The sequence below is a fragment of the Pteronotus mesoamericanus genome, unplaced genomic scaffold (assembly GCF_021234165.1).
Source record: "Pteronotus mesoamericanus isolate MK-2021 breed Mesoamerican mustached bat unplaced genomic scaffold, CSHL_Meso_final contig_94, whole genome shotgun sequence".
Classification (NCBI taxonomy): domain Eukaryota; kingdom Metazoa; phylum Chordata; class Mammalia; order Chiroptera; family Mormoopidae; genus Pteronotus; species Pteronotus mesoamericanus.
Genome location: NW_026555285.1, coordinates 984,922 through 1,129,100, shown reverse-complemented (window position 1 = coordinate 1,129,100; position 144,179 = coordinate 984,922). Strand labels below are relative to the sequence as shown.

Here is a 144,179-nt window from a genome sequence, read left to right as displayed (position 1 = left end):
CAGAGCTCCTTGAGCGCGTTCCCAGTGTGGCAGGGTCCCCCACCTGCCTGGGGTCGCATGTGTTTGCCCCAGACCAGGGGGCTTATTCGCGACCTCCCGTGCTCATCTGGCCTCCCTGGCACTCGAGCTTCGCGGCACTGGTCAGTTTAGGGTCTTCTATTGTGTGTTTTCCCTGCTTTTGGCTCTTTGGGTGCGTTGCTTGCCCTCGCCAAATGGGGACCAAGGAAATGGGAGGAAATCAGCTCTAGGACTCTCCAGTTAATCCTGTTTCTGGTCTCTCCTCCAGTGACTCTGGGCAGCTCTACTTATTTTGTGGGCCGTTCCGCAGTCGTGGCGGGTAGGTCAATTTATGCCTGCCCTTGCCCCTCTGTGCAATCCCTGGCAGGCCGTATGGGTGCCAGTCTGTGTGAGGCCTTGCCCGCAGGTGCAAGCGTTCGCCAGCCCGCGTGGGTCACACACACGCTCGCCAACCCTCGCCAGTCACTCGGCGCAAGTGTGCGCGCCTGCTCTGGGTGTTTTGGGGGTTTCTATGTTTGCTTTTCGGCTTTTGGCTCTTTGGGGGTGTGGCCTCTTCCCGCGCAATGGAGACTTCAGCAAGGAGAAGGAGTCAGGACTCCCCGGTTCCTCCTCCCGTTCTTTCCCCAGTGCCTCCGTTTCTAGTCTCCCCTTAGGGGCCTCTGGGCAGTTCTGTGACCCCTTCGGCCAAGGATCCAACCCCTGTGCGGACTGCGTTTCAATCGCAGGCAGTCTGGTTCATGCGCGCCCCGCTTCTGCCTCATTGGGGTCGTGCCTTTCCAGCCCACAATGGAGACTACCGAACGGGGAGGGAGTCGGGACTCCCCGGTTCCTCCTCCCGTTCTTTCCCCAATGCCTCCGTCTCCAGTCTCTCCTCAAGGCTCTCCCAGCCAGTCTGCACTCAGCCCCGTAGCTCACAGGCGTACAAGCTGTGTGCGGAGCGCACAAAAGGCAGGTTAATTGATTCCCTTATGCCTGAGCGAGATGGTAGCTGGAGAGTGGGAAGTGCGTTATCACCCGGGCTCCACTGGCCGCAGTCTCAGTTCTCTTCACAAAGTTTTCCTCACCAGTCTTTTCCCAGACACCAGCCCACCCTGCTGCTGCCTGTACCCAGCGATCAAGGAGGGTGGCTGCCGCTGCAACTTTTGCGTTTGCCCTTTAAATGTCTTTTTGCATCCCCAGCCACCTGTCTCTGGCAGAGAGCGCCCCTAAGCTTTTTGGGGTTGCGTTTTGTCTGTATTTTCTCGGCTTTAGCTGCTGTAGTTTAGGGGTTCCTGTTTATGATTCAGACCCCGTTCTTCTCGGGGGGACGCTAACTGGCCGTTTCAATGCCCCTCTGGTACCAGTGCCCGTGCGCACCCAGACCACCCTCTCGAGCCTCCACCGCAATTCTCACCCGTTGGGATGTGTGAGAGTCGAATCCACTGTCCACGGCACCAAGGCTCCTCTCCCACTATCGCTCCACTGCTTTCCAGGTGATTACTCCATTATTTAGTTGCAATTCCAGTTTGGTTTTGGGAGGAGGTCAGCGTGACTCCCTTTCACTCCTCCGCCATCTTTTTCCTCTCTCGGATCATTTCTTTTTATTCATCCATCCTGTGTCTTTTGAATAGAGCATTTAATCCATTTATGTTTAATGTAATCATTGATAGGTACACAGCTATTGTCATTTTATTATTCATATTTTTTATTTTTTCTTCTTCTACACTTGATCTTAGCCAAAACGCTGAGGAGTGATTATTATTATTTTTTTCTTTTTCTTAAACAGGTACATTCTCTTATAATATATACTGGTTTGGTGTGAGTAACTCCTTTACCTTTTTCTTGTTTGGGAGGCTCTTTACCACCTCTTTGATTCTAAATGGTAGCCTTGATAGGTAGAGTAATCTTGGTTGTAGGGTCTTGCTTGTCATTTCATGCTAACTCCTTCTGGCCTTTAAAGTTTATGTAGGGAAATCAGCTGACAGTCTTATGGTAGAGTCCTTGTAGGTAACTAACTGTTTATCTCTTGCTACTTTTAAGATTCCCTTTTTGTATTAATATTTGGCATTTTAACTATGGTGTACCTTGGTGTGGGCCTTTTTGGGTTCATCTTGTCTGGGATTCTCTGAGTTTTCTGAACTAGTTTGTCTGTTTTCTTCACCAGATATGGGAAGTTTTTAGTCATTATTTCTTGTCCTTCTGATATCCCTGTGATGCAAATGTTGTCACACTTGAAGATGTCACAGAGGCCGCTTAAACTATCCCTATTTTTGGCTATTTTTTGCTTTATCTAATCGGCTATTAATTTTTCTATTGTATTCTTCATTCCAGCAATCGTATTATTTGTTTATGACTAGTTATTTGTTATGGCTTCTATCTCCCTTGTATGTTCTCATTGAATTCATACATTTTTCCCCTACGTCCATTGTGCATCCTTATAATCTGTGTTTTGAACTCCGTATCTGAAATCTATCAGATTTCTCTTATTTTATTTGGGACCCTCAGGCTGATTGGCTTTGAGGACTTCCTGTGACTACATTGGATGAGTTATTATGCAGAGCAGTGGGTGATATCATGGACTTGTTTTAGCAGAGTTCTGATGTCCTTTGAGTCCATTCTTTGTGTGTGTCATCTGCGGAGGTAAATGGGTGGTACTCTGGTGTGGTCCGAAGCTGGCCATTGATGTGTTGTTTTTGGGCCTCTTGTAAAGGGCTCCAGTGCAGATCCAGGTAAACTGAGGTCAACTGCTCCCTGTTTCTGGCTGGGTGCCACCTGGTAATTGCTACAATGTGATATGCACTTGGTAGCTGCCTATGCTGGTGTTGGAGTCACCTAGGAGAGAGGCTATTCTTTTGAACTTAGGCTGGCTGCTACTATTGCCAGTCTAATGATGGCTAAGCAAGAGGTACAGGACACGCCAAGGCAAACTCCTGCTTATTTGGTGTTCTTGAACCTTTGGGAGATTTTAGGAAAATCCAGAGAGTGGCCAAACGCAGCTTTTGGTGATGAACAGCCACTGAAAGAAGTTTGGGCCACTGCACAAATCCAGTGGAATGTGGTCTCAGGGAATAGCCAGGGTGGGGCAAGCAGTTAGCCAGGTTGATGGAGACTCAGATTGTGGCCTGCATGTACCTGCAGGCTGTGTGAGAGGAGGGCTCAACAAAGGACCAATGATATTTGCTAGTATTTCTGTCATGGAGAGAGCTGTTCCTCCAGCCCTTGTCCTGAAGCCAGACAATTCAATTCCTCCCAATATATCCCTGGTACTTTTCAAGTTGCTGTCCTTTTGCTGGAGCTTAGGACAAGTGTAACTGAATGTGAGCATGGATCCTTTAAGAAGATGCATGTTTATAGTAGCTCTTTGTCTCACCTAGATGAAATGCTCACTAATTTCACAGCCAGATATTGTGGGAACTCTTCTTGCTGGAACATGTACTCTAGGCCAGTGTGGGTCTGGGGCACCTCACTCTTTGGGGAGTAACTCCACAGCTGAGATATTTCTTCTGATTCCTGATAGGTATCAGACGAGCCCATTTTGCTTACTAGTCTTAAAGCATCTTCTTCTTTATCCAAAGTATTTCTATAATAGAGGGGCCATGGAATGCAGTACAGTAGTTAACATATAGTCTTTGGAGCCAGCCAGATTTGGGTACTGGTGCTATCACTTACTAGCTAGATGACTTCAGAAAGGTTAGTTAACCTCTCTGGTTTACTTTCCTCACCTGTAAAATAAGGATAGTAATGGAAGTCACATCACTGAGTTATTGTGTGAAGTAAACAAGTAAATCCATGTAAAATGCTTAATTAGACATAATATGCTCTAAAATGCATATAATAGCAATAATAATTCAGTTTAAGGATTGAACTAGCTCATAATGGAACACACTGTAAAATGCTCACTGGACTGAAGAAAAAGTACTCTTTATATGTGTTGCACTGGAAGACAGACTCAGGACCTGAGTGCATATTAGAGATTGACATATTTTGAATAAATATAAGAAAGCCTTCCAACAACCAGAACTTTCCAATGATAGAGCAGAGAGTCAAGTAAAAATAAGAGAACACCCTATCTCTGGATATTTTCAAACAATCTGGAAAATCATTTGGCAGAGATACTGCCAAGGAAATGCCTATTTGTGTAGGAGTTGGAAGAAATAAATTCCAAGTCTATTCCATGTCTAATAATGTAATTATGTTTTATTTACATAAAATATTTAATTGGGTTCTTTTCAAACTAACATTTTTGTAGCAAGCCAAAACAAAAGGCCTCACCACCCAACAGTGGAGTGGAAAGGGGATGAGAAGACCTATATCAACATCTCCTAATTTCAAACTTCTGCAGTAACCAATGCTGACAACTTGGTTTGTGTTGTCTTCTGGACCATTCTTTATACTCATACAAGGTTATGCAAGTGCACACATGCACACCACACTTCTACTCTCTTTCCCTCACCCCTAGTGTTTTCTATTTTATAGATCATAAGATCATACTATGAATGCTGTTCAGCAGCTCAATGTATTTTACACAATATATCATGGATATTACTGATTTCAATGTTCATTTAGAAGATTAAGTATGATTAAAAGAATAAGACAGAATCAAGATGAAGGAGGAGTGGAAGTCACACTGATCTCCTCTCAGGACCAATCTGGATTTACAACTAAATTGTGGAAAAATTACCTGGAACAAACAACTGAACAATAGCAAGAGAGGAGCCTTGTAACCACAGAGACAGCAGAATAGGCTTTAGTGCAATCTAACTGGTAAGGAGTATGGTAGAGACTAAAGAAGGGGAGCCGTGCACTCATTGACAGCAGCACCAGAAGAATATTGAAAGAGCCAGATGGATCCCCCTGAGAAGAGTGGGGTCTAAACCAAAAGTGGGTATCTTCAGCCTACAGCAAAAGAGCCTAAAGAGTATATAGAAAACAGCCAGCTGTGAAAAGCAGCAGGGTTGATCTCTGACAGAGATAGGTGGCTGGAGATGCAAAGAGCTGTTTAAAGGGCCAATGAAAAAAAATTTATTTTAAGCCACTTATTCTGGTCTCCAGCAAATGTGAGGACATAGTGGGCTAGAGAAGCCTGAGGAGAGACTAGGAAAGGAGGCTCTGGGGAGAGAACTGAGAGAGGTACCCAGTGAGATCTCGGTGCTGACTCATCTCTCATGAGGCAGCAGCCATATTGCTCAGGCAGAGACCACTCACCCTGAACAACAAAAGCAACATCAGAGGACCCAATAGCCCTGCCCCCAGGTGGGATTCCACCCTGGCTTGTGCTGTCTAAGCCTGCCTGCTGAATGCAGAGTGATTAGATTAACAGCTGAAGGAGAAAGCCACAGATAGTAAATTCCTGAACGTCTCGAACAGACTGCCTAAGGTGAGACAGGGACAATATTTGATATCATCAGAGGCAGATCCAGAAAATAGAAACAGCAGTTTTCTACCATAGAAGTTCACACCATGAAGTCAGGAAATCAAGACAGATCAATTTATGAAGCAGAAGCAAAATAGAAAAGCATCACAAATAAAGAGAAGACAAAAAAAACAAAAAAATAACAACAACAACAAAAACACCCTCCAATGAAAGGGAAAAGAGGAATCTCGAGAAAGAGAACTAAATGAAATAGAGGCAGGTAAACTATCAGATAATGAGTTCAAAATAACAGTTCTAAGGAAGCTCAAAGAGCTCAGTGAGCTCACAGAGAATTACCAAAAACTACAGGGAAACTATGAGGAACTTACCATAGACAATATCAGCACGAAAAAGGACATAGAAACTATCAAATAGGGACAAGAGAAAATGAAGAATACAGTTTCTGAATTGAAGAACACAGCTGAAGGAATCAAAAGCAGGCTAGATGAAGCAGAGGATTGAATCAGTGAGCTGGAGGAAAAGGTAGAAAAAAGTTCCCAGAACGAGCGAGAAAATAAAAAAGACTCAAAAGAATGACGAGGTATTTAGGGAAATGCAGGACAACCTGAAATATAATAACATCCACATAAGAGGGGTATGAGAAGGAGAAGAAGAAGAGCAAGGGATAGAGAACCTGTTTGCAAAAGTAATGAGGGAAAACTTTCCTAATTTGAGGAGAGAAGAAGTCACACAAGTCCAGGAAATACCGAGAGTCCCATTCAAGAGGAACCCAAAGAGGCCCTCTCTAAAACACAACATCATTAAAATGGCAAATAGCAAAGACAAACTGAGAATCCTAAAGCAAGGAAGGGACAAAGAGGTAGGGACATATAAAGGAGCCCCGGTATAGCTAGCAGCTGACTCATCCACAGAAGCACTGCAAGCCAGAAGGGAATTGCAAGAAAGAGAATATTCCAAGTCATGAAAAGCAAAGGCCTGCAACCAAGACTGCTCTCCCCAGCAAGGCTCTCAATTAAAATGGAAGGCAAAAAAGGAATTTCCCAGACAAAAGAAGACTAAAAGAATACATCTCCACCAAACCAGCATTGCAAGATATGCTAAAGGGGCTGCTTTAAGAAGAAAAAAAGTCTATGAATACCCAGTTCCTTTCAGTTGCCAATACTTGATATTACCAATACTTTTCATATGTGTTAACCTGATTGTGATAATGATGTGTTATTTTAATTGTTCCTTTATTATTTGTTCAAACTATACCTGTTTTGTATATTTCTTGCCTATTTCTATTTTTAAAAAAAGCTTTAAATGACTTTTTGGTATTCTTTATCTATTTATTGATTAAATGTTTGTAGAAATGTTTTCCCTAAAAAAAAAAAAATGCAACACCTATTAACCCTTTTTTAGATGTGTGGCAAATACTTTCACATTCTATTATTTTTCCTTTAACATTTTTTATATGTATATTACTATATAGTCTTATGTAGCACTGCATGGCGGCTATAGGGATGAGCTGCTGCAAGGGAGCACCACAGAGAGAGCAGAGCTCCCTGAAACCTGAGGGAAACCGACTGGGGACAGCTGAGGTGGGACCAGGCCTCTGAAACCCACAGAGCCCATCCTGGGGTGGTCACAGATGAGGGGGAATAAACACAAAACATTGCAAACACTTCTCTGTTTGGTGGGAGAGCAAAAAGGCACTTTCCTCTTACTGGAGAAGGCCAAGGCACATTCCCCTAATGGGGAAGGCCCTGTTGCCCTTTTTTCCAAGGCTTTTATTGAAAAACTTACCAGTGGGCTAGGCAATAGGAATCCATACGTACACTCATTACATTAGCACGTTAAGTTTCACAGAGAATAGATACCATTAAGAAAACAAGTGACAGGAATTTACTGAATTACATGGGTCTGAGAGGAGACTAGTCTAAACAAAAGATAATGAAGACAAGGGCAAGTGCCTTAATGATAAAGGGTGAGGGGTATAATTAATATGAAGGTCCTTTGCAGCATGAGCTGACCAGAGATATGAGGGAGGAACAGAGCACACTCTAAAGAATTCACTTTTAGGCCTGATTACCCTGGCAACTGCCAGATTTGATTTAGGGCTGTGTTTCCTGTGTTGTTTCAGGCCTGAGCCAGGTGGGAGGAGGGAACCACCAAGAGATAAGGAGACTGCTTCTTGGCTGCAATGGGGATTCTGGCCATTTCCAAGCCATGCTGAGAGCTGTGGGGGCTCTTATACCCATTCTCTGTGTCACCCAATTTCCTTTTTTTTTTTTTACTTTTTAAAAAAATTATTTATTTATTTATTTATTTTTTAAATACATTTGTCTCTGCCTCCCCCCCCACCACTTTCCCTTGTCCCCTCCCTCCTTCCCTCTCTCAGCTCTTCCCCTTTGGTTTTGTCCATGAGTCCTTGCTATATGTTCCTTGACTTTCCCCTTCAGTTCCCTTTCCCTGCCCGCCCCCTTCCCTCTTGTCTCTGTTGATTTCTTTTCCTTTCAGTGTTGCAGGTCATATTTTCCTTGCATCTTTGTATTGTTGGTTAGGTTCTGCTTATAGGTGAGATCATATGGTATTTGTCTTTTGCCCCCTGGCTTATTTCGCTTAGCATAATGCTCTCGAGTTCCATCCATGCTGTCACGAAGTTTAGTAGTTCTTTTTTTCTTTCTACTGCGTAGTATTCTATTGTGTATATGTACCATCACTTTTTGATCCAATCATCTACTGATGGGCATTTAGGTTGCTTCCAACACTTGGCTATTGTAAATTGTGCTGCTATGAATATTGGGGTGCATAGGTCCTTTTGTATTGGCGTTCTTAGGGTATAGTCCCAGCAGGGGAATCACTGGATCAAAAGGCAGTTCCATTTTCAGCTTTTTGAGGAAATTCCACACTGCTTTCCACAGTGGCTGCACCAGTCTGCATTCCCACCAACAGTGGACTAGGGTTCCCTTTTCTCCACAGATTCACCACCACCTGTTGTTTGTTGATCTTTTTATGATGGCCATTGTGACCGGTGTGAGGTGGTACCTTATGGTGGTTTTGATCTGCATTTCTCTGATGGCTAGTGATGCTGAGCATCCTTTCAAAAGTCTCTGGGCCCTGTGTATCTCTTCCTCGGAAAAGCGTCTGCCCAGGGCCTTTGCCCATTTTTTGATTGGATCGTTTGTCTTCTCGGAGTGGAGTCTAGTGAGTTCTTTATATGTCTTGGAGATCAAACCTCTATCTGATGTATCATTAGCGAATATATTTTCCCATAGGGTTAGCTCACTTTTCATTTTGCTAATGTTTTCTTTAGCCGTGCAGAAGCTCCTTATTTTGATGAGGTCCTACTTGTTTATTCTTTCCTTAATGTCCCTTGCTTTAGAAGACATATTGGTGAAAAAATTGCTGCGTGGGATATCTGAGAGTTTCCTGCCAATGTTCTCCTCTAGGACTTTGATGGTGTTGAGACTTATATTTAAATCTTTTATCCATCTTGAGTTTGTTTTTGTGTATGGTGTCAGCTGATGATCCTATTTCAACTTTTTGCATGTAGCCATCCAGCTCTCCCAACACCATTTGTTGAAGAGGCTATTATGGCTCCATTTGATGCTTCTGCCCCCTTTGTCGAATATTAGATGTCCATAGAGACCTCGGCTTATTTCTGGGCTTTCTCTCCTGTTCCACTGGTCTATGGGTCTGTTCTTGTGCCAGTACCAGATTGTTTTGAGTATAGTGGCTTTGTAGTAGAGTTTGATGTCCGTATTGTGATCCCTCCTACTTTGTGTTTCTTTCTCAAAATTGCTGCAGCTATTCAGGGTCATTTACGGCTCCATATAAATTTTTGAAATATCTGTTCTATTTCTGTGAAATACGTCATTGATATCTTAATAGGGATTGCGTTGAATCTTTAAATTGCTGTGGGTAGTATGGACATTTTGATGATATTAATTCTTTCCATCCATGAGCACGGTATATGCTTCCATTTATTTGTGTCTTCCTTAATTTCTTTTTTCAATGTTGTATAGTTTTCTGCATACAGGTCTTTTACCTCTTTGGTTAAATTGATGCCCAGGCACTTTATTTTTCTTCTTGCTATATCTAATGGTATTTTTTCTCTGATTTCCTCTTCTTCTATTGGATTGCAGGTGTACAAAAATGCCTTTGATTTCTTAATGTGGACTTTGTATCCTGCTGTTTTGCCAAATTCACTTATTAGGTTGAGGAGTTTTTTGGTAGAGTCTACAGGGTTCTCTATGTACACTATCATGTCATCTGCAAACAATGACTGCTTTACTTCCTCCTTTCCTATTTGGATGCCTTTTATCTCTTTCTCTTGTCTGACCACTGTGGCTAGGACTTCCAATACGATGTTGAAAAGAAGCGGTGAGAGTGGACATCCTTGTCGTGTTCCCGATCTTAGTGGGAAAGCTTTCAGTTTTTGCCCGTTGAGTATGATATTGGCTGTAGGTTTTTCATATATGGCCTCTATTATGTTGAAGAATGCCCCATTTATTCCCATTTTGCTGAGTGTTTTGATCATAAATGGGTGCTGTACCTTATCAAATGCTTTTTCTGCATCTATCGAGATGATCATGTGGTTTTTGTCTTTTCTTTTATTTATGTTATGTATCACATTTACTGACTTGCGTATATTGAACCATCCCTGCATGCCTGGGACGAATGCCATTTGAGCATGGTGGGTAATGTTTTTAATGTATTACTGGATGCTGTTTGCCAATATTTTGTTGAGGATTTGAGCATCCATGTTCATCAGCGAAATTGGCCTGTAGTTTTCTTTCTTTGTAGGGTCTTTATCTGGTTTTGGGATCAGGGTGATGCTGGCCTCATAGAAGGATTCTGGGAATCTTCCCTCATCTTGGATGTTTTGGAATAGTCTGAGAAGGGCAGGGGTTAGCTCTTCCTGAAATGTTTTGTAAAATTCTCCTGTGAAACCATCTGGCCCTGGGCTTTTGTGTGCTGGGAGTTTCTTGATTACTGCTTCAATTTCCCCAGCTGTTATCGGTCTGTTCAAGCTTTCTGTTTCTTCCTCCTTCAGTGTGGAAGATTATACTTTTCTAAAAATGTGTACATTTCATCAAGATTTTCAAATTTCTTGGCATATAATTGTCCATAGTAGTTTCTGATGATCATTTGTATTTCTGTGGTCAGTTGTTATTTCTCCTCTTTCATTTCTGATATTATTAATTTGGGTCCTCTCCCTTTTTTTCTTGATGAGTCTGCTTAAAGGCTTGTCAATTTTATTTATCTTTTCAAAGAACCAGCTTCTGGATTGGTTGATCCTCTGAATTGTTCTTTTTGTCTCTATGTCATTCAGTTTTGCTCTAATCTTGACTATTTCCTTTCTTCTACTTGCTCTGGGATTTATTTGAGGTTGTTTCTCCAGTTCTTCAAGTTGTGGTGTTAGGTCTTTTATTTGAAATGTTTCTATCTTTTTTAGCTAAGCCTGTATTGCTATGAACTTCCCTCTCAGGACCACCTTTGCTGTGTCCCGTAGGTTTTAGACTGTTGTCTGTTCATTTTCATTTGTTTCCAGAAATTTTTTGATATCTTCTCTTATCTCATTGTTGACCCATTCATTGTTTAATAGTCTACTGTTCAGTCTCCATGTGTTTGAAGGTTTTTGAAGTTTCTCTTTGAGGTTGATTTCCAGTTTCAAGGCTTTGTGGTTCGAGAAAAAGTTGGTTTTATTTCAATTTTCCTGAATTTGCTGAGGTTTGTTTTGTGTCTTATCATGTGGTCTATCTTTGAAAAACTGCCATGAGCATTTGAAAAGAATGTGTATTTTTCTTCTTTGGGATGTAAGGTTCTATATATGTCAGTTAAGTCTCTTTGATTCAGTGTGTCACTCAGCTCCACAATATCCTTGTTGATGTTTTGTTTGGAAGATCTGTCCATTTTTGACAGTGGGGTGTTGAAATCCCCTACTATTAGTGTGTTGCTGTCTATATCTTTTTGAAATCATACAACAATTTCCTTATATACTTGGGGGCTCCTATGTTGGGAACATATAAGTTTACAATGTTGATGTCTTCTTAATAGATTCTTCCTTTAAGTATTATAAACCCCTCTGGGTCTCTCTTTATGGCCTTTGTTTTGAAATCTACTTTGTCTGATACAAGTCTGGCAACCCCAGCCTTTTTCTCTTGCCCATTTTATTGGAATTTTTTTTCCATCCCTTTATTTTCAATCTGTGTAGGTCTCTTGCTCTGAGGTGGGTCTCTTGTAGGCAGCGTATGTGTGGGTCATGCTTTCTTATCCATTCAGCTGCCCTGTGTCTTTTGATTGGGGCACTGAGTCCATTCACATTGAGATATATTACTGATAGAAACTTACTCATCTTTTCTCCATGTACCTGTGTTCCTCTCTTTCTCATTCTTTTCCTTCATCTGCTTAAACCAGTCCCCTTAGCATATCTCGGAGTGCTGGTTTGGTAGAGATGTATTCTTTTAGTCTTCTCTTGTCTGGGAAACTCCGTATTTCCGCTTCTATTTTAATGGAGAGCCTAGCTGGGTAGAGCAGCCTTGGCTGTAGGCCCTTGCTTTTCATGGCTTGGAATATTTGTTGCCATTCCCTTCTGGCTTGTAGTGTTTCTGTTGAGAAGTCAGCTCCTAGGCGTATCGGGGCCCCCTTGTATGTTACTTTCTCCTTCTCCCTTGCTGCCTTGAGGATTCTCTCTTTGTCTTTGACATTTGCCATTTTAATGATGATGTGTCTGGGAGTGGACCTCTTTGAGTCCCTCTTGATTGGGGTCCTCTGTGCCTCCTGGATCCATGAGAGCCTTTCTCTCCTCAAATTAGGGAAATTTTCCAGCATTACTTTTTCGAGGAGGTTCTCTATCCCTTGCTCCTCTTCTTCTCTTTCTGGTATCCCTATTGTACAGATATTATTGCGTTTCAGGTTGTCCTGTATTTCCCTAAATGCCTCTTCATTATTTTTGAGCCTTTTTTCCATTTCTTGTTGTTTCTGGGAGCTTTTTTCTACCTTGTCCTCCATCTCACTGATTTGATCCTCGGCTTCATCCAGCCTGCTTTGGATTCCTTCTACTGTGTTCTTCAATTGAGAAATAGTATTCTTCATATCCTCTTGTGTCTTCTTGATAGTTTCCATGTCCTTTTCCAGGCTGATATAGTTTGCTGTAAGATCCTGATAGTTTCTCTGCAGTTTCTCATAGTTATCTTTCAGCTGGCTGAGCTCATTGACCTTCCTTAGAACCATTGTTTTGAATTCAGTATCTGATAGTTCCCTTGTCTCTATTTCATTTAGCTCTCTCTATGGGGAGTCCCCTTTTCCACTCATTTGGGGAGAACTTTTTCTTCCCATTTTTGTGAGACTGTTTTAAGTATTTTTGTCCTTTACTTTTCTTTCTGGGCCTGCCTGTGATGATGTCAGTTGTTGACCCTGTAGGACCTTGGGTTGTTTGTTTGAGCCTTCCAGGAGTCTAATGCCTTTGTCTGAATCCTGCTTGGAGCAGCTCTGTGACCCCTTCGGTCAAGGCTAGGCTATTTTTTGGTATCTCTGGCACTCTCACGCGGGCTCCTTGAGCATGCTCCCAGCGCGGCAGGATCCCCCACCTGTCAGGGCTCGCATGTGCTTGCCCCAGACCAGGGGGCTTATTCGCGACCTCACGTACTCATTTGGTCCTCCTGGCCGGCGAGTTCTGTGGCACTGGTCAGTTTAGCGTCTTCTATTGTATATTTTCCTCGCTTTTAGCGCTTGGGTTGCGTTGCTTGCCCTCGCCAAATGGGGACTACGGAAATGGGAGGAAGTCAGCTCCAGGATTCTCTGGTTAATCCTGTCTCTGGTCTTTCCTTCAGGGACTCTGAGCAGCTCTACTAATTTGTGGGCCGCTCCGCAATCCCTGGCGGGGTGGTCAATTTATGCCTGCCCTTGCCGCTCTGTGCACTCCCTCGCAGGCCGTATCGGTGCCAATCTGTGGGCGGCCTTGCTGGCCGGTGCAAGTGTTTGCCAGCCCACGCCAGTCACACACAAGCTCGCCAACCCTCGCTGTTCACTTAGCGCAAGTGTGCGCGCCTGCACTGGGAGTTTTGGAGGAGTCTATGTGTGCTTTTCGGCTTTTGGCTCTTTGGGCGGCGTGGCCTCTTCCTGCGCAATGGAGACTATGGCAAGGAGAAGGAGTCGGGACTTCCCGGTTTCTCCTCCCGTTCTTTCCCCAATGCCTCTGTTTCCAGTCTCTCCTTAAGGCTCTCACAGCCAGTCTGCACTCAGCCCTGCAGCTCACAGGCGCACAAGCTGTGTGTAGAGCGCACAAAAGGCATGTTAATTGATTCCCTTATGCCTGAGCGAGATGGTAGCTGCAGAGTAGGAGGCGTGCTATCACCGGGGCTCCACTGGCTGCCGTGTCAGTTCTTTTCACAAAGTTTTCCTCACCAGTCTTTTCCCAGGCACCAGCCCACCCTGCTGCCGCCTCTACCCAGAGATCAAAGAGGGTGGCTGCCCCTGCAACTTTTGCGTTGGCCCTTTAAATGTCTCTTCGCATCCCCAGCCACCTGTCTCTGGCAGAGAGCGCCCCTAAGCTTTTTGGGGTTGAGTTTTGTCTGTATTTTCTTGACTTTAGCTGCTGTAGTTTAGGGGTTCCTGTTTATGATTCAGACCCCGTTCTTCTCAGGGGAAGCTAACTGGCCGTTTCAATGTCCCTCTGGTGCTAGTGCCCATGGGCACGCAGCCCACCCTCTTGAGACTCCACCGCACTTCTCATCTGTTGGGATGTGTGAGAGTCGAATCCACTGTCCGCGGCACCAAGGCTCCTCTCCCACTATCGCTCCACTGCTTTCCAGGTGATTACTCCATTATTTAGTTGCAATTCCAGTTTGGTTTTGGGAGGAGATCAGCGTGACTCCCATTCACTCCTCCACCATCTTCAGTTCTCTTTCTCCCAATTTCTTATCTGCTACCCATACCAGCCAATGCCTGTCTTAGGTTGCCCCTCCCCCGAGGGGTCTTACCCATCCTTGGCAAGGTTCATCACAAGGTAAATCACAGGGGTAGGGGTAAGCCCCTGCCCAGGGAAACAGGTCAAGTCACCTCAGGAGACTGTTTCTCTAAGGTCTCCTGATTATTTCCAGCCTTGGGGTCCTTCAGCCTGTTGGCAGGGTTACAGCTCCTGAAACCGAGCCGGGTGTTTTCCAGCAGTCAAATATTTAATATAGTGATATTGTCAATATTTTACCTTATAGCTTCTGGGTTAGAATATTTTACTTCAGGGTAAGAAAAATATTAGTTTGTATTTTCTCCTAAAAGTTCTTTTATTCTACCTATTGATTTTTAACTTACCTGAATATTTTTTATGTGTGAAATAGGGCTCTATATTTGTTTTATTCCAAGTAATGTTGGTCCATGCAACTTATTTTTTTGAATAAGCCTTATTTTCCCCATAGATTTGAAATATCAATTCAATCATATATTACATCATTAGATATATACATTTGTTTCTAGAATTCTCATTATATTTCATTAATCTACTTGATTATTTCTGTGCTGGTGTCATGTTGTTTTAATTGCTGAGACTTTATAATGGTTTTGAATTTTCTTAATATTTTATAATTGACGTTGACATTTTAAAAAATAGATAAAAATCAATCTGCATTTAAGAAAGAAAGAGAAAGAAAACAGAAAGAAAGAAAGAAAGAAAGAAAGAAAGAAAGAAAGAAAGAAAGAAAGAAAGAAAGAAAGAGAGAGAAAGGAGAAAGAAAGAACTTTTACCTTATGCAGCAACAGGGATGGAACTGGAGAATATTATGCTAAGTGAAATAAGCTAGTTGGTAAAAGACAAATACCATATGATCTCACCTATAAGTGGAATCTATTCAACAAAATAAACTAACAAACAAAATACACCACAAGCATGGAAACATGGAACAGACTGAAACTGACCAGAGGGGATGGGGAAAGTGGACAATGGTGGAAAGAAAGGTTAGGGACTAGACAAAGAACATGTATGAGTGACCCATGGACATGGACAACAGAGTGGGAATTGACTGTGGGAGAGGGGGTTGGTGGTGGGATGGGTGGAGGAAGGCAAAGGGAAAAAATTGAGACAACTGTAATAGAATAAACATGACTTAAAAATTAAAATAATAAAAAAAACTTATTAAAATAAATAAATAAAACAATAAGTCAATTTTATAATTGCCTTATCAGATGTTAAAGCATATTATAAAGCTACTTAGTCAAAATTATGTGGTAACAGCACAAAAATAGATTAATAAATTAATCATATTGGAAAGTGCAGGAATAATTCCAAATTCATAGCAGAATTTTGTCTTTGAAATTGGTAAGAAAATCCTTTCTATATAGATGCCTACTATGCACTATATATAAAGATTATTATATAAAAACAAATGTACATTTAAGAAATTAAATATAAGCCCTGGCTTGTGTGATTCAGTGGATTGAGTGCCAGCCTGTGAACAAAGTGTTGCTGGTTAGATTATGAGTCAGGGGACATGCCTGGGTTGTAGGCCAGGTCTCCGGTAGTGGCATACAAGAGGCAACCACACATTGATATTTTTCTTCATGTTTTTCTCCCTCCCTTCTCCTATGTCTAAAAATAAATAATTAAAAAAATATTTTTTTTAAATTTAAGAAGAAATTAAATATAAACTATTAAAAACTTTAAAAGGCAGCTTAGGACACCTTGTGTATAACCTGGTTGGTGTATGTAATGAGGGGTACTTCTGATAAGAAATCCAGATATCAAAAGATTGACAAATTTGACTATGTAAAAAATAAAGGATTGGAAAAAGACACAGTAGACAAAACTGAAAACAAATTTTACAAGGAGAAAATGTTTGTAATATATGTAACAGTCAAGGAGTTAATGTCTTTATTATATTAGAGAAAATTACATTCTAACAAGGAAAAATTAAGTAACTCAGTTTTAAACTGTTCAAAGGATATCAACAGGTTGTAGACAGAAGAGGAAATCAGACATAAAATAAACAAGTGAAAAGATGCAGACATCACATATAGAAAAGGAAATTCAAATCCTAGCAACAACAAACTGTCATTTTTATGTATTGGCAAAAACGTAAAAGATTTGTGCCATCTAGAAGTAAAAAGAGTGTGTGAAAATAGCTCTCATACATTGATTTTGGGAATGTTACATGTCTTCTATTGAGAAAGTGATCTGGCAAATTAGAATAAAAACTTATAGTATTCTTTGACTCAGTTTTGCTCTTAAGAATTTCTCCTATATAAATTAAGCTATCATGCTGTAAAGTTATATATTTAAGGGTTCATAAATATATAAAAATTATATATGTAAGGATTCATAGTATTGTTTAAAGTGGCACAAAGCTGGAATGAGTATAAACAGGCATAGATTAAATAAATAATGATACTTTCCTATGTATCAATTTTAAAAAATGATATATTGATTTAGTGAAAAGATCATTTTAATTGATTAAAAAGAAACATTTTAATATATGAAAGTAGTGCATAGTCAATATATAATGATAAAAATAAGTATTAAAATATATATTAAAATTTTTTATTGTTGTTCAATTACAGATGTCCCCATTTTCCCCCCATTACTCTCTCCTGCCCTACCCACCACCCACCTTCCACTTTAACCCTCCCCCTCTTGTATTTGTACATGTGTTCTTTATACATGTTCCTTGACTTGATCTTTCCTCTTCTTTCCCCCATTATCCAACTCCCTCGACCCCTCTGGTCACTGTCAGTTTGCTATTTATTTCTATGTATCTGGTTCTACTTTGCTCACTTGTTCGTTTTGTTGATTAGTTTCCAGTTATAGGTGAGATCATATGGTATTTGTCTTTTTCCACATGGCTTATTTCAGTTAGCATAATACTCTCTGGTTTCATCCATGTTGTCTTGAAGGGTGGGAGCTCCTTCTTCCTTTCTGCTCTGTAGTATCCCATTGTGTAAATGTACCACTGTTTTTTGATCCATTCATTTACTAATGGGCACCTAGGTTGTTTCTAGCACTTGGCTATTGTAAAGGATGCTGCTATGAACAATGGGATTCATAGGTTCTGTTGAATTGGTGTTTCATGATTCTTGAGGTTTAATTCGAACAGTGTAATTGCTGGGTCAAAAGGCAGTTCCATTTTTAGTTTTTTGAGGAAACTCCATACTTTTTTTCTATTTCTTTTGTTTTTTTATTTAATTAATTTATTTTTTCAAATACATTTGTCTCCGCCTTCCCCCATCACTTTCTCTTGCCCCCTGCCCCCTCTCCCTCCCTCAATCCTTCCCCTTTGGTTTTGTCCATGAGTCTTTGCTGTATGTTCCTTGCCTTTCCCTTTCTCTTCTTTTTCTCCTGCCCACTCCTCCTTCCTTCCCTTTTGTCTCTATTGGTTTATTTTCCTTTGACTGTTGCTGGTCTTATTTTCCTTGCATCTTTGTATTGTTGGTTAGGTTCCACTTATAGGTGAGATCATATGGTATTTGTCTTTCGCCCCCTGGCTTATTTCGTTTAGCACAATGCTCTTGAGTGCCATCCATGCTGTCGTGAAGTTTAGTAGTTCTATTTTTCTTTCTGCTGCATAGTATTCCATTATGTAAATGTACCATAATTTTTTGATCCAGTCATCTACTGATGGACATTTAGGTTGCTTCCAACACTTGGCTATTGTAAATTGTGCTGCTATGAACATTGGGGTACATAGGTTCTTTTGAATTAGTGTTTTGGGATTCTTAGGGTATAGTCCCAGCAGGAGAATCACTGGATCAAAAGGCAGTTCCATTTTCAGCTTTTTGAGGAAATTCCTCACTGCTTTCCACAGTGGCTGCACCAGTCTGCATTCCCACCAACATTTTACTAGTGTTCCGTTTTCTCCACAACCTTGCAAGCACTTGTTTGTTGATTTGTTAATGATGACCATTCTGACTGGTGTGAAGTGATATCTCATTGTGGTTTTAATTTGCATCTCTGTGATGGCTAGTGATGCTGAGTATCCTTTCATATGTCTCTGGGCCTTCTGTCTGTCTTCCTTGGAGGAGTGTCTGTTCAGGTCCTTCGCTCATTTTTTAATTGGATTGTTTGTCTTCCTGGAAATGAGTCATGTGAGTTCTTTATATATTTTTGAGCTCAAATTCTTGTGTGAGGTATCATTGGCAAATATGTTTTCCCATATAGTTGGTTCCCTTTTCATTTTGTTGAGGTTTTCTTTAGCTGTGCAGAGACTTTTTATTTTTGATGAAATCTCTTTTGTTTATTCTTTCCTTTATAGCCTTTGCTCGAGGGGACATATTGGTAAAAATATAAAAAATTGAGAAAAATAAGTATAAAAAATGTAAATTTTTAATTATGTTTCTCAGAGTTATATTTTGGTCAGTTTTTCATTCTCTCTCTCTCTGTATATGAACATGTATACATATATACACAATACATATCTATATGGTTATATTTATTCTTATTTATGTTTGTATTTTAAACTTACCATTAAATGATATTTTCTTCCAAAAATGTATTAAGATACTATTTTAACTACTTAATAATAACCTCTTGTAAGGCTGCTATGTTATTTGTTTTTGCCATTTGAAGTTGTTTATTCTTTTGGTATTTAAAGTAGTGTAATGGATTACTGCATTGCTGTTGGGAACGTAAATGGTGCAGGCACTCTAGAAAACATTTTGGCAGCTTCCTACAAAACTAATTAGGCAACTATCATATGATGCAACCAAATGAAAACTTATGCTCACAAAAAAAAAACTGTATGCAAATGTTCATAGCAGCTTTATTCATAAGAGTCCAACACTTGAAACAACCTTGATATTCTCAACAGGTACATGTTTAAACAATGATAGTACATGTGTGTCAGGAATATTAGGTATATCAGGAATATTAGGCTTAGTCCATGTGTCCTTCACACCTTTTTTTTTATCTGACAGTTCCCCTTCCCTTTTCCCTCCCCCTCCTCACTACTGGCATCCCTCCCTCACTCCTGTCCCTGTCAGTTTCTTCTTGTGTTCAATGTTACTAGTCATAATTTCCTTGCCTGATTGCTTTGCTGGTTAGGTTTCACTTATAGGTGAGATCATATGGTATTTGTCTTTCACCGCCTGGCTTATTTCACTTAGCATAATGCTTTCCAGTTCCATCCATGACATCGCAAAGGGCAGTAGCTCTTTTTTTCTGCTGCATAGTATTCCACTGTATGAGTGGACCATAGTTTTCTGATTCACTGATATATTGATGGTCACTAAGGTTCCTTCCAGCACCTGGATATTGTAAATTGTACTTCTATGAACATCGGGGTGCATAGGTTCTTCTGAATGGGTGTTTTGGGATTCTTAGGGTAAAATCCCAGCAGGGGAATCACTGGATCAAAAGGCAGTTTCATATTTAGCTTTCCCAGGAAATTCCACACTGTTTTCCACAGAAACTGCACCAGTCTGCATTCCCACCAACAGTGTACTAGGGTTCCCTATTCTCCACAACCTTGACAGCATTTGTTGTTTGTTGATTTGTTTTGATGACCATTTCTAACCAGTGTGAAGTGGTACCTCATTGTGGTTTGAATTTACTTCTCTCTGATAGCTAGTGATGCTGAGCATTCTTTCATGTATCTCTGGGCCTTCCATTCATCCACCTTGGAGAAGTGTCTGTTCAGACCCTTTGCTCATATTTTATTTAGATTGTTTGTCTTCCTGGAGCGGAGTACTTTATAAATTTTGAAGATCAAACCCTTGCCTGCAGTGTGATTAGCAAAGACATTTTCCCATACAGGTGGTTCCCTTTTAATTTTTCCAATATTTTCTTTAGCCTAGCAGAAGCTTTTTATATTGATGAAGTTTCATTTGTTTATTCTTTCCTTTATGACCCTTGCTCTAGGGGACATATCATTGAAAATGTTGCTGTGTGGAATATCCGAGACTTTCTTGCCTATGTTCTCCTCCAGGGTATTTCTGGTATGGCAATTCAGTCTTCTATCCACTTTGAATTGCTTTTTTAGAATGGTGTAAGTGGTGGTCGAATTTCAATATTTTTTCATGTAGCTGTCCGGCTCTCCCAACATCATTTGTTGAAGAGGCTATTTTTACTACATTGTAGCTTCTGCCCCCTTTGTCAAATATTAAAAGACCACAGACACATAGGTGTATTTCTGGGCTCTCTATTCTGTTCCATTGATCTATGTGTCTGTTCTTATGCCAGTATCAGACTCTTTTGATTACAGTGGCCTTTTATTATAATTTAATGTAAGGTATTGTGATCCCTCCTACTTTGTTCTTCTTTCTCAAAATTACTGTAGTTATTTGGGGTTATTTATGGTTCCATATACATTTTTGAAATATTTGTTCTAGATCTGTGAGATACACCATTGGTATTTGAATAAGGATTGCATTGAATCTGTAAATTGCTTTGGGTAGTATAGACATTTTGATGATGCTAATTCTTCCAATCCATGAACATGGTATATGCCTCCATTTATTTGTGTCTTTAATTTCTTTCTTCAGTGTTGTATAGTTTTTTTAATACAGGTCTTTTAACTCCTTGGTTAAGTTTATTCCTAGTATTTTATTCTTCTTGTTATGATAGCAAATGGAATTTTTCCCCTGATTTCTGATTGTGATATTTCCTTGTTGGTGTACAGAAATGCCTTCAATTGTTGAATATTGACTTTGTATCCCACTGTTTTACCAAATTCATTGATTAGGTTGAGTAATTTTTTTGGTGGAGTCTCTGGGGATTTCCCTGTATACTATCATATCATCTGTAAACATTGCATCCTCCTTTCTAATTTGCATACATTTTATTTCTTTTCTTGACTAATTACTGTGGCTAAGACTTCCAATGTTATGTTGAATAAAAGTGGTCAAAGCGGACAACCTTTTCTTGTTACCAATCTTAGTGCGAAAGCTTCCAGTTTTTACCCATTGAGTATGATGTTGGCTGTAAGTTTTCCCATATATGGCCTTTATTATGTTTAGGTATGCTCCCTCACACTTTGCTGAGTGTTTTTATCATAAATGGATGCTGTACTTTATCAAATGTTTATTCCACCTCTATTGATGAGATCATGTGGTTTTTGTCTTTCCTTTATTTGTATGATGTATTACGTTTATTGATTTGTGAATGGTGGACAGTCATTTCATCCTTGGGATGAATCCCCTTGGTCATGGTGGATGATCTGTTTAATGTATTGCTGGATGTGATTTGCTAATATTGTGTTGAGGATTTTAGAGTCTATGTTCACCGGCGATATTGGTCTGCAGTTTTCTTTTTTTAATGTGTCTATCTGGTTTTGGGATTAGGATGATGCTGGCCTCATAAAAAGAGTTTGGGAGTTGCTTCTTAGATTTTTTGGAATAGTCTGAGAAGGATAGCAGTTAGTTTTTCCTTAACTGTTTTGTAAAATTATCCTGTGAAACCGTCTTGTCCAGGGCTTTTGTGTGCCAGGAGTTTTTTGAATACTGCTTCAATTTCATCATTCTGTTCAGGCTTTCTATTTCTTCTTTGTTCAATGTTAGAAGGTTATTTTTTCTAGAAATGTGTCTATTTCATCAAGGTTTTCAAATTTCTTGGCATATAATTGTTCATAGTAATTTATTATAAGCCTTGGATTTCTGATGTATCACTTGTGATTTCTTCTCTTTCATTTCTGATATTGTTTATTTAGGCCCTCTCCCTTTTTTTCTTGATGAGTCTGCTTAAAGGCTTGTTGACTTTGTTTACCTTTCCACAGAACCAGCTCCTGGTTTGGCTGATCCTTTGAATTCTTCTTTTAGTCTCTCTGTCATTCAGTTCTGCTCTGATCTTGTTTGTTTCCTTCCTTCTACTTGCTCTGGGCTTTGTTTGTTGTTGTTTCTCCAGTTCTTGAAAATGTAGGTTTAAGTCATTTATCTGAAATATTTATATATTTCTTAGGTAGTCCTGTGTTCCTATGAATTTCCCTCTTATGACTGCCTTTGCTGTGTCCCATAGATTTCAAACTCTTGTGTGTTCACTTTTATTTGTTTATGTAAACTTTTTGATTTCTTCTTTGATTTCCTTTTTAACCCATTCATTGTTTAATAGCTTGCTCCTCAGTCTCCATGAGTCTGAATGGTTTGAGTTTTCCTTTGAGGTTGTTTTCTAGTTTCAAGCCCCTGTGGTCTGAGAAAATGCATGTTATGATTTCAATTGTCTTGAATTTGTTGAGGTTTGTTTTCTGCCCTATCATATGGTCTATCTTTGAAAATGTGCCATGTGCATTTGAAAAGAATGTGTATTTTGTTTCTTTAGGATGTAAAGTTCTATATATGTCAGTTAAGTTTTTTGATCTAATGTCTAGTTCAGTTCCGCAATATCCTTGTTAATGTTTTGTTTGGAAGATCTATCCATTGTTGACTGCGGGGTGTTAAAATCTTCTACCATCAGTGTGTTCCTGTCTATATCTTCCTTGAAGTCCTTCAAGATTTTCCTTATATATTTGGATGCTCCTATGTTCCCTGCATATAGTTTTACAATTTTTATGTCTTCTTAATGGATTCTTCCTTTGAATATTATGAAGTGTCCTTCTGGGTCTCTTTTTATGGCCTTTGTTTTGAAATCTATTTTGTTTGATATAAGTCTTACTACCCCTCCTTTTTTCCCTCTCCATTTCCTTGGAATATTTCTCTTCATCCCTTTACTTTCAGTCTGTGAAGGTCCTATGATCTACAGGTGGCTCTCCTGTAGGCAGCATATGTGTCTGTCATGTTTTCTGATCCTTTCAGCTACCCTATGTCTTTTGAATGAAGCATTTAATCTATTTACATTTAAAGTTATTATTGATAGGTACTTATTCATTGTTTCTCTTTGTACCTGTGTTCCTGTCTTTCTCACTTTTCCTTCATCTTCTCAAAGTAACCCCTTTAAAATGTCTTTCAGTGCTGATTTAGTGGAAGTGCAGTATTTTTATCTTCTTCGTGTGGGAAACTCCTTATTTTGCCTTATATTTTAATTGAGAGCCTTGCTGGGTTGAGCAGTCTTGGTTGCAGGCCTTTGCTTTTCATTACTTGGAATGTTTCTTGCGATTCCCTTCTGGCTTGTAGTGTTTCTGTTAAGAAGTCAGATGCTAGCCATATCAGGGCTCCCTTGTATGTGTTATTACCTGTTTCTCCCTTGTTGCCTTTAGGATTCTCTGTTTGTCTTTGGTATTTGCCACTTTAATGATGATGTGTCTTGGAGTGGGCCTCTTTGGGATCTCCTTGAATGGGACCCTCTGTGCTTCCTGGGCTTGTATGAGTTTTTCTCTCCTCCAATTAGGGAAGTTTTCGAACATTACTTTTTCAAACACATTCTCTATACCATCCTTGTCTTCTTCTTCTGGCATCTCTGTTATATGGAAATTATTATGTTTCAGGTTGTCTTGCATTTCCCTAAATGCCTCTTCATTCTTTTTTAGTCCTTTTTCATTATCTTGCTCTTTCTTGTTGTTTTTTCCCTATCTTGTCCTCCAGCTCGGTGATTCGATCCTCTGCTACATCTAGTCTGCTTTCGATTCTTTCTACTGAATTCTTTATTTCAGAAATTGTATTCTTCATTTCTTCTTATCTCTTATTCATAGTTTCTTTGACCTTTATCAAGCTGATGTAGTCTTCTATAAGTTCCTCATAATTTCCCTGTAGTTTTTAGTAATGCTCTCTGACCTAACTGAGCTCATTGAGCTTCCTTAAAACATTTGTTTGGAACTCAGTATCTGATAGTTTACTTGTCTCTATTTCATTTAGCTTTCTTTCTGGGGATTCCTCCTTTCCCTTCGACTGGGGGGGTTGTTTCTTTGTCTTCCCATATTTTGTGAGGCTCTTCTTTTTTGCCTCTGCTTCTTAAATTGATCTGTCTTGATTTCCTGACTTTGTGGTGTGAACTGCTATGGTAGTTGACTGCTGTTTTTCCTTTCTGGATCTGCCTCTGATGATGTCTGATGTTGACTCTGTCTGACCTTAGGCAGTCTGTTGGAGGTTTTCTGGAATCTACTGTCTGTGGCTGTCTCTTTTTGTTGTTAATCTAGTTCCTCTGCACTCAATATGCTGGCTTAGAGACACCACAGGGTGGGGCAGAGTCCCTCGTTGGGGGGATTATTGGGTCCTCTCTCTCACCTGCTGCCACTCAGGGGAGTGGTTTGCCTATGCAAGGTGGCTGCTGCCATTTGTGGGAGTCATCAGCATTGTGATCCTTCCGGGTATTTTCTCTGTTCTCTCCCAAAAGCATCCATCTTCAGTATCTATTCAAATGTCTGTGGACCACTCTGCACCTTCTTTAGCCATGCTCAGTGGGTCTGAACCTGCAACCTAGGCATAGCCCCTGACTAGGAATTGAATCGGGAGACCATTCACTTTGAGGGAAAATGCTTAACCAACTAAGCCACACCAGTCAGGGAAACACCAGGCATTTTCTTGGTCCTCTGGTTCTATATAGCTTTGCTGAAGTAAATGGTGAGCCTAACTTCTCATAATGTTTTTCCCCAAGAAGTTTCAAGCTTGCTTTTGAAGTGTCAAGGTAAAGGCAGTTGTCTGCTGCTTGTGTATTTCCACTGAAGACTTAATCTTAATTGTTAAATCATGATGTCTGTGACACATATAGTTTTATAATCAACTTATTTACAGGCCAAGTGAAATGTAAACATAAGGGAGGATATATTATTATACATTTTGCTATGCTTACTCCATTTATGTGAGGCTATTCATCTTACTTTCATAAATGTGCCAAAGGTTTTATTCTTCATTTGCTGTAAATAAGGAGTTAATCATCTTAGTAAGTTTTTCCAGAGAGTGTTGTTTTAACAAAGCTTCTTTTTTATTGTATGATGTTCAGATTTAATTTGATGTACTAAATTGAGTCGTCCATGAAAATGACATTTGTTTATGTAGGACCATATTTCATTTGAAACTACTTTATTTTATTTTATTTTATTTTTTTTGTATAAGTTATTAAAGTGTAGTTAATAACATTTAAAGTAGGGATTGACAGGTTTACTTGTAGGAAAAAAAATCAGAAACTAATTTGTTTTGATAGTTTTTTAATACCTGGAATCTTATATGATTTTATACTGAAAATCAGTAAATTATTCAATTGTAAGTAAATGCTCTAGTAATTTAGGTTGGTAAGTAAATTCTGAGTTATTGTTGTAAATGTGGTTCTATAAGTTTTGATTAATATGAATAGGTTAATTTGCTTAGCATAACAATTATTCATTTATTCATTTGTTTTTATTCATTTTATTATACCTATGTACATTATTTAACATTTCTCTAATTACTCTGAAGTATTTTTGTCCTTTTCCAAAAACAAAGTCCTCAGACTTCCAATCCCTTTGTATGTGAAAATCTTCACCTTATTTTCCTTCTTTTTATTGCTCTTTTGTGCAATTTCTTTCCCCCTTTTGGAAGAAGATGATGCTAAAAGATAAAAATAAGTCATGGGTGATTTATGAAATAGAATAATAATATAGCTCATATATTCCCAAATCCCTCTACTACTATTACCTGTTTTGTTTTATTGTGTTTTTTCATTACCATTTATCCCCTGATATTCCCCTCCACCACAATCACCACACTCTTGACCATGTCCATGAGTTCTTTCTGCTTGATCTCTCCACCCCCAATAATCCCCCCCTTCTTTTGGATTACCACTCTTTACTGAGCATACTTCTTCACCGAGCTGTTCAAAAAGATGCCTAAGTCTTTTTGTATTTATGGATGCTCTCCATGTATTCCCAGGACCAATGTTAAGAAGGATTATAAATTTTACCAAGAAAGCAAAAATAAAAATTCAGATGTAATGAACATCTTATGACAGAGGTGATTGAATTCTGAGAAGTATAAAGTAATTGGCTCTGATTATGAAACCCAATTGTTTATAGCAAGAAGTTGGGTAAAATTTATGAGTTTTGATGGTCTGCTCCACACATTGAATGTAAGGTAGTGTTAGTTCCAAGTAACCTCATAAATACAGTGTATTGCTACTTCATGTCATCCTCCTTATCAGGCAAACCGGATGACAGCTTTTGCACAAAAAGGAGGTTTGGAGTCAGAGTGCCACATGGTGGTTCTCATCACTTTTTAATAACTTCATGCCATGCATGTGTATAAATGGCACTGAAGTGAGAACTCATTCCACTCCTGTGATTCTCAACAATGGCGGAGGAAGGATGGGTGGGAGTAGGGCAGGAGTACTGGGAATATTAGTGGAGGATGTGCTCTAAAAACACCCACCAGAAGATTTTGACCCACTACTCCCACCAGCAACACCTGCCTCACTCTTGTTGAGAATAACATAACAAGGAACAAAAGAAAATACTGTTTAAACACTGTGCCAATAAAATGGAAATATGCAAATAAATGTACTCTTTTCTTGGAAAATTATGAATTAATCAAGATTGACTCTAAAATGAAAAATATATTACACAGAAAAATATCATGAAATAAAATTTAATGTCAAAGATTGATTTCAAAAAGAGGTTTTAGAGCCATGGAGTTCTATAATAAGTTCTTTCAAACTTTTAAGGAACAAATAACTTGAATGATATAAATTAGCCATTCCTATCTAATCATATATGATCCCAATTTTTTTAGACAAAATGAATATGCATGCTATTATTTGTAGGAAAAATCTTTAGAAATGAAGACTTTAAAATAATAAAGTCATTATGTTTGGTTGGTGGAGTTTGGAATTTTATATTTTTCTTCATACTTTATTTTTAAAATTTTCTTTAAATTTCAAATTTTAAATATTGAGCATAAAATAGCTAATTTTGTCTGTGTTGTTTTAAATCAATTTAAAATCAATTAATCAACTTTTCTTGAAGTAAGGAAGTAGATGTGAATAGAGTGAGTAACAGGTCACCTGGACACAATGTACACAGTTTGTGACTAACGTTTGCCTTGCATTGAGGAGGTCTCTTTATGAAATTAACTGTTGTCAGTGTTGTTAATGGGACTTGAATGATTTCCCTAGGATGGTGGCCCTCCATTCTGACTGCATGTTAAAATCATCTGAGAAGTATGGTCTCCCAGATACTGACATATATTTTTTTTGTAAATCTTTTTTTTTTTAATTCATTTATTTACTTTTTAAATACATTTGTCTCTGCCTTCCCCCCACTCTTTCCCTTGCCCCCTCCCACCTTCCCTCCCTCAGCTCATATTTTTAAAGTTCCATAGGTGATTCTAACATGAAGCCAGGTTCAGACCATTGTCAGAGGCTCACTGCCTATGTGTTAGAGATTTCTAAAATTTTGGCTTATTTCAGCAGCCAAAGAAGTAGAAGCCAAGGGTCCCTCTGGCAGAAGTAAGTTGAGCAAGTGAAAGCTTGTTCCACCTACAGTCTGTGTTTTGGCTCTTTGAGCAGAGGGCAGAGCCTGCACCTCACCACTGTGTTTGCCAGGTGTTCAGTCTGAAGATCTGTCCTTTACTGATATGCAATTTGGGATAGGAGCTCTTGTGAAAATTACTCAGTATGAAGTGATTGTTTACATGGACTATCTAGAGAACTAGAGGTTTAGTAATGTGCAGTTTCAAGAATTTTCATTACACTTGGCCTAGATGTCAATTTTATTTCTTATCACTCAATACAACAATACATTAGGAAAATAAATTTAAAAGTGCCAGACTACATACTGTATGATCATCGAAAATCATAAATGTCTTAAATTTTGTTGGACAGCAAAAGAGATAACTAAGCCATGTCTTTGCTAACCACTTCTGGCTGGGAACTGGGTCCTGATGTCTGCACTGGGCTAGGGAATGAGACTGTGTAGATGGTTGGAAGCCAAGTGCAAAGGCCTTGACAAAAGCTGCTGGCTCTGGTCTTAAGCCTGGCTATAGGCTTTGGGCTTCTCAGTTGTAGATCCACTTGGTATTATTACAAATAGGAAGCCCAGTTTCTTTGTAGTAGTCAAGGATGAAAAGTAAGATGGGCTTATGAATGTGATACACAACACTGTTTTATTATGCAGTTCTTAGTTTTTCCATTGAATTTTAAAAGCGGAGGCAATAGGAATAAATGGTCATGAAAAAGAATGGAGGGCAGAAACTTTTGTCTTTTCCAAGCATCCTCTAAGTTCTGTTATGTCCCTGTCCATTTTAGGTCATTTATTTTTAAAATCTATAGCCCTCTGGAGTAGCAGGAAAACCATTACAGCACCTATCTAGCTGCAGGAACATTTGAAGCTTTCATAAAATCTAATCTCTCTTCCTGCCTTCATCATCCAGTGAACAACAAAGATTTTGTAGATACAAGTATTTTCCATCAAGCTTATGAATAACACCATTTGGCAGAAGACTCTGAACAAAGAACCAGACTGCGATGTTTTGTAGTGACTTTACGTACAATGTGCCTTAATTATTAACAAGCCTGTCAGGAGCTTACTCCCATATGTGCCACATATGTTGACACTTTCTTAATATATTGTAATTCATCATCTTAGCATAGCAGAAACAAGGTACTCTATGTTCTTATACTCATCTTTCTCCAAACACTGGTCTTAAAATGTGTATCCTGCAGTGTCTTCAGCTGGTGAACAAAACACAGACTATAGCATTGAGATGGTGAGATCCCTGTAGTCCATCAAACTCTTACATCACTGAACATATTAGCCTGCACTCCACAGCACTCCACAGCACTCCACATCCCAGAAGCACTGCTCTATCATCAAAAGGACATTCACTTAATAATGGCAGTAAATCTTTCAAGGCAGTCTAATTTTAGACAGAAAAAAAAATTGGCAAAGAGAGAATCCTATCATTTTACTCCTTTTGAATACAATTTTATTTATTGTATTCATTCTAATGCTAGTTGTGTGATTAAATTAAGATAGAAATTTATTTTTCCTTCTTAAAAAAAGAATTCTTTTTGGATTGGGAGAAGGAGGACAGGAAGGGGAAAATAAATCTAAATAACAAACACTACATTTTGATTGGAAATAGAGTAACTTGAAATATTATGTTCTGCTTTCTGGATCATCTCTTAACCCTTTGGCTCTTCTGAGTGGATTTAGAAATGGGCTCTGAGCCTGATTTTAGATGGTTTGGGAAAGAAGTGGTGAATCTGAGTCCTGTCTCAGGAAAATTGACATTGGATTCAAAAGCAACTTTGCTTTTTATTTTTTTAAGGCATTCATCACACATATCTAATGAGGCATTGTCTATAACATCACTTATCTTCTATGATAGGACACATACAGTAAAAAGTCTTCATTCTTTTTTTTTAAATTTTATTTTAATTTATTTTTTCAAATACATTTGTCTCTGCCTCCCCCCCCACCACTTTCCCTTGCCCCCTCCCTCCTTCTTTTAATAGTTATTCAGAGAAGATAAATTTATCTACCCAACGTTTCAGATAGCATGAAATAATCCTTCATATTATCTCTTAGGACATGCAAGAATTTTAAAGAGTTCAGAAGGAGGAGACTAAGGATCTGGGTATGGGAAGAAATAACTTTCTTCTTAGTACTGCTGAGACTTAAAGGAAATTTCTGTGTGCCCATTTTGCCATCTGTTAAACCTATCTTTGATAGCTATTCCTTATCCTCAGCTGTGGAAATACATGAGTGGGGTTAATGGTGGCATCTTCGTCAACAAGGGAGAGATGATCTATTTTGTATCAATCCTTTATATTACTTCACATGACATTCTTCAATAATTGGAGCATATTACATATGATAGAGACATACTAACAGTACTTAAATTTTAATATTTGTCATACATTGGGTGCATACTTTAATAGGAAAACATATGAATAATAACCAAGCCCTTCCCCCATCATAGCAACAATTTCATTGTCTTTATATATGGACATAACCACTGTATAATCATGATGAAATCAAAGCATCAAAGGAAGCAGTTTTTCTGTCTTCTAGAGACTTGCAGTCCAGGTGTGAGGCATGTGTATGTTTAAGTGCCAGTAGGAGGTTACTGACAGGAATTGCCTTGGGAGAGAGGGGTTTGGGGTGGTTAGTACTGGCTCTGGGAGGACTTACCACTAGAGTTGGCCCTGACTGACAAGAGAGCTTATTAGAGCAGGAGAGGGAATTTCAGAAAGAGAGAAAAACAGCATAAAATAATTTTTCCAAGTACACAATACAAACATCTAAAAGAAGCCTTTCAACTTTCTAGTGAATTGCAGTATTAAAATGTTCATTGAATGACTGATTGTAGGATAAGAAAGCTGAATACGTTGTACTTTTCTTTGAAACTTGCTTATTTTCTTGTGTTCCTTTGTGTATTCATGGAACCAATATCTTGTCTGTCTTCTAGCTTCTAAACCTTAAAAGGATCTCTGCTTCTTTCTTTCCTCTCTCTTGCTCACATCTGAATGTACATCAAAATCTTGTTAACTTTTTCTCTTCTGTAATATCAGTGAAAACCATCTCTATTTTCTCTACTCCCTTATCCCTAATCTTAGACCAGCAATAATTTCTCTACTGGGATCTCAGCCTCCTGTTTCCCTACCTAACTTAATTTATGTTTACCTGTCAGGTTAGGTTTTCTTGAGGCACCGTTATTATACATTCCTGCTCAAAAACCTTCAGCAATCCTCAATGATTACAGAAAAGCATCTAAATTCCTTATCCTGAGTGCAAGAACCTCTCCATTTTGTCTTATAGAACTTTTTTTAAATTTTATTTTAATTTATTTTTTCAAATACATTTGTCTCTGCCTACCTCCCACCACTTTCTGTTACCCCCTCCCACCTTCCCTCCCTCAGCTCTTTCCTTTTAGTTTTGTCCATGAGTCCTTGCTATATGTTCCTTGACTTTCCCCTTCCCTTCCTTTTCCCCGTCCCCCCTCCCTCCTTCCCTCTTGTCTCTGTTGATTTCTTTTCCTTTCAGTGTTGCTGGTCTTATTTTCCTTGCATCTTTGTATTGTTGGTTAGGTTCCACATATAGGTGAGATCATATGGTATTTGTATTTCACCCCCTGGCTTATTTCGCTTAGCATAATGCTCTCTAGTTCCATCCATGCTGTCACAAAGTTTAGTAGTTCTTTATTTCTTTCTGCTGCGTAGTATCCCATTGTGTATATGTTCCATATTTTTTGATCCAATCATCTACTGATGGGCTTTTAGGTTGCTTCCAACACTTGGCTATTGTAAATTGTGCTACTATGAACATTGAGGTGCATAGGTTCTTTTGTGTTGGCATTAGAACTTTTTATACTCTGTAATTCAGTTAAGAAAAACTCTACTCCATGCTTTCTTTCTTCCTTGACTCTTCCTTCTACTTTGAATCAGTGCCTATGGTCAGTGTTTAAAACACAACTTGATGAATAGTGGTATTGGAGTTTTGAACATGAAATGTTAATTTATTAGAGGTCTTAATGAATTGGCTAATAAAATAGCATTAAACTATGTTATGATAGTAGATAAGCTATCACTCACTTCTTAGTATTTCCTTATTTGTCTTATTTTCTCTTCCCTTCTTAGTTAAAGGAAGAAGTGATCATTGAAAAATTAACCACAATGAATTCTCTGTATTTATTACTTTTAAGATTTTGGTCATTTATCCAAGTCTTAACAGGGGTAATAAACACCACTATTATTCTATAAACTATAGTCTTACACCACACAGAAAAAATTTTACAATGAAAAATATAAATTTCTTACCTTAGAAAGAAACACTGTAATATTTAATATTATTCAGTGCTTTTAGCATTTAATTCAAAGATACTGGAATTTAAATTTTATTGTAGTTATGGAAATTATAACATTGTATTTTCAACCTATTTATATATGTGGCCGTAATTCATGTAAATTTATTAATTTCATGTCCATCTAGAAGATTGTTTCTACACTTGTTCCAATAAGTTGTTTAAAGAAATCTGTATCAAGTCCTGTTTGCTATGGAAATATTGAAATAAAGCAAGGCATAATACTTAAAAAATGACATTAGTAGTATACCAACAATGAAATATCTGAAGCAGAAATCAGGAAAAAAGTCCCATTTGCTATAGCAACAAGAAAAATAAAGTACCTAGGTATAAATTTAACCAAGGTGACAAAAGACCTGTATGCAGAAAACTATACAACACTGAAGAAAGAAATTAAGGAAGACACAAATAAATGGAGGCATATACCGTATTCATGGATTGGAAGAATTAGCATCATCAAAATGTCCATACTACCCAAAGCAATTTATAGATTCAATGCAATACCTATTAAAATACCAATGACATATTTCACAGACATAGAACAGACAGTTCAAAAATTTATATGGAACCATAAATGACTCCAAATAGCTGCAGCAATTTTGAGAGAGAAAACAAAGCAGGAGGGATCACAATACCAGACATAAAACTATATTACAAGGCCACTGTAATCAAAACAGTCTGGTATTGGCATAAGAACAGACACATAGATCAATGGAACAGAATAGATAGCCCGGAAATACACCCATGTCTCTATGGTCAATTAATATTTGACAAAAGGCAGAAATTTACAAGGTAGTAAAACTAAACTCTTCAACAAATGGTGTTGGGAGAGCTAGACAGCTACATGCAAAAGAAAATTGAAATTTGATTGCCAACTGACACCATACACAAAAATGGATAAAAGACTTAAATATAAGTCATGACACCATAAAAGTTCTAGAGGCAAACGTAGGCAGGAAACTCTCAGATATCCCATGCAACAATATTTTCACCAATATGTCCCCTAAAGCAAGGAACATAAAGGAAAAAATAAACAAGTGAGAACTCATCAAATAAGAAGCTTCTGCATGGCTAAAGAAAACATCAGCAAAATTAAAAGGGAACCAACTGTATGGGAAAACATATTTGCCAATGATACATCAGATAAAGGTTTGATCTCCAAAATATGTAATGAACTCACACAACTCCACTCCAAGAAGACAAACAATCCAATTAAAAAAAATGGGCAAAAGACCTGGGCAGACACTTCTCCAAGGAAGGGATACAGAGAGCCCAGAGACATATGAAAGGATGCTCAGCATCACTAGCCATTAGAGAGATGCAAATTAAAACCACAATGAGGTACCACTTCACACCGGTCAGAATGGCCATCATAAACTGATCAACAAAGAGCTGGTGCTGGTGAGGCTGTGGAGAAAAGGGAACCCTAGTACATTGTTGGTGCAAATGCTGACTGGTGCAGCCATTGTGGAAAGCAGTGTGGAATTTCCTCAAAAAGTTAAAAATGGAACTGCCTTTTGTCCCAGCAATTCCACTGCTGGAATTATATCCTAAGAATCCCAAAACACCAATTCAAAAGAAACTATGCACCCCAATGTTCATATTTACATAAACACAATAGCACAATTTATAATAGCCAAGTGTAGGAAGCAACCTAAGTGCCCATCAGTAAATGAGTGGATCAAAAAACTATGGTACATTTACACAGGAAGAAAGAAAAGAAAGAAAGAAAGAAAGAAAGAAAGAAAGAAAGAAAGAAAGAAAGAAAGAAAGAGAGAAAGAGAAAGAAAGAAAGAAAGAAAGAAAGAAAGAAAGAAAGAAAGAAAGAGAGAGAGAAAGAGAGAGAGAGAAAGAAAGGAAGGAAGAAAGAAAGAAAGAAAGGGCTTCTACCCTTTGCGACTGCATGGATGGAATTAGAGAGCATTATGTTAAGGGAAATAAGCCAGGGTGTAAAAGATAAATGCCATATGATCTCACCTACAAGTGGAACCAACCAGCAAAACAAACAAGCAAGGAAAATATAACCAGCAACATTGAAAAAAAAAAAAAAAAGAAACCAACAGAATCAAGAGGGAAGGGGGGTGCAGGGAAATGGAAGGGAAGGGTCAAGTCAAGGAACATGTATAAAGGACCCATGGACAAAGCCAAAGTGGGAAAGGATTGAGGAAGGGAGAAGGGGGAAGGGGACAGGGGAATGTGGTGGTGGGAAGGTAGAGACAAGTGTATTTGAACAATAAAATATTTAATTAAAAAATAGCATTAATTGAAGTTAGGAATTATTTCTTCCTAGAAATATTACTATTTATATGTCAGACCAATATTTAAAATGATTCTTTCCATTTTCATTAAATCAATGGTCCTATTTCTTTCTGATAGAATTATAACTTTAAAAAATCTTTCTTCCCAATAAAGTTATATTCTGAGGACCAAAATTCCTAAGATAAGGTTATAGCCATTTGAGAAATAAGAATAAGAGGAAGATCAATGTACTACAGTAATATTATATCACCCATCATATTGAACTGATAAGTGTCTCCATGTTATCAGTTTATACAATAAAGGATCATTCCTTGCCACATAAAGTCCAGAGCAGAACAGTTGAGAGAAGTTGTCCAGAGAGAGGCTCTAGGATCAAGGCTCTCCCCATCATATGATACCACCATCTCAACACATGGATACATAAGAAAAATGGCACTGATTTTCACACATGTCTTTTCTTTAGTATTTTATTGATTATAACTAGTCACATGGCCCTTTTGAACTGCAAGGCACCTGGGAAGTGTAGGGGAGCGCATGGAACATTTGATGAGTACTATCAGCTCTGCAACATGAAATAAAGAGAAGTGTGAAGAGTGTATGCTGGTAGAGCCCCAAGGATTAATATAGGTGATAACAATCTGCTTATTACTAGCTATGCAATTTTTGGTAAGGTGTTTAACCCTCTGGGTCTCAGGTTTCATATGTATAAAATACGTATTACTATAATAATACCTATTGTATAGGATGCATAGGGTTGTAGAGTTTATAATTCCTGTAAAGCAGTTGGAAGAGTGCCTGGGACATTCTAAGTTTGAGTTGATGCTAGTTATAATTGTTATTAATGCAGAAAACTTGTGGTAAGAGACAAAGAGAACCATGACTTGGAATAAAGTTCTTAAAAATATGGCTTAATGGGAAAAATAAAGATATCTTTCAGCCTTCACAAGCTTTGGGGAAATAATCATGGTGGCCAAGTGTCTATCAGGAAGTTTTCTTTAGAAGTTTGGATAAATAAAAAATATAGTTGTTTTGTTATTATACTTTTAAGGGACTCTTTCTGAAAATTATACTCAGAAGACCAGATTTTAAGCTAAAGCGTGGATAAAGAGGACATAGTTGATAATACCAGCCTTTTAATTATTATGCAGTTAAATGAACTGCAGGATGAACTTTATACACACTGTGAAAGGAAATGGTAGAGGCATTCATTTGTGAGTAAAAATGACAACTTTGGTGTTCAGATGAGCCAGATAGACAATGGAACCTATGCAGAGCAGTGGTTGTTTATAGCACATACTCCAGAGCTAAGTTGTAGGACTCCAAGACTCAAATCTGCTTCTTATTGACTATGAAGTATTAATCCTCTTGTTTCTCAACTTCAATATCTATAAAATGGGAATAATAACTGTACCTGGTTACCCAATAAGATAGTTGTGAGGATTAAAGGCATTAATATATTTAAAGCACTTTGAAAATGCTAGGCCCATAGCAAATTCTTATTAATTGTTAGTTGTTGTTGTTGTTGTTGTTATCTAGCTGTGGACAATGAAGAAATATAAATCATAGTAAAGATGTTCAGGAAAGGAGAACAAAAAGTCATGATGAGAAGTGAAGAAAAATGTCAGTGGTGCTCAGCAAATACTGACTGAGATATAGTAAATTGTGGAACAGAGTGCCCAAGGATGAGGTAGGATCTGTGCTGATGTAACATAAGCTCAGGGAAAATATGTAGAGTATGCTATAGGAAGTGTTCTTATGCTTGTGAAGTTATGAACGAAGTGGCCTAATAAGGCATTTTTCACCTTGAATTTCTCTGATGACTGGTTTAGAAAGCTAGAGAGACTGAAAGATTGTTCTTTTCAGAGAGGGAACTACTTTAAGCATTTATGTCAGGTAAGTGTGTCCTGATTTAGGCAGAAATGTGGTTCTAAGTTCAGTGTTGTCATCTGTCATTGCTTATAAAGGTAAGGTCTATTCGGTTTCCAAAGTCAAATGCAAAGCGGAGGCAAACACCTGGCTGATTTGGACCAAAATGTCTAGCAAAATGAGAGGGAGGAAGCTTTTACATTTAAATTATCTTGAAAATTATTTTATTTCCCACCCTTGTTTTGCATGTTATAAACATTCCTGACTTCTATGCATTTTGTATAAAAAGTTTATAAATTGAGGACTTTTTGACATGCCCTAATGAAGGATGTTTCTCTACTCTGACATTTCTTGGCATCACTTTGAATACATCAGACAACACAGATGCCAGGAACATATTCAGATAAGTAGCCTCTACTTTCAAGTTTGTTTTTCCTTAGCCAGAGGTAGGTAACTTAGGTTCATTGGTAGAAGTAATGGAGGAGAAGATCCCCTCCCCCAAAGTCATTACAGTGTACAGAAATTGGAGCATAGTGAGTCTTTAAAAAGACACTTTCAATATTTTATTGTTTATGCTTGAAAATAAATAAAAACTCTCATCTTCTTCATAAAAGTTACTAAATGTAAAGATTTTCAAACTTTGGCTGATAGAAAAGATATAATGATTATCTGTGTACATATATACATACATACATATAATTATATACATATATTTATACATATTTACTCGTCTTTTAATGAACCAGGTTCAGAATCTCAGCAGAAGGAAGACCGAACTTTTTAACTGGTACAGTCTCAGATTATACACAAAGAATGAAAAGCAAGATGGTGCAGTGGAAAACTTCCAGGGTGCAAAATTCAAAGAACTTGTTTTCTGTTGATCTGGGGTTCCAACTCTAAAAACTTGAGTAAGTCATTTAACCTTATAGAGTCTATTTCTCCTCATCTGTAAATGGAAATGATAGTAACATTGTTTTATGATGAATAGGGTTAACATACACATATAATAAATGTCAAAATAGCCTTCTAATTGTAAAATGCTAACAAATGAATATACTATTATATTTATAATACCATCACCATTATACCTGAACTTGTCTTGAAATAGACAGCAAAGACCCCCTTATTCTCAATACATACTCATCTGTGCACATACAAGTATTGTTAAATGTACTATATTTTTTCATTTTTGGCAAAAATATTCAATCTTTTTTTACAAATACTTTTCTATCTTCATGTTAGAAGACAGGAAGACAATAAGTACCTTAAAAATAGGTGAAAGAAATAATAATAACTATCTTCTTTATACTGATTTTATCCATCCATCCATGCCTGATAGTGATTTGTGCATGAATACACCTTTCAGATCATAAAGAATAATTTTAACTTTAGTCTTTTCTCCAGGGGAACAGGAATACTTAATGTCGATGTCTAAAATAATCATTTTTCTGAAAATAACATTCTTCTACTTATTCAGACTTCCTCTTGTCTGGTGTCTTTTTGGCATGAAAGAGACAGCTGGACACTCCAAACCTTATAGGATCCATCTTCTCCTTTGAAAATTCACGACTGGACTCTTGACTTTTGACATCCTTTATTTTACTCTCATTGGAGAGCCCTAATCTGGCAGTCTTGGTATAAGAAGGGAGAGATATTTATAGTACATCAAGTTACTGAATAGGCTTGTGTTTCTATGGTTAAATACTGGGTTAATGCCTCCAAATTAGTAGTGTACTATGTTTACTTAAGTGCTGGAATTTTGTAGAGTTGTAATTGCATTTTGTTTCTAAAACAAAAACAAAAGAAAATACAAGTTGGTGATTTCTTTTTATTTTTATTTCTTTGGGTGACTTAAATTGCCTTATAGTAGCAAACAAGAATGTTACAGAATTGTTTCCCCAGAATCTGATTGCTTTTGGGGGGCTACTCCCAGGAAATCACTAATAGAAAGGGTGGCACTTACGTTTTGTTACTTAACCAATTTTTGACTTTTTAACATTTTGTCTGACAGTCAAGGTAATTGGTGAAATATGAAATCTATATGCACTAATAATTACTCAGGAGTCTTAGAACATATTTCAAATTATTCAAAACCAAGAAGAATATTTTGGTGGAGGTAATGGTATTCCTAAAGCAAATTCACAGTGTCATAAGAGCTCAAATTAAAAGGCATTTTGGTCCCAAAGAGAATTCCAAATAATTTCTGTAGGTATTTCATACCACCCTCTGCCAAGGAGAGGGAGCATAATTCCTATTCCTTAGAGATGAACTGTATACAGTGACTTGCTTACAGAGTATACAGTATGGAAATCGAGGAAGGAAGGGGAAGGAAGAGAAATTTTACAGTTGAAAAATCTGAAAAATTCTACCTTAGTCAGATAATTAAGGCCAACACTGACAGTTACAAATCATGTTGACAATATGTACCCTTGATATGGAGCAATGAAGATGGCATCTTATGTCTGTGATTTTCCTCCTAATATCTCATATGCCCAGTCTTATCTTGAGAAAAACCATACACAAATTCCAACAGTGAAGTATCCTACAAAGTACCTGACTGGTATTCCTGTAAACTGTCAAGATCATCAAAAGTAAGGAATGTTTGAGAAACCATCACAACAAAGGGAAGTTTGAAGAAACAAGAGGTATCAGCCAAAGCATCTAGAGGAAAGAAGGCCATTAACCGAAAGAATTTTCAACTTTGTCCATGATATAAATTTCAGGTATACTTGTTGCCTTTCTTTTTTCTTCTTTTTCTTTTTGCCTATATTTTTTTGCCTAAAATAAAAGCAAAATTATCTTTACTTATATATTACATTTGGATGTCTGGAAATATCAAAAGTATCCGTTTAAAAACTACCATAATAATAAAGAATTTCACAGTGTCATATTATCAAATAAGCTTTTAAACAGTAAAACAAAAAATATTTAATAAATATAATGGAAAGTAGACAATAAAATAAAATGCGATGAAATAAAAGAAAATACCTAGGTGTATATTTTTAAATATTTTTAAAACTATATGAAGAAAACTATAGACACTTCCCCCAAAATGCAAGAGTAAACTTAAAAAATGGAAAGGCATTCTATGTTCTTGGAAAGGATGATTCAACATTATAAAATTGTTAATTATCCTTAAATGTATATATTTTAATACTATCAAGTTTTTATTTTTTATGATCAATTTTACAAGTTAATTAAAAATTTTAGTTGAAATAACAAACCAGAAAGACTAGCCAGGAAAAGAAAAAAAAAAAGAGTGGAGCAGATAAAACACAGTATACAGCTTATATGATGCAAAGAAAGGGGTTTGTATACAGGAGTTGCACCGCTGAATCAGAATAGAAAATACTGAAGTAGCTTCAATTATAATTGCAAATCACAGGGGAAAGATGGTATGGCAAAACTGGATGGTCTTATGCAAAAATAAACTTCAAGTGTATCAGAGATTTAAATGTAAGAAGTTATATCCAGAAGTTCTAGAGAAAATACAGTAGAGAAAACTTTCCTATGTCTCAAAATTCAGAAATAATAATGAAAAAAAAGATTAATACACTTGATAAGAAATACAAATAAATTTTGCATCACAGGAGAAAAAAGATAAAAAGGCAAAAAGTATATTTGTAATTTACATTGTGAACAAAAGGCTATCTCTTATGTAATATGAGCTTCTAAAACAGTAAGGTAAAATTAAATTAAATTTAACTTTACCTCAAAAAATACCCAGCATGTTGAAAAATTTCACCTCCTTTTTAATGCAAAGAAATTTAAAAAAATCATCAATCCAGTGATAACGTGTACATGTAAGATTCAGATTGTTCTTTTTTATCCTCAACCAAGGATGTTTTTTCATTGCATTTAGAGAGAAAGGGGAGGGAAGGAATGAGAGAGAGAACGAGAAATGGAGGGGGGAAGAGAGAAACAACCATATGAGCAAGAAACATTGACTGATTGCCTCCCATAGGCTCCCTGATTACACCAGCCACAGCTAGATTGTGTTCCTTAAATCTTATTTTCTGATAAAAGGAATCAGGACCCTGAAGACATGACCGATTGTAATAGGAAATACAAAAGATTCACCTGAAACATTGTGTCATACCAGAAAGCAAGAAAGCTCAAGAAAACTGTAAGGCTAATAGGTTATGCTCAAAAGGAACTGTCTTTTTCTATTTATTATTTTAAAATATATTTTATTGTTTATGCTATGACGGTTGTCTCACTTTTTCCCTCTTTGCTCCACTTCACCCAGCCCGCCTGCACTTCTGTAATCAGCCCCTCCATGAATGTCCCTGCCCATAGATGCTTCATATATGTTCTTTGACTAATCCTTCCACCTTCTTTCACAATCTGCACCTCCATGTTCACCTCCCCTCTGGCTGCTGTCAATATGTTCCATGTTGTGATGTCTCTGGTTCTGTTTTGCTTGTTAGTTTATTTTTATTCATTAAATTCCTCTTAAAAGTGGGATCAAATGGTATTTGTCTTTCACCAACTGGCTTACTTCACTTAGCATACTAATATTCATTTCCAGCCATGCGGTTAGAAAATGCAGGAATTCATTCTTTCTTTCTGCTGCATAATATTCCATTGTACAGATGTACCATCATTTTTTTTATCCACTTATCTACCTGTGGGCACTTAAGCTCTTTCTAAATCTTGGCTATTGTAAATAGCGCTGCTATGAACATTGTTGGGAACCTCCCCACCTGGTTTCAGGGACTGTAGCTTCACTGACAGGTAAGAGAGCCCCAAGGCTGGAGGTGAGCAAAGAGGCCTTGGGAAAATAGACCACTGAAGAGACAAAACCTGTCCCCCTGGCAAGGGCACAGCCCCTGCCTCCTTCACATCACCCTGCTTGGCCCCAGAAGATGGCTGGTTAGTCAATGACAGGTAAGACCCCTCGATGGCAGGGGAAACCTAAGACAGGCACAGTCACATAGGGGCCATCAGGGAAGGACTTGGGGGACACAGAGGAAGGGAAAAAGACCCTCACCCCTCAGCTTTGATACAGCCAGAGTCCTCATTCTGTCTGAAAGAAGTCTACTTATCTCTTGGTGGCTCTGCCCCGCCCACCTAGCTCAGGCTTGAAACAATACTAAGGACAGGTACAGTCCTCAACTGGATCCCAAGGTTCCCAGGAACAATTAGGTCTGGAAAAAGAATGCATTAAACCCTATGAAACTTACTTTGCTAAGAATGCCCTCGAGTTAATGAGTACTGATGTTTGGGGTTGAGCATAGAATGTGATCAGTTTCCCAGGTTTCCAGGCTGAGTGGGCCCCACCCTGATGTGAAGCAAATCTCTTGTGTTCCTTCGATTGTTATCTATGACCTCTATTTGTTTTCTGTAAACACAGCCTTTTGACATTGATTGATGAGCTTTACATCCATGCCGGTTATACTCCTGTGCATGTGGTTTTCAATAAAAGCCACTTCAAGAGAAAGGCTTGGGGACCTTCTCCACTCCGCTAGTGCCACCCCCTTCCTCTGGTAGACTGAGAAAAGTGTCTGGGATGACTTATTTTATTTCCCCATCTGTGACAATCTGGAGTATACTCTGCAGGACAGAGTCCACACTCCACCTCAGCTGGTGCCTGAACAGGGACCTCCAGAGTTTGCCTCAGAACATATGTGTGAATAAATTCTTTTGAATTGCTGTTTCAGGATTCCTTGGGTTTATTCCCAGCAGTGAGATTGCCGGGTCAAAAAGCAGTGCCATTTTTAATTTTTTCAGGAAATTCAATATTGTTTTCCACTGTGTCTCCATAAGTCTGCATTCTCACCAAGAGTCCACTAGGGTTGCTTATTCTTCACATCCTGGCCAGAACTTGCTGTTGGTTGTTTTGTTAATGATACCCATTTTGGCAGGTGGTATCTCATTGTGGTTTTAATTTACATCTCTCTAATGGCTAGTGATTTGGGGCACTTTTTCATATGTCTATGGGCCATCTCTGTGTCCTCCTTGGAGGTGTCTATTCAGATCCTTTGCCCATTTTTTAACTGGATTGTTTGTCTTCCTGATGTTAAGTCATAAGTTTGTTATACATTTTGAAGATTAAACCTATGTTCCATGTATTATTGGCAAATATGTTCTCCCATACAGTGGGTTCTCTTTTTGTTTTGATGATAGTTTCTTTGGCTGTGAAAAGCTTTTCTAATTTAATGTAGTCTCATTTGTTTATTTTTTTCCTTTATTTCCCTTGTCCTACAGGGGATATGTTGACAAAAATATTTCTACTCAAGATTTCTGAAATTTTACAGCCTATGCTTTCCTCTAGGATTTTTATGGTATTATGACTTATATTTAAGGCTTTTCTCCATTTTGAGTTTATTTTGGTGTATGGTGTAAGTTGGCGATCTAGTTTCATTTTTTGCAGGTACTAGTATGTACCAGCTCTCCCAGTGCCATTTATTAAAAAGACTCTACTTCATTGTATGCTCTCACCCCCTTTGTCAAATATTAATTGACCATAAAGACATGGATTTATTTCTGGGCCTTACATTCTGTTCCATTGACCTTTGTGTCTCTTTTTATGCCAGTACCAGACTGTTTTGATTACAGTGGCCTTGTAATATAGTTTGATATCAGGTATTGTGATACCTCCAACTTTGTTCTTCCTTCTCAAGATTGCTGAGCCTATTCAGTGTCTTTTTGATTCCATATAAATTTTTGAAATATCCATCCTAGATCTGTGAAATGTGCCATGATATCTTAATAGGAATTGTGTTGACTCTGTATAAATTGCTTAGGTTAGTATGGATATTTTAATGATGCTAATTCTTCCAATTCATGAACATAGTATATGCTTGTACTTATTTGTAACTTCCTCAATTTCTTTCCTCAGTGTCCTATAGTTTTCCTAGTATAGGTCTTTTATCTCCTCGGTTAAATGTGTTCCTAGGTACTCTTTTGTTATTGCTGTTACAATAGTAAATGGGGTTGTTTTCTTAGTGTCTCTTTCTGACAATTCATTACTGGTGTATAAAAGGGCCATCAATTTCTGAATAGTGACTTTGTATCCCACTACTTTGCTGAATTCATTTATTATGTCAAGTAGTGTTCTGGTAGAGACAACAGGGTTTCTATGTACAATATCATGTTGTCTGTGAATAATGATAGTTTTACTTTGTCCTTTCCAATTTAGAAGACTTTTATTTCTTCTTGTCTGATTGATGTGGCTAGGACTCTCAGTACTATGTTGAATAAGGTTGGTGAAGGCAGATACCCCTGTCTTGTTCCTGATCTTAAGGGAAATGCTTTTAGTTTTTGTCCATTGAGTACAATGTGGCAGTAGGCTTTTTGTACATGGTATTTATTATGTTGAGGTATGATCCACTAATTTTCACTTTGGTGAGTGTTTTTATAACATATGAGTGCTGGGTTTTATCAAATGCTTTTTCTATACTATTGATATGAACATGTGATTTTTATCTTTCATTTTGTTTATGTGATATATCACATTTATTAGATTTCAGATAATGTACCATCCTTGAAACCCTGGAATAAAATCCCACGTGATCATGATATATGATTTTATTTTATTTTTTTAAATATCAGCAAGCTGTATCCAGTTTGCTGATATTTTGTGGATGATTTTAGTATCTATGTTCATCAGAGTTGTTGGCCTCTATTTTTTTTCTCTGTTTTGTCTTTACCTGGTTTTGGAATTAGATAATACTGACCTCATGAAAGGACATTGGGAGTGTTCCCTCTTCTTGAATTTTTTGGAATAGTTTGAGTTTGTAGCTGTTAGTTCTTTGAATGTTTGGTAAATTTTGCCTGTGGAGCCATCTGGTCCAGGGCTTTTATGTGCCAGGGGTTTATTTTTTAACTGCTTTGATTTGAGTAGTTGTTATCAGTCTATTCAGGTTTTCTGCTTTTTCCTGATTCAGTTTTGGTAGCTTAACTGTTTCTACAAATTTATATATTTTGACCAGCTTGTTCAATTTCTTAGTATATAGTTGTTCTTAGTTATTTCTTACAATCCTCTGTATTTCCCTGGTATCTGTTGTTACTTCTCCTCTTTCATTTCTGATTTTGTTTATTTGGGCCTTCTATCTTTGTTTTCTGATTAGTCTTCTTAAAGGTTTGTCAGTTTTGTTTATATTTTCAAAGAACAACTTCCTGGATTCATTAATAGTTTTAACTGCTTTTTTAGTCACTATGTTATTTCTGCTCTGGAATTGATTATTAAGTTCTTCTGTTTACTCTGGTCTTTGTTTATTGTTGTTTATCTAGCTCTTTTAGGTATAATTTTAGGTTGTTCATTTGAGTTTTTTCTATCTTTTTTTAGGTAGGCTATAGTCTTCCTTCTAAGGACTGCTCTCACTATTTTTCATAGGTTTTGAGTTCTTGTATGTTCATTTTTATTTTTTCCAGGTACATTTTTATTTGTTCCTTGATCTAATTGTTAACCCAGTTATATTATTTAATATCATGTTATTTAGCCTTTATGCATTTGAATCATTTTGAGATTTTTTAAATTATATTTTAATTTATTTTTTCAAATACATTTGTCTCTGCCTCCCCCCACCACTTTCCCTTGCCCCCTCTCTCCTTCCCTCCCTCAGCTCTTCCCCTTTGGTTTTGTCCATGAGTTCTTGCTATATGTTCCTTGACTTTCCCCTTCCCTTCCTTTTCCCCGCCCCCCTTCCCTCTTGTCTCTGTTGATTTCTTTTCCTTTCAGTGTTGCTGGTCTTATTTTCCTTGCTTCTTTGTATTGTTGGTTAGGTTCCACTTATAGGTGAGATCATATGGTATTTGTCTTTCGCCCCCTGGCTTATTTCGCTTAGCATAATGCTCTCCAGTTCCATCCATGCTGTCACAAAGTTTAGTAGTTCTTTTTTGCTTTCTGCTGTGTAGTATTCCATTGTGTATATGTACCATAATTCTTTGATCCAATCATCTACTGATGGGCATTTAGGTTGCTTCCAACACTTGGCTATTGTAAATTGTGCTGCTATGAACATTGGGGTGCATAGGTTCTTTTGTATTGGCGTTTTGGTATTCTTAGGGTATAGTCCCAGCAGGACTATATGGGCATCTAATATTTGACAAAGGGGGCAGAAGCATCAAATGGAGCAATAATAGCCTCTTCAAGAAATGGTGTTGGGAGAGCTGGATGGCTACATGCAAAAAATTGAAATAGGATCATCAGCTGACACCATACACAAAAATAAACTCAAGATGGATAAAAGACTTAAATATAAGTCACAACACCATATAAGTCCTAGAGGAGAACATTGGCAGGAAACTCTCAGATATCCCACGCAGCGATTTTTTCACTGATATGTCTCCTAAAGCAAGGGACATAAAGAAAAGAATAAACAAGTGGGACCTCATCAAAATAAGGAGCTTCTGCACGGCTAAAGAAAACATCAGCAAAATGAAAAGGGAGCCAACTCTATGGGAAAATATATTCGCTAATGATACATCAGATAGAGTTTTGATCTCCAAGATATATAAAGAACTCACTCGACTCCACTCCAAGAAGACAAACGATCCAATCAAAAAATGTCTCTCCATTTTAGCTGTTTCTTTTTGTTTGTTTCTGTGTATTAGATATACTTGACTTTCTGTCTTGTTGGGTGGGCTTATGTGGTAGGAGTCCTGTGGGACCCAGTGGTGCAGTCTCCTTGACCTTCTGATCTGGCTGCTCTATGAATGTCCTTTTGTGGGGGTTATGTGAGTTCTCCTGTTGTGTTTGGGTTCTGAATATTGTTGACTTTGGCTTGGTGACTGAAAGGCTCAACCTCTACTACTTTTATGCTGTTGGACAGATGGTATCAGAAAAAAGCAAAACAACACACACAAACAAAATTAAAACAATCAAGCCCCCATAACAACAGCAATATCAACAACAAAATATATGAAAATAATAAAAGTGGATAGAGAAATGGAATATTCGGGAAAGGAGAAAAAATAAACGATAAAAGACCAAAGCACAGAAAAGTAATTATGGGAGGAGAAAAAGGAAGAGAGCTAATACAAATAATGAAATGAAAGAGGAAAATAGGAAAAAGGAGCAAAGAGAAAGAATAACAATGAGAAAAAATAAGAAGGGAACAATAGGGTGATCAAAGGTAACATTAAAATGAAAGATAAGAAAGAAAAATATAGCAATAAAAGTAGAAGAAAAAGAAAAAATAGAAAAATAATAAAACGGCTATGGAAAATAATGAAAAGAACAAAGTAAAATTTGTCTCAGCACACTTTAGTGCTTGCCTGCTAGCTTCTCACTTTGGATATGGCTCTGATGTTGTCTGAGGCTAGTGTATGCCAGTGTCAGGTGCTGTTCAGGTCAAGCCTTCGACAGCCTGTTTGAAGCTACAAGTGATCCACAGTTTGTGGCTGATTTCTCCAGGCCTGACTGTGCCCATATTGGGCCAAGCTGTTCTGAAAAGCCACTAGGTCCAGGGTTGTGTCAAGAAACAACTCAAGTCACTGCAGGATCCATTTCTGCCTCTGCTGCCTGCTGGCCTGCTGGCCTGCTGTCAGTTTTAGACTTGTCACAGAACTGGCTGTTTCTGAGAGGGCTTCTGGTAGAATCAGAGGGGATCGTAATCCTGGATATTCTGTGACAAGTGTCTTTCAGACTCCAGGGAAGATTTTGGGGACATTCCCTTGGCCTGACTTTACCACTCTTAGTTTGTCTGGGATTTTTGTCTTTAACAGGACAGGGCCCCTAGTAGGCTAATGGGTAAGGTCTCCATAGCCCAGACATTATGTCTGCCAGAAACTGAGAGGATGTTTCTATGGCTCATCCATGAGGGGGAAGCACCAGTCCATTTCCTGGGAAAGTGTATTGTATGGCTGCACTCTAGCTCATCTCTGGCATCCCTTTAGTCTGCATATGGTATAGTCTGCATATAGAAGATATAAAGTAAAAAAAGATATAAAGGAAAAAAGCTCTCTCCTCAGTAGAGGTTAAGATGCAGGATGGGAGAAAAGAAAGAAGAAAAAACAGACAAAACAAAAAGAAAAACAGAACTAAACAAAAAGTAAGGAAAAAAAAAAAGCAGAGGGGGTCAAGCAGGATTCCTGAGGGTGAGGGGAGCAACATCCCATAGGATATGGTAATTGTTTTTCTCCTGGGATGGGCTTGTTTTTCTCAAGAAAGATGACTGCTGCAGACTCCAGATATATCCCTGTACAGAAAACCCCACAGCTGCTCCCTCGTGTTCAAAACTATTTTGAAATGGTTCCTAATATCTACCTTTGGAGCTTTAATAAGGACATAAATGTAAATTAATTGTGACCCATAAAATATATTTAAATCCATGAGTTGTAATTGTACTAAGAATATCACATTGGTCACTTCCAGAAGACTTAGGAAATCAATTCATTATTTTATTTTTAAATGAGTGCTCTTTTATTTTTCTTTTGCTTTCAGGTAATAGTCAAAGACCCAATCAATCTCTCTTGTCCTAGAGGAGCATCTGAAGTACTTTGTTTCAGATAATTCAGCAATTCCTTGTTATTTCAGAGAATTGTATGTGTTAAAGTTAATTAAATGTAATGCTTATAAATTAAATGTATAGTATAATCCATTTATTTTTCTAAAATTACCATAAAATTTATCTGTACATATGGATAGAAAGACATTTGAAATGATATCAAATTATGGTACTTTCTTGGTTGTGAAATATGAGAATTGTGTTTTTTACTTTACTTACTTCTTTATACATTTACAGATTGCTTGATTTTAATAGAATACCTTTTGAAAGTAGCAATGATATATCAACAAATAGAGAAAATAATTTTAAATGCTTTCTATAGAAAAAAATAATTTTCATGTACTTCATGTGTCCAACAGGAGGATCTAATCAGTGTCTGCTGGACAGGGGCTATGATCACAGGCAATTAACTAAACTGAGGGCTCTACATAAAGAACATCACTCTAAGGATGTCATCAGATGAAGGACAATACAGGTAATTCAGGTGCAACTCTCTCCATGTGTCCAAGCAAAGATTAAAAATATTTGTTACATCAATGCTTTTTAAACACTTTTTATACTCAGGGGATCACTGGATCATCTTTCTTTATCTTTATCTCTCTCACTCTCTCTCTCTCTTTTTCTTTTTTTCTTTCTTTCTTTATTTATTTTTAAATACATTTGTCTCTGCCTTCCCCACACCACTTTCCCTTGCCCCCTCCCTCCTTCCCTCCCTCAACTCTTCCCCTTTGGTTTTGTCCATGAGTCCTTGCTATATCTTCCTTGACTTTCCTCTTCCTTTCCTTTTCCCCGCCTCCCCTTCCCTCCTTCCCTCTTGTCTCTGTTGATTTCTTTTCCTTTCAGTGTTGCTGGTCATATTTTCCTTGCATCTTTGTATTGTTGGTTAGGTTCCGCTTATATGTGAGATCATATGGTATTTGTCTTTCGCCCCCTGGCTTATTTCGCTTACCATGATGCTCTCCAGTTCCATCCATGCTGTCGCAAAGTTTAGTAGTTCTTTTTTGCTTTCTGCTGTGTAGTATTCCATTGTGTAAATGTACCATAATTTTTTGATCCAATCATCTACTGATGGACACTTAGGTTGCTTCCAACACTTGGCTATTGTAAATTGTGCTGCTATGAACATTGGGGTGCATAGGTTCTTTCGTATTGGCGTTTTGGTTTTCTTAGGGTGTATTTCCAGCAGGGGAATCACTGGATCAAAAGGCAGAGGAGAACATTGGCAGGAAACTCTCAGATATCCCTCGCAGCAATTTTTTCACTGATATGTCTCCTAAAACAAGGGACATAAAGGAAAAAATAAAGAAGTGGGACCTCATCAAAATAAGAAGCTTCTGCACGGCTAGAGAAAACATCAGCAAAATGAAAAGGGAGCCAACCCTATGGGAAAATATATTCGCTAATGATACATCAGATAGAGGTTTGATCTCCAAGATATATAAAGAACTCACTTGACTCCACTCCAAGAAGACAAACGATCCAATCAAAAAATGGGCAAAGGACCTGGGCAGATGCTTTTCCAAGGAGGAGACACAGAGGGCCCAGAGGCATTTGAAAGGATGCTCAGCATCACTAGCCATCAGAGAAATGCAGATCAAAACCACCATAAGGTACCACCTCACACCGGTCACAATGGCCATCATAAACAGATCCACAAACAACAGGTGCTGGCGAGGCTGTGGACAAAAGGGAACCCTAGTACACTGTTGGTGGGAATGCAGACTGGTACAGCCACTGTGGAAGGCGGTGTGGAGTTTCCTCTTTCTTTCTTTTGTGATGTTAAACAAATTTTCATGTTCCTCTCAACCTTCATTTGCATAATCAATGTTGCATTATGCAACATTGCATAAATGTTATTTAGGTAATTTGCCCTTTTTTTCAATAGGATTTTTTTAGCTCTTTTTGTAGGTTTTATTATTTTAAATATATAAATCATGTTTATTCTATTATGTTTTTCTCAACTTTTCCCCCATTATCTGCTCTACCCACCCCACCACCACCCCCTGCTCCCACAGTCAATTCCCATTCTGTTGTCCATGTCCATGGGTCATTCATACTTGTTCTTTGTCTAGTCCCTTCCCCTTCTTTCCACCATTGTCCTCTTTCCCCATCCCCTCTGGTCACTTTCAGTCTTTTCCATGTTTCCATGCCTGTGGTTTATTTAGTACATTAGTTTATTTTGTTGAGTAGAGTCCACTTATAGGTGAGATCATATGGTATTTGTCTTTCACCAACTGGCTTATTTCACTTAGCATAATATTCTCCAGTTCCATCCATGTTGTTGCAAAAGGTAGGTGTTCCATCTTTCTTTCTTTCTTCCTTCCTTCCTTCATTTCTTTCTTTCTCTTTCTGTCTTTTCTTTCTTTCTTTCTTTCTCCCTCTCTCTCTCTTTCTTTCTTTCTTAAATGCAGATTGATTATTATTTTTTAAATGTCAAAGTTAATCAAAAATATTAAGAGAGACAAAGGGGCACAGATTCTGGGGAAGGATGTGGAGACCATGTGGGAAGGAAAGGGGAGAAAGGACTCTTGCTAATGGGCTGTGAGAAGGTGCAATGTGGTTTTGGACTAAGAACTGGAGTTTGTGGCGACAGAGCTGATGGTGCTGGGAACCGCGAGAGGCCTGCCTAGCCAAGCCCCGGACTTCCGTTCTTTTTCACCTGAAGGACAGTACCCCTGACTGGGCTGTCTGAGCAAGAGGGGGAAAAGAAAAAATGAAAAAAATAAAAGATTTTTGTGAAGAATTCGGAAAAAAGATGGCGGAGGAGTGAAAGGGAGTCACACTGACCTCCTCTCAAAACCAAACTGGAATTGCAACTAAATAATGGAGTAATCACCTGGAAAGCAGTGGAGCGATAGTGGGAGAGGAGCCTTGGTGCCGCGGACAGCGGATTCGACTCTCACACATCCCAACGGGTGAGAATTGCGGTGGAGGCTCGAGAGGGTGGGCTGGGTGCGCACGGGCACTGGCACCAGAGGGACATTGAAACAGCCAGTTAGCGTCCCCCCGGGAAGAACGGGGTCTGAATCATAAACAGGAACCCCTAAACTACAGCCGCTAAAGCCGAGAAAATACAGACAAAACGCAACCCCAAAAAGCTTAGGGGCACTCTCTGCCAGAGACAAGTGGCTGGGGATGCAAAAAGACATTTAAAGGGCAAACGCAAAAGTTGCAGCGGCAGCCACCCTCCTTGATCGCTGGGTACAGGCGGCAGCAGGGTGGGCTGGTGCCTGGGAAAAGACTGGTGAGGAAAAATTTGTGAAGAGAACTGACTCTGCGGCCGGTGGAGCCCGGGTGATAACGCACTTCCCACTCTGCAGCTACCATCTCGCTCAGGCATAAGGGAATCAATTAACCTGCCTTTTGTGCGCTCCGCACACAGCTTGTGCGCCTGTGACCTGCGGGGCTGAGTGCAGACTGTCTGGGAGAGCCTTGAGGAGAGACTGGAGACAGTGGCGTTGGGGAAAGAACGGGAGGAGGAACCGGGGAGTCCCGACTCCCTCCCCGTTCGGTAGTCTCCATTGTGGGCTGGAAAGGCGCGACCCCAAAGAGGCAGAAGCGGGGCGCGCATGAACCAGACTGCCTGCGATTGAAACGCAGTCCGCACAGGGGTTGGATCCTCAGCCGAAGGGGACACAGAACTGCCCAGAGGCCCCTGAGGGGAGACTAGAAACGGAGGCATTGGGGAAAGAACGGGAGGAGGAACCGGGGAGTCCTGACTCCTTCTCCTTGCCGTAATCTCCATTGCGCGGGAAGAGGCCACACCCCCAAAGAGCCAAAAGCCGAAAAGCCAACATAGACACCCCCAAAACACCCAGAGCAGGCGCGCACACTTGCGCCGAGTGACTGGCGAGGGTTGGCGAGCGTGTGTATGACCCACCCGGGCTGGCAAACGCTTGCACCTGCCGGCAAGGCCTCACACAGACTGGCACCCATACGGCCTGCGAGGGATTGCACAGAGGGGCAAGGGCAGGCGTAAATTGACCCGCCCGCCGCGATTGCAGAGCGGCCCACAAAATAAGTAGAGCTGCCCAGAGTCCCTGGAGGAGAGACCAGAAACAGGATTAACCGGAGAGCTGATTTCCTCCCATTTCCATAGTCCCCATTTGGCGAGGGCAAGCAACGCACCCAAAGAGCCAAAAGCGGGGAAAACACACAATAGAAGACTCTAAACTGACCAGTGCCGCGAAGCTCGCGTGCCAGGGAGGTCAGATGAGCACGGGAGGTCGCGAATAAGCCCTCTGGTCTGGGGCAAACACATGCGAGCCCAGGCAGGTGGGGGACCCTGCCGCGCTGGGAACGCGCTCAAGGAGCTCTCGTGAGAGCGCAGAGAGATCCCAAAAAATAGCCCAGCCCTGACCGAAGGGGTCACAGAGCTGTTCCAAGCAGGAGTCAGACACAGGCATTAGACTCCTGAAAGGCTCAAACAAACAACCCAAGGCCCTATAGGGTCAACAACTGACATCATCAGAGGCAAGCCCAGAAAGAAAAGTAAAGGACAAAAATACTTAACCGACTCTCACAAAAATGGGAAGAAAAAGAAGTTCTCCCCAAATGAGTGGAAAAGGGGACTCCCCACAGAGAGAGCTCAATGAAATAGAGGCAAGGGAACTATCAGATATGGAATTTAAAACAATGGTTCTAAGGAAGCTCAATGAGCTCAGCCAGCTCAAAGAGAACTATGAGAAACTGCAGAGAAACTATCAGGATCTTACAGCAAACTATATCAGCCTGGAAAAGGACATAGAAACTATCAAGAAGACACAAGAGGATATGAAGAATACCATTTCTGAATTGAAGAACACAGTAGAAGGAATCCAAAGCAGGCTGGATGAAGCTGAGGATCGAATCAGTGAGATGGAGGATAAGGTAGAAAAAAGCTCCCAGAAAGAGCAAGAAATGGAAAAACGGCTCAAAAAGAATGAAGAAGCATTTAGGGAAATGCAGGACAACCTGAAACGCAATAATATCCGTATAATAGGGATACCAGAAGGAGAAGAAGAGGAGCAAGGGATAGAGAACCTCCTCGAAAAAGTAATGATGGAAAATTTCCCTAATTTGAGGAGAGAAAGGCTCTCATGGATCCAGGAGGCACAGAGGACCCCACTCAAGAAGGACCCAAGGAGGTCCACTCCAAGACACATCATCATTAAAATGGCAAATGTCAAAGACAAAGAGAGAATCCTGAAGGCAGCAAGGGAGAAGGAGAAAGTAACATACAAGGGGGCCCCGATACGCCTAGGAGCTGACTTCTCAACAGAAACACTCCAAGCCAGAAGGGAATGGCAACAAATATTCCAAGCCATGAAAAGCAAGGGCCTACAGCCAAGGCTGCTCTACCCAGCTAGGCTCTCCATTAAAATAGAAGGAGAAATACGGAGTTTCCCAGACAAAAGAAAGCTAAAAGAATACATCTCTACCAAACCAGCACTCCAAGATATGCTAAGGGGACTGGTTTAAGCAGATGAAGGAAAAGAATGAGACGGAGAGGAACACAAGTACAAAGAGAAAAGATGAGTAAGTTTCTATCAGTAATATCTCTCAATGTGAATGGACTAAATGCCCCAATCAAAAGACACAGGGTAGCTGAGTGGATAAGAAAACATGACCCACACATATGCTGCCTACAAGAGACCCACCTCAGAGCAAAAGACCTACACAGATTGAAAGTAAAGGGATGGAAAATAATATTCCAAGCAAATGGACATGAGAAAAAGGCTGGCGTTGCCATACTTGTATCAGACAAAGTAGATTTCAAAGCAAAGGCCATAAAGAGAGACCCAGAGGGGCACTTTATCATACTTAAAGGAAGAATCTATCAAGAAGACATCAATATTGTAAACTTATATGCTCCCAATATAGGAGCCCCCAAGTTTATAAGGAAATTGTTGGATGACTTCAAAAAAGATATAGATAGCAACACACTGATAGTAGGGGATTTCAACACCCCACTCTCCAAAATGGACAGATCTTCCAAACAAAACATTAATAAACATATCGTGGAGCTGAATGAAACACTGAATCAAAGAGACTTAACTGACATATATAGAATCTTACATCCCAAAGAAGAAAAATACACATTCTTTTCAAATGCTCATGGCAGTTTTTCAAAGATAGACCACATGATAGGACACAAAGCAAGCCTCAGTAAATTCAGGAAAATTGAAATAATACCAAACTTTTTCTCAGACCACAAGGCCTTGAAACTCGAAATCAAACTCAAAGAGAAACTTCAAAAACTTGGAAACTCATGGAGACTGAACAGTACACTTTTAAACAATGAATGGGTCAATAATGAGATAAGAGAAGAAATCAAAAAATTTCTGGAAACAAATGAAAATGAACAGACAACTGTCCAAAACCTATGGGACACAGCAAAGGCGGTCCTGAGAGGGAAGTTCATAGCAATACAGGCTTACCTTAAAAAGATAGAAACATTTCAAATAAAAGACCTAACACTACAACTTGAAGAACTGGAGAAACAACAACAAATAAATCCCAGAGCAAGTAGAAGGAAGGAAATAGTCAAGATTAGAGCAGAACTGAATGACATAGAGACAAAAAGAACAATTCAGAGGATCAACCAATCCAGAAGCTGGTTCTTTGAAAAGATTCATAAAGTGGACAAACCTTTAAGCAGACTCATCAAGAATAAAAGGGAGAGGACCCAAATTAATAATATCAGAAATGAAAGAGGAGAAATAACAACTGATACCACAGAAATACAAATGATCATCAGAAACTATTATGAACAATTATATGCCAAGAAATTTGAAAATCTGGATGAAATGGACAAATTTTTAGAAAAGTATAATCTTCCAACACTGAAGGAGGAAGAAACAGAAAGCTTGAACAGACCGATAACAGTTGGGGAAATTGAAGCAGTAATCAAGAAACTCCCAGCACACAAAAGTCCAGGGCCAGACGGTTTCCCAGGAGAATTTTACAAAACATTTAAGGAAGAGCTAACCCCTGTCCTTCTCAGACTATTCCAAAAAATCCAAGAGGAGGGAAGACTGCCAGACTCCTTCTATGAGGCCAGCATCACCCTGATCCCCAAACCAGATAAAGACCCTACAAAGAAAGAAAACTACAGGCCAATTTCGCTGATGAACATAGATGCTAAAATCCTCAACAAAATATTGGCAAACCGCATCCAGCAATACATTCAAAAGATTATCCATCACGATCAAGTGGGATTCATCCCAGGGATGCAGGGATGGTTCAATATACGCAAATCAGTAAACGTGATACACCACATAAATCAAAGAAAAGACAAAAACCACATGATCATCTCGATAGATGCAGAAAAAGCATTTGACAAGGTACAGCACCCATTTATGATCAAAACACTCAGCAAAATGGGAATCAATGGGGTATTCCTCAACGTAATAAAGGCCATATATGAAAAACCTACAGCCAATATCATACTCAACGGGCAAAAACTGAAAGCTTTCCCACTAAGATCGGGAACACGCCAAGGATGTCCGCTCTCACCGCTTCTTTTCAACATCGTATTGGAAGTCCTAGCCACAGCGGTCAGACAAGAGAAAGAGATAAAAGGCATCCAAATAGAAAAGGAGGAAGTAAAACTATCATTGTTTGCAGATGACATGATAGTGTACATAGAGAACCCTGTAGACTCTACCAAAAAACTCCTCAACCTCATAAGTGAATTTGGCAAAACAGCAGGATACAAAGTCAACATTCAGAAATCAAAGGCGTTTTTGTACACCAGCAATGCAATAGAAGAAGAAGAAATCAGAAAAAATATACCATTCGATATAGCACGAAAAAAGATAAAGTACCTAGGGATAAATTTAACCAAAGACACAAAAGACCTGTATGCAGAAAACTATACAACATTGAAAAAAGAAATTAAGGAAGACACAAATAAATGGAAGCATATACCGTGCTCATGGATTGGAAGAATTAATATCCTTAAAATGTCCATACTACCAAAAGCAATTTATAGATTCAACGCAATCCCTATTAAGATACCAATGACGTATTTCACAGAAATAGAACAGACATTTCAAAAATTTATATGGAACCATAAACGACCTCGAATAGCTGCAGCAATTTTGAGAAAGAAACACAAAGTAGGAGGGATCACAATACCGGACATCAAACTCTACTACAAAGCCACTATACTCAAAACAATCCGGTACTGGCACAAGAACAGACCCATAGACCAGTGGAACAGAATAGAAAGCCCAGAAATAAGCCCAGGTCTCTATGGACATCTAATATTTGACAAAGGGGGGCAGAAGCATAAAATGGAGCAATAACAGCCTCTTCAACAAATGGTGTTGGGAGAGCTGGATGGCTACATGCAAAAAATTGAAATTGGATCATCAGCTGACACCATACACAAAAATAAACTCAAGATGGATAAAAGACTTAAATATAAGTCGCAACACCATCAAAGTCCTAGAGGAGAACATTGGCAGGAAACTCTCAGATATCCCACGCAGCAATTTTTTCACTGATATGTCTCCTAAAGCAAGGGACATAAAGGAAAGAATAAACAAGTGGGACCTCATCAAAATAAGAAGCTTCTGCACGGCTAAAGAAAACATCAGCAAAATGAAAAGGGAGCCAACCATTTGGGAAAATATATTTGCTAATGATACATCAGATAGAGGTTTGATCTCCAAGATATACAAAGAACTCACTCGACTTTACTCCAAGAAGACAAACGATCCAATCAAAAAATGGGCAAAGGACCTGGGCAGATGCTTTTCTAAGGAGGAGATACAGAGGGCCCAGAGGCATTTGAAAGGATGCTCTGCATCACTAGCCATTAGAGAAATGCAGATCAAAGCCACCATGAGGTACCACCTCACACCGGTCAGAATGGCCATCATAAACAGATCCACAAACAACAGGTGCTGGCGAGGCTGTGGAGAAAAGGGAACTCTAGTCCACTGTTGGTGGGAATGCAGACTGGTGCAGCCACTATGGAAAGCAGTGTGGAATTCCCTCAGAAAGCTGAAAATGGAACTGCCTTTTGATCCAGCGATTCCCCTGCTGGGACTATACTCTGAGAACACCAAAACGCCAATACAAAAGAACCTATGCACCCCAATGTTCATAGCAGCACAATTTACAATAGCCAAGTGTTGGAAGCAACCTAAATGCCCATCAGTAGATGATTGGATCAAAAAATTATGGTACATATACACAATGGAATACTACGTAGCAGAAAGAAAAAAGAAGTACTAAACTTCGCAACAGCATGGATGGAACTGGAGAGCATCATGCTAAGCGAAATAAGCCAGGGGGCGAAAGACAAATACCATATGATCTCACCTATAAGCGAAACCTAACCAAGAATGCAAAGAAGCAAGGCAAATATGACCAGCAACACTGAAAGGAAAAGAAATCAACAGAGACAAGAGGGAAGGGGGGGCAGGGAAAGGGAAGGGAAGGGGAAAGTCAAGGAACATATAGCAAGGACTCATGGACAAAACCAAAGGGGAAGAGCTGAGGGAGGGAAGGTGGGAGGGGGCAAGGGAAAGGGGGGGGAAGGCAGAGACAAATGTATTTAAAAAGTAAATAAATTAATAAAAAAATAAAATAAAATAAAATAAAATCACTGGAACCGCCAAAAAAAAAAAATAAATAAATAAAAATAAAAATTTAAAAAAAAAATATTAAAAAATTTAAAACCATTATAAAGTCTCATCATTTAAACCAACATGACACCAGCACAGATATAATCAAGTCGATTGATGAAATATCATGAGCATTCTAGAGAAAAACATATATATCTATCTAACAATGTAAGATATGATTAAGTTGATATTTCAAATCAATGGGTAAACTAAGGCTTATTCAACAAATAAGGTGCATGGACCACTATTACTTGAAATAAAACAAGTATAGAGCCCTATTTCGCACATTATACAAGAAATATTCAGGTGAGTTAAAAGTCAATACTGAGAATCTAATGAGTTTTAGGAGGAAATACAAACTAATATTTTTCTTACCCTGAAGTAAAATATTCTAACCCAGAAGATATAAAGTAAAATATTGAGAAAATGACTATATTAAACATTTAAGACTGTATAATAATATACATATAAAAAAGGTTACAAGACAAGTAATAGAATAGGAAAGTGTTAGCAACACATCTAAAAAAGGGTTGATTCTTTTTGTTTGTTTTTTTCTTAAGGAAAATTAAAAAAAATAATCGATAAATGGATAAAGGATATCAAAAAGTCATTTAAGGAAAAATATTGATAATATCAGGTTTTGGCAACTGTGAAAGGAACTCGGTATTTACAGACTCTCTTCATCTTAAAGCAGTTCCTTTAGCATAATTTGCAGTGATGGTTTGGTGGAGGTATAATCTTTTAGCCTTCGTTTTTCTGGGAAACTCCTTATTTTGCTTTCCATTTTAATTGAGAGCCTTGCTGGTTAGAGCAGTCTTGGTTGCAGGCCTTTGCTTTTCATGACTTGGAATAGTTCTTGCTACTCTCTTCCATCCTGCAATATTTCTGTTGAGAAGTCACTGCTAACCATATCGGGGTTCTCTTTTATGTTACTGCCTCTTTCTCCCTTGCTTGCTTTAGGATTCTCTCTTTGTCTTTGATATTTGCCATTTTAATGACGATGTGTTTTGGAGTGGGCCTCATTAGGTTCCTCTTGAATGGGACCCTCTGTGCTTCTGGACTTGTGTGACTTTTTCTCTCCTCCAATTAGGGAAGCTTTCCATCATTACTTTTTCAAACAGGTTCTCCATCCCTTGCTCTTCTTCTTCCCTTCTGGTATCCCTGTTATACAGATATTATTACCTTTCAGGTTGTCCTGCATTTCCCTGAATACCTTTTCATTCTTTTTGAGTCTTTTTCCATGTTCTTGCTCATTCTGGGAGCTTTTTTCTACCTTGTCCTCCAGCTTGCTGATTAGATCCTTGGCTTTATCTAGCCTGTTTTTGATTTCTTCTACTGTGTTCTTCAATTCAGAAATTGTATTCTTCATTTCATCCTGTCTCTTATTGATAGTTTCTGTTTTTTTTTTATACTGATATATTTTGCAATAAGTTCCTCCTAGTTTCTCTGTAGTTTTTTGTAATTCTCTCTGAGCTCACTGAGTTCATTGAGCTTTCTATGAACCATTGTTTTGAACTCAATATCTGATAGTTTACTTGCATCTGTTTCATTTAGTTCTCTTTCTGGGGATTCCTCCTTTTCCTTCGAGTGGGGCATATTTCTTTCTCTTCCCATCATTTGTGAGACTCTTCTATTTTGCTTCTGCTTCTTACATTGATCTGTCTTGATTTCCTGACTTTGTGGTGTGAACTTCTATGGTAGGAGACCGCTGCTTTTACTTTCTGAATCAGTCTCTGATGATATCAGATCTCATCCCTGTCTGATCTCAGGCAGTTTGCTCAAGACTTTCAGGGATCTACTGTCTGTGGCTGTCCCCTTCAGCTGTTTATCTAGTCAGACTGCACTCATCAGGTCAGCTTAGACAGCTCAGGGCGGGACAGAGTCCCTCCTGGGGAAAGGGTTATTGGGTCCTCTCATACTACTGCTGTATGGGGAAGGAGTCAGCACTGGGATCCCACTGGCTATTCCCTCCATTCTCGCCCCAAAGCCTCTGTCCCTAGTCTCTCCTCATGTGCCTCCAGACCTCTCTGTGGCCCCTTTAGCCAGGGAACTACTATTTTTGGCTGCCACTCTGCCCTCAGCTGGTGGCTTAGATAGCACAGGGCAGGGTTGAATCCTACCTGGAGGCGGGGCTAATGCATCCTCCGATGCTGTTGCTACTCATGGGGAATGGTCTCTGCCTGAGTAAGATGGTTGCTGCCGCATGGGTGATGAGTCAGCAACGAGATCCGGCTGGCTACTCTCTCAGTTATCTCCCCAAAGACTCCTTCCCCAGTCTCTCCTCAGGTGTCTCTTGCGCACTCTGTCTCCCCTTTGCTGGATGCCAGAGTAAGTGTCTGCAAATAAAGGGCCAATTTTGCCTTGGCCCTTTAAAGGGTTCTTTGCATTTCCAGCCCTCAGTCTCTGGCAGAGAGCAACCATGCTGCTTTTGGCAGCTGGCTGTTTTCTGTGTACCTTTTGGGCTCGTGTGCTGGAGGCTAGAGATTCCCACTTTTGATTTAGACCCCGCTCTTCTCAGGAGGATCGAACTGGCCTTTCAATATCCTTCTGGTGCTGCCACCCATGGGCTCCCCACCCACCTTCTCGAGTCTGTACTGCACTCCTTACCAGTTAGATTGTGCTAAAGCTGATTCTTCTGTCTCCAAGGTTACAAGACTCCTCTCTTGCTATTGTTCAGTTGTTTGTTCCAGGTTATTTCTCCACAGTTTAGTTTTAAATCCAGGTTGGTACTGGGAGGAGTCAGTGTGACTTCCGCTTACTCCTCCACCATCTTAATTCCTCTCCCCTGAATTCATTATGTTGAGGAATGGTTAGTAGAATAAGAAAATCAAGTATCTATCCTGCCTCTCCCATGTACTAAAAGTAGTTCAAGGTAAACCAAGAATTGACGAAAATATTTTTTAGAGATGAGTTCTAGGTAACGCATTGGAAATAAATAATGAAATTAAAATATTATCATTGTGCAACCCTTAATAAAAAATTGAATCTAGACAATAGTCATTTATAGCTGCTAATATCTTCAAAAAATTTTCAATTGGACATTGCATGTTCCTCCAGATTGAATTTCACATTGCCGCTAAGAAGTATTCTTGCTACAATATTGAACCTGAAGCCAATTGCCTCATTACTATCTTACAAGATCCCAAGGAACAGAAGGACATGTTAAATGAGGACATGGGAATGTAATCAGTGAAACCTGGATTAAGGAAGAACTCTAAAGGATGAGCAATCCTATATTTGACAACAAAAACAACAAAAAAAATGGCAAGGGAGAAAGGAGGGGTGGATGGGGAAGCATGTCAACCAATAATAATATATGGTTTTTGTTTGAATCTCATTTAAAGAAACAAAACACACAAAAAAGTGGTGATGAGTTGATAGTTGTTGAAATTGAGTATTGGAACATGTGGGTTTATTACACCTTGCTAAGTTTGAATATTTTTGAGATTTTCTGTGAGAAATAGTTTTAGAAGAATGAGGTGATATCTCTTAGAGTGCTGGCATAATTTTGGTATAGAAGCTGTTAACCGAGCATATGTGGACTTCTTCAAAACACTTTCTGGAATTGCTAAAGTCTTAAACACACTGTGCCAAATGCTTTCTCCCTTATTTGACAAATCATTTGTATTTTTAAAGTAATTTGATTTAGATTTTTTTATGTAGCTCATTCAGATATTATTTGATATTTAATTTCCACCAATTCACTCCACTCAAAACAACAAAAAAACAAAAACAGCCAAACAACTAATGCTTATCATTTAATTGCATTCTATTTAAAATTTGAAGCTGTTATTTTTCCAAAATAGACAAAAAATGCTGTTTGAAAGAATACTATTAAATTTATCAGCTATTGTGTAAGAAACCATCTCCCAAAATCATTTCATTTTGTGTTTCCTCTACTGGGTGTTTTTTTTTAATCTTTCTTGGCATTTCTCAAACAGTTTTACAAGACAACAGTTGTTCCAGCTATGGGTGGTGCTGGATGTCTCAGGCAAGGAGCTCCTCCATGTTGACTCTCTTCACTCGGTGTCTCAGTTTTCAGAACCTGTCCCCATGACCACTTTTTCTAGCAGAGCATCCTGGACTTTTAGCATGACACCTCTAGGAGTCTGAAAGGAAGCAAAAGGTGCCAGATCTTATTTATGCACAGTCTTGTAAGTCTCAGATCATTCTTTTATGTACTATTGGTCAAAGCAGTTACAGGGCCAGCCAAGATTTGGTGCCAAGGGAAATATATTCTATCTCTTAATGAAGAGTTGTAGCATGTACATATAAGGAAGAGTGGATTTGTTTGGGGCTACCTTTGAAGACTAGCTACTGCAATTAAGTTATGTGCAAAGTCAGAACATCCTTTCTTATCAGAACCCACTTGCCATTAACTGGTATGATCTATTTATCATCTACCTTGTCTATCTATCTATCATCTATCTATCTATCTATCTATCTATCTACCTATCTACCTATCATCTATGTATCTATCATCTATCTAATCTATCTCTCTATCATCTATTATCTATCTATCATCATCATCTATCTAATATATCATCTATCATCTATCTATCTATCTTATATGGCAAGTGAAGTATGCTTTAGTACCAGTTCAACCAGAAGAACCCACATGAAGGAAATATAACTTCATTTTTGCTTGAAAAGAAAACTACATGCTATACAAAGAGTTTGTAAGAATCTGAATGGGAGCTAAGAAAGCATACAAGCTATACTTTAGAAATATCCAATCCATTACATATTTCACAGATACTGGTGCAATTTGTAAGTCCACCACTATCTCATAGCTGACTTGATAAATTGCTTTGGTGGTGGCAGGGGGATGCTTTATCTTTTCTTTAGGCATTCCTTCTCTGGCTTAACTTTTCAGTTGTTGGGGCAATGTTTTCAAATGCACTAAATGCAAGGAAACAATGGCATCTTTCTTAGCTACTTATGAAAGGTCATATGGAAAATGAGAATGGGCAAAGTGATTCCAACTAAACATGTAGGCACATGCATACATGAATACATTTAGAACATTGTTAGGGTTAAAACTTTACTTAGATGGCAGAAAGGAGACTTATTTTCTATCCAATGATTTTAAATTGATATGTGAAATAAAAAACAGAAGTGAATCATTGAAATTCTTACTTGATTTATTAGTGCTGGGAACTCTGGGAAGACACAATATGGGAAAGGTGCCTGCATCCAGAAAGAGAGAGGATGCTGCTCACTAAATATGTCAGGGCCTTTCCTCTTAAGATAAGCTTCAAGATAGTTATCCTTTATCCTTTAAAGGCCTTTAGAACTATAAAGATTTTGCCCCTCCAAAACATGTGAAAAATAACAATGTACTACAAATAAGTAGAAGATAGTAGAAGATATAAATGAAGTAATCTGTTATTCTGATTTTTTCCATGTAATTACTTTAATAATTAAAAAAAATAACAATTTTCAAAGCTTTTTTTTTTTTTTCTCACAATTTAGTGCTCTTGCTTGTTGGGGCCTAAATACCTGTGCTGCTTTTGGGTAATATAGCACTGGTTCAGGCTCCCATTCTCAGGAAGCCCAAAAAATTACTAGTCAGGAACCCAAGTAGGATAGTCTGCTCACAAATACAGTTTATTGACTGATATTTTTGCACTGATCTAAGAGTATTGTTTACTTTTGGATGGAATATGACTGCCCTGGGGAGAACCTGGTGAGGTTTGGTCATCTTCAGATTTCTGAAAATATTTTATTATAGACATAGTCATGCATAAGATAATTATAATACTTCATGGATCACTGGGGTGAAAACCTTATCTTCAGCAACACTGTTTCTAGCAGGAAACATAAAAATACTTTATTTCCAACAATATAGGTTTCTAAATCTGTAAAATTCTGATTTATGATTGACACATATAAACAAGGGATTTGAATATATGCTGTGCTTAAGAAACTCTTTTGTGAAGCAATACAACAGGCTTAAACAAATGCTTTTAGCAGCTTTGTTTAGCATGCATATAAAAAGTGTATTTGCTTCTCCAGTAGAGGATACATGAAAATCCAAGCCATCTGACCTACATGTGAGATGCACACACAAGAATAAATAATAATAATTAAATTTAAAAAAATTCAGCATGTCTGCCTTGGCTCATGTGGCTCAGTGGATTAAGCCCCGGCCTGTGAACCACAGGGTCATTGGTTCGATTCCCAGTCAGAGCACATTCCTGGGTTGTAAGCCAGGTCCCAAGTAGGGGGCATGTGGGAGGTAACCACACAGTGATGTTTCTCTCCCTTTCTTTCTCTGTCTCTCCCCTGTGTCTAAAGATAAAATAAATAAAATCTTAATTTTTTTAAGTCTAGCATGTCTTTCTATCAAGATGGAACAAATAAAATAAATACCCATTGTACATAAATAATGCCTGAAAGGCTGATAACTTGTGCAATATAAATTAAATTTTATGAAAACAGTACATGGAATCAATGATTTAATTTTGAGTGCACAAAGCACTTTTCTGCTCATATTCTTTTTCTCCCCTTTGACTCCTTCCTCATCTTAACACCCTTCCTCCTTTCTACTACTAAAAAGAGAGAACACTGTTCTCAGAAATCTCTCAGCCTTTCTTAACTGAAAGAAATAATTATGAGTCATTCCTTTATATTCAGTGATACTCTCTTGCATGACTCTCCAGGGATGAAGTGATTAGCACAGAGGGAAGCCAATGGACTCCAGTTGTCCCTGTAAAAGGTGGAAAGAACTAAAAACAATTATACAAAAATAACACTGAAAGAATGGTATTTTGTTTCAAAACAGGTCCCTCTCTGAAACATCACTGCAGACATATGTTGAGATAGAAACTAGATTATATTTCAAGCAGTTGAAGACTCAAGTTTCATCAAACAAGACTATTCTCATGCCCAAACTGTATCTTACACCGTCCCCTTGTTTGGACTATAATGGAATATAACATTAACGTTGGATAGTGGAGTTGGTGCCAACCTTGCTAATGAACTTGTGGTTTCAATAATAATGTGGCTAAAACTGTGCTTAGATGGCAAGGTGCCAAGTACTTAATGTCAAGGAGGAAACTGATATAAAAAGTACCATTTTATGATATGACAGTATTTCCAGAAGTGCTCTTGGCCCAGACTGAGACACAGCAAATAGGGTGCTATCACACAGCATCAAGGAGTTTAAGGCAATCAAAAAGGAAGAGGAACCTTGCAGATCCCTCTGTGAACCTGAAGCAACCCACAGGCTTGAGTCTTGATGATAATGAAATGAATAACAATGCAGTGTGGAAACATAGCCTGGCCGAGGACTGGGGAGTTCCTAGTGTTGTGGACTCTAGGATTGGAAGGTCTGAAAGCTAGAAGACAGTTAAATGAAGTACAGTCTAATGTTATTCCCACCACACTAACAAATGGATTCAATTACATAATGATAGCATTAAATGTTAATTAAGAAGGTATCCAGGGACTTGAGGTCAGATCCTCAGAAAATCATGATAAGCCACTTAACACAGCTGAAAGAGTGCATTTATAGGCTTTCCAGTCCTTGAGATGTTGAAAAGGAAGAGTTATTGACACATTTGCTCAAACATTCTGCAGTGCTAGTCCGTTATCAGGGCCATAATACATGGGAATGGGGTGTTAAGATAGATCTGATTTGATTATTTTTTCTAAAAGGGCACTTGACACCCCAACCCTGGCTCACCACCACCACCAAATGATTTTATGGAGAGCAAATAGCTTGCCTAAGGATTTGGTGGCATGAAAAGGCTTGATAGGATAAAGATTTTTTTTTTCGGCAGGATACTTTCTGTAGGGTAAAGATGATAGTTTTTCTACACTTTTATCCTCTCCTTTGAATGAAAGGCTTTTTATTTTTGTTTCACTTTTTTAACTATAAAATTCATTATTTTTTAATTTTTTGTTTTTTCTTTCTTTTTTAAAAAATTTCTCACATACATTGGTCTCCATTTACCTGTCACCACTTTCCCCTGCCCCACCCACCCCAACATCCCCCCATCAATCCTTCCCCACCTTGGCTTCTTCCAGGTGTCTTTCAAATCTGGTCCTTGACCTGATCCTTCATCTTCTCCTCCCCATTACAACCCTCCATTCTTCCCTCCCGACCCTGTCGGTTTCATCTTCCTTTCAATGTAGCTAGTCATATTTTCCTTTCCTGCTTGCTTTGCTGATTAAGTTCCACTTATAGATGAGATCATATGGTATTTGTTTTCACCCTATGGCTTACTTAACTTAGCATAATGCTCTTCAGTTCCACCTATGCTGTCATGAAGGATAGTAGCTCTTTCTTTCTGCTGCATAGTATTCCATTGTGTAAATGGACCATAGTTTTTTGATCATGGTGTCTCCCCTGACAGGTAAGTATGGACCATAGTTTTTTGATCCACTCATTTACTGATGGGAACTTAAGTTGCTTACAGCACTTGGCTCTTGTACATTGTGCTGCTATGAACGTTGGCGTACATAGATTTTTGGAATTGGTGTTTTGGGATTCTTAGGGTATAATCCCAGCAGTGAAATCACTGGGTCAAAAGGCAGTTCCATTTTTAGCGTTTACAAGAAATTCCAAACTGTTTTCCAGAGTTGCTGCACCAGTCTGCATCCCGACCAATGGTGTACTAGGGTTCCCTTTTCTCGACAAACTCGCCAGCACCTGTTATTTGTTGATTTGTATTTATGATAGCCATTGTGACCCATGTGAAGTGGTATCTCATTGTGGTTTTTTTATATGTCTCTGGGCCCTATGTATGTCCTCCTTGGGGAAGTGTCTGCCCGGGTCCTTTGCCCATTTTTTTTTCAATTTTATTTTTTTTAATTTTTTCATTTAATTTATTTTCTTTATTTTTTCAAATACATTTGTCTCTGCCTTCCCTCCACCACCTTCCCCTGCCCCCTCTCCCCTCCCTCCATCAACTCTTCCCCTTTGGTTTTGTCCATGAGACCTTGCTACATGTTCCCCGACCCTCTCATTCCCTTCCTTTCCCCCGTCTCCCCCTCCCTCCATCCCTCTTGTATTGTTTGTTTACCTGGAGTGGAGATATATGAGCTCTTTATATATTATGGAGCTCAAACCCTTGTCCACGGTATCATTGGCAAAGACGTTTTCCCCTGTGATTGGTTCCCTTTTCATTTTACTGATGTTTTCTTTAGCTCTGCAGAAGCCTCTTATTTTGATAAAGTCCAATTTGCTTATTTTTTCCTTTATGTCCCTTGCTCTGGGGGACATATCAGTGAAAATATTGCTGCATGTGATATCTGAGTTTCCTGCCTATGTTCTCCTCTAGGACTTTTATGGTGTCACAGCTTATATATAAGCCTTTTATCCATCTTGAGTTTATTTTTGTGTATGGTGTCAGTTGATGATCAAATTTCAATTTTTTGCATGTAGCTGTCCAGTTCTCCCAACACCATTTGTTGAAGAGGATCTTTTTACTCCATTTTATGCTTCAGCACCATTTGTCGAATATTAATTGACTATAGAGACATGGGTTTATTTCTGGGCTCTCTATTCTGTTCCATTGATCTATGTGTCTGTTCTTATGCCAGTACCAGATTCTTCTGATTACAGTGGCCTTGTAAAATAGTTTTATGTCCAGTATTGTGATCTCTCCTGCTTGTTTTCTTTTTCAAAATTTCTGCAGCTATTCAGGGTCCTTTAAGGTTCCATACAAATTTTTGAAATGTCTGTTCTATTTCTGTGAAATATGTCATTGGTATTTTAAAAAGGATTTCATTGAAACTATAAATTGCTTTGGGTAGTATGGACATTTTGATGATGGTAATTCTTCCCATCCTTGAACATGATATATGTTTGCATTTATTTGTGTTTTCCTTAATTTCTTTCTTCAGTGTTGTAGAGTTTTCTGTGTACAGATATTTTACCTCCTTGGTTAAGTTTATTCCTAGGTAATTTATTTTTCTTGTTGCTATAACAAAGGTTTTTTTTTTTTCCTGATTTCTGCTTCTGACATTTCATTTTTGGTATATAAAAATGCCTTTGATTTCTGAATATTGACTTTGTATCCTGCTGTTTTGAAAAATTCACTGATTAGGTCGAATAGTTTTTTGGTAGCATCTACGGGGATTTCTGTGTACACTCTCATGTCATCTGCAAACAAAAATAGTTTTACTTCCTCCTTTCCAGTTTGGATGCCTTTTATTTCTTTTTCTTGATTGACTACTGTGGCTAGGACTTCCAATACTATGTTGAATAGAAACGATGAAGGCAGAAATCCCTGTCTTGTTCCCGATCTTAGTGGGAAAGCTTTTAGTTTTTGCCCATTGATTATGATGTTGGCTGTAGGTTTTTAATATATGGCCTTTATTATGTTGAGGTATGTCCCCTTTATTCTCATTCTGCTGAGTCTTTTTATTATAAGTGGGTGCTGTACCTAATCAAATGATTTTTCCACATCTACTGATATGGTCATGTGATTTTTGTCTTTCCTTTTGTTTATGTGATGTATCATGTTTATTAATTTGTAAATATAAAACCATTCTTGTATCCCCAGGATGAATCCCACTTGATCATTGTGGATGATCTTTTTAATGTATTGCTGGATACAGTTTGCCAATATTTTGTTGAGGATTTTAGCATCTGTGTTCATCAGCGATATTGGCCTGTAGTTTTCTTTCCTTGTTGTGTCTTTATCTGGTTTTGGGATTAGGATGAGTCTTCCCTTTTCTTGGATTTTTTTTGAATAATCTGAGAATGCCAGGGGTTAGCTCATCCTTAAATGTTTTGTAAAATTCTCCTGAGAAACTATCTTGTCTAGGGTTTTTGTGTGCTGGTAATTTTTTTTTTTTTTTATTACTGCTTCAGTTTCACCAGGTGTTATTGGTCTGTTCAGGTTTTATGCTTCTTCTACATTCAGTATTGGAAGGTTATATTTTTCTAGAAATGTATCTGTTTCACCCAGGTTTTCAAATTTCTTGGCATATAGTTGTTTATAGTAATTTGTTATAATCCTTTGTATTTCTATGGTATCAGTTGTTATTTCTCCTCCTTCATTCCTGATAGTATTTATTTGTGTCCTCTCCCATTTTTTTCTTGATGAGTCTGCTTAAAGCCTTGCCAGTTTTGTTTATCTTTTCGAAGAACTATCTCCTGGATTTATTGATCCTTTGAATTGTTCTTTTAGTCTTTATGTCATTCAGTTCTGTTCTGAGCTTGATTATTTCCTTTATTCTACTTGGTACTATATGGTACTGTTTATATATTTTGAATTCCAAATGTTTGTTGCTGGTGTATGGAAATACAATTGATTTTGTACATTGAGATTTTTATCCTACAACTGTGTTAAATTCACTTATTGATTCTAGGAACATTTTTTTATGTGTGTGTACATATCATGTTTCTACTTAAACAAATATTTGATCTGTAAATAGAGATAGTTTCATTTCTGCTGTTCCAATCTATATGAGTTTTTAAAGTTTCCTTTTCTTTTGTTATTTTATCAGCTAGGATTTATGGTGTTATGTTGATTATGAGTAGTGACAGACAACATCCATTTATTTGTTCCAGATTTTGAGAAAAGCATTTAGCCTTTTATTAATTATGTTACTATAGGATTTTTACAGATGCCCTCTATTAGATTAAAGAAGTTTCCTTCTGGTCCCAGTTTGTTGAGAGTTTCTATCATAAGTAGTTTTTGAAATGTGTAAATGTACTTTGTGTCTCTTAATATTATTGTATTATTTCATTTTCAACTTGTATATGCTAAATTATATTGATTGATATTTGAATATTGAACCAGCTTTACATTTCTGGATAAATTCTGCTTAGTCATAGTGTACTATCATTTAAAATATATCTTTATAAGTTCTGATCAAGGTGGTGGAATAGGTAAATACAGTGCTTGAATCCTCTTAAAACCACACAAAAATTACAACTAAAGTACACTACCATTACTCAGACCTCTGGAAAACTAGCTGAACAGAAATCCTACAACTAGGGATATGAAGAAGAACCCACACTGAGACTGGTAAAAGGGGTGGAGACTCAGAAAGGGCAGGCCCCACACCCACATGCAGCAGATAAAAAATAAGGATATCTTAGCAGCAGAATTTCTCCCTGAGGAGCTAGGGTCCTAGCCAGCCCAGGGTTCCAGTGCCAGAGAGAGAAGTCTCATAATTTCAGCCTGTATATACCAGTGGGGATCATGCAGAGTGAGATGAAAGCCTTCTGTTGTCCCAGGCATTCCTCTTAACAGGCCTGCATGAACTTCCTTTGACTCATTTTTTTTGGAAGCCCCAGCACTGGAGCAGCAACTGGAAAACTACTAGGGACATACAGGGAGGAACTTAATTGTCTGGCTTCCAAGTGAGAGCTGGGGGGCAACTTCCAGACAGAAATGCTGGCAGACGCTATTGTTTTTTTTCTGGACCCTCCTCCCACAGAACCAGCACATGGGCATGATTCTGAGACTCTCTCAACTAATCTGGCTAACACTGTTTTTCTTGTCCTGTTGATTCCCCGGGACCTGCCTGACCTAACTTGTGGGTCCACTCAAGCTGTTTTGATGGCTTTTCCATATGAATATGTTTTTGCCTCATGATTTAGGCTTTCTTAAAATCTCTCAGACAAGCATTATCTGGCCTTCTCATGTCCTATACCTCTTGCTGAGTGGCCCTAGAATTGCACTAGCAGCAGATAACCTTTGTTCATGACTTGGCCACCTGGGCACCTGGGCACCTACAAGCCCAGCACAATAGCAGCCATCTGCAGGTTAGTTTGTAGCTCATGCAGGATGGCCACAGACAGAACACAGGTGATGGCTCACTTTGGCCTGCTCCATATGGGAAACAACAGAAGCACTTAACAAGTGACACACTCAAGGGATTGGCTCAGTGGGTACCAGAGCCCTGCTGAAGTAAGTTCTTCTCCATGGGGTGGACCTCTGTACAATTGATGTTTCAGTGTTGCAGCCAGTTCTTGTAGTCAACTGATCTGGGGGTAAATACCTGGGGATAAATTCCAATGGCCATCAAGGCTCAACTACAATGGAAATGATGGCACAGGACACATGGGAGGGCACAACTTGAGTGCCTGTATGGAATGATTTGGGAAACTTTGCCACTGGGCTCTACAGAACCCCTACTACATTATAGCACTCTACCAAGCCCAGGAGATACAACAGCTCTACCTAACACAGAGAAACCAACACAGGGAGATTGCCAAAATGAGGAGACAAAGAAACATGTACCAAATGAAGGAACAGAACAAAATTAAAGAACAAGAGCTAAACAAAGTGGAGACAAACAGTCTACCAGATGCAGAGTTCAAAACACTGTTTATAAGGATGCTCAATGAAGTTTGGGGAGAGTATATGAACTTAGTAAGAACATCAACAAAAAGATAGGAGACATAAAAACAGAATAGGAAACATAAAGAACAAGTCAGAAAGGAAGAATACATTACAGGGAATGAACAATGGAGTGGATGAAGCAAAATATTAAATCAGAGATTGGGACAATAAGAAAATAGAAAAACCTAATCATGACAGAAAAAGAAAAAAAAATCCAGGAAAATGAGGAAACCATAAATGTGGTTTCCCATAAAGTGCAGGCAAAGTCAGCCACCACCTGTGGAAGGAGCTTCTGGGACAACTTCAAGTGCACCACCCTTACATCATGGAGGTGCCAAAAGCAGAAAAGAAAGAGAGCAAGGTATTAAAAACCTATGTAAAAACAACAATAATAAAATTTTTCCTAACCTAGTGGAAGAAATAGACATATACGTCAGGAACTGCAGGGAGTTCTAAAGAAAATGAACTCAAACAGGCCCACACCAAAACGTAGCATAATTAAAATACCAAAGTTTAAAGACAAAGAGAATTTTAAAAGCAGCAGGAGAAAAGAGTTAGCTACCTACAAGGAAGCTCCTATAGCAATGTTGATTTCTCAAAAAAGCTTTGTTGGCCAGAAGGAATTGACAAGAAATATTCAAAATGTTGAAAAGCAAAGACGTACAACCAAGATTCCTCTACCCAGCAAAGTTATCATTTATTTATTTATTTATTTATTTATTTATTGCAAAATCTTTTATTACAATATCATAAGCATATATTTCTGTAACACAACAATATCACACTCAAGCACACTATATGACATTTTAGGCGAAATGTTCAAATTGCTGTCTAAGTCGTGCAAGACATTTGTATACTCTACCAATCACACTCAAGCCTTACTTCTGCCGGACCCCATATAATACATATGATACATCCCATGATGGGTTAGTATCCAAAATATGTAAGAAACTCATACAGTTTAACACCAAAAAAAATTGTAACTGCTAATTTGTGCTTGTAATCCCTTTATCTTTATCACCCATCCCCCAAATCCCAACCATTTGGCAAACATCAGTTTGTTCTCTGTATCTATGAGTTTTTCTTGTCTGTGTGTTTTTTGTTTGTGTTTTAGATTCCACATATTGTAAAGTTATAATTTAGAATCAAAGGGCAGATAAATTGCTTCCCAGACAAGAAAAAGTTAAAGGAGTTTATCACCACCAAACCAGTATTACAAGAAATGTTAAAGGGCCTTCTTTAAGATGTGGGAATGGGCTTGGAGGATGAGTGATAAATGTGAAGGGATTAAAAATTACAAATTAGTAGTTACAGGATAGTCATGGGTTATGTAAAGTATAACATAGGTAATATAGTCAATAATATTTTACTAAATACGAATGGTGTCCAGATGGGTACGAGACTTATCAGGGTGATAACTTATAAAGTTTTATATTTAATCACTGGAGTGTACACTGGAAACTAATATAATATTTTATGTCAACTGTAATAAAAATTAAAAATTTATTAGAATCAAGATGGTGGAGGAGGGAATGGAAGTCACACTGACCTCCTCCCAGGACCAGTCTGGAATTACAACTATACTGTGGAGAAATCACTTGGAACAAACAACTGAACAATAACAAGAGAGGATCCTTAAAACCTCAGACAGACAGAGGAATCAGAATTAGCACAACCTAACTGGTAAGGAGTGAGGTAGAGACTTGAGAAGGTGGATGGGCTGCCCACAGGTGGCAGCACCAGAAAGACATTGAAACAGCCAGTTGGATCCCCATGAGAAGAGTGGGAACTAAACCCTAAGTGGGGATCTCCAGCTAACAGCACTAGAGCCCCCAAAACACACAGAAAACAGCCAACTGTGAAAAGTGGCAGGTCTGTTCTTTTCCAGAGGTGGGAGGCTGGAGACACAAAGAACCGTTTAAAGGGCCAACATATACATTTCTATTTGCAGCCACTTACCCTGGTCTCCAACAAAGATAGGGGCAGAGTTGGCTAGAGACGCCTGAGGAGAGACTGGGGATAGAGAACTGACAGAGTAGCCAGCGGGATCCCAGTGCTGACTCATCCCCCATATGGCAGCACCCATCTTGCTCAGGTAGGCTGCTCCCCTGAGCAGCAGCAGCATGAGAAGACACAATAATCCCACCCCCAGGAGGGACTTTGTTCCACCATGTGGTGTCTAAGCTGGCCTGCTAAGTGCAGACTGACTAGATTCAATCAAGACAGATCAATTTCAGAAGAGGAAACAAAAAAGAAGAGTCTCACAAATAATGGGAGGACAAAAAACAAAACAAAACAAAACACTCCTCAGTCAAAGGGAAAGGAGGAATCCCCAGAATGAGAACTAAAGAAATAGAGGCAAGTAAACTATCAGTTATTGAGGTTCCAAACAATGGTTCCAAGGAAGCTCAATGACCTCAGTGAGCTCAGAGAGAATGACCAAAAACTACAGGGAAACTACAAGGACTTATTGAAAACTGTATCAGCATGAAAAAGGACACAGAAACTATCAATAGAGACAAGAGGAAAAGAGATCAATGAATGTTTTATTTCATTGATCTACTTGATTATTTCTGTGCTGGTGTCATGTTGTATACTGAGACTTTATAATGGACTTAATTTTTTTAATATTTTAGAATAGATCTTGACATTTAAAAAATAAATAAGTAAAATCAATCTGCATTTAAAAATATAAAAATTTATCCGAAGTAAAAACTAAGTGAATAAATAAACATAGGGGCTCAATTATAAAATATATGAGTAAATTATAAAATAATCATGAAGCTACAATGATTTTAGAGCTGTTGGCAACCAGATGATAACTTGTCAACACTCCTTATATGTCTAACTAAATAATATTGAGTGATGGATTCAGATTCTAAATATTCTTTTTTTTAAATATATTTTTCCAGCTATAAATTCTCAGGAGATAAGAAACTCTCAGAAAGCAAATATATATCTATATTGCTACCCTAAATTTATCCATATTTTTTCAGGATTTTTGACTTTCCTTCAAAAATATTTACTGCTCACATTTTTCTCTAAGCACTACTTCATATGAATCAGACAAATTTTTATATGATGCTTTTTATTTTAATTCATTTCACAACATTTTATATTGCCCTTGAGACTCTCTCTTTGACCCATGAGTTATTTGGATGTGATGTATTTAGTTTCTGAATATTTGGGATTTCACAGATATTTTTCTGTTTCCAATGTGTAATTTAACTTTATATGATCAAAGAACACTCTTGATGTGATTTTTTTTCCCTTTAAGTTTGCTAAAGTTTATCTATCTTAGTGAATATCACAAGTAAACTTGAAAAGAATACATATTCTTCTGTTGTTGGGTATGATATTCTACAAATGTCATTTGATAATAATTATCAATACTTCACTTGTTTTATTAATTACAGAAATAGGAATGTTAAAATCTCTACTTTAATTGTTAATTTTTCTATTACTCACTTAAGTTCCATCAGTTTTTGCTTCAAGAATTTTGAAGCTGTGTTGTTAGTTGAGGATTGTTATGTCTTCTTGGAGGATTTACCTCTTTATAAAAGATTATATGTCCTCTTTTTCTCTGGTAATATTTCTTTTGAAGTATTATTTTTATATAAGTATGCCAGCTTTTCTCCTGGTTATTGTGTGTATGGTATATATTTTTCTATCATTTTTATTTTAAGATTATCTTATTTTGGAAACAAATTTCTGGTATACAACATATATTTGGGTTTTGCTTTTATATCCAACCTAACAATCTCTCTTTTAATTATTATATTGAGATTGTTTATATGGTTGGATTAAAATCTGTCCAGTTGCTCTTTTCTATTTGTTCTACCTGTCCTGTGTTTATTTTTGCCTCTTTCCCCTTTTAGAGGATAATTATAATTTTTTTTATAATTTCATTTTATATTTAATATTAGCTAATTATTTATACTTAATTCTTATGTTTTACTGCTTGTGATTTCCCTAGGGTTACAATGTGTATCTTTAATTAATACTAGTTTCCTTTCAAATAATTTTATAAATATATTGCTTCACATGTAATGTAAGGACCCTATACCAGTATATTCCCAATTTCTCTATTCTGTACTGTGCTATACATTTTAATTTTACTATGCTATAAGTACACAATAAATGGCTACCATTTTTTTCTTTGCAGAGACACTTATCTTTTAGAACACTTACCAGTACAAAAATAAATGTTTTTTTAAAACCTGTATTTATTCTCTTTCTAGCACTCTTCATTTGTTTGTATAGATTCAATTTTCTGTCTGATATTAAAGTCCTTCTCCTTGGAGAACTTCCTTTAATAATTCTTACAATACAGATATACTAGCAATTTTCTCATTTTTTAAAAATAAAATATTTATGTTCCTTTAACTTTTTTGTTGTTGTTTTTTTTTTTTTTTGGTTTGTTGTTTGTTTTTTGTTTTCTTTTTTCTTTTTTTTTTCTTTTTGGCTGGGTATAGAATTCTAGGTTGACATTATTTTTTAAAAATCTTACCAAAAATGCAAAGATGCAAGGAAAATAAGACCAGCAACACTGAAAGGAAAAGAAACCAACAGAGACAAGAGGAAAAGAGGGAGGGAGGGTGGGGAAAAGGAAGGGAAGGGGAAAGTCAAGGAACATATAGCAAGAACTCATGGACAAAACCAAAGGGGAAGAGCTGAGGGAAGGAGAGAGGGAGGGGGCAAGGGAAAGTTGTGGGGGGTAGGCAGAGACAAATGTATTTGAAAAAAAAATCTTTGCTTTAAAAATACCACATTTTTTTCTGGATTTCATGGTTTCTGATAAAAAACTTGGTCATATCTTTGCTCCTCTGTATGTAATGTCTCAGTTTTTTTTTTTTTTTATAAACTCTATTTTTAGAGCAGGTATAGATTATAGGAAAATTGGAAAATAGTACAGAGAGTTCCAATATATACCAGTCCCAGTTTCTCTATTATTAATCTTTCATTAGTACGGTCCATCTCTTACAATTAATAAACCTATGTTGATACATTATTTTTAAGTACAATTTATGTTTGATTTATATATTTTTATTTCTTACCTAATTTCATTTTTGTGTTCTAGGTTCCCATTTAGAATATTATATTACATTTGGTCATCTTGTCTCCTTAGGTTCCTCTTGGCTGTGGCAGCTTTTCATACTCTCCTTGTTTTTAATGATTCTGATACTTTTGAAGCATACTAGTCAGGTGTTTTTTAGAATTTCCTGCAACTTAGATTTGTCTGATATTTTTCTCTTGATTAGGTTGGGCTTATGGCTTTTGAAGAGGAAGACCACAGAGATGAAGTGCCATTTCTTCTTACCATATCAAAAATATACATCTCTAACATGGTTTATTACTGTTAATGTTGACCTTGGTTACCTGCTGAGGTAGTGTTTGTCAGTTATTTTTACTCTAAAGTTATCCTCCTCCTTCTGTACTCTTTAGAAAGAAGTCAATATGCATAGCCCATTCTTAAGGAGTGGGAGTTATTATGCTCCCCTTCCTTGAGGGTGCAGTATATGCATAAATTATTTGGAATTCTTCTACTGTTCTAAATAGATTTGTCTCCTTGCCACCAGCCTTTTTATTTATTTAGCAAGTTATTTATATTAACATTGATGCACCTTTCCTTTTTGTCTGCCTTTAAAATTGTCTCCTTATTTTAGTATTTTGAATAAGACATGTTCAGAATTTGTCTTATATTGTTTATATCCTCTTTGGGGTTCTTTCTGTTTCTTGGACATTTAGCATGATGTCTATCATTAATTTTGGAAAAATTTTTGCCATTATATCTTTATTTTCAAATATTTATTTTGCCCTATTTTCTCTTTTTGTAAGATTTCAATTAAATATATCTTCAATATATCTTAGATATATTTAATCAAATATGTTGGATGTCCTATTCTGCTTTTTTCACTTTTTCCTTTTGTGTTTTAATTTCAATAATTTGACCTCTATTCAGGAATACTGATTTTTCCTTTAACTGTGTTGATTTACTGGTGAACTACTCCCTCAATGGCACCCTTTATTTCTGTTACTGTGTTTTTACTTCTAGCTTTTCTATTTGAATATCTCCTTGTAGTTGCCATTAGAATTCCTTTCCTATTAGAATCATTATCAATTTAATTAATTACATTAACTTTTCTGTCTTAAAGTTTCAATATTTGTGTCACATCTGAGTCTGGTTCTGTTGATTTTTTAAAAAATCTTCATTTGATAACACTTTTTCATTGCTTTTATTTATTTTATTTTTTTACACAAAATATTATAGCAGCTTTATATGTAATAGCTCCAAACTGTAAACGACCCAAATGCACATGAGAATGGATTAACAAATATGGTATAACCATTCAATAGAATACATATAACAACACTGGTGAATTTCAAAATCATTATGGTGAGTGAAAGAATCCAGGCACAACTAATAAGTAATATATGAGTCAATTTATATGGAATTGGTGAAAATGCAAACTATTGTATAGTGACAGAAAGTAGATAACTGGTTGCCTAAATAAATGTAGAGGGAAAGAGAGGTTTAAAAAGGACATGAAAAAACTTATGTTTCTGGTGATTATTTTTTCACAAGTATATATATTTGTCAAAACTAATCCAATTATACACTTTATTTTTTACTTTATTGTATTATTTTTGCATTATCATTTAGCTGCCTTTTTATCCTCCAATCATCATGCTGTTATCCATGTTCATGAGTTCATTGCTTTTAGAGAGAGAGGAAGGGAGAGAGCAGTGGAGAGAGAGAAACACCAAGTGGTTGCCCCCTGCCTACACTTAGGTCAGGAATCACATGCACATAGACCTAGACCCAGACTCAGGGAGGGAACCCACACCCAAGGCATGTGTCTTGACCTGTAACTGAATCTATAACCCTTTTGTTACAGGACAATATTACAACCAACTGAGCCATACTAGCCAAGGCTGGTTCTTTTGATTTACTTTTTAAAAAATATTTTAAATAATGTTTATTCTATTATAGTTGTCTCAGTTTTTCCCCCTTTACCCCCTCCATCCACCCCACCACCACCCTCTGTTCCCATACTCAATTCCCACTCTGTTGTCCATGTCCATGGGTCATTCATACATGTTCTTTGTCTAGTCCCTTCCCCTTCGATCCACCATTGTCCTCCTTCCCCATCCCCTCTGATCACTTTCAGTCTGCTTCATGTTTCCATGCCTGTGGTTTATTTTGTTTGTTAGTTTATTTTGTTGAATAGATTCCACTTATAGGTGAGATTATATGGTATTTTTCTTTCACCAACTGGCATATTTAATTAGCATAATATTCTCCAGTTCCATCCATGTTGTCACAAAAGGTAAGAGTTCCACTTTCCTTCCTTCCTTTCTTCCTTCCTCCCTCCCTCCCTTCCTTCCTTCCTTCCTTTCTTTTCTTCATTTCTTCTTTATTTTTTAAATGCAGATTGATTTTATTTATTTTTTAAATGTCAAAGTCAATTATAAAATATTAAAAATTTTAGAGCCATTATAAAATCTCAGCCACTAAAACAACATTATTCTAGCACAGAAATAATCAAAGAGATCAATGAAAACATAATGAGCATTCTAGAAACAAACACATATATCCATCTAACAATATAATATATGATTAAATTGATATTTTAAATCAATGGGTAAAATAAAGCTTATTCAGCAAATAAGGTGCATGGACCACTATTACTTTAAATAGAAAAAAAAATGGAGCCCTATTACATACATTATACAAGAAATATTCAGGTGAGTTAAAAATCAATATGCAGAATCTTAGGAGTTTCAGGAGAAATTACAACTTAATATTTTTCTTTCCCTGAAATAAAATATTCAAACCCAAAAACTATAATGTCAATTATTGACAATGTGACTATATTAAACATATAAGACTATATAGTAATATACATATAAAAGAGTTAAAGGAAAAGTAATGGAATGGGAAAGTATTTACCACACATATAAAAAAGGGTTAATAGTTGTTATTTTTTGTTTTTTAGAGAAGAAAATTCTACAAACCTTTAATTGATAAATAGATAAAGATTACCAAAAAGGCACTTAAAGCTTTTTAAAAATAATAGAAATAGGCAAGCAATATACAAAAACAGGTTTAGTTTCAACAAATAATAAAGGAACAATTAAAATAAAACATCATCACAATCAGGTTAATACTTATTAAAAATTATTGGTATATCAAGTAGTGGTAACAGTGAAAGGAATTGGGTATTCAAAAACTCTTTTTCTTCATCTTAAAGCAGTCCCTTTAGCATAATTTGCAGTGTTGGTTTGGTGGAGGTGTATTCTTTTAGCCTTCTGTTCTCCAGAAAACTCCTTATTTCATCTTCCATTTTAATTGAGAGTATTGCTGGGTAGAGCAGTTTTGTTTGCAGGACTTTGCTTTTCATGACTTGGAATATTTCTTGCCCTTTCCTTCTGACTTGCACTGCTTCTGTTGAGAAGTCAACTCCTGGCCATATTGGGGCTCCCTTATATATTACTACTTCTTTCTCCCTTGCTTCCCTTAGGATTCTGTTTGTCTTTGATATTTGCCATTTTAATGATGATGTGTCTTGGAGTGGGCCTCATTGAGTTCCCCTTAAATGGGATCCTCTGTGCTTCCTGAACTTGTATGACTTTTTCTCCCCTCAAATTAAGGAAGTCTTCCATCATGACTTTGTCAAACAGGATCTCTATCCCTTCCTCTTCCTCTTCCCCTTCTGGTATCCCATTATACATATGTTATTATGTTTCAGCTTGTCCAGCATTTCCCTAAATGCCTCTTCATTCTTTTTGAGTCTTTTTTCATTGTCTTGCTTGTTCCGGGAGCTCTTTACTGCCTTGTCCTCCAGCTTGCTGATTTGATCCTCAGCTTCATCTAGCCTGCTTTTGATTCCTTCTACTGTGTTCTTCTGTTCAGAAATTGTACTATTCATTTCCTCTTGTCTCTTATTGATATTTTCTATGTTTTTATTTTTTCATGCTGATATAGTTTGCAGTAAGTTCCTCCTAGTTTCTCTATGTTTTTCTGTAATTCTCTCTGAGCTCACTTAGCTCATTGAGATTCCTTAGAACCATTGTATAGAACTGAATATTTAATAGTTTACTAGCCTCTTTTACATTTAGTTCTCTTTCTCGGGATTCAAGTGGGGTGTATTTCATTGTATTCCCATTATTTGTGAGACTCTTCTTTTTTTTCTTCTGCTACTGAAATTGATCTGTCTTGATTTCCTGACTTTGTGGTGTGAACTTCTATGGTAGAAGAATGGAGAATGCTGCTTTTCCTTTCTTGATATGCCTCTGATTATGTCAGATGTTGTCCTTGTCTGACTGTAGGCAGTCTGTTCAAAACTTCCAGGAATTTACTTTCTGTGGCTTTCTCTTTCAGCTGTTAAACTAATCACTCTGCACTCAGCAGGCCAGCTTAGACAGCTCAGGGCCCAATGGAGCCCTCCCTTGGGGTGGGTTATTGGGTCCTCTCACCCTGTTTTGAGTCAAGGGAGTGGTCTCTGCTTGAGCTACATGGCAGCTGCATTATAAGGGAGGAGTGAGCATGAGGGCCCCTCTGGTTACTCTCTCTGTTCTCTCCCCAAAGCCTCCATCTCCTATTTGTCCTTAAGTGTCTCCAGACCACTCTGTGCCTGCTTTAGCCAGGGATCTACTATCTGTGGCTGCCACTCTATACTCAGCTGGTGGCTTAGACAGCACAGGGAAGGGTGGAATCCTACCTGGGGGTGGGGCCATTGGGTCCCCTGATGCTGCTGCCACTCAAGGGGAGTGGTGTCTGCCTGACCAAGATGGCTGCTGCATATGGCAGACGAGTCATCCCTGAGATCCCACTGGCTACTCCCTCAGTTCTCTCCCAAAGCTTCTATCTCCAGTCTCTCCTCAAACATCTCTAGCCCACTCTGTCCCCACCTTTACTGGAGACCAGGGTAAGTGGCTGCAAATAAAAACTTGTGCATTGTCCCTTTAAACAGCTCTTTGCATTGCCAACTGCCTGTCTCTTGCAAAAAAGCAACCCCACTGCTTTTCGCAGCTGTTCTTCTGTGTAGTTTTGGGGCTCTATTACTGTAGACTGGAGATCGCCACCTATGGTTTAGACCCCGCTCTTCTCAGGAGAATCGAACTGGCCTTTCAATATCCTGCTGGTGCTGCCACCCATGGGTGCCCCACCCACCTTCTCAGGTCTGTACCACACTCCTTACCAGTTATATTGTGCTAAAGCTGATTCTTCTGTCTCTCCGAATATATAAGGCTCCTCTTCCTCTATTTTTCAGTTGTTTGCTCCAGGTCTATTTCTCCACAATTTAATTGTAATTCCAGGTTGCTCCTGGGAGGACGTCAGTGTGACTTCCACTCACTCCTCCACCATCTCGATTCTCCTCTGATTTACTTTTGACATTTTTTGTTTTGTTTTGTTTTTTCTGTGTAATGTTTTTTCTTTTTTATTTTTATAAATTTTATTTTAATTTATTTCTTCAAGTACATTTGTCTCTGCCTACCCCCCACCACTTTTCCTTGCCCTCTCCCTCCTTCCCTCCCTCAGCTCTTCCCCTTTGGTTTTGTCCATGAGTCCTTGCTATATGTTCCTTGACTTTCTCCTTCCCTTCCTTTTCCCCACCCCACTTCCTTCCCTCTTGTCTCTGTTGATTTCTTTTCCTTTCAGTGTTGCTGGTCTTATTTTCCTTGCTGGTTAGGTAATGTTTTTTCTTGCTTTATTTTTGTGTTCTTTGCAATTATTTTGTTGAAACCTGGACAGGCACCTTCTGTAGGATAGTAGATACCAAAGTAAGTGATTTTTATGCCTGGAAATAAGCAAAGTTCTTCCTTCTAGGCCTTAAAGTGGACTATTGAGTCAATTAGTCAGGAAGTGAGTATGAATTGAGGATCTCTGTTGCTATGATTATCAAAATATACAATAGATTTCAAATTCCTCTATTGATACTCTAAGTTTAGAGTGAAGTCCAGTTTTCCAGAGGCTTTTTCTAAATACTCATTTTCAGTTATAGGTCTTACTATTGCACTTTACCTCAGAGAGTCTTTCCCACATTCATACAGCAAGTGTGGTCCTGCTGCTGGGTGCCATGCTATAGGCAAAAATTTTGGAGGTAAAGGTTTGGCAATAAAGGAAAGTTTTCATTCAAAAGATTCACAATGTTACAATAACAACTTTCCACATGCATTAGTCACTTAAGTCTATCAATTTAGGTTAAAGGCTTTAATTCTTTAGTCACAGCTTTAGTAAGTTAAACCATCAATTAAGGCAACACTCTTTAACACCTGAGTTCTATCATTTTTCCCTGTTATTTCTAGTTATCTTATAGGGTTAGTTTACAAACTAAAACAACATAAGGTACAAAAATTACACAATTTTGGAAGAATGGTAGGCTTCTGACTCACAACTCAGAACGCCCAAATAAGAAGAACCCTGACATCCTCTTCCAGGCCAACCCAAACCTAGGCTGTGCATCCAATGAGTTCCTTCCCATTCACATTTGCTACAGCAACAAGAAAAATAAAGTAGCTAGAAATAAATTAACCAAGGAGGTAAAAGACCTGTATGCAGAAAAATATACAACACTGAAGAAGAAAATTAAGGAAGACCCAAATAAGTGGAAGCATATACTGTGTTCATGGATTGGAAGAATTAACATCATCAAAATGTCCATATACGCAAAGCAATTTATAGATTCAGCACAATACCTATTAAAATACCAATGATGTATTTCACAGAAATAGAACAGACATTTCAAAAATTTATATGGAACCATAAATGACCCCGAATAGCTGCAGCAATTATGAGAAAGAAAAACAAAGTAGAAGGGATCACAATACAGGACATAAAACTATATTACAAGGCCACTGTAATCAAAACAGTCTAGTACAGGCACAGGAACAGACACATAAATCAATGAAACAGAACAGAGAGCCCAGAAATAAACCCAAGTCTCTATGAACAATTAATATTCGACAAAGGGTGCAGAAGCATAAATTGGAGTAAAAAGAGCCTCTTCAACAAATGGTGTAGGGAGAGATGGACAGCTATCCGCAAAAAATTGAAATTTGACTACCAACTTACATCGTACAGAAAAATTAACTCAAGACGGATAGAAGACTTAAATATAAGCTGCGACACCATAAAAGTCCTAGAGGAGTACATAGACAGAAAACTCTCAGATATTCCATGAAGCAATATTTTCACTGATATGTCCCCAGAGCAAGGGGCATAAAGGAAAGAATAAAGAAATGGGACTTCATCAAAATAACAAGCTTTTGCAAGGCTGAAGAAAAATCAGCAAAATGAAAAGGGAGCCAACTATATGGGAAAATATATTTGCCAATGATACCTTGGACAAGGGTTTGATCACCAAAACTTATAAAGAACTCACACTACTCCACTCCAGGAAGACAAAGAATACAATTACAAAATGGGCTGAGGACCTGAACAGACACTTCTCCAAGGAGGACATACACAGGGCCTAGGTACATGAAAAGAAGCTCATATCACTAGCCATCAGAGAAATGCAAATTTAAACCACAATGAGATACCACTTCACACTGATCAGAATAGCCATGATAATCAAATTAACAAACAAGTGCTGGTGAGGTTGTGGAGAAGAGGGAACCCTAGTATGCTGTTGGTGGGAATGCAGACTGGTGTAGCCACTATGAAAAACAGTGTGTAATGTACTCAAAAAGTTAAAAATGGGGCTACCTTTTGACCCAGCAATTCCACTTCTGAGATTATACCTTAAGAATCCCAAAACACCAATTCAATAGAACCTGTGAACCCTAATGTTCATAGCAGCACAATTTACAATAGCCAATTCCTGGAAGCAACCTAAGTGCCTATCAGTAAATGAGTGGATCAAAACTTGAAAGGAAAAGAAACGAACTGAGACAAGAGGGATGGAGGGAGGTGAGGATGGAGGAAAAGGAAGGGAATGGGAGGATTGGGGAATGTGTAGCAAGGTCTCGTGGACAAAACCAAAGGGGAAGAGTTGACCGAGGGAGGGGGAGGGGCCAGGGGAGGTGGTGGGGGCAAGGCAGAGACAAATGTATTTGAAAAAATAAAGAAAATAAATGAAAAAAATTTGTTAGAAATACAATATACAGATTATGTGTTATAGAATTGTACACCTGAGACCTATATAATCTTATTAAACAATATCACCCCACTAAATTTAATTAAAAACAAAACAAAACAAACAAACAAACAAAAAACTATGGTCCAGTTATACAATGGAGTACTATGCAACAGATTGAAAGAAAGAGCTAGTACCCTTTGCAACGGCATGGATGGAACTGGAGAGCATTATGCTAAGTGAAATAAGCCATAGGAGAAAGACAAATACCATATCAACTCACCTATAAGTGGAACCAAATCAGCAAAACAAACAAGCAAGGAAAATATAACCAGCAACACTGAAAGAAAAAAGAAACCAACAAAATCAAGAGTGAAAGAGGGACAGGGGGTGCGGGGAAAAGGAAGGAAGGGTCAAGTCAAAGAAGATGTATAAAGGACCCATGGACAAAGCCAAAGTTGGGAGGAATTGAGGGTGGGAGGTGAGTGTTGGGATGGGGCAGGGGAAAGTGGTGGTGGGAAAATGGAGACAAATATATTTGAACAATAAAAAAAAAATTAAAAAAATACCATCCACTTGGAAATGAAGGCAGCTGCAGCACGATCATTCAGACATCTTCAAGGAAGAGAGCTCTTTTTTTTATTTTAAATCTTCTGGCCTATAATTTCATGTGCTCTGGAGCCATTCAGTTTTTTAGCCTGTCCCTTCCAAGACTGTTTACCATTGCCTCAGGAAACCTCCTCCTATGGACCCTCCTTACTCATGCCCAGTGATCTGATCAGATCTCTCTGTATCAGTATAACTGTTCCAGAACTCCTGCACTGTTGTTTGATACTTGATGTTTGTTAGCCTTGTGATGTGGGGTCAGACATACATTCTCTTCTGTTGTAATTAAGCCTGTCTTTGGCAGATACTGTGTCCCAGAAGACCTTTATATGTATGTTTTAATTTTTTTTATTTAAAAGTGTTGTGTTTATTCTTAATTAAATGGGGAGAAGAAAGGAAGCATCTTTATACAGTTTAATCCCCAAAACATTTGAGTACCAACCATCTTCAAGAAAGAGTGTTAAATGCTTGAGATGAAAATGTGACTACAAGTTGGCTTATCCCCTTCGGAAGCTGTATCAGAGAAATATGAACTGGTAGACAATACAACCTAGTGTATATCATGATACCAGATTCTGGGTGCTTTAAAACCAAACACAAGGTCTTTTAGTTCAGTGTGGATGAGGGTGAAGTTCAGGCACTTATTTTGAAGGAAACCCAAGAAGATAACCATCTCTATAGGATATCTTACTTTGTGCTCCTTCAGGCAAATGACAATGGATTTAGGATAAGAGAGGGAAAGACCTAAGAATGTGAAAATGAAGTGAGAATGCAGAAGGTACATGAGGAAACTAGGGGTAAATGTAGGATCTTCTGAAAGTTATAGTCTCTGCGTTACTGCACATATCTTCATGGTTTTTCCTCTACAAAAATTAGAAGGTTTTTTTAATTTTAAAGAATTTATTTAAGCCAAACTGATGACATGGCAAGAAGCAAGATCTCAGATGCTCTGAGGAGTAATAATTATGTGACTTCTTTTATGCATCTGAAACTAAGAGAGGGATATAAGGAATATTGGAGATAGCAAGTTGGGGGTTAGATTACAGGATAGTTAACAAAATTATGTGCTCTCTTGAGGATTAATACACCCCTTCAAGGGGTATTACTTCTGGTAGGATAGATGTGTTACCGTAAAGTAGGTGCACAAGAACAATGGACAAGACTGGGTTAAAACATTTTTTACTAAAGCAGTTATAGGCCTGGGCATGACTATTTACCATGTCTTGTCCAGTTAGGAACCTATGATCAGATCACCCTGTGAGATTGTTTTCAGTCACTGGACTTATTATATTTATTACAGATTCTATTTTTCATCAACAGTTTCCTACCCTATTTGGTTGGATAGTATGGTCTCACAGTGTTAGAAAGACTCATTTCCAGGGAGTCTCAGTATTGGTGTTGTCTTGTTGACCACAGGAGATGAGGCAATGCTATAACAAATGAAATATGAGCTGAGGAATTTTTTTTTTTTCATGAAGGGGAAATTAGGTAAAGGGAAGGCAGTTAGGTCTTATGGTCTTCATTGTAAAAATTACTCTGGGTCATTTCTATCCTATAAACTATTATGATCCAACTTCTGCATTGTCTCATTTTTCTGTACTTGGCATCTGGTATAACATTTACATAAGCCATAAAAAGTATTAATGGTTATATAATATATGTTCTGTAATTATAAACAGTTGGACTACATAGAAAAACTCCAAAGAACAAGTGAAACTATTATTATGATTTGTGTCATTAGGACATAGGTAAAAACAATCAAACAAAATGGATCCTGAGTTCGATATCAATCCATAAACCTTGTCGATGTCTTGGGATGGCTGTCCACCTCTGGTATTGATGGAGCTCATCCTCAAGGAAGCTTTGATGTTCATTTATTTATTTTTATATGAAAAGTACAGACATTTTTTTAAAATTAATTAATTTATTTACTTTTTAAATACATTTGTCTCTGCCTTCCCCCCACCTCTTTCCCTTGCCCCCTCCCACCTTCCCTCCCTCAGCTCTTCCCCTTTGGTTTTGTCCATGAGTCCTTGCTATATGTTCCTTGACTTTCCCCTTCCCTTCCCTTTCCCTGCACCCCCCCTTCCCTCTTGTCTCTATTGATTTCTTTTCCTTTCAGTGTTGCTGGTCATATCTTCCTTGGATATTTGTATTGTTGGTTAGGTTCTACATATAGGTGAGATCATATGGTATTTGTCTTTCGCCCGCTGGCTTATTTCGCTTAGCATGATGCTCTTCAGTTCCATCCATGCTGTCGCAAAGTTCAGTAGCTCTTTTTTTCTTTCTGCTGTGTAGTATTCCATTGTGTATATGTACCATCACTTTTTGATCCAATCATCTACTGATGGGCATTTAGGTTGTTTCCAACACTCGGCTATTGTAAATTGTGCTGCTATGAATATTGGGGTGCATAGGTCCTTTTGTATTGGCATATTGGTGTTCTTAGGGTATAGTCCCAGCAGGGGAATCACTGGATCAAAAGGAAGTTCCATTTATAGCTTTTTGAGGGAATTCCACACTGCTTTCCACAATGGCTGCACCAGTCTGCATTCCCACTAAGAGTGGACTAGGGTTCCCTTTTCTCCACAGCATCACCAGCACCTGTTGTTTGTTGATCTTTTTATGATGGCCATTCTGACCGGTGTGAGGTGGTACCTTATGGTGGTTTTGATCTGCATTTTTCTGATGGCTAGTGATGCTGAGCATCCTTTCAAAAGTCTCTGGGCCCTGTGTATCTCTTCCTTGGAAAAGCATCTGCCCAGGGCCTTTGCCCATTTTTTGATTGGATCGTTTGTCTTCTTGGAGTGGAGTCCAGTGAGTTCTTTATAAGTCTTGGAGATCAAACCTCTATCTGATGTATCATTAGGCAATATATTTTCCCATACGGTTAGCTCCCTTTTCATTCTGCTGATGTTTTCTGTAGCCGTGCAGAAGCTTCTTATTTTGATGAGGTCCCACTTGTTTATTCTTTTCTTTATGTCCCTTGCTTTAGGAGACATATCGGTGAAAAAATTGGTGCGTGGGATATCTGAGAGTTTCCTGCCAATGTTCCCCTCTAGGACTTTGATGGTGTTGCGACTTATATTTAAGTCTTTTATCCATCTTCAGTTTATTTTTGTGTATGGTGTCAGCCGATAATCCAATTCCAATTTTTTGCATGTAGCCGTCCAGCTCTCCCAACACCATTTGTTGAGGAGGCTATTATTGCTCCATTTTAGGCTTCTGCCCCCTTTGTCAAATATTAGATGCCCATACAGACCTGGGCTTATTTCTGGGCTTTCTATTCTGTTCCACTGGTCTATGGGTCTGTTCTTGTGCCAGTACCAGATTCTTTTGAGTATAGTGGCTTTGTAGTGGAGTTTGATGTCCGGTAGTGTGATCCCTCCTACTTTGTGTTTGGTTCTCAAATTGCTGTGGCTATTCGGGGTCGTTTAAGTTTCCATATAAATTTTTGAAATATCTGTTCTATTTCTGTGAAAACGTCATTGGTATCTTAATGGGGATTGCGTTGAATCTATAAATTGCTTTGGGTAGTATGGACATTTTGAGGATATTAATTCTTCCAATCCATGAGCACGGTATATGCTTCCATTAATTTGTGTCTTCCTTAATTTCTTTTTTCAATGTTGTACAGTTTTCTGCGTACAGGTCTTTTATGTCTTTGGTTAAATTTATGCCTAGGTACTTTATTTCTCTTTTTGCTATATCGAATGATATTTTTTCTCTGATTTCTTCTTCTTCTATTGCATTGCTGGTGTACAAAAATGCCTTTGATTTCTGAATGTTCACTTAGTATCCTGCTGTTTTGCCAAATTCACTTATTAGGTTGAGGAGTTTTTTAGTAGAGTCTACAGGGTTCTCTATGTACACTATCATGTCATCTGCAAACAATGATAGCTTTACTTCCTCATTTCCTATTTGGATGCCTTTTACCTCTTTCTCTTGTCTGACTCCTGTAGCTAAGACTTCCAATACAATGTTGAAAAGAAGTGGTGAGAGCGGATATCCTTGTCGTGTTCCCGATCTTAGTGGGAAAGATTTCAGTTTTTGCCCATTGAGTATGATATTGGATGTAGGTTTTTCATATATGGCCTTTATTATGTTGAAGAATGCCCCATTTATTCCCATTTTGCTGAGTGTTTTGATCATAAATTGGTGCTGTACCTTATCGAATGCTTTTTCTGCATCTATCGAGATGATTATGTGGTTTTTGTCGTTTCTTTTATTTGTGTGATGTATCACATTTACTGATTTGCATATATTGAACCATCCCTGCATGCCTGGGATGAATCCCACTTGATTGTGGTGGATAATCTTTTGAATGTATTGCTGGATGCGGTTTGACAATATTTTGTTGAGGATTTTAGCATCTATGTTCATCAACGAAATTGGCCTGTAGTTTTCTTTCTTTGTAGGGTCTTTATCTGGTTTTGGGATCAGGATGATGTTGGCCTCATAGAAAGAGTCTTGGATTCTTCCCTCCTCTTGGATTTTTTGGAATAGTCTGAGAAGGACAGGGGTTAGCTCTTCCTTAAATGTTTTGTAAAATTCTCCTGGGAAACCGTCCGGCCCTGGGCTTTTGTGTGTTGGGAGTTTCTTGATGACTGCTTCAATTTCCCCACCTGTTAATGGTCTGTTCAAGCTTTCTGTTTCTTCCTCCTTCAGTGTTGGAAGATTATACTTTTCTAAAAATTTGTCCATTTCATCAAGATTTTCAAATTTCTTGGCATATAATTGTTCATAATAGTTTCTGATGATCATTTGTATTTCCGTGGTATCAGTTGTTATTTCTCCTCTTTCATTTCTGATATTATTAATTTGGGTCCTCTTCCTTCTATTCTTGATGAGTCTGCTTAAAGGCTTGTCAATTTTATTTATCTTTTCAAAGAACCAGCTTCTGGATTGGTTGATAATCTGTATTGTTTTTTTTGTCTCTATGTCATTCAGTTCTGCTCTCATCTTGACTATTTTCTTCCTTCTACTTGCTCTGGGATTTATTTGAGGTTGTTTCTCCAGTTCTTGAAGTTGTAGTGTTAGGTCTTTTATTTGAAATGTTACTATCTTTTTTAGGTAAGCATGTATTACTATGAACTTCCACATCAGGACTGCCTTTGCTGTGTCCCATAGGTTTTGGATTGTGGTCTGTTCATTTTCAATTGTTTCCAGACATTTTTTGATATTTTCTCTTATCTCATTATTGACCCTTTCATTGTTTAATAGTTTACTGTTCAGTCTCTATGAGTTTGCAAGTTTGTAAAGTTTCTCACTGAGGTTGATTTCCAGTTTCAAGCCCTTGTGGTCTGAGAAAAAGTTTGGTATTATTTCAATTTTCCTGAATTTGCTGAGGCTTGCTTTGTGTCCTATCAAGTGTTCTATCTTTGAAAAACTTCCATGTACATTTGAAAAGAGTGTCTCTTTTTCTTCTTTGAGATGTAAGATTCTATATATGTCAGTTAAGTGTATTTAATTCAGTGAGTCAGCATCTCCACTATATCCCTATTGATGTTTTGTTTGGAAGATCTGTTCGTTTTTGACAGTGGGGTGTTGAAATCCCCTACTATCAGTGTGTTGCTGTCCATATCTTTTTTGAAGTCATCCAACAATTTCCTTATAAACTTGGGGGCTCCTATATTGGGAGCATATAAGTTTACAATGTTGATGTCTTCTTGATAGATTCTTCCTTTAAGTATGATAAAGTGCCCCTCTGGTTCTCTCTTTATGGCCTTTGCTTTGAAATCTACTTTGTCTGATATAAGTATGGCAACCCCAGCCTTTTTCTCTTGCCCATTTGCTTGGAATATTTTTTTCCATCCCTTTATTTTCAGTCTGTGTATGTCTCTTGCTCTGAGGTGGGTCTCTTGTAGGCAGCGTATGTGTGGGTCATGCTTTCTTATCCATTCAGCTACCCTGTGTCTTTTGATTGGGGCATTTAGTCCACTCACATTGAGAGATATTCCTGATCGAAACTTACTCATGTTTTCTCTTTGTACCTGTGTTCCTCTCTCTCTCATTCTTTTCCTTCATCTGCTTAAACCAGTCCCCTTAGCATATCTTGGAGTGCTGGTTTGGTAGAGATGTTTTCTTTTAGTCTTCTCTTGTCTGGGAAACTCCGTATTTCCGCTTCTATTTTAATGCAGAGTCTAGCTGGGTAGAGCAGCCTTGGCTGTAGGCCCTTGCTTTTCATGGCTTGGAATATTTGTTGCCATTCCCTTCTGGCTTGTAGTGTTTCTGTTGAGAAGTCAGCTCCTAGGCATATCGGGGCCCCCTTGTATGTTACTTTCTCCTTCTCCCTTGCTGGCTTGAGGATTCTCTCTTTGTCTTTGACATTTGCCATTTTAATGATGATGTGTCTTGGAATGGACCTCTTTGAGTCCCTCTTGAGTGGGGTCCTCTGTGCCTCCTGGATCCATGAGAGCCTTTCTCTCCTCAAATTAGGGAAATTTTCCATCATTACTTTTTCTAGGAGGTTCTCTATTCCTTGCTCCTTTTCTTCTCCTTCTGGTATCTCTATTATACGGATATTAATTCGTTTCAGGTTGTCCTGCATTTCCCTAAATGCCTCTTCGTTCATTTTGATCCGTTTTTCCATTTCTTGTTGTTTCCAGGAGCTTCTTTCTACCTTGTCCTCCATCTCACTGATTCAATCCTCGGCTTCATCCATCCTGCTTTGGATTCCTTCTACTCTGTTCTTCAGTTGAGAAATGGTATTCTTCATATCCTCTTGTGTCTTCTTGATAGATTCTATGTCCTTTTCCAGGCTGATATAGTTTGCTGTAAGATCCTGATAGTTTCTCTGCAGTTTCTCATAGTTATCTTTGAGCTAGCTGAGCTCCTTGAGCTTCCTTAGAACCATTGTTTTGAATTCAGTATCTGATAGGTCCCTTTTCTCTATTTCATTTAGCTCTCTCTGTGGGGAGTCCCCTGTTCCACTCATTTGGGGGGAACTTCTTTTTCTTCCCATTTTTGTGAGAGTCTGTTAAGTGTTTTTGTCCTTTACTTTTCTTTCTGGGCCTGCCTCTGATGATGTCAGTTGTTGACTCTATAGGGCCTTGGGTTGTTTGTTTGAGCCTTCCGGGAGTCTAATGCCTGTGTCTGAATCCTGCTTGGAGCATCTTTGTGACCCCTTCAGTCAGGGCTAGGCTATTTTTGGGGATCTCTGTGCAATCTCACGGGGGCTCCTTGAGCGCTCTCCCAGCATGGCAGGATCCCCTGCCTGCCTGGGCTCGCATGTGCTTGTCCCAGACCAGGGGGCTTATTCGCGTCCTCGCGTACTCATCTGGCCCCCCTGGCCGGCGAGCTCCACGGCACTGGTCAGTTTGGGTCTTCTATTGTGTATTTTCCCCGCTTTTGGCTCTTTGGGTGCATTGCTTGACCTTGCTAAATGGGGACTATGGAAATGGGAGGAAGTCAGCTCCAGGACTCTCTGGTTAATCCTGTCTCTGGTCTCTCCTCCAGGGACTTTCGGCTGTTCTACTAATTTTGTAGGGCGCTCTGCAATCGCAGGCAGGCGGGTCAATTTACACCTGCCCTTGCTGCTCTGTGCACTCCCTCTCAGGCCTTTTCGGTGCCCGTCTGTGGGAGGCCTTGCCGGCCGGTGCAAGCGTTCACCAGCCCATGTGGGTCACACACAAGCTCGCCAGCCCTCGCCATTCACTTGGCGCAAGTGTGTGCGCCTGCACTGGGTGTTTGGGAGGTGTATGTGTGCTTTTCTGCTTTTGGGTTTGGGGGTGTGGCCTCTTCCCGACGCTATGGAGACTACGGCAAGGAGAAGGAGTCAGGACTCCCGGGTTCCTCCTCGTGTTCTTTCCCCAACGCCTCAGTTTCTAGTCTCTCCTCAGGGGTCTCTGGGCAGTTCTGTGACCCCTTCGGCCAAGGATCCAACCCCTGTGCGGACTGCATTTCAATCACAGGCAGTGTGGTTTATGCGCGCCCCGCTGCTGCCTCTTTGGGGTCACGCCTGTCCAGCCCACAATGGGGACTACGGACCAGGGAGGGAGTCGGGACTCCCTGGCTCCTCCCATTCTTTCCCCAATGCCTCCATCTCCAGTCTCTCCTCAAGACTCTCCCAGCCAGTCTGCACTCCGCCTAGCAGCTCACCTGCACACAAGCTATGTGCGGAGCACACAAAAGGCAGGTTAACTGATTCACTTATGCCTGAGCGGGATGGGAGATGCAGAGTGGGAGGCGTGATATCACCAGGGCTCCACCCGCTGCCGTGTCAGTTCTCTTCACAAAGTTTTCCTCACCAGTCTTTTCCCAGGCACCAGCCCACCCTGCTGCCACCTCTAGCCAGAGATGAAAGAGGGTGGCTGCCCCTGCAACTTTTGCGTTGGCCCTTTAAATGTCTCTTTGCATCACCAGCCACCTGTCTCTGGCAGAGAGTGCCCCTAAGCTTTTTGGGGTTGCGTTTTGTCTGTATTTTCTTGGTTTTAGCTGCTGTAGTTTAGGGGCTCCTGTTTATGATTCAGACCCCGTTCTTCTCAGGGGAAGCTAACTGGCCATTTCAATGTCCCTCTGGTGCCAGTGCCCGTGCGCACCCAGCCCACCCTCTCGAGCCCCCACCGCACTTCTCATCTGTTGGGATGTGTGAGAGTCGAATCCACTGTCCGCGGCACCAAGGCTCCTCTCCCACTATCGCTCCACAGCTTTCCAGGTGATTACTCCATTATTTAGTTGCAATTCCATTTTGGTTTTGGGAGGAGGTCAGCATGACTCCCTTTCACTCCTCTGCCATCTTCTCTCCACTATAATTTTTCTATTTTATATCTTAATACCATCAGCCTCTCTGTTACTTTTGTTTTCATGGCTATTTCTATCTTGGCAGAGAGCTATTCAGTGAAGCCACAGGAGTGACTAAAAAAAGTTAGAAAAAGCAAAACTGATTCTATTGTCAGTGAGGAATGATAGAAAGAATGCTGGGTTAAAATCAGAAAACCTAGCAATCAGTTCTAGCACCAAGGTTTACCATGTGGCCTTGAAATTCAGGGAACCTCTTGAGTATGTCAGTGTCCTCATCTACGTAATTGGCATGCTAATATTAGCCCTGTCTACTGAGACTGCAAGAGAGTTTTTGCTCACATTATTTTTACTTATTTATTTTTTTAACAAAAGCTTATTTTTATTTATTTATTTTTTTAATTAATTAATTTATTTTTTCAAATACATTTGTCTCTGCCTTCCCCCCACCACTTTCCTTTGTCCCCTCCCTCCCTTCCTCCCTCCCTCCACTCTTCCCTTTTGGTTTTGTCCATGAGTCCTTGCTATATGACCCTTTACTTTCCCCTTCCCTTCCTTTTCCCCCTTCCCCCCCTTGTCTCTGTCTGTTTCTTTTCCTTTCATCGTTTCTGGTCTTATTTTCCTTGCATCTTTGTATTGTTGGTTAGGTTCTGCTTATAGGTGAGATCATATCGGATTTGTCTTTCACCCCCTGGCTTATTTTGCTTAGCATAATGCTCTCTAGTTCCATCGATGCTGTCACAAAGTTTAGTAGTTCTTTTTTTCTTTCTGCTGTGTAGTATTCTACTGTGTAAATATACCATAGCTTTTTGATCCACTCGTCTTCTGGTGGGCATTTAGGTTGCTTCCAACACTTGGCTATTGTAAATTGTGCTGCTGTGAACATTGGGGTGCATAGGTTCTTTTGAGTTGGCGTTTTGGGATTCTTAGGGTATAGTCCCAGCAGGGAAATCACTGGATCAAAAGGCAGTTCCATTTTCAGCTTTCTGAGGAAATTCCACACTGCTTTCCACAATGGCTGCACCAATCTGCATTCCTACCAACAGTGTATTAGAGTCCCATTTTCTCCACAGCCTTGCCAGCACCTGTTGTTTCTTGTTCTCTCTATTATGGCCATTCTGACTGGTGTGAGGTGGTACCTCATGGTGGTTTTGATCTGTATTTCTCTGATGGCTAGTGATCTGAGCTTCCTTTCAAAAGTCTCTGGGCCCTGTGTATGTCTCCCTTGGAAAAGCGTCTGCCCAGGTCCTTTGCTCATTTTTTGATTGGATTGTTTGTCTTCTTGGAGTGGAGTCGAGTGAGTTCTTTATATATCTTGGAGCTCAAACCTCTATCTGATGTATCATTTCCAATTAACAAAATCTCTAGGTGTCAGTCAGTGATCTTTAAAGTCTTTGTTCCCTGAGAACAAAAGAAGTGGTTACCAACTTGGTATTTGCGTGAAGTGATTCTATTAAACCTTGACAATGATGTAAGTGGTTTCCTTTAAATAAGGTCAGCTTATAAGTTCCTTCATCTAAGGCTTAAAATGTACCATGATGCATAAAAACAAGCAGAAACAGAAAAATGGGACTCAGAGAACAGGGAAAAGCCACGTGGCCATCTTGGGTTTCCAATTGCCCCAACTATTCATTTGTTTACAACCATTGTTCACACATACAAAATACTCTAGAAATTTTCATATATATATAGATTTTTAACCATTAAAACTGCAATGTCTAATAAAATCTAAGACATAATCAATTAGCATTCATTATTTGTAAATTATTTTTATTGTTGTTCAATTACAGTTGTTCTCATTTTACCCCATTGCTCTCCCTTTCCTGGCTCACCCCAATTCTTCCACATTTAATCCTCTCCCTGGTATCCTTGTCCATGGTTCCTTAATACATGTTCCTTGACTTGACCCTTTTCTTTATTCCCTCATTATCCTCCTCCTACTTCTCCTCTGGTCACTGTAAGTTTGTTTTTTATTTTCATGTCTCTGGTTCTATTTAGCTCACTTGTTTGTTTTGTTGATAATGTTTCACATATAGGTGAGATAAGGTAGTATTTGTTTTTCACCACCTGGCATATTTAACTTAGCATAATACTCCCCAGTTCCATCAATTCTGTTGCAAAGTGTAAGAGTTCCTTCTTTCATTCTGCTGCTTAGCATTCCATTGTGTAAATGTACCACACTTTTCTGATTCACTCATTTATTGATGGACATTTAGGCTGTTTCCAGCACTTGGCTATTGTAAATTGTGTTGCGATGAATATTGGGGAGCATAGGTTTATTTGAATTGGTGTTTTGCGATTCTGAGAGTATAATCCTAACAGTGGAATTACCAGGTCAAAAGGCAGCTCCATATTTAGTTTTTTGAGGAAATTTCATACTGTTTTTTCACAATGGCTGTACCAATCTGCATTCCTACCAACAGTATACTACGGTTGCCTTTTCTCCACATCCACTTTGGCACTTGTTGTTTGTTTATCATGGTGGTTTTGATGAGTATGAAATGGTATCTCATTGCGGTTTTAATTTGCACCTCTCTGGTTTTCATATTTCTATGGGCCCTGTGTATATTCTCCTTAAAGAAGTGTCTTTTCAGGCCCTTGCCCATTTTTTAAATTTATTTTTATATTTTTATTTTTTTATTTTTTCAAATACATTTGTCTCTGCCTACCCTCCACCACTTTCCCTTACCCCTTCCCTCCGTCCCTCCCTCCTTCCCTCAACTCTTCCCCTTTGGTTTTGTCCATGAGTCCTTGCTATATGTTCCTTGACCTTCCCCTTCCCTTCCTTTTCCCCCGCCTCCCCCTCCCTCCTTCTCTCTTGTCTCTGTTGGTTTCTTTTGCTTTCAGCATTGCTGGTCTTATTTTCCTTGCATCTTTGTATTGTTGGTTAGGTTCCACTTATAGGTGAGATCGTATGGTAAATGGATTGTTTGTCTTCCTGGTGTGAACTAATATGAATTCTTGATATATTTTGGAAAGCAAAACCCTTTTCCAGGGTTTCAATGGCAAATATATTTTCCTATACATTTGATTTTCTTTTCATTTTGTTGATGTTTCCTTCAGCAAGAAACTTTTTAACATATTGTAGTTCCAATAGTTTATTCTTTCTTTTATACACCTTTCTCTAGGGAACATATCAGTGAAAATATAACTGTGTGGGATATCAGAAATTTTCCTGCCTATGTTCTTGTCTAGGGTTTTTTACAGTGTCAAGACTTGTATTAAGGTCTTCTATCCCTCTTGGGTTTATCTTTGTGTGTGGTATAAATTGGTGGTCTAGTTGGATAATTTGCATGTAGCTATACATATCTCCCAACACCACTTGTTGAAGAAGCTAGTTTTACTCCATTTTATGCTTCTGTCTTCTTTTATGCTCCTGTCAAATATTAATTGACCACAGAGACATGGGTTTATTTCTGGCCTCTTTATTCTATTCCATTGATGTATATGTCTGTTCCTTTGCCAGTACCAGACTATTTTCATTACAGTGGCCTTGTAATATAATTTGATGTCAGGTATTGTGATCCCTCCTACTTTATTCTTCTTTCTCAAAATTGCTGAGACTATTTGGGGTTGTTTGTAGTTCCATGTAATTTTTTTCCATTTTTATTTTTATTTTTTTAAATTTATAAATCATGGTTATTCCATTATGGTTTTCTCAATTTTTATCCCTTTACCCCTCTCCACCCACCCCACCCCCATCCCCCATTCCCACAGTCAATTTCCACTCTGTTGTTCATGACCATGGTTTATTCATACATGTTCTTTGTCTAGTCGCTTCCCCTTCTTTCAAGCACTGTCCTCTTTCCCTATCCATTCTCTCTGTTCACTTTCAGTCTGCTCCATGTTTCCATGCCTGTGGTTTATTTAGTTCATTAGTTTATTCTGTTGAATAGAGTCCGCTTATAGGTGAGATCATATGGTATTTGTCTTTCATCAACTGGCTAATTTCACTTAGCTTAATATTCTCCAGTTCCAACCTTGTTGTCGAAAAAGGTAGGAGTTTCATCTCTCTCTTTTTCTTTCTTAAATGCAGATTGATTTTATATTTTTAAATGTCAAAGTTAATTATAAAATATTTTTAAAAATTTAAACCATTATAAAGTCTCAGCAATTAAACGAACATAACACCAGCCCAGAAATAATCAAGTATATCAAGTAATCAAATAGAATATAATGAGAATTCTAGAGACAAATGTATATATCTACCTAACAATATAATATATGACTAAGTTGATATTTCAAATCAATGGGTAAAGTAAAGCTTATTCAGCAAATAAGGTGCATGGACCACTATTACTTGAAATAAAACAAACAAAAAGCCCTATTTAGCACATTATATAAGAAATATTCAGATGTGCTAAAAATCAATATGTAGAATCTAAGGAGTTTTAGAAAAAATAAAACTAATATTTTTCATGATCTGAAGTAAAATATTCAAACCCAGAAGCTATAAAGCAAATATTAAAAATATGACTATATTAAATATTTAACTATATAGTAATATACATATAAAAATGGTTAAGGACAAGGAATAGAATAAGAAAGTACTTGCAACACACCTAAAACATGGTTAATAGTTTTTTGTGTGTGTGTCTTTTTTTAGGGAAAAATGTTCTATAAACCTTTAATCAATAAATGAATAAAGAATACCAGAAAGACATTTAAAGCTTTTTTAAAAATAATAGAAATAGGCAAAAAATATATTTAAAAAGGTTTAGTTTCAACAAATTGTAAAGGAAAAATTAAAATAACATCATTGTCACAATCAGATAAATGAGTATTAAAAATATCGGTAATATCAAGTATTAGCAACTCTGAAAGGAACTGGGTATTCATAGATACTTTTTCTTCATCTTAAAGCAGTCCCTTTAGCATATATTGCAGTACTGGTTTAGTGGACATGTACTCTTTTCACCTTCCTTTCTCCAGGAAACTCCTAATTTTGCCTTCCATTTTAACTGAGAGCCTTGCTGGGTAGAGCAGTCTTGGTTACAGGTCTTTGCTTTTCATGACTTGGAATATTTCTTGCCCTTTCCTTCTGGCTTGCAGTGTTTTTGTTGAGAAGTCAGCTGCTAGCCCTATCAGGGTTCCCTTTAATGTTACTACCTCTTTCTCCCTTGCTTTCTTTAGGATTCTCTTTTTGTCTTTGATATTTGCCATTTTAATGATGATGTGTCTTGGAGTGGGCCTCATTGGATTCCCCTTGAATGGGACCTTGTGTTTCCTGGACTTGTGTGACATTTTCTCTCCTCAAATTAGAGAAGTGTTCCATCATTATTTTTTCAAACAGGTTCTCTATCCCTTCCACATCCTCTTCTCCTTTGGTATCCCTATTATACTGATATTATTATGTTTCAGGTTGTCCTACATTTCCCTCAATGCCTCTTCATTCTTTTTGAGTCTTCTTTCATTTTCTTGCTCTTTCTGAGATCATCTTTCTACCTTGTCCTCCTTTTTGCTGATTTGGTCCTCAGCTTCATCTCACCTGCTTTTTATTCCTTCCATTGTATTCTTCAATTGAGAAATTGTATTTTTCATTTCCTCTTGCCTCTTGTTGAAGTTTCTATGTTCTTTTCCATGCTGATATAGTTTGCTGTAAGTTCCTCATAGTTTCCCTGTAGTTTTTTGTAATTCTCTCTGAGCTCACTTAGCTCACTGAGATTCCTTAGAACCATTGTATGGAACTCAGTATCTGACAGTTTACTTGCCTGTAATTCACTTAATTCTCTTTCTGGGGATTCCTCCTTTCCCTTTGAGTGGGGCATTTTCCTTTATCTTCCTATAATTTGTGAGACTCTTCTCTTTTGCTTCTGATTCTTAAGTTGATCTGTGTTAATCTCCTGACTTTGTGGCATGAACTTCTATGATTGGAAACTGCTGTTTTCACTTTGTGGATCTGCCCCTGATGATGTCAGATGAATCCCTTTCTGACCTTTGGCAGTCTGTTCGAGACTTCCAGTAATTTACTGTTTGTGGCTGTCTCCTTCAGCTGTTAATGTAGTTACTCTGCAATCACCAATCTGCCTTAGACAGCTTAGGGTGGGGAGGAATTCCCCCTGGTGGCGAGGTTATTGGGTTGTGTCATGCTACTGCCATATGGGGGAGGAGTCTGCCCTGGGATCCTGCCAGCTACTCTCTCCATTCTCTCCCCAAATCCTCCATCCCCAGTCTCTCCTCAAGTGTCTCCAGACCTCTCTGTGCCCCTTTTAGCTAGGGATCTACTGTCTGGCTGCCACTATGCACTCAGCAGGTGGATTAGACAGCACAGGGCAGGGTGGAATCCCACCTAGGGGCAGGGCTATTGGGTCCTTTGACACTGCTGCTGCTGCTCAGGGGGAGTGGTCTCTGCCCAAGATAAATGGCTGCTGCCTCATGGTGGATGAGTCAGCACCAAGATCCCGCCAGCTACTCTCAGTTCTCTCCCCAAAGCCTCCTTCCCTAGTCTCTCCTCAGGCGTCTTTAGCCCACTCTGCCCTGCCTTTGCCAGAGACCAGGGTAAGTGGGTGCAAATAAAAATTTTTGTCTTAGCCCTTTAAACAGTTTTTGCATCTCCTGCCACCTGTCTCTGGCAAAGAGTAACCCTGCTGCTTTTCGCAGTTGGCTGTTTTCTGTGTACTTTTCGGGCTGTGTTGCTGTGGGCTAGAGATCCTCGCTTTTGGTTTAGACCCTGCTCTTTACAGGGCGATCCAACTGGCCATTTTAATATCCTTCTGATGCTGCTGCACGTTGGCGCCTCACCCGCCTTCTTGAGTCTGTACCGCACTACTTACCAGTTAGATTGCGCTAAAGCGAATTCTTCTGTCTCTCATAGTTCCATATAAATTTTTGAAATATTTGTTCTATATTTGTGAAATATGTCATTGATATATTATATGGATTGCATTGAATCTATAAATTGCTTTGGGTAATACGGACATTTTAGTAATGTTAATTCTCCCAATCCATGGACATGCTATATGTGTCTGTGTGTTTTTGTTTTTGTTTTTGTTTTTTTTTTGCATGTCTCTCATTTTTTTTCTTCAGTCTTATATAGTTTTCTGAGTACAGATCTTTTACATCCTTGGTCAGGTTCATTCCTAGATACTTTATTTTTCTTATTGCTATAGTAAATGGTTTTTTTCCCTTGATTTCTGTTTCTGATATTTTATTGTTTTTATACATAAATGCCTTTAATTTCTGAATATTGACTTTATATCCTGCCATTTGCCAAATTCACATATTAGGTTGAGTATCTTTTTGGTGGATTCTATAGGGTTTTCTATGTAGACTATCATGTCATCTGAAAACAATGATAGTTTTACTTCTTCCTTTCCAATTTGGATGCCTTTTATTTATTTTTCTTGTCTGATCACTGTGGCTAGAACTTCCAATGATAGATTGAATAGAAGTGGTGAAAGAGACACCCTTTTCTTGTTCCTTATCTTAGGGGGAAAGCTTTATTTTTTGGCCATTGAGTATTATGTTGGCTGTAGGTCTCTCATATATGTTCTATATTATGTTGACGTATGCTTCCTATACTCCCACCTTGCTGAGTGTTTTTGTCATAAATTGGTGCTACCTTATCAAATGCTTTTCCATATCTATTGATATATTATGTGATATTTGTGTTTTCTTTTGTTTATGTGATATATTATATCAATGACCATCAGTGATATCAGCCTGTAGTTTTCTTTCTTTTTTGTGTCTTTATCTGGTTTTGTGATTAAGATTATGCTGGCCTCATAAAAAGACTGTGAAACTTCCCTCTTCTTGGAATGTTGGAATAGTTTGAGACAGATGGGATTTAGCGTTCCCTTAAGAGTTTGATAAAATTTGCCTGTGAAGCCATTTGGTCTAGGACTGTTGTGTGACAGGAGTTTTTTGAGCACTGCTTCAATTTCACTAGTGGTTTTCAGCCTTGTCAGGCTTTCTGCTTCTTCTTCATTCAGTTTTAGAAGATTATATGTTTCTAGAAATTTGTCCATTTCTTGGCATATAGTTGTTTGTAGTAATTTCTAACAATCCTTTGTACTTCTCAGTGTAAGTTGTAATTTCTCCTCTTTCATTTTGTTTATTTGGGTCATCTCTCTCTCTCTTTTTTAATCAATCTTGCCAAAGGCATGTTGATTTTGTTTATCTTTTTAAAGAACCAGCTCCTGGATTTATTGATCTCTAAATTGTTTTTTAATATCCATGTCATTTAATTCTGCTCTGATCTTGATTATTTCCTTCCTTCTACTCACTCTCTGATTTGTTTGTTGTTGTTCCTCCAGTTCTTATACATGTAGGGTTAAGTTGTCTATTTCAAATGTTTCTATCTTTTTTAGGTAGGCCTGTATTGCTATGAACTTCCCTCTCAGGACTGCCTTTTCTGTATCCCACAGGTTTTAGGCTGTTGTATGTTCATTTTCATTTGTTTCCAGAAATTTTTTTATTTCTTCCTTGATCTCATTGTTAACCCATTTATTGTTTAATAACGTGTTATTCAGTCCCCATAAATTTGAGTGTTTTTCATTTTTTCCTTGAGATTGATTTCGAGTTTCAAGCCTTTGTATTCTGAGAAAATGCTTGATATGATTTCAATTTTCTTGAATTTTTTGAGGCTTATGTGTCTTATCGTGTGGTCTATCCTTGAAAATGTTCCATGTTCATTAGAAAAGAATGTGTATTTTGCTTCTTTGGGGTGAAAGTTTCTGCATAGATCAGTTAAGTCCATTTGATCTAATTAGTCATTCAGTGCCACAACATCCTTTGTGATTCTTTGTCTGGAAGATTGTACACGTTGTTCATAGTGGGGTGTTAAATCCCCTACTCTGAAAGTTTTGTTGTCTACATCTTTCTTGAGGTCCTCCAAGATTTTCCTTATATGTTTGTGTGCTTCTATGTTGGATGCATATATATGTGCAATATTTATGTGTTCTTGATGGATTCTACCCCTGAGCATTATAAAGTGTCCTTCTGGGTCTCTTTTTATGGTCTTTGTTTTGAAATCTACTTTGTATGATGTAAATATTGCAACCCCAGCTTTTTCTTTCTTTCCTGTCCATTTGTTTGAAATATATTTTTCCAGGCTTTCAATTTCTGTCTGTGTACATCTTTTCTTCTGATGTGTATCTCTTATAGGCAGCATATGCGTTGGTTATTTTTTTTTTAATCGATTCAGCTACCATACATCTTTTGATTGGGGCATTTTATTCATTTACATTTAGCGTTATTATATATAGTACTTATTCATTATCATTTTTCCTCTTTGTACCTGCATTCCTCTCTCTCTTACTCTCCTTCTTCATCTTGTTAAAGCAGTCCCATTAGCATCTCTTGCAATGCTGGTTCAGTGGAGATGCATGCTTTTAGCCTTCTTTTTTTCTGGGAAATTGCTTATTTCATCTTTTTTTTTTTTTTTTTAAATGAGAGCCTTACTAGGTAGAGTAGTCTTGGTTGCAAGCCTTTGCTTTTTATTACTTGCAATATTTCTTGCCATTCCCTCTGGCTTGAAGTGTTTTTTTTTTTTTTTTTGAGAAGTCAGCTGCTAGCCTTATCAGAGCTCTCTTGTATGTCACTATCTGTTTCTCCCATGCTTCAAGAGTCTCTCTTTGTCTTTTAATTTTGCCATTTTAATTATGATATGTCTTGGAGTAGCCCTCTGTGTATTGATCCTGATTGTGACCCTCTGTGCTTTTGGATTTGTGTGACTTTTTCTCTCATCAAATTAGGGAATTTTTCTGTCGTAACTTTTTCAAACATATTTTCTATCCCTTGCACCTCCTCTTCTCTTTCTGGTATCCCTGTTATATTGCTATTATTATGTTTCATGTTGTGCTGTAGCTCCCTTAACCCCATATTCATTCTTTTTTAGTATTTTTTCCTTTTCTTGCTCTTTCTGGGAACTTTTTTCTACCTTGTCCTCCAGCTTGCACATTCCATCCTCTGCTTCATCTAGTCAGCTTTCAGTTTCTTCTACTGTATCTTCAATTAATAAATTGATATCTTCATTTCCTCCTGACTCTTACTGATAGTTCCCATGTCCTTTTTCATGCTGCTGTAGTTCACAGTAAGTGCCTTGTAGCTTTCCTTGCAGCATTTTGTAATTCTAACTGAACTCATTGAACTTCTTTATAAGTATTGTTTTTAACTTAATGTCTGCTAGTGTACTTGCCTCTTTCATTTAGCACTCTTTCCAGAGACTCCTCCTTTCCTTTCAAGGGATGTTGTTTTTTTTTTTTTTTCTCCCCATTTTAGTGAAGGCTCTTCTTGTTTGTTTCTGTTTCTCATATTGATCTATCACATATCACAGAGACAGGAACCTGTTTTCACTACCTGTCTCTGTGGTGTGAACTTCCATGATATGAGACCTGTGAGATTCAGTAGTGCAGACTCCTTGGTGTCCTGAACTTGATGCTCTTGGGATGCTCTTTATGTTGGTTTTCTGGATGTAATTGGGTTTTGATTTTTCTTGGGTAGTCTTTGGTGGTTCCTTCTCTCCAGCTGGTTGACTGAATGCCATTCCACCCACCACATCTTGTATGCTATTGTGTAGGTACTGCCAAAATAAAACCACACAGCCTAGGACTCAACCCCACACCCCCAAAATAACTCCCACCCACAATCCCACTATAACAGCAAATGAATCAGTGTTAATTAGGGTGTAAAGAGATTAAAAATATCATGAGAAAGGAGGAGCAAATATGGAATGACTAGCTGAAAGAAAAATGATTTTGAGAGGGTAGAGGAAGGAGCACTGTTAAGAGTATGGAATCAGAGCAAAGTCAAGAGGGAAAGTAAAATTTACTTTGTAAGTAAAAGAGAAAGAAAAAAGGCTGAATGGAGTAAGAGAAAGGAAGCATATAGTATAAGGTTTAAATAGAAAATAAAAAAATAAATAAAGTGGAGGGAAAAGATTTACACAGCACTATCAACAATAATGAGTTAAGATTAATATAGGTGGGTTGGGAATAAGAAAGAAATACAAGAGGCATCTAGAGGAAAGAGAAGTGATTTTGAGATTGTAAAGGGAGAGAGAATACTAAGAATAAGGACAAAAACCAGGCTGAGACAGGGAAAAATTAAAGCTTAGACCAATTAAAAAAAGGGGGGGGGGCAGGATGAGAGAAGAAGAACAAAAGTAGAAAAGAAAAACAAAAACCAGGTTAAGACAGGAAAAAATTAAAATTTGAGACAAAGAACAGGCCAGATGAAGGCAGAATGGAATAGGAGAGGGGAATAGTAAAATTTGAGATTTGAAATACAAGAATAATTAAGACCTAGAGATAAAATTGAAACAATGCAACAACTTCCTTATCCACAACCAATGAGCAAAGATTGCTTAAGATGGAGAGAGAACACAAGTATTTTTAGAGTAGGATAAAGAATGTGAAATGACCTTTGAGAAGAAATTTGATTTTGAGAGGCTAGACAGTGGAGTAATAGTAAGAGTGAGGAATGGGAACAAATTGTAGCAAGAGAGAAAACAAAATTTAAAATGAAATTAATAAGAGGAAAGAAGAGGGTAAAATGGTGTAAGATAAGGGAGGGGCAAAATACAAGAATTGAAACAAACTATAATATAAAATCTAGTGATAATATGTACAAATTTGAAGAACAATAAAGGAATGTGCAATATGCAGGAAAGAAAATATTACAAATCATGGAGAAGACCACAGTGGATTTTGTCTTGGTAGCATCTAGTATTTACTACTGCTTTTTCTTTCTGGATCCACCTCTAGTGATTTCAGATGGTCTCTCAGTCTGGCCTTAGGCAGCCTATTGAAGAGTACCAAAATCTCCTTCAGTTGTTAATCCAGTAATTCTGCAAACAGCAGTCAGTCTTAAGCACCACAGGCGGGGCAGAGAATCACATGGGGGCAGGGCTATTGTTTCCCCTCAGGCTATTGCCACTGGGAGGGGAGTGGTCTGTCTGAGCAAGATGGCTCTTGCAATATAGGGGATGACTCAGCACTGGGATCCTGGCAGTTGCTTTCTCATTTCTCTCCTCAGCCTCTTCTCAAACATTTCTAGTCCACTCTGCCCAGCCAACCCCTTGCCAGAGCCCAGGGTAAGTGGCTGCAGATGAAAAATTTATGCATTGGCCCTTTAAACATGTCTCTGCATCTCCAGACGTCCCTGTCTGGCAGAAAGAAACCCTGTCACTTTTCTCAGCTGGATGTTATCTGTGTACTTTTTGGGCTCTGATGCTGTAAGCTGGGGGGCCTAACTTGGGGTTTAGACCCCATACTTCTCAGGGGGATCAACCCCCCCCCAGTCACTGAGGTATCATCCCTCTGGCATATCAGCTGCCACCTGTGGGGGCCCAGAAAGCCCTCTGTAGTCTCCCCTGCACTCCCTACCTAACTCATGTTGTGTTTAAACTGTTTCTTCTGTCAGTCTGTGGTTAAAAGCCTTCTCTCCTGCTATTATTGTTCAGTTGTTTATTCTGGCTGACTTCTCCACAATTTAGTTGTAATTCTAGATTATGCTGGGAAGAGTAACTTCCACTCACTCCTCCACCATCTTGGATCTCAATTAGCATTCTTTAGCTTAGACATTTAATAGTCTATAGAAAGATTTTTTATGGACATAAAAATCAATTATTGACATGGACTAATTTTTGTAAAACTGGACAAAATAAAGACATGTCTGTTTTACTTTAACCAACCAAATTAAGCTAGCTTTTATTTACAAAGGATTGATTTTGGATCATGTCAACTTGAACAGTATTTGAATTAGTTTCTATGTTTCTGAGATTTTTAGAATACCCAATTCCTACAAGTGCTTGCCTTTAAATTAATTTTACCACCTTGAGGTACAACATATACAAAAAGAAAAAGATATTTTCATCATGAGAAAAGCTCACTAGTACATAAAATAAGGGTTGGATCTAAATTTTACCCTGGAAACATTTGCCATTTATATGTCCTTGACAAGTCAAGTTCCAAATGACCTTCCCTTTTGTAAAATAAGGACAGTTATTTTTAATGCCTCAAAAAATTTGTCTGACACTCAAATAGCATTGTAGGTTGATCCATTTGTCAAAACCCTCTTTTGAAATATTAAGAGACAAATTAAACATGCTTTCTATTCATCTTGCTTATTTTCATAGCTGGCTTTTTCTAATTGTGTGAACAAGAATTAATTTAGAAATAGCAAAGGATCCTCATCTTGGCCATCTTAGTTGTAAATAAGAGGCTGACAGTGATAAACCTTGTTGACCTGGAAGGCATGGTACAGAGATAATCTGATCAGATCTCTGAGGAGAAGTAGGGAGGGGGCCATATGAGGAGTTTGCTGAGGCAATGGTAAACAGTCTAGGTCAGGATTGACTGAGAAGTTGAATGCCTCCAGAGCCCATGAAAATAAAAGTAAAAACAAGTGCAGAAAAAGGTGCATTGTATGGAGAAGGTGCTGCAACTAATCAAACGTGTCAAAAGTGATTTTCTAAGTTTCATCCTGGGGATTTCTCACTGGACAATGATGCTCCACAGTCAGGTAGACCACTTGAAGTTGATAGCAATCAAATGAAGACATTAATTGAGAACAATCAGTGTTATACCACACAGGAGATAGCCAACAGAGTCAAAATATCCAAATTAATAAAATTATTGATGAAAGTGAAAAAAAAAAAAAGAATGCTGGCTCTCTGGCTTACAGGCACTTGGGCATTCTTGTGGGCTCTCTTCCTTGAGGATGATTGGATGAGCAAGCTGCAGCTGCCTCCATTTTTCAATGGATCGTATTTTGGATTGGAAGGAACTCTGAGGATGCACAGCCTAGGATTGGGATGGCCTGGCAGAGAGTGGCAGGGTTCTTCTTATTTGGGTGTTTGAAAGGGGATGAATTGTGAGGCAGAAGCCTGTTGTTTTTCAAAAATTGTGTAGCTTTAGTATCTTATGTTGTTATAGTTTGTAAACTCTATAGAAATAAGATAACTAAAAAATAACAGGAGGAATGATAGAATTCAGATATTAAAGAATTTAGTTTTAATTGATAGGTTTAAGTGATTAAAGCTATGACTAAGGAGTTAAAGCCTTTAGCCTTAATTGATAGGCTTAAGTGAATAACGCACCTGGAAAGTTGTTATTCTAACATTGTGAGGCTTTTGAATAAAACTTCTTTCCTTTATCACCAAACCTTTGCCTCCAGAATTTTGCCTTGTGGGTGGTGGTAGCAGCAGGATGCCAATTGCTGTTTGGTAATAAGCAATGATTTGCATATTAATTTTGAGATCTGTAGAATCTGAACAAACTTCTGGGAAAAACCTTACATGCATGTCTCCAGATGAGCCAAATACAGTGAATACCCCCATAGGACTGCTCTACACCCTGGAGGAAGTTCTATTCTTAAGGAACCCTACAAACAATCTTAGTCACCTCATAATGCCCAAGCAAGGACTAGGGAATGCTTACCTGAAAGCTTTCCTGATGCTACTAGAATTGTGACTCTTCCAAGGCACAGAACCCTCTCTGGGGTGAATCCATTTTAGGGTGTCCTGCCCTTCTTCTCTGGAGCTGCACTAGATTCTCTATGATAGCTGTGCTACTGCACTGGATGACTCCTGGTGCTCATCTTCGCCACTTCCTCCAGATTCAAGGGGAAGCAAGTATCCTTTCTCTTTCAGCGTTATATAGAGTTCAGTCTCTAATTTAATCTTAAAGGATTTTGTTCAGGCTCAAGGTAAACAATCTAATTAAAAAACAAAACCACTACCTCCATTCCGCCCCTATCCTTTTTTTTTTTTTGTTTGTTTGTTTTCTGGGTTATCTCAATCCTTAGTCACTCTGAGGACTTTTTAAGAATAGCTCAAATAAAGTCATGGCCTGCTACTTAAAGCAAGGAGGACCAGAATTCTAAGAGAAGTTCACCCAATGCAAAGGGAAGCCAGTGGGGAACAACCTGCCCTTGCTTGTACCTATCACCTAGCATCACCAGAGTGATCCTGGGCAGACTGCTTCAGAATCCTGTTGACTGTAAGTATAAGAAACATCCAAACCTGTAGAACAGCAACTTTCAATCTTTATTTGCCTCATGGCACACATAAATTAATTACTGAAGTTCTTTGGCACATAAAAAAATAGGTCTAATTTTTATTTATTTACACCAGATGGCTATTGTTGTGTGGTTTGTTGTCATTTTATATTTGAGAATATAAGGGAAAAGAGTGGTTGAAAATCACTGCTACAGAGAATTTTTATGAGTTTATTGTTGGCAAAGTGACAACATATGCCAGGGGGTAAGATCTCAAATGATCCCTAAAAGTTTTTGGTTCAACTCTGTTGTACAGCTGAAACTAATATAATATTATATGTCAACTATAATTGAAAGAAGAAAGTATTTTTAGAGAATTTTTGATTCAGACAACTCTGAGTTTTAAATCTGGTTTTACATCTACAAGCTGAGAAATTTTGGACAAATTGCCTCCCCAATATTCAATTTTCTCATATATAAACTGGTACAAGTGTTTTCTATCTCAGGATTGCTGTGAACATTATGTAAAATACCAGGCTTCTAGAAGAAGATCCATAATAATGAATAGCTAGTATTTCTATGTTTTGTCATGTTATTTGAAGCCATTAAATTTAATGTTTTTAAATTATTTAGGTATCTAATGATTACCTCACCCCAAGGTCTCCTGAGCAGTTGACCTGGAAATAAGAAGCATCTGTCCTTCTTGTAGAAGTTCTTTCCCTTGCGGTTTTAATTTGCATTTCTCTGATGATTAGTGACATTGAGAATGTTTTCATATGCCTATTGACCTTCTGTATGTCCTCTCTGGAGAAGTGTCTATTCAGGTCCTATCATCTCATACCTGTAAGAATGGCTATGGTCAATAAATCAACAAACAAGAAGTGCTGATGAGGATGTGGAGAAATGGGAAACCTTTGGCACTGTTGATGGGAATGCAGATTGGTGCACCCCCTGTGGAGACAGTATGGAGATATCTCAAAAAATTAAAAATGGATCTGCCTTTTGAGCCAGCAATCCCACTTCTGGGAATATATCTGAAGGAGCAAAATACAATAATTCAAAACAACATAGGCACCCCTATTTCATTGCAGTGTTATTTACAATTGCCAAGATATGGAAGCAGCCCAAATGTCCATCATTAGAGAAGTGGCTAAAGCAGCTATGGGACATGTGCACAGTGGAATACTACTTGGCTGTAAAAACTGAAAAAGAAAATTTCATACTTTGCAAGAGTATGGATAGACCTGGACAATATCATGCTAAATGAAATAGGTCAGTCAGAGAAAGATAAATACAATATGATTTCACTCCTATGTGGAATCTAATGAACAAACTGAACAAGCAAGCAAAATAGAAACAGACTCAGAGATAAAGAGCAGGATGACAGCTTTGTGGGGGGCAGTTAATTTGGAGGGTAGGGATTGGACAAAAAGGACAAAGGGCTCAGGGATAGGGAGAACAGTGTGGTGATTTCATGGGGGAGAGAAATATAAAGGGACTGAATGGTAATGAAAAAAATACAAAAAATATTTTTTTTAAAGTTATTCCCAAGAGTGGCTGATTCTATGCTAATAGTGAAGAAGCAGGTTGCAAACTAAATTGAAGAGAAAACACCTGGAATGAACAACTGAACAACAGTGAGAGAGGAACCTTTTAAACTCAGACAGACAGAAGAATCAGCTTTAGCACAATCTAACTGGTAAGGAGTATGGTAGAGACTCAAGAAGGTGGGTGGGATGCCCACAGGTGGCAGCACCGGAAGGATATTGAAAGGGCCAGTTGGATCTCCCTGAGAAGAGCGGAGTACAAACCATAAGTGGGGATCTCCAGCCTACAGCACCAGAGCCCAAAAAGCACACATAAAACAGCCAGCTGCAAAAAGCAGCGGAGTTGCTCTGTGAAAGAGATGGACAGATTGAGATGCAAAGACCTGTTTAAAGGGCTAATGATTAAATTTTTGTTTGCAGACACTTACCCTGGGCGCTGGCAAAGGCAGGGCCAGAGTGGGCTAGAGATGCCTGAGGAGAGAATGTGAAAGGAGTCTTTGGGGAGAGAACTGAGAGAATAGCATGTGGGAGGCAGTAGCCTGTCTCATCCCCCACTTGACAGCAGCCATTTTGCTCAGAGAGACCACTTCCCTAGGTGGCAAGAGTGTGAGTGGACCAAAAGCACCACCACCAGGAAGGCCTCAGCTCTGCCCTGTGGTATCTATAAAATGGGCTGCTGAGTGCAGAAGGACTAGATTAACACCTACAGGAGATAGCCACAGAGTAGATTCCTAGAAGTCTTGAACAGACTGCCTAAGGTCAGTCAGGGACGAAATCTGACATCATCAGAGGCAGATCCAGAAAGTAAAAACAGCGGTCTCCTACCACAGAAGTTCACACCACAAAGTCAGAAAATCAAGACAGACTAACTTAAGAAGCAGAAGCAGTAAAGAAGAGTCTCACAAATAAGGGGAAGACAAAGAAATACGCCCCACTTGAAGGGAAAGAAGGAATCTCGAGAAAGATAACTAAATGAAATAGACGCAAGTCAACTATCAGATAATGAGTTCAAAACAACAGTTCTAAGGAAGCTAAATGAGCTCTGTGAGCTCAGAGAGAATTACCAAAAACTACAGGGAAACTATGAGGAACTTACTGCAAACTATATCAGCATGAAAAAGGACAGAGAAACTGTCAATAAGAGACAAGAGGAAATGAAGAATACAATTTCTGAATTGAAGAACACAGCAGAAGGAATCAAAAACAGGCTAGATGAAGCCAAGGATCAAATCAGCAAGGTGGAGGACAAGGTAGGAGAAAGCTCCCAGAACGAGCAGGAAAATGAAAAAAGATGCAAAAAAGAATGAAGTGTTGAGGGAAATGTAGGACAACCTGAAACATAATCATATTTGTATAATTAGGATACCAGAAGGAGAAGAAGAGGAGGAAGAGATAGAGAACCTGTTTGAAAAGTAATGATGGAAAACTTCCCTAATTGGAGGAGAGAAAAAATCCCACAAATCCAGAAAGCATAGAGGGTCCCATTCAAGAGGAACCTAATGAGGCCCACTCCAAAACACATCATTAAAATGGCAAATATCTAAGACAAAAAGAGAATCCTAAAGAAAACAAGGGAGAAAGAGGTAGTAACCTAAAAGGGAGCCCCAATATGGCTAGCAGCTGATTCCTCAATAGAAACACTGCAAGCCAGAAGGAAAGATCAAGAAATATTCCAAGCAGTGAAAAGCAAAGGCCTGCAACCAAGACTGCTCTACCCAGCAAGGCTCTTGATTAAAATGGAAGTTGAAATAAGGAGGTCCCCAGACAAAAGAAGGCTAAAAGAATGCACCTGCACCAAACCAACACTGCAAAATATGCTAAAGGGACTGCTTTAAGATGAAGACAAAGAGTCTATGAATACCCAGTTCCTTTCACAGATGACAATATTTGATATTACCAATATTTTTTAATACAGATCAATCTGTTTGTGACAATAATGTGTTATTTTAATTGTTCCTTTATTATTTGTTGAAACTAAACCTGTTTTTGGATATTCCTTGCCTATTTCTATTATTTTTATAAAGCTTTAAATGACTTTTTGGTATTCTTTATCCATCTTTTGATTAAATGTTTGTATAATTTTTTGTCTAAAAAAATAAAACAAAACAAACAAAAAAGCAATTAACCCTTTTTTAGATGTGTGGCAAATACTTTCCTATTCTATTACTTGTCCTTTAACTTTTTTTATACATATATTACTGTACAGTCTTAAATGTTTACTATAGTCATATTGTCAATATTTTACTTTATACCTTCTAATTTTGAATATTTTACTTCAGAGTAAGAAAAATATTAATTTATATTTTCTCCTAAAACTCCTAAGAATTTAACATTGATTTTTAACTCACCTGAATATTTCTTGCATAATGGGTGAATAGGGCTCTATATTTGTTTTATTTCCAGCAATAGTGGCCAATGCACCTTATTAGTTGAATAAGCCTTATTTTCCCCATTGATTTGAAATATTAACTTAATCATATATTATATTGTTAGACAGATACATACATTTGTCTCTAGAATGCTCATTATATTTCATTGATCTACCTGGTTATTTCTGTGTTGGTGTCATGTTGGTTTAATTGCTGAGACTTTATAATGGTTTTAAATTTTTTAATATTTTATAATTGACTTTTACATTTAAAAAATAAATAAAATTGACCTGCATTTAAGAAAGAAAGAAAGAAGGAAGGAAGGAAGGAAGGAAGGAAGGAAGGAAGGAAGGAAGGAAGGAAGGAGGGAAAAAGGAACTCCTATCCTTTGCGACAACATAGATGGAAGTGGAGAATATTAAGCTAAGTGAAATAAGGCAGTTGATGAAAGACAAATGCCATATGATCTCACCTATAAGTGGACTCTAATCAACAAGATAAACTAATGAACAAAATAAACCACAGGCATGGAAACATGGAAAAGACTGAAAGTGACCAGAGGGGATGGGGAAAGTAGACAATGGTGGAAAGAAGTGGAAGGGACTGGACAAAGAACATGTATGAATGACACATGGACATGGACAACAGAGTAGGAATTGACTGGGAGAGGGGGGCAGGGTGGAATGGGTGGAGGAGGGCAAAGGTGGAAAACTTGAGACAACTGTAATAGTATAAACATGATTTATAAAATAAAAAAATAAACATTTACAATTTCAAAATTAAAAAATAACAAAAAGTCGTTTAAAGCTTTTTTTTCAATAATAGAAGTAGGCAAGAAATACACAAAAAAGGTTTAGTTTCAACAAATAATAAAGAAATAATTAAAATACGATATCATTGTCACAATGAGGTTAAGAACTCTTAAAAATATTGGTAATATCAAATATTGGTGGCTGTGAAAGGAACTGGGTATTTATAGACTCTTTTCTTCATCTTCTTAAAAGAGTCTTTTAGCATATTTTGCATGCTGGTTTGATGAAGATGTTCTTTTAGCTTTCTTTTGTCAGGGAACCTCCTTATTTCACCTTCTATTTTAATTGAGAGCCTTGCTGGGTAGAGTAGTTGTGGTTGCAGGCCTTTGTTTTTTATAACTTGGAATATTTCTTGTCATTCTCTTCTGGCTTGTAATATTTCTGTTGAGAAGTAAAGAGCTAGCCCTATAGGTTCTCCCATGTATGTTGCTACCTCATTCTCCCTTGCTGCCTTTAGAATTCTGTTTGTCTTTGATATTTGCCGTTTTAATGATGATGTGTTTTGGAGTAGGCTTCATTTGGATCCTCTTGAAGGGGACCCTCTATGCTTCCTTGACTTGTACGACTTTTTCTTTCCTCCAATTAGGGAAGTTTTTCATCATTATTTTTTCAAACAGGCTCCTATCCCTTTCTCTTCTTCTCTGTCTCATTTCCCTATTATACAGATATGATTACTGTCTAGGTTGTCCTGCATTTCCCTAAATGCCTCTTCATTCTTCTTAAGTATTTTCTTTCATTTTCTTGCTTGTTCTGGGAGCTTTTTTTCCCTACCTTATACTCCAGCTCACTGATTCTGTTCTCAGGTTCATCTAGCCTGTTTTTGATTCCTTCTGCTGTGTTCTTCAATTCAGAAATTGTATTCTACATTTCCTCTTGTCTCTTATTGACAGTTTCTCTGTCCTTTTTCATGCTGATGTAGTTCGCAGTAAGTTCCTCGTAGTTTCCCTGTAGTTTTTGGTAATTCTCTCTGAGCTCACAGAGCTCATTTAGCTTCCTTAGAACTGTTGTTTTGAACTCATTATCTGATAGTTGACTTGCGTCTATTTCATTTAGTTATCTTTCTCGAGATTCCTTCTTTCCCTTCAAGTGGGGCGTATTTCTTTGTCTTCCCCTTATTTGTGAGACTCTTCTTTACTGCTTCTGCTTCTTAAGTTAGTCTGTCTTGATTTTCTGACTTTGTGGTGTGAACTTCTGTGGTAGGAGACCGCTGTTTTTACTTTCTGGATCTGCCTCTGATGATGTCAGATTTCGTCCCTGACTGACCTTAGGCAGTCTGTTCAAGACTTCTAGGAATCTACTCTGTGGCTATCTCCTGTAGGTGTTAATCTAGTCCTTCTGCACTCAGCAGTCCAGCTTAGACATCTCAAGGCGGGGCAAAGTCCCTCCCTGGGAGAGGTTATTGGGTCTCTCTCGCTGCTTCCGTACAGGTGGAGGAGTCAGCACTGGGATCCCACCCGCTACTCTCCCTATTCTGTACCCAAAGCCTTTGTCTCTCCTCAAGTGTCTCCAGACTTCTGGGCTCCTCCTTTAGCCAGGAATGTACTATCAGTGGTTGCCACTCTGCATTCAGCAGGTGGCTTAGATAGGACACGGTGGGTTGGAATCCCACCTGGGGGCAGGGCTATTGGGTTCTTGATCCTGCTGCCACTCAGAGGGAGTGGTTTCTGCCTGATCAAGATGACTGCTGCCTCATTGGGGGATGAGTCAGCACCGAGATCCCACCAGGTACTCTCTTAGTCTTCTCCCCAGAGCCTCCTTCTCCAGTCTCTCCTCAGGCGTTCCTAGCCCGCTCTACCCCTGCCTTCACTGGAGACTAGGGTAAGTGGCATTTAGACTTCGCTAAAGCTAATTCTTCTGTCTCCGAGGTTACAAGGCTCCTCTCTCGCTGTTGTTCAGTTGTCTGTTCGAGGTGATTTCTCCACAATTTAATTGTAATTCCAGATTGGTCCTGGGAGAAGGTTAGTGTGACTTCCACTCCACCATCTTTATTCTCAACTTTTTGTTGTTGTTTATCTATTTTTTGATTAAATGTGTGTAGAATTCTTGCCTTAAAAAGAAACAAATGAATAAAAAAATCCTTTTAATCCTTATATAGATGTGTTTCAAATTCTTTCATATTCTATTAGTAGTCCTTTAACTTTTTTTACATGAATATTACTGTATAATTTTAAATGTTTAATATAGCTTTATTGTTAATATTTTACTTTATACCTTCTGGGATTAAGTATTTTACTGTCGGGTAAGAAAATTATGATGTTGCATTTTATCCTAAAACTCCTTACATTATACATATTGATTATTAACGCAACTATTTGTTGTGTAATGTGTGAAATAGCTCTCTATATTTGTTTTATTTGAAGGAATAGTGATCCAGGCATCTTATATGTTGAATAAGACTTATTTTTCCCATTGATTTTAAATGTCTATTTAATCATATATTACATTGTTAAATAGATACATACATTTGTTTCCAATATTCATTTCATGTCATTGATCAACTTGATTATTTCTGTGCTGGTACCATGATTGCTGAGGCTATTTAAGGAAGAGCTAACCCCTGTCCTTCTCAGACTATTCCAAAAAATCCAAGAGGAAGGAAGACTCCCAGACTCTTTTAATGAGGCCAGAATCACCCTAATCCCAAAACCAGATAAAGACCCTACAAAGAAAGAAAACTACAGGCCAATTTCGCTGATGAACATAGATGCTAAAATTCTCAACAAAATATTGGCAAACCGCATCCAGCAATACATTCAAAAGATTATTCACCATGATAAAGTGGGATTCATCCCAGGGATGCAGGGATGGTTCAATATACGGAAGTCAATACACGTAATACATCACATAAATAAAAGAAAAGACAAAAACCACATGATCATCTCAATAGATGCAGAAAAAGCATTCGATAAGGCACAGCACCCATTTATGATCAAAACACTCAGTAAAATGGGAATAAATGGGGCATTCCTCAAAGTAATAAAGGCCATATATGAAAAACCTATAGCCAACATCGTACTCAATGGGCAAAAACTGAAAACTTTCCCACTAAGATCGGGAACATGACAAGGATGTCCGCTTTCACCACTTCCTTTCAACATCATATTGGAAGTCCTAGCCACAGTGGTCAGACAAGAAAAAGAAATAAAAGGCATCCAAATAGGAAAGGAGGAAGTAAAGCTATCATTGTTTGAAGATGATATGATAGTGTACATAGAAAACCCTGTAGACTCTACCAAAAAACTCCTCAACCTAATAAGTGAATTTGGCAAAATAGCAGGATACAAAGTCAATATTTAGAAATGAAAGGCATTTTTGTACACCAGCAATGCAACAGAAGAAGAAATCAGAAAAAAAAATACCATTTGTTATAGCAAGAAGAAAAATAAAGTACCTAGGAATAAATTTAACCAAAGAGATAAAAGACCCTGTACACAGAAAACTATACAATTTGAAGAAAGAAATTAAGGAAGACACAAATAAATGGAAGCTTATATTGTGCTCATGGATTGTAAGAATTAATATCATGAAAATGTCCATACTACCCAAAGCAATTTATAGATTCAACGCAATCCTTATTAAGATATCAATGACACATTTCACAGAAATAGAACAGATATTTCAAAAATATTATGGAACCATACTCGGAATCTGGTACATTCATCCACCAAAGTATTACATGATAACCCCGAATTGCCGCAGCAATTTTGAGAAAGAAACACAAAGTAGGATGGATCACAATACCGGACATCAAACGCTACTACAAAGCCACTATACTCAAAACAATCTGGTACTGGCACAAGAACAGACCCATAGACCAGTGGAACAGAGTAGAAAGCCCAGAAATAAGCCCAGATCTATATGGACATCTAATATTTGACAAAGGGGGCAGAAGCATAAAGTGGAGCAATAATAGCCTGTTCAACAAATGGTGTTGGGAGAGCTGGACGGCTATATGCAAAAAGTTGAAATTGGATCATCAGCTGACACCATACACAAAAATAAACTCAAGATGAATAAAAGACTTAAATATAAGTTGCAACACCATAAAAGTCCTAGAGGAGAACACTGGCAGGAAACTCTCAGATATCGGCAATTTTTTCACCGATATGTCTCCTAAAGCAAGGAACATAAAGGAAAGGATAAACAAGTGGGACCTCATCAAAATAAGAAGCTTCTGCATGGCTAACGAAAACTTCAGCAAAATGAAAAGGGAGCCAACCATATGGGAAAATATATTGGCTAATGATACATGAGAGAGAGGTTTGATCTCCAAGATATATAAAGAACTCACCGGACTCCACTCCAAGAAGACAAACGATCCAATCAGAAAATGGGCAAAGGCCCTGGGCAGACTCTTTTCCAAGGAAAAGATACACAGGGCCCAGAGACTTTTGAAAGGATGCTCAGCGTCACTAGCCATCAGAGAAATGCAGATCAAAACCACCATGAGGTACCACCTCACACCTGTCAGAATGGCCATCATAAACAGATCAAGAAACAACAGGTGCTGGTGAACCTGTGGAGAAAAGGGAACACAAATACACCGTTGGCCAGAATGCAGACTGGTGCAGCCACTGTGGAAAGCGGTGTGGAATTTCCTCATAAAGCTGTAAATGGACCTCCCTTTTGGTCCAGTGATTCTCCTGCTGAGACTATACCCTAAGAATCCCAAAACACCAATTCAAAAGAACCTCTGCACCCCAATGTTCATAGCAGAACAATTTACAATATCCAAGTGTTGGAAGCTACCTAAATGCCCATCAGTAGATGATTGTATCAAAAAGTAATGGTACATATACAGAATGGAATGCTATGCAGCAGAAAGAAAAAAAGAACTACTAAACTTCGCAACAGCATGGATGGAACTGCAGAGCATTATGCTAAGCGAAATAAGCCAGGGGGCGAAAGAAAAATACCATATAATCTCACCTATAAGTGGAACCTAACCAACAATACAAAGATGCAAAGAAAATAAGACCAGCGGCACTGAATGGAAAAGTAACCAACAGAGACAAGAGGGAAGGGGGGCGGGGCAAAAGGTAGGGAAAGGGAAAGTAAAGGGTCATGTAGCAAGGGCTCATAGACAAAACCAAAGGGGAAGAGTTGAGGGAGGGAGGGAAGGAGGGAGGGAGGGAGAAGGCAAGTGAAAGTGGTGGGGGGAAGGCAGAGAGAAATGTATTTTAGAAAATTATTTAATTAATTAAAAGAAAACCAAAAAAAAGAAATAAAGATTGCTTAGGCTTATATTGGATTTCAATTTTTTAATATTTTATAATGGTACTTGACATTTTAAAAATAAATAAATCTTCATTAAAAACAAAGGGAAGGAACGCCTACCTTTTGAGACAATATGGATGGAACTGGAGAATATAATGCTATGTGAAATAAGACTGTTGGTGAAAGACAAATACCATATGATCTTACCTATAAGTAGAATCTATTCAATAAAATAAACCAACAAACAAAATAAACTACAGGCAAGGAAACATGGAGCAGAATGAAAATGACCTGAGAGGATGGGGAAGGAGGACAGTGGGGGAAAGAAGAGTAATGTACTAAACAAAGAAAACTTACGAATTACCCGTGGAAATGGACAGCAGTGTGGGAATTGACTGCGGATTGGGGGCAGGGTGGGATGGGTGGAGGAGGGCAAAGGCAGAAAACTTGAGACAACTATAGTAGTATAAAATTGATTTTAAAATTAAATTAAAAGGAAATAAAGCAGCAGCTTGCAAATCAGATTCCATAAATGTCTATCTAAAACTTCCAAGTCCTGTGGTCATATCTTCCCAGACCTTAATTCTCAGAATTTTGTCCAGCAAGAATTTAGGACTCATAGATTTTATAATCCTTTAATGTTTTGGCCATGTGTATAAATCTGGTACATTCATCCACCAAAGTATTATATGATATTATCAATCACATATATATGATATGATCAACCACCAAAATACGATATTTTGTTTCTTGGACAGGATTAAATGTGAGTTATCTGACACTCAAATGACCCTTGCAATCAGGAGCAAGAGGGCTATAATTGAAATGTTAGTCAATGAATATGCCAAGAATAATAGAAACAAAGATAACCACCTTACCTTGTGGTGAGTGCCCTCCTTTGGGCGATTAGCAAGCTGTTCAGATGATGGGCAGAAGGCAACAGTAGTTGTTTTAGCTCTGCTTCCTCCTTTTGCATGTAGTCTATTTGTTTTAGAAACTGAATACCAGTGATGTGGCCATGATAACTTCTTCCTTAGAAAATCAAGATTAGTTTTCTTCACAAATAGACTCTAGTTAAGATTATGTCAGCTGGGTAGATGAGGGGAATGTCTGTGCCAGTCTTCATTCATTCACTTATTCATTTATCAGAAATGTTTTCAATATTCTGCCTATGATTGGTTGGGCTTCAGGGTATAATGCTGAATTTTTTCTTTTCTAATGAAGTTTGTGGTCTCATGGTGGAACATAGCTACTAATCAAATAATTGCCAAGATAAATGTATCTGAGAGATAATTGATATGAAGGAAAATTATACGATTGGGGATTCTGGGATGTCTTTTCCAAGTAAGATAATTTCAGAACTAGGTGAGACTGTCAGGGATGGGGAAGGACATATAGAAAGAGGTATACAGCAGATAATTGAACCAGCATGTACAAGGATCCTCAGGACAGAGGGGGGAAGGTGCATTTGATTAACTGAAAGAAGAGCAGTGAAACTCCAGTATAGAGAATGAGAGAGGAAGATGGTGCAAAATAAAGCTGAAAAAGTGTGTGAGGTCAGGCCAGCTAAGCTTTGCAAGAAATGTCAATATATAGGGTTTGGGATGTCATTCAAAGGGCTAAAAAGAAAACTATTAAAAAGTTTTAAGTGGGGCAGGAGAAGAATGAGGTGACATGGTTTGATTTGAAAAGATCACAAAGTCTATGAGGTGAAAAATAGATTGGGAGAACAGTGAGAGTAAATGTGCGAAAAATGGGTAAGAGGTATGAGAAGGGTTTCCTTTTTCCTCTGTAAGTGAGAGAAACTTGAGTAAATATAGATGTGGAAGGGAAAGATTCAAGTGAAAGAAACTGCTAAGTATAAGGGAGAAAGGAGATAATAAATTGTTCCTGGAAAGTCCAGTGTAATAAATGGAGAAAAGAGAAGGGTTAATTTCACTCTAACTGAAGAGAAGGAAGAGAGGATGGATTTAAATGTAAGGAGTTCATTGTGGAAGCTCCTGTTTTGTGACTTTATTCTTTGTGAAGTGTATTATTCCTTGTGAAGTAGAAAGTGAGATAATTTGTTGAGAGGGAATGTGGGGATAAAAGGGCAAACTAGAGATCTGAAGAGAGTGGAGAAAGTTTAAAACATTCACTGGAAAGGTGGGAAGGAGTACTAATAGATACATGTTGATATGTTGCCTAGATGTGTTGGAGACACACAAGTTTTTGTGTTCTTGATTTCACAATGATGCCAATCTTCTCTATGTGTCATTTTCTCCAGCAATACTTGGGTTCCTGCAGAAAGGGAAAAAAAATGCAGCTACGTTCAGGTAAGATTGGGATTTTGTTAGCATCTGCTGATACAAATATAAAAAAATAGAAGGGAGTTTAAGGCACTGGCAAGTATGTTATTGAAATGATGTACCCTAGAATTCAAGTTTGGAATGGAGGGATTTGAAAAAGAAGGCTGATAGTAGAAGGATCAATGGAATAAAGATCCTGAAAAGCTTAAAGGACATTTGTAATATGAGGAGTTGAACTAGCAAACAGGATGGAAAGGGAACTTTGGTGAAAGAGAGGTTTTGGGTGATAAGTGTCTATGGATATTTTTATTTTTCTGAACAGTCTGGGCTTTCTGAAAAAAGAACACTGTAAAACTTAGTCAGAAAATGAAGGACTAAGCCCTGGAACCTTACATTGGAACATTATTTACAGTACAGAGAGATGAGAGTAGACCAGCAAAAGAGGCTAAAGGGCAACAACTATAGAGGTAAGAGGAAAGCCAAGAAAGTGTAGTATCCTGCAAGGCAAGTGAAGAAAATTCATCAGGAAAGAGTGGTTAGGTGTTGCTGGAAAGTCAGGCCACACAGAGGTCTGAGAGTTGACCTCTAAATAGAGTGAAATTGAGATTAGTAGAGACTTTGACAAGAACAGTTTTAGTAGAGTGGAAAAAGACAAAAGTTTGAAAGGAGTGGCTGCAAGAGAGGACGGGAGAAGAAACTGAGACAATACAGAACTGCATTGTCCAATATGGGACATTCTACACAGGTGGCTATTGAGCACTTGAAATGTGGCTACTCTGAATTGAAATGTGCTGTCCAGGTAACACACACAACAAATTAGAATTGAAAAAGAATGTAAAATCTCAATAATTTTTATATCAATTACATTTTTAAATGATACTATTTTGGATACGTTGGGTTAAATAACACTTGTTAAATTTAAAGTCACTTGTTTCTTTTTACTTTTTCAATGTGGCTACTAGAAAAATCAAAATTACAGATGTGACTCATTATATTTCTACTGGACAACACTAGTATAAACAATGGTTTTAAGTTATTCATTATAAAAGGAAGCGGGTATATTGGGGTGGTAGCTAGTGAAGTGGGGTTAAGAAGAATCCATACCATGGGGATGTGGATTGGTCATATAGAATAACAGAACAGAAGTAAAGCCTGGAAGCAAAGAGGTGGGTATTTATGGAAGTTCCAATTCTGTATTCTTAAGTGACACAGGGAGCCAGTCTTCAAGCTGAAGAAAGAGAATGGGGGTGAAGGTTCTCTTTGGATGCACAGTATTGATCACAGACTTTTAAAAAAGCTACTTGACCATAGGTTAGTTCTTAACCGAAGACATACAATGAAATAACTTTTTCTTTTTATTTTTTGGACTTTAATTTCTTTTTATCAAAGCAGAAACCAAAGATTTACCCTCAACCCCCTTGGTTTACTCATGTTTAATACAGTTCCTCCTGCTGCAAGGAGACTGGTTTCTTTACAATTTAATTGCCACAGAAATGTTTGAATCCAGAGGCCTAAAATTTTCAGAACATCCTTTTTTGTTTCTTGTATTCCTATTTCTTTTCTGCCTTCAGGAGAGAAGCAAGAGGACAACCATGCCTAACTCTGCCACTTCAGAGGAGGCCACTTGAGCTAGGGAGGCAGCTTTTCCCCTGAACATGGCTGTGCCTGGCATTATGACAGCAAGGCTTCAGAAAGAAGCTGCCACTTCCTCTCCAAGCCCCGTCACCAGAGGCAGCTGGGTCGATCAAATATTAAGTTTCACTTCGGGTTACTTTAAACATTTGCTTTATTCCAAAAAGCTAAATTGAGAGTAATTCTCAGGTAGCCCAAAGGGATATAGATCATTTTTATGTCCCAGTATATTGTGCGGTTTCTTCATAGCTGCAACACCCAAAGGTCAAACATAAAATCCTTAGCTAACCCCTGTGTTCCCTGGATGGGACACAGGGCAATATTAAGACTGCTGGACATTCAGTCAAACTGTGCCAACAGTGACTTTCAATCTTGTGACTCTCAGAAGTGTCAAATAATTATGTTCTGGTGGGGAGGAAAGTAAAAAGGAGCTGAAGTGAGCAGTCTAGGAATGAGATTTCATTTGAGGTTTGGCTGAGATCAAAACTGTAAAATGGTCAAGGTGCTAAATTTTTTTCCTCCATGGCTGTCTTACAGAAATGATCATATAAAAATACTCTGAGTTTATTTCCTGTGAAGTAGTTGCAGTTCACCTTTGAGCTGATGAATACCTGCACCAAAAAAGCCATAAGCAATGGAAGAGTTTTTACGACTGTGCTGTGAGTTGGCACAATCTAGCAGGTAGGAGACAGCACTCAGGACAAGGAAATGTTTTATAGCACCTACATTTTCAGACTGTAACTGCTTTAAAGGATAGCTTCCTTTCTCTCTCTTACCTCTCTTCTCTTCTCCCTTCCCTCCCATCCTCCTTTCCTTCATTTCTTCCTTCCTGTTTTTATCTCTCAAAACTATTTTTTCATAAAATTCTACCTGCTTCCTCTAATAATTAACTTTTTAGTTAGCTATTTAAACATTTTGTAAATTTCTGTGAGCTTTCCATCATTATTTACTTGGCTGACCATCCTGAAGTCATTCCATGTCAGGAGACAGTCTAAACTGGAAATACCAGAACTTTAGAATGAGTTGAGTTGGCTTACAGCTGCTGCTAAAAAGCCAGACTTCATGAAAACAAAAACAAGCAAAATAAGACAGTAAACAGCCAACCTTAGTAAGCTAACCCGCTTCTTTCTCTACTTCTTGTTATTTTTATTTTATTTTTGTGCATGAGATATGTTTGGGTTTTGGAAAAGATACCTCAGTTTACAACCTTCATAATTCTCATGACACCAGTTTACAGTGAAATAAATCATACCAAGAGGGGGCTCCTAAGTCAAACAGAATTATTTACTTTGGCTTAAGGAGCATATGACTTTTGACAGCAATTTGTTCCAAGTAAATGTTCATTTTAACAATGGAAAGTATAATGGAACCAAACATTTTTTTAGACATTATTGGACTTTGTTTTTCATGTACGATTGAGTGTTTGGGTTAGTTAAATATTTTTGCAAATGAATGAATTTTCTCAATTTTCATAATGCTGAAAAATTAATAATCAGATGGTAAAATGCTCTGACTACAGGCATTATGTAAGTCACTGAATGATGCTGCTTAACAGAGGCAGGCACAGGTTTCTTTTGACTCCATAAAGGATTTGGATTTTAAATTGCAATTGGGCTTAATGTTCCATCTTGATTAGGATTTCATAGCATCATGTCAGTCTGCCATAAAAATAAAAGGAAATTTTCACTGGCCAGGAACAAAAAAAAGAAAGAAAGTAGAAAAAGTAGAAACAATAGTTCTATTGAGAAGTTTATCAAGTTTATGAGGGAATAAAAATATTTGGCATGTATGTGGTAAAGCTACTTATGTGAGGGTCTTCACATTCTGCTGGAACATGTGGACCTGTTATGATAAAGTCATATTAGACAAGAACGAGTGCTTTGTCTTTGGACAAGAAGAATTTTCTTTGCATTTTATAGAAAAGCCTAGTTTTTCCAAGGGCAGACAAAAAAGTCTGGGGGCAATCAAGTAAATACACAAGTATGATCATCAAAAAGCTAGTTCCCATATTACTGAACATTAGGTTGAACTTTTTTTTAAATTTAACTCTTAAATGGGGTCTAGGAAAGTTAAAAGTAGTGGTGGTAGTGGGTAAGTTCTTGGAGAATTTATTCAAAGTCTCAGTTATGCAAGATGAATTCTTTCTGGAGAGCTAATGTACAACATGGTGACTATAGTTAACAATATTGTATTGTTATTTGAAATTTGCTAAGAGAGTAGAGCTATTCACAACAAAAAGAAAGAAGAAAAAGGAAATGGTAACAATGTGAAGTGATGGATATGTTAATTAGCTGAATTGTGGTAATCATTTCACAGTGTTCACATATCAAAACATCAAGTTGTGCACTTTAAGTATACAGTTTTTATTTGTATATTATGTTTCAAAAATGTTTTTAAAAAGAGATATGAAAATACAAAAAAAACAACAACAAAGGGACTCATTCCCAAACCCAAGATCACCTGGATTTTCTCCTGTTTTCCTTTAGAAGTTTCATAATTTTATATTTTACATGATCCATTTTGAATAAATTTTTATGAAAGATGGAAATAAAAGATTTAAGATTTTAAATAAAGGACAAATCATTTAAAAAAAAAAACAACGTTAGCTAGTCCTTTGCAGACATCATGTTTTACACTGGGCTTTGGTCAACACACCTCATCCCGAGTTCCTGCAGGCTTTCCCAGGCATGCTAGAATGCCAGGCTGTCCAGGCAGCCAACTCTGCTACATTGCTTGATTGTTCCATGATGTGGGCTGAAGTCCACCAGAGCTAGCTTGGCATTTTTGCAATCATTTTACTTGTGTCATATTGCAGATTAAGTCATAATCTAACTTCAGATGATCCCCTAGACTCCACATTTAGTCTCACTCTGGTGGTCATTCCTTTGCCTTTATAATACTCATCTGGATTGGTGATACCAACTCTGGAATTTTTAAAAAGTATTTCTCATTGTATTAAAAATAATGACTAACAAGAAATTAACCATCTTAATCATTTCTAACTGTATAGTTCAGTAATGTTAAGTACATTCACATTATTATGCACCAATCTCCAAAACCTTTCCATCTGGCACAACTGAAACTCTATCCCCAGTAAACAACTCTCTAGTCCCTTTCCCCTAACCCCTGGTAACCACCATTCTACTTTCTGTCTCTCTATGAATTTGTCTACTTTAGATATCTCGTAGAAGTGCAATCATATAGTATTTGACTTTCTGTAACTGATTTATTTCACTCAGCATAATGTCCTCAAGTTTTATCCATGTGATAAGTGTCTCAGTTGCCTTCTTTTGTAAGGCTGAATAATATTCCATTGTGTGCATGTGCCATATTTTATCAATTCATACTTTCATTGACACTTAGGTTTTTTAGAATTTAACATAGTTTGGGTGGCAATGCTTTTCTATTAATATTTCTCCAACAATCTATTCCAACATCTTAATTTTCTTACTATATGAAATATGTTTTCCCCACAAAATACTTTACTGATATTAAGACAAAGTATCAACTTGAAATAAGGCAAAAGGATGGCTGTGCTTTCTTTCATTCTCTTACTGGAGTATTATCTAATAGGCCTACGCAAAGAGTTATCTGATTCTCTAAGGAAATGTACCTTATTGGACATACTATTTGTTCTTAATTAAGGCTCAGACTCTGTGAAATACTAATTTATAGATTTTTTGTTAGTAATGATGTAAGTGATTTCAATTCAGTAGAAAAGATGATTCTAAAGAATTTAGTACTTTTATTGCTATGAGTTACATTAGCCAGTGTTCTATCTTATCTAGTGATTTACTTGAACATCCATTCTCTGACAAATATATGTGTTCAGTCTCTCAAATGCTCTTTGTACCAGCTTTATCATTCTGCTTGCTATAGGGGCGGTCCATGCATATCACAAGCCATGAGTCGTGCCATGGAAAGTACCAACCCTCTTATATACTAAATGCACACAAAGCTAGGAGGGTGCCAATGCTGACCTTCAGGTTATATAACAGAGTTTCATTCTATGCATGCAGGCCAGTACTCAAGATTATACAAAGACTGCTAAGTTATGTTTGCCTGGACATCCAGGTGAGGGAGCCTGACTGACTCCATTGTCCCTGAATTCCACCTGTTCAGCGTTTCTCACCATACAATCTATGTGAGGATTTCTTCTGTGAGGGTCCCTTGGCGAGGAGAGCAGAGCCCTGCACCCAAATGCCACAACAGCTGTACAAGCTGCAACAGTATGCAACCAAAACACAAGTGCTGCCCGCCAAGACAGCAAGGACCCACTGCCATTCAGTAGTTAAGGATGCCCACCATTCCTGCAGGGGATCACCTCTTATGTATTTGATAGTGTGGGTCTCAGAAGCTAATGCCTGTAGATCCTGACTAACATTGTGATGGACAACTGGAATGTAAATACAGCATTCAGCCCCAGCTAGGGCTCATACCCTCGTATACCACCCAACTATCTGTGCAAATAGGGACGGTACTTCATTGCTTCATTTGCAACCATGAGCCACACAGCTCACAGTTCTTTTGCAACTAGCGAGCCACACGGTTTGCAGTTCTTCCCACTGGCCACAGGGGGGAGTGGGAGGGACTTTGAGCAGCCCTAATTATCCCCACCTTTTCCAACTTTCCTGTAGTTGCCATAATCTCCTCCTGTCCCCTGGGCAGCTGGTACTGCTTAACCTCTGTTGCTCCTCGTGAGGTCAGCAACTGAACAGGAGGATACTCAGCATGCCCCCACAGAATAGCTTTTATCACTCACACGCACAAGCGAAACTCTTCCACAGTGGTTTGCAACCACAATCCTTGGAGCATATCAATGCCCAGGATATACTTAGGAATGGGGGACACATAAACAGTATATTCATGGGAGAGGGCAATTACCCAATACTTAGAGAGAGCTGCACAGCCTTCACTCCCACACTGTGCTCCCTGTAAACATCAATAGAAGCCTCAGACCCTGGAAAGTTTAGAGTTTTCATACAGGAGCATATATTTTGCTCCCATATCTACTAAAGTCAGTACCTGCTGGACATTCATAGGTGACCAATGGATAGCCAATTCTACCTGAAGCCTCCAGTCCTCACCTGTCTCCTGCGGTTGGGTCCCTTGACCCTCCCCCTACTCAAAGTTCCAAAGAATATCTCCTCCCTCTTTTCGGGAGGTTGGCACAGCCAGGTGGTCTTCCAGCCAGACAGGACAGGCCTCTTGGGTCATGTCCCCAGGTTTTCACTTCACCTCCTCCTTCTTCTGGGGCTGCAGGAAATGTTGGTCAGCACACAACTGTTTCCACAGTTCTAATAGGTAAGCGTTTGGCTTCCCATCAGTCTCATTTTGATCAACTCCAGCCCCCAAAAGATCTGACCACACCTGAGTCCTGGTCACACACAGGGGGCACTCTTTGCCTGCAAACAGAGGGGGCCCAGGACACCACACAACTCCTTTCTACTACTGTGGGCTCTTTGCATCTCCCAGACTCACCACCATTGTGGTAACGTTATTAATATGGCACCCAACATATGGGGACAAAATAGTCATGAGGGATCCAAAAGAAGCAGAGGGGGCATGTTTTAGCACCAGATCCCTCATCCTTGCCATATAGCATTCATCATTGGTACCCTGAGTATTGGGATTAAACATACCCTGGCACATGCCCAACTCCTGTTGTGCCAGGATCTGCACTAAGTTCATGTAGGACTGCCATTTGCTCACAGTGTCTGGCATGTCTCCTGCATCTGCCTAGACCATGCAAATAGTGGCCATGACTCATTCTAACAGAGAATGTGAGCCCTGTCCCTTTCTGTGCTGCTGGTTATTTTGCAGCAGGTGGTATAGGGAAGGGTGAGTCATGATGGAAGCCAACTTTTCAATCTCATTATCAGTGCACATGATACTATCCACCTCTAAATCCCAAAGACAGAGGAGCCACACTGCCAAGGCTCCCGAGGCCACTGCTGAAACTATTTCACCAGATCAACTAGTTTGGCCTGTATATAAGAGCAGTACGTGTTGTGCTCGACTATCTGGGTGGGGCCAGCCAGATTGCCATAGGCTGCTATGATTTCATCTTTTGTATCACTACTGGGTGAGCCAGCAAGAACACAGTTCCTCTCCCTCAGCCTCCAAGGCTTTCACTCAAGGCTTTCACTCCCCCAGGGCTTTTCACTCCTAGCTGCGCTGCTTCACAAAGTGCAGTCTCCATCACAGCTCACAAAGCTGTAAGAAACACCCAGCCCAGGGCCCACGCAGCTGTCCAGGCACTTGGCTTCTCTAGAGTACCCCTACCACCAGCCGGGCCTTTTCTACCATGTTGGGTCAGTCTTTAGCGGGAAGCCCAAGCCACTAGGAGCCCTGCCACCAAATATCACATATCCGATAAGAAGTTACCCCTCTATATCTCCTCCAGGGGTCCTGATGGCTCTGGCTCTGTAATGTACTGTGACGAATCCTGCCAACTGCATCAATTGTTCTACAAGTGTTTGAGACCAAGGCAGGTTCACACGGGATTTGGGCAGACAGAAGAATATATGCGGAGTCATCTGGATGTCTGACATGCCTTTATTCTGGTGTAGGATGATCCACATGTGCCACAAGCCACGAGTTGCATTGTGGGAAGTCCTAACTCCCTTATATATTAAGTGTACGCAAAGCTGGCAGGGTGCCAATACTGGCCTTCAGGTTATATTGCAGAGCTTTATTCTATGTGTGCAGGCCCCTATTCAAGGTTATATGAACACTGCTAAGTTATGCTGTCTGTACATCCAGATGAGGGAGCCTGACTGACTCTGTTGTCCCTACACCAATCTATAGAGGAGCCTGACTTGCCGGAACAGTACATATGAGACCTATACAAGGAGATAATCGCTTCCTGCTAAGTATAATTATAGAATTACATTTTTAAGAAAGAAAACTTGACCACAAAAACAATATAAAATTTAGCACATAAGTGTGTCCAATCATGTAATCTGACACAAGACAAAGTAAACCTACATGTTAATACTTGAGCCAAGAACTACCAGACTTCTCTTCATCACAACTCAGCTATGCAACATGAACCAGAAGACTGAAAAGGTCTCAAGGTATGTTTCTAAGAAGTCAGGGTAGGAAGGTTGGCTAAGCTCATGTTTTCAACAAAAACATTAAAACATAAGAGGTTAAGTTTCCATAAAGGTATTATTCTTGTACCCACCTGCATCCAAAACTCTCTGATTTGTAGATGCTGACTTTCTTGCAAAGAATTTGCTCGTACGGTTCTGCTCTGCACTGAAAAAATGCAAATAATTGTGGAAAGCAAGCCAGAGATAAAATCAGCCCCTGCTGATTGTTTTTCCTTTCTACCTAGGCAGGGGTGTGTGTGTGTGTGTGTGTATTACTGCATCGCGCAGCCACATAATGCGGAATATTGTGTCCCTAAGATCAATTTATTTGGCATTTAGTGAAGAGCAACAAGCTCATTTTAAAAGTGTTTCCCTAAATATCATGGACTTATTCTCAAAGGCTGAGAAAATATCTTGGTTACCTTCCTTTTTTATATGTAATACTTGGAAGAAAGACCAGCATGAATGAATCAATGGCTTACTGAATTCTGTACATCTTACTTTTTCTTTTGCCCTGTGTGAGAGTGAATACTAAGATAAATGCTAATCTCTTGACAAAAAATAAAGTAAGATTAGAAAGACAAATAATGTATTTCAATTAGTTAATACAAGACCATAGCTAACTCTGTTAAAAGCCCCCTCTATAGCTTAATCATTGTCACATTGCAAACTCTACCTTAATAAAGAGAAAAACTTTAAACTATGGCCTTCCTCAATTTTTCCTCAATTCCTCTGAGAAATCATCTGTTTAAATTTGACTCTAAATTATTAAATTAGCTGATGTTCCTTTCTAATTCATTAGCCCTTTGGTTAAAGGAAAGGTTTGGTGCTCCAAATCTGGAAATGCATAGACACCTCCCTGGCATTGTGACTACACTTTGGGGTAAGTAGGTGATAGATGAAGAAATTTCTCTGTTGAAGTTGATGAGGCTTTCTCCATTTCTAGGAAACCTTTCTCAATTATGGTTTTATAGCTTTAAGAACCTTGTCTTTACATGCAATACTTGTATTTAGTGATATTACAGTCTTTTAAGCAAACCTGGTACCCAAACGAGTTTTGAATTTTTCGTGAGATGTTGTAATATTTTAGGAATAACCATAAGTGATTCTATAATCTTGCAGAGGTTTTATGTTAAAACTGAAGAAACCATAGTGAATATAGTAGTTCCTCCTTTATTACCAATTTTTTTTTCTGAAGTTTCAGTTAATGGGAAGTAACAATGGTTCAAAAATGATGAAATTTCAGAAATAAATAATGTATAAGCTTTTAATTGCACACCATTCTAAGTACTGTGATGAAATTTGCATGGTCCAGCTCCATCCCACCTAGGGCATGAATCATTCCTTTGTTCAGCATATCCATAATGTGTACACTCCATGCTCATTAGTCACTTAGCCATCTGGGTTATCATGCTGAAGGTCACAATATTGCAGTGCTTGTGTTGAAGTAAGCCTTATTTAGATTAATAATGACCCCAAAATTCAAGAATAGTGATGATGGCAAATCAAGTATGTCAAAGAGAAGCTGTAAAGTGCTTCCTTTAAGTGAAAAGGTATGTATGGAATCAAGATGGTGGAGGAGTTAGTGGAAGTCACACTGACCTCTTCCCAGGACCAACCTGAAATTACAACTAATTGGTGGAGAAATCACCTGGAACAAACAACTGAAGAATAGTGAGAGAGGAGCCTTTTAACCTCTAACAGATAGAAGAATCAGCTTTAGCACAACATCACTGATAAGGAGTGTGGTAGAGACTCAAGAAGGCGGGTGGGGAACCCTCAGTCAGCAACACCAGAAGGATGTTGAAAAGGCCAGTTGGATCCCCCTGAGAAGAGAGAGCCTAAACCGTAAGTGGGGATCTCCAGCCTACAGCACCAGAGCACAGAAAGTAGAGAGAAAAGAACCAGCTCCAAAAAGCAGCAGGATTGCTCTCCACCAGAGAGAGGAGGCTGGAGATGCAAAGAGCAGTTTAAAGGGCCAATGCATACATTTTTATTTACAGTCACTTACCCTGGGCTTCAGCAAAGGTGAGGGCAGGGTGGGCTGGAAATGCCTGAGGAGACACTGGGGAGGGTGGCTTTGAGAGAGAGCTGAGAGAGTAGCCAGTGGGATCCCAGTATTGACTCATCCTCCAGACAGTGGTGTCCATCTTGCTCTAGCAGACCACTCCCCTGAGCAGCAGCAGCAAGAGAGGACACAATAACCTTGCCGCTAGGAGGGCCTCGGCCCCACTCTGTTGTGTCTCTAAGCTGGCCTCTTAAGTGCAGAGTGGCAGCCACAGATTGTAGGTCCCTAGCTAAAGGGAGCACAGAATGGTCTAGAGACAATTGAGGAGAGACTGGAGGCAGAGGATTTGGGGAGAAAACAGAGAGAGTAGTGGGCAGAATCCATCCCGGTGCTGACCTCCCTCATTCAACAGCACCTTCTGGCTCAGATAGACCACTCCCCTAAGTGGCAGCAGCGTGAGGGGACAAAATAACCCCACCCACAGGAGGGACCCTGTCCTGTCCTGTGGTATCAGAGCTGAATGCAGATTGACTAGATTAACAGATGAAGGAGACAGCCATGGATGGTAGATTCCTAAAAGTGTCTAATAGACTGCCTAAGGTTAGGCAAAGTCAACATCTGATATCATCAGGGGCAGATAGAGAAAGAAAAAGAAATGTGGTCTCCTACCAGAGAAGTTCACACCACAAAGTCAGGAAATCAAGAAAGATCAATTTAAGAAGCAGAATCAAAAGAGAAGAGACGAACGAATACCCAGTAAGGATCTCAAATAAAATGGAAGGCAAAATAAGGAGGTTCCCTGACAAAAGAATGCTAAAAGAATATATCTCCACCAAACCAACCTTGCAAAATATGCTAAAGGACTCCTTTAACAAGATGAAGAAAAAGAGTCTATGAACACCCAGTTCCTTTCATGGTCACCAATACTTGATATTACCAATATTTTCAATTCTTAATAATCTGATTGTGACAATGATGTGTTATTTTAATTGTTTTTTTTTGTTGAAGCTAAACTTGTTTTTGTGTATTTCTTGCCTATTTCTATTATTTTTTTAAAAAGCTTTAAATGAATTTTGTTATTCTTTATCCATTTTTTTATGTTGACTTTCTTTTTTAATTTTATTTTAATTTATTTTTTCAAATACATTTGTCTCTGCCTACCCCCCACCACTTTATCTTGCCCCCTCCCTCCTTCCCTCCCTCAGCTCTTCCCCTTTGGTTTTGTCCATGAGTCCTTGCTATATGTTCCTTGACTTTCCCCTTCCCTTCCTTTTCCCCGCCCCCCCCATCCTTCCCTCTTGTCTCTGTTGATTTCTTTTCCTTTCAGTGTTGCTGGTCTTATTTTCCTTGCATCTTTGTATTGTTGGTTAGGTTCCGCTTATAGGTGAGATCATATGGTATTTGTCTTTCGCCCCCTGGCTTATTTCACTTATCATAATGCTCTGCAGTCCCATCCATGCTGTTGCGAAGTTTAGTAGTTCTTTTTTTCTTTCTGCTGTGTTTTTATCCATTTTTTGATTAAAAGTTTGTAGTATTTTTTCCATAAAATACCCCAAAACTATTAACCCTTTCATTGATGTGTTTCAAATACTTTCCTATCCTATTACTTGGCCTTTTACTTTTCTCATCTGTATATTACTACATAGTCTTAAATGTTTAAAATAGTCACACTGTCAATATTTTATTTTATAACTTACGGGTTTGAATATGTTACTTCAGGGTAAGAAAATTATTATTTTGTATTTTCTCTGAAAGCTCCTTAGTTTTTACATACTGATTTTTAACTCACCTGTATATATTTTTTGTGTGAAATAAGGCTCTACATTTGTTGTATTCCAAATAATAGTGGTCCATGAATCTTATTTCTTGAATAAGTCTTATTATCCCTATTGATTTGAAATATCAACTTAATCATATATTCCATTGTTACGTGGATATATACATTTGTTTCTAGAATGCTCATTTTATTTCACTGATCTACTTTATCATGTCTGTGCTGGTATCATGTTGTTTTAATTGCTGAGACTTTATAATGAATTTAAATATTTTATTATAATGTATCTTGACATTTAAAAATAAATAAAATCAGGGGAGGAATATGGCGGAGGAGTGAGTGGAGGTCTCGCTGAACTCCCCCCAGGACCAAACTGGAATTACAGACAAATTGTGGAGAAATCACCTGGAAAACAATGGAACGATAGTGAGAGAAGAGTCTTGGAGCCATTGACAAACAGTGGAATTGGCTTTCACACATCCTAACTGGTGAGAAGCATGGTGGAGTCTTGAGGAGGTGGGTTGGGTCCCCACAGGTGCCAGCCCCAGAGGGATATTGAAATGGCCAGTTGGATCCCCGTAAGAAGTACAGGGTCTGAGCCATAAACGGGGACCTCTAGCCAACAGCATCAGTACCCAAAAAAAGCACACAGACAAAAGACAGCTAAGAAAAGTGTAGTACGGCTCTCTGCCAGACACAGGCGGCTGGAGACGCAGAGACATTTCAAGGGCCAAAGCAAAAATGTGCAGTGGGAGCCACCCTCCTTGGTCTCTGGGCAGAGACAGGGGCAGAGTGGGCTAGAGCCTGAGGAAAGATCAGTGAGGCGAGCTTTTGGGAGAGAACTGAAATGGTGGCCAGCGGGGCCCTAGTGATGACTCGCCTCCCACTCTGCAGCTTCCATCTTGCTCAAGCATAATGACCTAACCCTACAACATGGAGAACTGGAGAAACAACAACATACAAAGCCCAGAGCAAGTATAAGAAAGGAAATAATCAAGATCAAAGTAGAATTGAATAACATAGAGACAAAAAGAACAATTCAAAGGATAAATCAATCTAGGAGCTGGTTCATTGAAAAGATAAACAAAATCGATAAGCCTTTAAGCAGACTCATCAAGAAAAAAGGAAGAGGACTCAAATAAATAATATCAGATATGAAAGAGGATAAATAATAACTGATTACACAGAAATGCAAAGGAGTGTAAGAAATTACTATGAACAATTATATGCCATGAAATTTGAAAACCTGAGTGAAATGGACAAACTTTTAGAAAAATATAACCTTCCAAAACTAAATGAATAAGAAGCAGAAAGCCTAAACAGACCAGTAGCAAGTGGGGAAATTGGAGCAGTAATCAAAAAACTCCTGGCACACAAAAACCCCAGGCTGGATGGTTTCACAGAAGAATTTTACAAAACATTTAAGGAAATGCTAACCCCTGTCTTACTCAGAATATTCCAAAAAATCTAAGCCAAGGGAAGACACCCAAACTCTTTTTATAAGGCTAGCATCATCCTAATCCCAAAACCAGATAAAGACACAGCAAAGAAATAAAACTACAGGCCCATATCGCTGATGAACTTAGATGCTAAAATGCTCAACAAATTATTGGCAACCACATCCAGCAAAACAAAAAAGATCACCCATCATGATCAAGTGGAATTCATCCCAGGGATGCAGGGATGGTTCAATATATGCAAATCAATAAATGTAATACATAAGGGAAACAAAAGGAAAGACAAAAATCACAAGATCATCTCAATAGATGAGAAAAAAGCATTTGATAAGGTACCACACCCTAAAGGATGGTGTGATCAAAACACTCAGCAAAATGGGAATAAAGAGGTCATACTTCAACATAATAATGGTGTTCAACATAATAAAGATGAAAAACCTACAGCCAACAACGTACTCAACAGGCAAAAACTAAAAGCTTTCCCACTAAGATTAGGAACTAGACAAGGATGTCTGCTTTCACCGCTTTCATTAAACATAGTATTGGAAGTCCTAGCCACAGCAGTTATATTGGGAAAAAAAAAAGGCATCCAAATTAGAAAGTACAAAGTAAAGCTATCACTGTTTGTGGATGACATGATAGTTTACATAGAAAACTCTATAGACTCCACCAAAAAACTACTCAATATAATAAGTGAATTTGGCAAAACAGCAGGATACAAAGTCAATATCCAGAAATCAAACACATTTTTGTACACCAACAATTAAATAGCAGAAGCAAAAATCAGAAAAAAAATACCATTTTCTATAGTAACAAGAAAAATAAAGTACCTAGGAATAAATTTAACCAAGGATGTGAAAGACCTATATGCAGAAAACTCTACAACACTGAAGAAAGAAATTAAGGAAAACACAAATAAAGGGAAGCATATACCGTGTTCATGGATTTGAAGATTGAATATCATGAAAATGTCCGTACTACCCAAAGAAATTTATAGATTCAACATTATCCATATTAAAACACCAATGATATATTTCAGAGACATAGAACAGACATCTCAAAAATTTATATTGGACCATAAACAACCCTGAACAACCACAACAATTTTAAGAAAGAAAAACAAAACAGGAGGGATCACAATATCAGACATAAAACTATATTACAAGGCCACTGTAATCAACACAGTCTGGTACTGGCACAAGAACAGACACATAGATCAGTGGAAGAGAATTGAAAATCCGGAATTAAACCCATGTCTCTATGGTCAGTTAATATTTGACAAAAGGGGCAGAAGCATAAATTGGAGTAAAAGTAGCCTCTTCAACAAATGGTGTTGGGAGAGCTGGACAGCTACATGCAAAAAATTGAAATTCGACCACCAGCTGACACCATACACAAAAATAAACTCAAGATGGATAAAAGACTTAAATATGAATCATGACACCATAAAAGTCCTAGAGGAGAACACAGGCAAGAAACTCAGATACCCCATGCAGAATTATTTTCACTGATATGTCCCCTAAAACAAGGAACATAAAGGAAAGAATAAACAAGTGGGACCTCATTAAAATAAGAAGCTTCTGCATGACTAAAGAAAAGAGCAAAATGAAAAGGGAACCAACATTATGGGAAAATATATTTGCCAATGATACATCATATAGAGGTTTGATTGCCAAAATATGTAAGAACTCACATGACTCCACTCCAAGAAAAAAAAACAATCCAATTTAAAAATAGGCAAAGGACCTGGACAGACACTTCTCCAAGGAAGAGAAACAGAGGTCCCAGAGGCATATGAAAGGATGCTCAGTATCACTAGCCGTCAGAGAAATGCAAATTAAAACCACAATGAGATACCACTTCACAACTGACAGAACAGCCATCATAAACAGATCAACAAATAACGAGTGCTGGCGAGGCTGTGAAGAAAAGGGAACCCTACTACACTGTTGGTGGGAATGCAGACTGGTGCAGTCACTGTGGAAAACAGTTTGGAATTTCCTCAAAAAGCTAAAAGTGGAACTGCCTTTTGACCCAGCGGTTCCACTGCTGGGATTATACCCTAAGAACCCCAAGCCACCAATTCAGAAGAACCTATGCACCCCAATGTTCATAGCAGCACAATTTACAATAGCCCATTCCTACAAGCAACCTAAATAATTATCAGTAAATGAGTGGATCAGAAACTATGGTACATTTACAGAATGGAATACTATGCAGCAGATAGAAAGAAAGAGCTAGTACTCTTCGTAACAGCATGGATGGAATTAGAGAGCATTATGCTAGGGGAAATAAGCTGGTGCGGGGGAGACAAATACCATATGATCTCACCTACAAGTGGAACTTAACCAACAAAACAAACAAGGAAGGAAAATATAACCAGCAACATGGAAAGAAAAAAGAAACAAACAGAATTAAGAAGAAAGGGTGGGGCGGGGAAAGGGAAGAGAAGGGTCAAGTCAAGGAACGTATGTCAAGGACTCATGGACAAATCCAAAGTGAGGAAGGATTGAAGGAGGGAGGTGGGGGAGGGGGGCAGTGGAAAGTGGTGGTGAGAAAGTGGAGAGAAATGTATTTGAACACAGAATCAAAATTTAAAAAAAAGGACCCATGGACAAAGCCATTGTGAGGAAATATTGAAGGAGGGAAGTGGGTGAGGGGGCAGGGGAATGGGGTGGTGGAAAGGTGGAGACAAATGTATTTGAACAATAAAAAAATAAAATTATTTTTAAAAGTTAAAAAAATAATAAAATAATAAAATAAATAAAATCAATCTACATTTTAAAAAGAAAGAAAGAAAGAATAAAGGAATTTCTACCTTTTGCAACATTATGGGTGGAAGTGGAGAATATTAAGCTAAGTGAAATAAGACAATTGGTGAAAGACAAATACCATATGTTCTCACCTATAAGTGGAATCTATTCAACAAAATAATCTAACAAACAAAATCAACCACAGGCAAGGAAACATGGAGCAGGTTGCTAGTAACCAGAGGGGATGGGGAAGGAGGACAATGGTGGAAAGAAAGGGAAGGGACTAGACAAAGAACATGTATGAATGACCCATCATCATGTACAACAGAGTGGGAATTTGCTGTGGGAGAGGGGGGTAAGGAGGGTTAGGTGGAGGAGGGCAAAGGGGGAAGACTTAAGACAACTGTAATAGAATAAACATGATTTAAAGATAAAATTTAAAAAATCTTAAATAAAAGTGAAAAGGTATGTATGTATAGAGAAAAACATAGTATATATGGGGTTCCATACAACCAACAGTTTCAGGCATCAGCTGTGGATCTTGGACCATATTCACCAATACTAAGGACAGGCTACTGATCAATAACTGTATATTGACTGGTATAAGGCCCATTCCTGGTACTTCAACAAACTTTCTCTGAGTGGTCTGGATTTCCAAAATGTTTCATTACTTCGTTTTCTAGTCAGATATTTCCTGAAAGAGGTCCTCGTTGCTTCCTAAGTTTTAAAATCACTCGACTCCACTCCAAGAAGACAAATGATCCAATCAAAAAATGGGCAAAGGACCTGGGCAGATGCTTTTCCAAGGAAAAGATACAGAGGGCCCAGAGACTTTTGAAAGGATGCTCAGCATCACTAGCCATCAGAGAAATGCAGATCAAAACCACCATGACGTACCACCTCACACCAGTCAGAACGGCCATCATAAACAGCTCAACAAACAACAGGTGCTGGCGAAGCTGTGGAGAAAAGGGAACCCTAGTATACTGTTGGTGGGAATGCAGACTGGTGCAGCCACTGTGGAAAGCAGTGTGGAATTTCCTCAAAAAGCTGTAAGTGGACCTGCCTTTTGGTCCAGTGATTCCCCTGCTGGGACTATACCCTAAGAACGCCAAAACACCAATACAAAAGAACCTATGCACCCCAATGTTCATAACAGCACAATTTACAATAGCCAAATGTTCGAAGCAACCTAAATGCCCATCAGTAGATGATTGGATCAAAAACGTGATGGTACATACGCACAATGGAATACTACACAGCAGAAAGAAAAAAAGAACTTCTAAACTTCGCGACAGCATGGATGGAACTGGAGAGCATTATGCTAAGCAAAATAAGCCAGGGGGTGAAAGACAAATACCATATGATCTCACCTATAAGCGGAACCTAACCAACAATACAAAGATGCAAGGAAAATAAGACCAGCAACACTGAAAGGAAAAGAAATCAACAGAGACAAGAGGGAAGGTCGGGTGGGGAAAAGGAAGGGAAGGGGAAAGTCAAGGAACGTATAGCAAGGACTCATGGACAAAACCAAAGGGGAAGAGCTGAGGGAGGGAAGGAGGGAGGGGACAAGGGAAAGTGGTGGGGGGAAGGCAGAGACAAATGTATTTAAAAAGTAAATAAATTAATTAAAAAAATAAAAAAATAAAAATAAAAATTATTATAATAAAAAACAAATAAATAAAATAAAAAATAAAATCAAGTTCCCAGTTTTTATTTTATTTTATTTTTTTATATATACAATAAGGTTTTAATATCCAAAATATATAAGAAATTCATACAACTCAACAACAACAACAACAAAATTTCTGATTAAAAAGTGGGCAGAGGACCTGAGTAGACATTTCTGCAAAGAGAACATACAGATAGCCAATAGACATACAAAAAGATGCTCAATATCACTAATCACCAGTGTTTTAAAATTTTTGCTTCATGTGTTTTGAAGCTCTGCAGTTGACTCTTAACACATTTAGAATTGTTATGTCTTCCTAGTGGATTAATTTTTACAATTCTGTATTTTCCCTCATTGCCTCTAATCATTTTCTTTGCTCTAAACATGGCCTTACCTAAAATTAACATAGTCACCCCAATTTTTAATTAATGTTTGCATTATATACCTTCTCCCATCCTTTTACTTTCAATATACCCATGTCCTAGTATTTCAAGTTCCCAGTTTTTAAAGACAGGAATCTGCAGTACTTTTCATTTAAGTGTTTACTGTGAGCTAGAAACTATAGTAAGTCAAGTATTTTACATACATTTTCTAAATTGAATCCCCACACCAATCCACTGAGTTAGAGGATGACTCTTATCATCCCCCTTTTAGAGATGACAATACTGAGGTTTAGTGCGAATGTGGTGTTTGTTTCAGGTTGCATACCAACCGTGGAATCTAATTTCAGTGCAGATCTGCCTGATTCTGCAGCCTCTCTGCTAACCATGTCCAGTTTGTTTTTTGATAGCCTTTTGTAAATTCTCATTTGGTGCCATGATATTTCAGAAATTATGCACCATTTGGTTATAGATTTTAAATGTTAGGAAACCAGTTCTTCATCACCAAGTGCTGACTGATATGTACTTAACATTTCACTTGTTTTTTTTTGGTATGGACTGGATTTCCAAATTATTTCATCAACTGATTATTGGTCAGATATGTTTCTGAAGAGAATTTTAATAGTGAAAGTTATTTTGAATTTTCAATTGTCAAGTATATTTTGTTTAAAGATGAGAATAGCTGGTAGTTTTAATTCCCTAAGTGTTGAAATATTATGGAAAAGAGAACCCCCAAACATGTTTGCTAACAAATGGCTTAGTGAATGAATTAACAGATTGTGCCCTTTATTTATTTATTTATTTTTATTTTTGGATGTTTTCTATGAGTCTTACAACCTGGGCATAATGTGATGAGTTATTCTGCTGAGAAACCAGAGTTGAAAGGCTAAACAGGATTTATAGAATACACAGAGTAAATCCTGAGTTTGGGTTGTTTGCATGTCACCCTTCCTTTGCAGCCTTAACTCACATGCCTGCATTTATGGGACTGCATCCAAAGCTTTCTCCTGTGAACTGGTGGAAATGGCTTCCCAACACCATGCATCCGATTTGTCTGAGTTTTCATTGACTAGTGCAGAATCCTAGACAGGCCCCAGCAGATTGATGTTGCTGCTGGTGGATCCCAGAAAGCTGGACATTTCTCAGTGAATAGATACATGCGTAAGTGTGCTGTGAAAAGAGAAAAGAATGGGACGCAACACAGTGCCTGCAAGTACACATGCACGCACACACACACAGAGTTAGTTAATGGAAAAGAAATGGATCTATTGTTATTGAGCATTTTGGCTGACACCATAAATTAAATGGCACATTTGTCTAAAAAATTTCTACTTTATATTTGTCAAGTGCTCTCATTTGAGAAGCTTTAAAGGCACACACTACTCCATAATAACTGATCCATTGACACTATTAAGTGAGCAACATGGTCTGAGGATGAGTGAGACAGGGAAATTGAAGAGGTACTTGAAAGAGTCGTGAAAAGAAAACAGAAGAACAAATCTCGTGTGCCAATGGTCGGATTATTCAGCAGTGGGAATAAGAAAAGGTGGAGCTGAGTCTACACAGAGGTCCCTTTATTAACAGGGCTATGTGGGCACCTGTGGGACCTGGGCAAATTTCCTTGCTGAGATGAGTTGGAGTGATTTCTTAAAATCCTTGCTGGTGCAGCCCATTAACCAAATCCTCTAAACTGAAGAAGTATTCTTTCTCTCTCTCCATTCTTTACTCGAGGACATTTGTTCATTGCATTTAGAGAAAGAGGAAGGAAAAGATGAAGGGAGAGAAAGAAACATCAATGTGAGAGACAAACATCAACTAGCTGCCTCCCTTATATATCCAGATCAGGGATTGTATGCACCTGGATAGGGAATTGAACCCACAGCCTTTGGATTAGAGGACAAGTCTCTAATCAACCAAGGCACACCAGCTGGAGCTCTTTCAAAAAAAAAAGAGATTTGGGAGGTATTTGTTTATGAGATTATATAGGATTCAGGGATACGATTTTATGATGCATCATCTATATATTCATTATATTGCATGTTCACCACTTCAAGTCAAGTCTTCTTCCATCACCATTATCTGCCCTTTACCCTCTTCTACCTCACCCCCTCCCCTCACCCCCCTTTTTCTTCTGGTAATCACCATACTGCTATCTATCTATGACATTTTCTTCTTTGTTTAATCCCTTCACCTTTTTACCTTGTCCCCCTTCCCCCTCCCCTCTGACAGAATCAGTGTATTCTCTGTAACTATGAGCTTGTTTCTACTTTGTCTGTTAGTTTATTTTGTTCATTAGATTCCACATATAAGTGAAATCATATGATATTTGTCTTTCCCTGACTGGCTTATTTCACATAGCATAATACTCTCAGGTCTATAAGAAGGTGTTCTCTCATACAGAGGGCAAAGAAATGGAGAGGAGCAGGGTAGAAAAGAGCTGCACATTACATCTTTTAAATGTAGTCTCATAACTTCTTCCTTACATTTTTCTTCCTTTAATAATGTTCTTTGATTTTTGAGTCAGATCCTCTCTGTTACACTTAAAGTCAGTATTTTCTTCTACCTGTATTGATAGCCTTAGAGAAGTTCTCCTGCTAGACAAGGATGGCTTTCACATTATGAAAGAAGAAAGGACACTGTAGAATGGCCAGTGCTCTATTTATTTACTGTAGAGGCAGTGGCAGCTGAGGATGAAGGCTCAAAAGACACAAACTTGTGTATGAATTATGATGTGATATGTTCAACTTTTAGCTCACCACTGGGCAGATCATCAAAGTTAGTTTTCAGTAGATTTTTCTCAGGGGGACCACACCATCATCTTTCAAATGCAAGTTTGGGGATGCTTCCCATCTTACATCACTCTCAAATAACTTCCAGAGAAACAAGAAACAAAAACTATGCAATTTATAGTTCATTCTCTTTGATGTAAGGTGGGATATGGGATGCAAAGCAGGGGCCTCTCAGTACCGTGTAGTTGGATTGCCACAGAAAGAAAACTCTAATTTTCTTGAGAAGAGAGCAAGCTGCACTAGCAAATTTAAAATATTAGAAATCCTTTACTCAGATAAGTGGAGCTTGATGTGTGTCAAGGGGTGGAGGAGGGGAACAGGAAAGAAAACAAAACAGCATGTGCCAAAGATTTGCTGAACATGTTTAAAATAATTCTGATGGGCATTAAATTAAGTAACAACTGAAGATTGCACAAGAGTAAACACTGCTGCTAATGTTTAATAAATGCTATCTGAGGGCTCTAAGTGACTCCAGAGAATTTACAGATCATGCCAATAAAAGCCCCAGGGGACTAGGGATCCAGAAGTTGGGGAAGACGATATTATATGAAGAACCACATTTCTAACTTTAGAAAAAACTAGAGCTGAAAGAACTGCTTTGGAAACTTCAGGTAAGGAAGAAGAGAGAGGGAGAGAGAGAGAAGGAAATTTTGTGTGTGCAGCCTGGGAGCTTGGGGTAAAATAAGAAGAGGCATGTAACTTAACTCTTCTAAGAGGAGAGTGTGCTGTGATCAAAAAGTTAAATATCTTTGTGGGACAGCAGTCTTAAATTCTAGACTGTGCCAGGGGTTCCATCTACCCCAAATGACAAAGCATAAATTCCCCTTGTGATCAAATAAAGTTGACTTAATTTTGCAACATTTAACTTAAAGTTAAAATATGAGCATGCAGTCATAGCGTAAATGGTTTTAAAATTACAGTCGCTCTTCAGCCCAACTTCTTTTGATACAGTTTTAAATGCTTTTAAAATGAGATGTGTCATTTATTTAGTAACATAGCATTTGATATCCTTAGATTGGGGTTTTCTTATGTACTTTGATTTTCTAGGGATTTGGGGATGATCATAATTGCCTAACAATTCAATGGAACAAAATGGGCCAATTCGAGTACTTTTTAATGTATTTTCCCACATGATATCTAAAATCTTTTATATCCATCACAGTATATTTATAAAAAAAGACATTTAGCCCTCATATTTCCTGGACTTGAATAGTTGTTTTATTTATTTATTTGTTTTTTATTATAATATTTTTTATTTATTTTTTCAAATACCTTTGTCTCTGTCTACCCCCCACCACTTTCCCTTGCCCCCTCCCTCCTTCCCTCCCTCAGCTCTTCCCCTTTGGTTTTGTCCATGAGTCCTTGCTATATGTTCCTTGACTTTCCCCTTGCCTTCCTTTTCCCCACACCCCTCCCTCCTTCCCTCTTGTCTCTGTTGATTTCTTTTCCTTTCAGTGTTGCTGGTCTTATTTTCCTTGCATCTTTGTATTGTTGGTTAGGTTCCACTTATAGGTGAGATCATATGGTATTTGTCTTTCGCCCCCTGGCTTATTTCACTTAGCATAATGCTCTCCAGGTTCATCCATGCTGTCGCGAATGGTAGTAGCTCTTTCTTTCAATCTGCTAGGTAGTAATCCATTGTGTAAATGTACCAGTTTTTTTATCCACTCATTTACTGATAGGCACTTAGGTTGCTTCCAGGAATTGGCTATTGCAATGTTATGAACATTGGGGTGCATAGGTTCTTTTGAATTTGTGTTTGGGGATTCTTAGGATATAATTACAGCAGTGGAATCACTGGGTCAAAAGGCAGTTCCATTTTTAGCTTTTTGAGAAAGTTCCAAACTGTTTTCCACATTGGCTGCACCAGTCTGCATTCCCACCAATAGTGTACTAGGGTTCCCTTTTCTCCACAGCCTCATCAGCACCCGTTGTTTGTTGATCTGTTTATGATGGCCATTCTGACTGGTGTGAAGTAGTATCTCACTGTGCTTTTAATTTGCATTTCTCTAATAGCTGCAGCAATTTTGAGAAAGAAAAACAAAGCAGGAGGGATCACAATATCAGACATAAAACTGTATTACAAGGCCACTGTAATCAACACAGTCTGGTACTGGCACAAGAACAGACACATAGATCAGTGGAACAGAATTGAAAGTCCGGAATTAAACCTATGTCTCTATGGTCAGTTAATATTTGACAAAAGGGGCAGAAGCATAAATTGGAGTAAAAGTAGCCTCTTCAACAAATGGTGTTGGGAGAGCTGGACAGCTACGTGCAAAAAATTGAAATTCGACCACCAGCTGACACCATACACAAAAATAAACTCAAGATGGATAAAAGACTTAAATATAAGTCACGGCACCATAAAGGTCCTCAAAGAGGACATAGGCTGGAGACTCTCAGATATCCCACGCAGCAATATTTTCACTGATATGTCCCCTAAAGAAAAGGACATAAAGGAAAGAATAAACAAGTGGACCTAATTAAAATAAGCTTCTGCATGACTAAAGGAAAGAGGAAAA

The 144,179-nt window shown here is 38.3% G+C and overlaps 1 long non-coding RNA gene across 3 annotated transcripts; it reads left to right on the top strand.

Moving 5' to 3' along the window:
- The first annotated feature begins 35,551 nt into the window (after positions 1-35,551).
- Positions 35,552-136,342, top strand: LOC129080847 (uncharacterized). Of its 3 annotated transcripts, none has more exons than XR_008530238.1 (3): positions 35,552-37,005; positions 47,913-48,028; positions 132,967-136,342. It is a non-coding gene; the product is annotated as an uncharacterized LOC129080847 (long non-coding RNA). The 3 variants fall into 3 exon arrangements; XR_008530236.1 differs by lacking the exon at positions 132,967-136,342 and adding an exon at positions 120,068-120,858; XR_008530237.1 differs by lacking the exon at positions 132,967-136,342 and adding an exon at positions 48,724-48,888.
- The last annotated feature ends 7,837 nt before the right edge of the window (positions 136,343-144,179 follow it).